At 32.0% G+C, this 141,941-nt stretch overlaps 5 protein-coding genes, 1 long non-coding RNA gene and 1 pseudogene across 12 annotated transcripts; 3 read left to right on the forward strand and 4 right to left on the reverse strand.

Annotated features, from left to right (window-relative positions):
• The first annotated feature begins 8,824 nt into the window (after window positions 1–8,824).
• On the forward strand, window positions 8,825–10,186 carry LOC139497557 (uncharacterized). Its single transcript, XM_071285786.1, has 2 exons — window positions 8,825–9,655; window positions 9,938–10,186. The coding sequence occupies exons 1-2, from the start codon at window positions 8,825–8,827 to the stop codon at window positions 10,184–10,186; spliced, it is 1,080 nt and encodes a 359-aa protein (XP_071141887.1).
• An 18,556-nt stretch (window positions 10,187–28,742) lies between these two features.
• LOC139498175 (calmodulin-regulated spectrin-associated protein 1-B-like) lies at window positions 28,743–56,938 on the forward strand. 6 transcript variants are annotated; one of them, XM_071286510.1, is made up of 19 exons: window positions 28,743–29,122; window positions 30,689–30,784; window positions 31,226–31,331; window positions 32,664–32,773; window positions 33,083–33,168; window positions 36,073–36,217; window positions 36,760–36,895; window positions 38,235–38,468; window positions 39,431–39,637; window positions 40,469–40,565; window positions 41,330–44,285; window positions 45,337–45,464; window positions 46,585–46,811; window positions 47,922–47,981; window positions 49,627–49,713; window positions 50,520–50,594; window positions 52,312–52,430; window positions 53,083–53,246; window positions 54,279–56,938. In XM_071286510.1, exons 1-19 carry the CDS (start codon window positions 29,063–29,065, stop codon window positions 54,403–54,405), a joined length of 5,220 nt encoding a protein of 1,739 aa, XP_071142611.1. In that variant the 5' UTR covers window positions 28,743–29,062; the 3' UTR covers window positions 54,406–56,938. The 6 variants fall into 6 exon arrangements, with proteins under 6 accessions (XP_071142611.1, XP_071142610.1, XP_071142612.1 ...); XM_071286509.1 differs by having other exon boundaries at window positions 46,585–46,820; window positions 54,279–56,210; XM_071286511.1 differs by having other exon boundaries at window positions 46,585–46,820; window positions 49,627–49,680; window positions 54,279–56,210.
• Window positions 56,939–69,564: 12,626 nt separating this feature from the next.
• Window positions 69,565–79,653, forward strand: LOC139498177 (zinc finger protein 385B-like). Of its 2 annotated transcripts, none has more exons than XM_071286515.1 (5): window positions 69,565–69,703; window positions 71,689–71,843; window positions 74,275–74,868; window positions 75,375–75,473; window positions 79,121–79,653. In XM_071286515.1, exons 2-5 carry the CDS (start codon window positions 71,720–71,722, stop codon window positions 79,225–79,227), a joined length of 924 nt encoding a protein of 307 aa, XP_071142616.1. In that variant the 5' UTR covers window positions 69,565–69,703; window positions 71,689–71,719; the 3' UTR covers window positions 79,228–79,653. The 2 variants fall into 2 exon arrangements, with proteins under 2 accessions (XP_071142616.1, XP_071142618.1); XM_071286517.1 differs by having other exon boundaries at window positions 69,569–69,821.
• Window positions 79,654–83,911: 4,258 nt separating this feature from the next.
• Window positions 83,912–85,921, reverse strand: LOC139498178 (cartilage acidic protein 1 pseudogene; annotated as a pseudogene).
• Window positions 85,922–94,977: 9,056 nt separating this feature from the next.
• LOC139499454 (uncharacterized) lies at window positions 94,978–111,551 on the reverse strand. Its single transcript, XM_071288134.1, has 11 exons — window positions 111,419–111,551; window positions 110,273–110,446; window positions 109,524–109,624; window positions 108,763–108,871; window positions 104,456–104,587; window positions 103,148–103,333; window positions 101,544–101,687; window positions 100,190–100,258; window positions 98,856–98,915; window positions 97,421–97,499; window positions 94,978–95,597 (listed from the first exon to the last, which is right to left on the reverse strand). The coding sequence occupies exons 1-11, from the start codon at window positions 111,477–111,479 to the stop codon at window positions 95,189–95,191; spliced, it is 1,524 nt and encodes a 507-aa protein (XP_071144235.1). The 5' UTR covers window positions 111,480–111,551; the 3' UTR covers window positions 94,978–95,188.
• Window positions 111,552–117,381: 5,830 nt separating this feature from the next.
• LOC139499455 (uncharacterized) lies at window positions 117,382–131,194 on the reverse strand. Its single transcript, XM_071288135.1, has 10 exons — window positions 130,809–131,194; window positions 130,290–130,436; window positions 129,657–129,725; window positions 127,167–127,220; window positions 126,105–126,158; window positions 124,946–125,002; window positions 123,795–123,851; window positions 122,969–123,022; window positions 119,549–119,627; window positions 117,382–117,879 (listed from the first exon to the last, which is right to left on the reverse strand). Exons 2-10 carry the CDS (start codon window positions 130,330–130,332, stop codon window positions 117,588–117,590), a joined length of 759 nt encoding a protein of 252 aa, XP_071144236.1. The 5' UTR covers window positions 130,333–130,436; window positions 130,809–131,194; the 3' UTR covers window positions 117,382–117,587.
• Window positions 131,195–133,803: 2,609 nt separating this feature from the next.
• On the reverse strand, window positions 133,804–138,493 carry LOC139499456 (uncharacterized). The gene is made up of 3 exons (XR_011658193.1): window positions 138,369–138,493; window positions 134,975–135,148; window positions 133,804–133,936 (listed from the first exon to the last, which is right to left on the reverse strand). It is a non-coding gene; the product is annotated as an uncharacterized lncRNA (long non-coding RNA).
• Between the last annotated feature and the right edge of the window lie 3,448 nt (window positions 138,494–141,941).

Here is a 141,941-nt window from a genome sequence, read left to right on the forward strand (position 1 = left end):
CAGCACCCGTATGCGGACTTCAGCTGGTCCCTTATGTGTGCACGCGGCTTTTTGTAACAGGCGAATTTGTCAATTATAATATAAAATATGACCTTTTGTTATAAATAATTTTTCATTCTGATCAGAAGTACATCTACGAAGGTCAAATCTTTGTACGAACACATCCGTATTTTTAATGTTTATATATGAAAACACGTATAGCCTTGATTTGTCATGATTGTGAAGAATGCTTTATAAACACATTCAAACAAGCTTACAAAAATAATATCATACAGTTCCAATTAATTCTATACACAAAAAAAGCCATTTCGAAACAAAGCCTCTATTTGAATTTTAAATGTAAAAATAGTTCACACTATGGCATAGTGTGTGACCTTGGTTGAAAATATCTTATTTATTTCAAAAGGCAAAAAAACATGTTTTTCAGGATCCACTCTTTTCTTTTGAATTCTCACAAAAGACTCAACACTGTCAGAAAAGGCGTACTAGTTTAAGATTGTATTGCGCTATGTTTACCAGATCAATTATGAATATATGGTAAAAACACTTATTACTTTGTTTAAGAAGAATAAAAAGTTGTCAAAAACATTTCTAAAAACACAGACCAGTTTGATGAATAACGCTGGTTGTTTGTAATGGCAGTTTCTATAGCAATCTACGCTGGTAGTTTAAATATATCTACTTTGACCTATCTAAGTATGTTTATGTTTTTACTCTTATGAATGAATATTTAAAGCTCCCAATTTCATCATGCTAGCCCACGAATTTATAAACCTGATGTTCAGAGGTTGTCGTTTGTTGATGTGGTTCATAAATGTTTCTCGTTTCTCGCATCTTATATAGATTAGACCGTTGGTTTTCCCGTTTGAATAGTTTTACACTAGTAATTTTTTGGTCCCTTTATAGCTTGCTGTTCGGTATGAGCCGATGCTCCGTGTTGAAGACAGTACTTTGATCTATAATGGTTTACTTTTTACAATTTATAACTTGGATGGAGGGTTATCTCATTAGCACTCATACCCCATCTTCTTAAATCTATATAACAATGTATACCTGGTTTGTCAATACATTCTGTTTTGTTTTCCTCCGATCTTTGCCTTTCCATCCTTTCTAACTTATCGACACGATTCTTCAATTCTTCTATAGTTTCTTTAAATGAAGACGAAAGATAAATAATCTCCGTTTTAGTATCATTTAATAGTTGTTGATGCTCGTTAGTGTTTTCATGTAACACGTTGATTTCGCATGAAAATTGACGCCTTTTGTTTTCAAGTTCATTTGTCAGATACTGATTTTCTCTTTTTAGCGATGCAATTTCGTTTTCGTTTTTAGATACTCTTTTAAGTAGCTGGTGCATATTGTCCTTCAAAACATTTATGTCCGATTGTATTCCCGTCTCCTTTGTGTCCGCCTCCGCAGCACTTTGTGTACTAGAACCAAATACATTACCGTTACAGATACATACCAGAAAAGATAATGTCACGACTACTATAATTTCCATTTCCAAAACATCTGCTTGCATATTTCCAAATTTCACATACACGTAGAAAATAAAATTGTCTGTGTCAAAATGAACCGCAGATAGACTTATGACTAAAAAGGAGGAAAAATTTAAATTGCACTTAAAACATTAATAAGAAATTTCTGATCTAATCTTGCGAAAAAAAACATAAGAATAGAAAACAAGTTTGTTGTAACACGCCCTCTTACACTTTATTGTTTTACTTCGTAGTTTTTATTTCGGAAACAAGTGTAAATTGAATAGATCCATTGTTACGAATAACAATGTATTTTGAAGTTTTGATTCTGGAAACTCCTGCTTCTACATCCCGAAACCAAGCTCCATTGTCATTCATAACAACAGGAATTGATTAGATTTTTTTTAAACCTGAAGATAAGAAAGTGTTCACTACAAATTGTTTAAAAAGCACATTTTAGGAAACTGCAATAGCGAAAAAAAAATATTTTTTTAAAAATTTACAAAATATTGTCAATAAATATGCTATCCGGTTTTTTTTTTATTTAATGATCAATTTTAACAAATACAGGGTTGACCATTAGGAGTAAGTTAGTTATACACCGCGGGATTCGGCGTGTCTGGATAAGAATTTCTTTTATACAAATTCCAATTCAAGGGTGAAAACACATTCAAAGGAAGGTCACATCAATTAAATGTTGAGAGCAATGGAAAACAAAAACTCCCAAATGATGTTTCAAATCTATCTAACAATTAAACACTTACTGCAATGTACATAAACAGAAAATGACCTATACACACAAAATGAGGTCTTCTAATTCAATAGTATGGATTGCGGAAATATTCATACAATCGCAATTAACTTCCTGAATCACGAACTAAACCAAGTAATCATTGTTATTAAAGAACAGAGAAGGGAAGATCAATAAATGTACAATCAGTACACTATTGCAAAGGAATATGTGTAGATGTATAAAGTATTGTTTTCTTTTTACATCATAGTTTTCGTTAAATTACGCTTAAAATAGATGTATAAGCTGTCTATAAACACAAATGAATATCCATTGAAAAATATATGTTTAAATAATGAATTATCGTTCGAATTTTGAACAGATCTTTAAAATAATCTTATGACGTGTCTGTAAACATATATTAAATGCGGAAGTATGTACCTGTATGATTGACATCAGGAATCGTATTTTCCAAAGGTTAGCAACGCCGTAAATATTGTTTAAGTTTGAACTGATCAAGTTAGGAATTCTTTCGAACATTAGCGTGGAATAACAATTCAGGAACAATGCATAATCAAAATCTATGTCAGGTAAATATTGCATTGTCAAAAGCTGCATAATGTGACTATTATTTATATGTTTCCTGGTTTGGGAAAACACTGAATATTGGGCGTTTAAATTAATTCTTGATATGAGGAATTCGAATTTGAAACATAATTTCAAAAACGCATTGCATTTGTATGTGTGTGTGTGTTAGAAATATTGTTCATTCGTTCATTGTTTGGTTAAGTGAATTGGATTCACATTTCCGTCGTTTAATCATTTACATTTAAAAGCTTTTTGTTTCGGATTTATATCGCACCAATAAATGACGTTATAGGAGCAATACAAACACACCAAAGAACAAAGATGTAAATAACTATGACTATATTTCACCGTGTTTTCTTGAACAATATGCAAAATTCATTTCGCAAAAGTCAGCTATAAGAGACACAGGCGTTGAAATAAAGAGACAAACGAATTTATTCAGAACTTTGAGGAGAAAATTCCATATCTATGGCACAAAACCAACGGAATAATAAACAATTCAACAAAAAACTGCATAAAACGAAAAATTGAGCAACACAAACCCACCTTAAATAAAGGTGATCTCAAGTGCTCCGGATGGATAATATAATTCTGTTCCATTTCTTTACTCGCAACGATTGAGGGATAAATACATTTAGTTATAACGTTTGATCATTACAATGCTGTTTACAATTTTTCATGTTAAAACCTTTTGAAAAATCAAAAAGGTATCTTACCTGTGCAAACCTATGAATTTTTTAAAAGCAAATAGACAGACAATTTACCTATATTGAAACAATGTATAAGATTGTTATGATATTGTATGTTCATAAAAAAGGGGGGTAAAGGTAATATATATCTTTAAACAAATGAAATATCTGATACAGGTGAATTGTAGGTAAATATGTATATGTCAGTCCTAATGTGGACCCTAATGTTTTTGTAGGTCTTATGATCAAATGCTGGGGTTAAGTGACAAAACCCACATACAGTTTGTACTAGTTCATTTGAACCTATAGAAAACATAGTGAGATGATTAAATGTAGTAGTAATTAAAAGCTTCGATGTGAGTTAAACGTATTTTACAAGTTTTAAGGAATAAGGCAATCATTAATTTGATATGTTTGGGCTTTTAATTTTACCAATTGATTACGGACTTTCTGTTTTGAATTTCTCTCGGAGTTTTGGTATTTTTTGTTGATTTACTTTTTAATATATTTACTCTTGACATGCACATTTTTGTGTTTGCTAAAACGTTGATGTAGTCAACAAAATCAATATCATCGAAAGAGGTGGCATATAGGGAGAATCAAAACCCAAAATTATATACCAACATCTTCATGTGAGTACATAAGCATGGTTGGATGATCACAGTTTGTATAAATTGAATAACAATGACGTTTCTATTACGACTCTCGAAATGCCCATATGAATAAAAAGGGATGATATAAATACAAATTGATAATACAACCTGTAAAGAGCATAACACAACAAACATTGGATTGTTAAATCAAATGTATCACTTTAAACATAAACTAGAATTAGTTGTGTTGTTAATCAATATCTACACATTTTGAAGAATAAAACACGAATTTCCATTACGAAGTGTATTAATATAGTGCACTATAGATCTCATGATATTGTTGTTCGATTTTTCAATGAAGGATGATGTCAGTTTAGTGTTATACAAAGCTTGTCATATGTCTGTTTCTATACGATTTAAGTTTATATGCAATGAAACCTAAAACGACTATCATGCCAACAGGTAGGTTTGGATAGCTATAAAACCAGGTTAGGAACTTACCAAACAAGAAATATAACAGCCGTATTCCATCTTTCCGTTTGTTGATAACATACACATTTATCTGACCTCCTATACATTTCAAGGAATATGTTTGGTTAAAAGCGTCCGCATGAAGACCGTGTATATTTCATATTAGGTTAGTAGGGAGGCGGGTCTTATTTCATACACGGTTAGTAGTGGTGTTACGTCCCTGTATATTCCATATTAGGTAAGAAGATAGGCTGGGCTTATTTCATACACGGTTAGTATTGGTGTTACGTCCTTTTATAAAAACAATACGGTACTGAGATAAAATCTTAAAAGTTTCAACAGACGAAGAAATTGATGATTAAGATGGAAATAAAACACATTAAAACCTAACAAGTTGTTATTGTTCGCATCTGTTTTTGTAGGATCAATGGAAGTAGTTTCTTAATGCTTACAGTATTAGTAATTGAAGACTTGCTCATTTTGATAGGTCACTAGTCTAAATTTCTCACTTTAAGATAGTCAGTAAAATAATTTCGTTACATAGTGTGATAGTGACGTAATACAGTTTATATGGGGTCAGTTATAATACGGCTAATAATACACAGATGTATAGAGATCTGGTAAGGAAGGCTATGTGAAATGTGTAAGTAAATAAAATCCATTACGATATTGTTTTAGGTTAGTACAACTGGAATTCATATTTCGACTACAATAACTTTTTTGATCTGCCTACCAATCTACATAGTAATACTGTCCAAAAATCATGAAAATAGTAGTAAAACATGTATGTTAAAATGTTAAATTCATTCGTTGTCAAATTCATATTTATCGATTTGACTCATATTCTCATATTTGATATTTAACATAAAAAAACGTTTATTCAAATAACAAAAAAGTCAAAAATACATAAATATTTCAAACAACGCATGGACGCGATAATATAGTTATACATTTATCATATATTAAGTACAAAATACAGAAATTTGATTTATTTAAGGTTCTTTACTCAAGTATTTATCATCTACCCTGTATCGCATACCTCGTATTGCATAGTTAAACCCGTATAGCACCCCATTATGATCGTCTCCAGATTGTTATCCGCTTGAAATTTATGCAAGAACTTATTCCTTATCCATCTCTTTTAAATAAGAAACCAAAGACTATATGATTTGTTCATCTTTATCCGAGGCTTCGCTATGTCTCCAATGTTTCGTCATCATAGCATGCAATCAAATATCAATAGACGTAAAATATGGACAGTTTCCAGTACCGTATTTCCTTGCATGGTACGAAATGTAACCACAAAATATAAGCGTCAGCAGCAGAAGGGCTAAGCAGCATTGAAATTTCATAAATTATATTATATTCATTTAAGTGAAAAGGAGGAGGAACTTTAACTGTATATCCTTTGAAATTGGCACTCATTTATCAATTTCATGTAATGTCAGATCTGTGAATAGAAGTAAACAGGTGTTGTCCTATACAACTATTGTAATATAAAACTATTATTTTATGACTTTGGATGTGAAAAACTGATAATACTTCTTTCCAGATTTTCTGTTAATACTTGAAATGATAACAAAAATGTGTTTGAGCCCAGAATATTTATTTTACAAGTGTGATAACACAAGATTATTTATTTTCATCTAAATATATATTTCTTAAATCGGCCATGCCCCCACCTCAGAATCAGAATTATCCCCTTACATAACATGAATCTGAAATATGTGTTAAACAGGACACTACATGACAAAATCCGTATCGCATGCTGTCTCGCCATTCGACCAATATCAGCCCTCAGGACTGATATTCATTTCTCGTAATACAGCAAGCGATACGGATTTTGCCATATATTATTCTATATGTAACAACATTAAATGTGTATTTTAGTCTACACGCTATCTAAACAGTAACCACCGATATGACACCCGAAGACTGCAGGTCTCTTTTTTTTTTTAATTTTTGTGGATTAAATCAGTCAACAAAACGGTTCACTTTCAAAGATTATGTTGACATCATTTTCCATTTAATAGCTGAGCGCGCCTATTACATGCGTATCTCAATCTCAAGCTAAGGGGTTAAACTAAAGTTTACATGAATACGGATTCACAGGAGCTCGAATTATTCATTTGTAAGTCAATAATACATGAGAGATGTTTTGAGCTTATTTTGAAAAATTTGAACCGCTATATTATATATAGTCTTTTAATTACTAGTTTTTGATATCATACCAGAGTGAATTTTTTGGTCATAATTGCGTATGATAATGTAGTCTTCTTTCGAGGCAATACACAAGAAAGAATTTTAGGATTAAGGCTTTCTATATTTCGAAGTATATTATATCGTATTCAAAATATTACCAAGTAATAACATTACATTATATAAATGGATGTAATATAATTAAATGACTATATAGTTTTAAAACATTACGTTAAAAACTATGAACAAGGAAACTGTTGACTTTGCAAATCATTTCAATGATAAAAGATTTATATATAATTGCATAAGGTAGGAAATAGTTATCTCCATTTCTATCGTTTCGAAATTGTATCATGTGTATTTAAATGCCAAATCTTATTATAATGCATATGTCAGTGTATTAGTAATACATTATAACAGTCGTGAAATACGGAACTGTTAAATAACTAATTGAAATAAGCATATATTTATCAATAACAGATACATGCAAAGCAAAAATATACGTGCAAACAAAACATTATTCACTTTCTAAAGCAGGTTTTACAAAAGGAAAACGCACATAGATTCAACATAACAAACTACCACCCAGATATGTGTAAACGATTGAAATACGACAATATTCAAATCAGATCAAGATGATGCCAACACTAAAAAGTAAAATCACAACAATACTGAACTTAGAGGAAGATCAATTGGGAAAGTCCATAATCACATGGCAAAATCAAATAACAAAACGCATAAAAAACGAATGGACAAAAACTTGTCATATTCCTGACTTGGTACAGGCATTTTCAAATGTAGAAAATGGTGGATTAAACCTGGTTCTATAGCGCTAACCCTCTCACTTTAATGACAGTCTCATCAATTTCCGATATTTTTACATTGATGCGTTAAATAAACAGACACAATAAATATAATAGTCAAAATATGGGTACATCAGTCATCATCGTTTAACAATTTTAAAATGAACAATTTAACAGATCACAAAAACATCTACTATCTACGAACACATTTATTGAGTGTCTGACGTCAGAAAATTTTATACGTCACATAAATTTGTCGTTCAATGTGCGTACACACAATTTTAAAATTTTCATTGGAATGTTAGCATACAGGGTTAAAAAATCAAAAGTATGTAAGAATAAATTTAAGAAATAGACCGAGACTAAAATCATTGCTTACTTATTCTGCATATAAAAATGGGATACTTAATATATTTATCCATTTATGACTTTACTAAGTATTTAATATCTAAAATTACTATAAAACATTCACTCTATAAGATACAATAGTAAAATCTTATTTACTGAAATTTAGCTGTTTCATATGATTTACCGTATTTAACCGTAAAAGAACAATTATTAAACAGCTGTAAAGTTCTTTTAAGTTTTCTATTATTACACTAACATATCATATGTACACATTATTTAAACACGCATTTATCATTGTTTATTGCCTACATTCAGGACTAATGAATAAATCTAGATATAAGTATAGAGAATTGATATATTAGTAGAAGAAGAATAACTGACCTTAGAAACATGAAAACCAAACTCCAAAACAGAATATAATGAAAAAATTCGCTATTCATATAGAAATGTAAACTTCCTGTCACCAATTTAAGAACTAATCATTACCAATAAAACAAATTGAAACACCTGATCAAGTCACACTTGAGGAAACCTAAATGACTCGTAACTAATGTCATTTAAAAAATAATCGTTCATATAATTTGGATTATCAATTGCAGGGTTAAAGATGTCAGAAAGATGCAGTATGTGTAGTTGTCGCCGTACTGTAAAACTGTCAGAGTATTGGTGCCGTGACTGTAAGAGAGGACTGTGTGAAAAATGTAGAGAACGTCATGATTTATCTAGAGTGAATCATACAACTATTTTGATTGAGGAATTTAATGAAATTGCACAATATGTCGATGATTCGACCGATTTCTGTAATAAACATTGTAGAAATATCTTCACTTCATGAACAGCTTTGCTGTATAAACAATGTCTCGTTGAAAACCATAAGGACTGTACGCAAGTGATCCACATCGATGAAGTCCTAAAGAACATAAAGATGTCGGCAGCCTTTCAAGAAATTAATGGATCCATTGAAGACGTTTCCAAAAATATTAAACGAATCCGCAAAGATAGGGAAGCTACAATGGAAACACAAATACAGAATACCAAGAGTATAATGAACCAAGTTAAAGAAACTAGAACAAAAATAAATGCTCATCTTGACGAAATTCAAAACATATTGTTGCGAGAATTAAAGGAAATCACAGATAAAGTTGGCAGAAGTACTCAAGAGTTGAACAATAAGCTTGACAAATTGAAGAACAAATTAACTAAGTGTCAAACGTGTCTTAACAAAGTTAATAAAGATGGTACTGAACTGCAGACATTTCTTACAATGAAAAGGATAGAAAAGGAAATTAATCACGCAGATAGTACTATACATTGTCTAATTGAAGATGGTCAATTAGATAAAGTAGACTTTAAAACTGAAATTCAGTCTGAATTAAACAAAATTATACTAAATGTAGATAGTTTCGGATGCATAATCAATGATAATATACATTCGGACATTCCTCTTGTCAATCGTAAAATGATGCAAGCCCAGATCGTGATACCGCTAGCTCCTAAACGAAGCATAGACAACATAACTCTCAACTTACAAAAAACGATTAAGACAAGTGTAGAAACTGTTGAAGGTTGTATTTTATTACCAAATTGCAAAGTTGTACTTTCTTGTTTCCAGCAAGGTATGTTGACGTTTCTGAGTGAAAACGGTGAAACAGATTTTAACCTTAGTATGAAACCTCGACCATATGGAATGACATCTATTGATAACAACACAATTGCCGTCTCTGCTGATGGTTGTTCGCCAAACGTTATAAGTGTAGTAAATACGGACACAAAATTGGTCGAAAACAAAATCCGTATCGATTCTGAAGCACACGGTATCTGAGTGAAAACGATCGTGTTTAAGGAAGGTAACATAATCTTTTGTGACGGAGAAAAGGGCATTCGAATGGTTAATCTTAAAACCAATGATATTTCAACCATTTTAGAATGTGAACTGGATGATTTTTCAAGCGTTACAACATTCGACGACAACATTTATTTTACTAATAGACATGCCCAGGCAATAACATGTTGTGATTTTAGTGGAAATATATGTTAGAACTTCAATGAAAGAGATGTTTTAAATGTACCAAAAAGTCTGGCTGTTGACAAAAATGGCAACATATTTGATGCAGACATGGCCCAGAGTAAGGTTCTAATTATATCCCCAGACGGGAAAGAACATAAACAGCTTCTATCGTCTGACGATGGTTTAAGAAGGCCCACAAGTCTATTCCTTAACAAAGACACAAACCAGCTGCTTATTGCAGACATGAAAGATCAGATTATGTTGTACAGACTTGATTGATATGCTGTTAAAGAATTACTATTACAATCATCATTTTTTATCTGTGTATGTGTGTGTGTGTGTGTGAGTGTATATGTAGAGTACAAGATACTTTAAAAATGAAAACATTAATGTTAAAATGGTTGAAGTACTTCAATTGAATAATTGTCTTCCCATTTTCTAATTCGAAGACACCTTTCCTAATGTAATAACTACAACTATGACACCACGTCAGAAATTCGGCACTGCCCTTGTGCAAGTGCGAAGGAAACACCGTGATGATAAAAAAGTAAACTAACGTAGGAGGAAAATAGTATTATCCTATTCTGAAGGAAAATGATTAATAAGCCATGCATTTAACATCTGATGTGGTTAAGTTTAATTATCATATACTTATAGAAAATAATGGTATAATTGTACCCCATGATAAAACTAATTTGTACATATATTTATTCATTAAATTTGAAGAATTGCCTCAGCCGTGTGATATGACTAATGTTATCAACTGCTTTCGGTTTATATCAACTGCTTCCGGTTATTATCGCATAATTTGCTGTAACGTTGTCGGCTCTCGGGCTGATATCATAACCTAGGGCTGATAAAGGGTCTGATATGAAAAATGTCATGTTGTAATCAATATTTATCAAACGGAGACGCATCGAAAATATTCCATTCCACAGCAAAAATTATTAATATCATCTAAAACGCACAACAGAGCTTCTTGTGCGTTTTAAAAAGATTTTGTACAACATGATCATTTATGAGGATTATAAATAAAGGCAACATTGGTATACTGATGTGCGAAAGTCATAAATTGATTGAGAGAAAACAAATCTGTGTTACAAACTAATACTGAGGGAAAAACATCAACTATATATTATAATAAAACTGCTATTGTAATAGAAAAATGCAGTTTATTTTTATAGTTAATTAGTTAATGTATGTGGGCTCTACTTTGTAAACTATTTTACATAGAATTATTTTCTAAATGTTCTATACATTTTTCAAGCGTAGGACATTGCAAATATGTCAAATAAGCACTTTTATAAACTATTGAACTTGTCTGTACAGTGAGACTTCAGCAGTTGCCAAATTATGTATATGTCTAGTAGAGTTATACAGAACATCTTAAGAGTTCGGACAAAGGTCAGCCTTCGTCAGCAAATCTTTTGTTTTTTACAGTCGGTTAAGGGTTACCAGGACATTCAGAACTTAGTATATAAACTGATCAAGCCACTATGATATTAATGAGTTTCTTGATATTCTAGGTGAGTCTCTTGGTTTTGAAAATAATTTAGATTCAAAAAAAAATTATTTTAATTTTATTTTGAAAAAAATAAATAAAGTTTTTAAGTAACTAATATTTTAATTCAGAGGTTTATTTTAAAAGTAATTATTATTGTTATTATTTAATATGAAACCTGAATTGTTGTACTATTTTATCATTGTTTTTAACTTACTTTGACTTCAAAATGGGTACTTCGAAATTATATTGTATTTATCTTAATGTTTTCTTTATTAAACTAATAGCGAGTTTCTTGATATTCTAGTTTGGTTTTCTTTCTCGTTGCTGGTTCCGGCCTCCTATCGTGAGCCTCCCCCTAGATTGTGCCATAGCGCTTTACAATTGTTGGGACACAAAAACACCACAAAACATCAACACAATACTCCTGTTAACAGGGTAAAATCTGGCGAACTGCACAAATTTTAAAACAAGATGATACTTAGAGTCGGTCAATCACCTGTCCAAATTAGACATGGAATAGCTGCACCGTCATGGTAGATGTTTTGTGTTTGTATCTTAGGCTAGTTAACCTATGTATTATTGGCGGCCTTGGACTGTTTTCTACATGCTCTTTGCTCTAGTTGTTGTCTCTTTGACACATTCCTCCTTTCCATTCTTAATTTTATTATATTTCATTAGATAATAAGCAAAAAACTAAAATAATAACCAAACATTTGTATTTAATGGCAATCTGGAGTCATCCAATGGTTTCAGTCCTACGGGTATTTTTGTAAATCATGTAGGTAGTGTTGATCAATTTTGCTGGTAACAGTTTTATTGGTTTCGAGATAAAAGGCAAGTCAAAAACATCATTTAAGGCTTATCTCCTATAAAGAGTCGTTCAATGATTTTAGTCATAAAATATCACCTTGAAAAAAGACATTGTCAAATGTTTGGGATTGACAATGCTGTTTTTTTTTGTGAATTTCAATCTGCTCTATTACCCTTTTAGCAAGGTGTTATTTATATGAGACAATATCTGAAAAAGTCTAATTTTTGAAAATAAGAAAAAACAACAATTTTTTTTAGACCTAGTATTTTAATAGCACAAATCGAAGAACACACGAACTGTTGTCTGTAATTCAAACAATTGTTTAATAAGGAAACATTGGCTATTTTAAAAATGGTACAAAAAAAATCCAGTTCTTTCCTGTTACCAAAGTGAATCAATTTTAAAAAGTTTCTAATGGAAATAAGGAATAAGTTTAAGACACTATTTGTGGTTTACTAGTATATCCTGCAATAGTTTATCAAATGCCAATTATTGATTTTAGCATTTGCAATACAAAAGGTTTAGAAATATACGTAAATATAGTCAGTTGTCGGTAACATGAAAGAATCTTGAGTAACAGCACAACGGTAACAGGACAGAGTTGGTAACAGAAAGGATGTTTCTGCTTTACTTTAATGTTTAAGAAAAATACATCATTTTAAATTGGTCACAATTGGAAGATAGCAGCAAACAATGTCATTTTTCCTTTGAAACTGTATTTGCAAGATGAAAAATCTGCCTAGGTAATGAAAAATTCTAAAATAAATTCCTTTCTGTTACTATCTACTATACTAGAATTGCACAATGTTCTCTGCTGTTATCAAAAGCAAAAAACCTATTTTTTTATTCAATATACTGTATATTATTTTGAAATTTATTTAATATGGTGGTGATAACTTATATTAAATGAAATGGTTGGCATATAGTAGATTAACTTTTCGATTCTTCAGTAAAATTGTCTTGAACATCCTTCCTGTTACTGATGATGGTTATGCTGTTACTTTTTATCAGGTAACATGACAGAACGTAACAGAAAGGAATTACGCGATAGTTTTTGTCCTTTTTATCACATTAAATGTAAGTGTATTTCCTGTGACATATAACTTTTAAAAAGATGATATAAAAACACACTTAATGCTGTGGTGCACACTTAAAAATATTCTCAGAAAGTGTAAGAAAAGGCTGTAACAGGATAGAACACCAATAAGTATTTTTCTATAAATTCTTACCTTGGATGGGCTTGAATTTTCAAACCTGGCCGCCTTTCCAACTATTTCTTTGTACTAATGCATTCAGGAAATGATGCTCTTCACAATACATAATGGGAAAATAACTTTTGGTCTTGTAAACGTTTCCACAGGTAAAAAAAAACCAGTGGTAACAGGAGGGAAATCACCCCTGGGGACAAATTTTTTTTCTGTTAAAATTTGCAAAATTTTATTACATGCTATAGTTATAATATAAAAAGACAAATTAGGGGCAAGTTTATTATATAATATATCATATATGTGAGAATCGGACGCCTGTTTAATTAATTTGGATATTATTTGAATGATTTAGTTTTCAAAAAAACACAGGGGACAACATGATTTTAGGGGGGGGGGGGGGTTGAACATTTAAATTACAATATTTTATTGGAAGAAATATAAGAATGAGTGTTTAATTGGCAGTCCATGGTGCATTATATAATTTAGTTTATACTGAAACTTAAAATTTTCAAAAAAGATGGTCGAATAAAAAAATAATTGCTGGTGAAGTGCGGGACATGGAAATTAGACTTTTTCAGATATTGTCTCATATATGTATACGTTAGAAAAGTAGTAAAAGTCAATGGTACAATTTTTTATATCACTGGGTCGATACCTCTGCTTGTGGACTATCAGTCCCCGAGGGTATCATCACCTCAGTAGTGCTTCGGTACTGACATGACATCATTTATCAAACTTTACTAAAATTGTCCGTTTATAAATTTAAAAATATTATGAAACTAAGGTTTCAACTCTCTCAGGCAAAGTTGGCTTTAGATAAATTTGGCTATTTATTTTAGGTATTTTTGACATATGGGCCTTTTTCAAAAAATGTGGATTTTCTTGTACAATCAATATTTCTAAAAAAGTGTAAATATTTTTCTCCAATTTTTAGATACACTATTTAGTTTTTGGTGTGTGTAACAAGTTCCAGCAAATTCAATATGAAATTTGGCTACAGAAATTGCTTCCAGTGGGTTTCAAAGAGTCCAAAAACCCCAAAATTGCTTGTACGAAATTGAAAAACTAGTCTTTTTTAAATGCTGGTTTTAATACCCAGCGGAAATTATTATTTTTCTTTTGTTATTATAAATATATAGGTATCACTGCAGGTAAGTATACACAAATACAGGGAATTATAAGTTTTTATTAGCATTTTTTTTTACTTTTCCTTTCGTACTTAAAAAAATGTCAACTACATAACACAAATGAAATAATGTTGCCAATAAACAACTGATTATATCCCTTGTAACTAAGGAAGTGCATTCTACTAACTCTTCATCCTCTGATGACGTGCTTAAAGTTACAGGATGACATCATGGATTCATTTCATTAAAGATTAGTTTTGGTGAGTACAAATTACTCCGTAATTTTATTCTATGTCAACTTTGTAACGGCAAAAACATTGATAAATTTTGGCATAAATATTTTTTTTTTACATAAATCATTCAAAGTCTATAATACTGACTCTAATTCAATAAAAACTATTTGTCTGGTAGTATTAGGGTCAAGAAAAACATCCAAAAACCACAAATAGGTCAACTACATAACGGTCAACTACATAACGCAGTGAATCGTTATGTAGTTGACAAAAAGCGTTATGTAGTTGACAATGCTGAATTAAATTCACTTTAAAATATGTTTTTAAAAAGTGTTATTTTAACTGTTGACACTGTTTCGAAAAAAGTGTGATGTTTTTTATGGAAATATATCAAGCAAAATGTAAATATTATTAAAAAAAAATTAGGGACCGAAACTAAATCCGTTATGTAGTTGACATATGTCCCATACTTGTTTCTATGTTATTTTTTAAAATATTTTTGTAGTAGCATTTAAGATTGCATATTTTTATTTCAGGTTGTATTGTTGTTAAACTATTCAATTTCATATTTTAAAGTTGAAAATTGAATATTTTTTTGTATTGTTATTTCACAACTGAAATATCCACATTTTTTGAAAATGACCCATATAGCTCTTCAACGATTTTTGGTACTTATACATCTTCGGATTTCAAATGTTTGGCTTTGAGCGTTCCTGATGAAGGAAAATCAAGAATGCGCTTCGGACGCAATAAATTATTAATCGTGTTGTTTTCCATTTTGTTTCCGATCATCAGATATGCTGAGCTCAGACATTTTTTGCTCCGGACAGGAAGTTGCATAAGCATTGAATATCATACTTGGTACAGGTAGTTATGAGAATTGCACGAACTGAGTCATGTGAGTGGAAAGTAAAATCACAAAAATACTGAACTCCGAGGAAAATTCAAAACGGAAAATCCCTAATCAAATGACAATTCAAACGACAAAACACATCAAACGAATGGACAACAACTGTCATATTCCTGACTTGGTACAGCCATTTTCAAATGTAGAAAATGTTTGATTGAACCTGGTTTTACATCTTTCAGTAACCATACAAGCTGATTTATGAACTAAAATAAATATTTCACAAAAAAGTGTCAATTTGTAACTTAAAAAATATTATACAATTATAGCCTATGAATGAGGTTCATACCAGGACATATTGACATGAAATAAGTCCATTTATCCTATACTTGGACTAAATAAGATATGATTTTTACTGTATGATAATATCAGATTATTACATGGCATTTTTCATATCGCATGTATTATCAGCCCTAGGTTCAATATCAGCCCAAGAGCCGCATGGCTCGAGGGCTGATATTGACCGAGGGCTGATAATACATGCGATATGAAAAATGACATGTTATGATCTTTTTATCATATGCTTCAACAATGGAGAAAATAACAGATTCATATATTGATCCTTTTACGTTGTTCCCAAATAGAAGTTCGAGTGAAAAGTTCACGGACGTCGGACCCCAAATTTAGTACATTCGATATGAAATCTTTTTAACATATGCCTCCATAGAGAAAAAAAAAACATTTTAATAAGGACGAATCGAAAATAAAAAAATAATCCAACAATACATATAATGAACACTGTTTGGAAAAGTCAACTTTTTTTTAAAGTAACTTTCTAAATTATGTTTGAAACTTTTAAAAAAGGCATTTATTTAATAATTTGTTTTGTTGTTTTTTTATGTTTTTTTGTTTTTATTTTTTTTCACAATATACTTTCCAGTATCCATGTATCCAATTAATTGGTTTGTATACATTAATACTTTGTAATGTTTTTCACTGAAAACGTAGCATTGAAGTGTATTTTCCGGAATTTGCCGAGTATCACCGGAAAGCCATGCGATAACGTTACGGAAAGGCATGTGATAACAATCGAAGCATGTGATAAACTTTTCATATCAGCCCGCTAAGCACCAATTCGAAAAATACGAAGTTTACGTAAATTTTAATGCTTTTATCATACAGTAAAATTCATATATTATTTAGTCTAAGTATATGATAATAACATTAAATTAAGGTAAACTCCATAGTTTTGGAATTGGTGCTTAACGGGCTGATATGAATAGTTTATCAGATGCTTCGATTGTTATCACATGCCTTTCCGTAACGTTATCGCATGGCATTCCGGTGATACTCGGCAAATTCCGGAAAATACACATCAATGCTACGTTTTCAGTGAAAAACATTACGAAGTAGTGTACAAAACAATTATTTGGATACTGGAAAGTATATGTGTAAAATAATAAAAAAAAAAAATTTTTTTTTAATAAATGCATTTTGTCATGCCAGTACCACAGTTCAGGCTACTGGGCTAGTGATACCCTCAGGGACTAACAGTCCACCAGCAGAGGCATCGACCCAGTGGTAGTAATAACATTAAAGGTACCAATTGTCCTGCACCAGATGCGCATTTCGACAATACATGTCTCTTTAGTGATGCTCGTGGCTAAAATATTTGAAATCCAAAGCTTATATAAAATAGTTTCTGTTAAAGTAAGTTAAGATATATTGTCATTCGACGCTCGTATACCTTTCAGTAAAATAAAGTTAAGTTTAGGTAAAGATTTGTCCGTGGCAGTCCTCGAGTTGAATGAAGACGATTTGTTAAGAGACCCCTAGCATAGTCAGCCCGAGCGTCATAACGCTTCAAATTCACAAGCAAGTCAACAATACCGTGACTTAGTAGACACTTTTGGGCTTTTCAAAGATTATTTAGATAAGAAACTAGTTGATTTAAAGTCCGACATTCTTTCAGAACAAGAACAATGTGTCAAAGAAATACAGAGATGAGGCTAATATTAAGTTTAAATCAGAAGGGAATCGGATTTAGTTTCGTTTTAGCAAGAGTATTTTGGATGGTCTAAAGAAAATCCACAAGGATCTTGTATCTGTTGCTTTCCCCTTTTCGTCTATTACCGGTGATTTGGTGGGTAAACTTAAGAAAGAAATAAACTCATCAGGATTGCTGATATCTCCACTGGGGGATGGGTTACTGTTAGAGAATACGAGAGTAATGATATCGCCGACAATGATGAAGACGAGAAAAAGATTCGTCAGGCCGAGACTAGGGCCCTTAAAGCTATCAAGGAGAAAAAGATCCGCCCTCAGACGTATACATCTAGTTCAACTCCAGCATGCTGAACATATCGCTATACTGTCCCTGTTCCTCATCCAGCTTACGATTTTAGTTGCTATCAACATAATTTGTATCAGCACCGCACGGCGTGAGCCGTGCTCCATGGACATATATATGTCACTTCTGTAAGCAGTATGGTCACTGAAGAAGAAACTGTCCACTCAATTTCAAATCAGCCACAGCTTCTGCACCCATTAAACAGCTATCTAAACAGCAATGACCCAATTACTGTCAATGATAAGTATCTATAGATTTATGTTTTATTTTTATATTCTAGCTATGAAAGCAATTGTGACGAACATATCGAATTTATGTCACAAGTTCATTTTCTTGAAAAATTACATTTTCAGCTAGTCGGCATATCTTTAAAGGCGTTAAAGGCAGGTTTGCAAAGCATTGCATATGTTAGTTATGTAGCCTCACGGCCGACACTCGGCTAACCGAGAGATTGGTCGGTTAATCTATATTGAGTATGCAGCTATATCGGCGGTTGGTCTGTTAATCGGGTTGGCTAAAGTCTGTTAATCAGGTGTTATCGACAAAATCATTGAAATTTCAGCATGTTTCATTGTATAACTTTCTAAATATATTTTCATCATTAAAAGTATTCAGGTCTAACAAAACATTCAATGTACTGAATCCAGTGGTGTAATTATTATTTTTCTAGCTTCGATGTACGATCTATAAAATGAAAAGGCTGGTTACGCATCAATAAATTGATACACATTTTACACACATAAAATGTACACATTTTACACACATAAAATGTACACAAAATGACACATTGGTTAAATTTACTTGCATTCAATATTTTGAACATCGAAAAAAGAAAGGCATTATGTTTGTTAACCATATTGATATCATTGTGTGTAAAATCTACTCGAAAGTCTGTATTTTGGTGACATAAATCAATCTTTATTTAAAACCTGGTCTGCTAATGGGTCGGATGTATAAAACCCGGTCTGTTAATTGGTCTGTTAAGAGTTATGAATGGCAATACAATTATGATTTTATTGCTATATGGGGTGTTATCGGATCAAATGAGTAGGCTCAAGACGAGCGGCTAAAATATACGAAAACAACAAATGAGCAATGAAACATAACATATACGGAAACAACACATGAAATTGAAAATTGATAAAAATAGTTTCAAAAAGTGTAATATGAAAATAATAATAAGTTCATCCAAGAATGATCGCACATATCATGTTGATTCTGTTTAATTGTCATGAATGACACAAATTTGTCATCTACATTGGTAACCAGTATATAAATCAGAGATAAACGTCGTAATGTAACTAAACATCAATAAGTAAAATATATTGGGATGACAAAATATGAAAAGAAAGAATTATGAGTAAGATAAATAAAATGTAGAAAAAATGACATTCCAATTTAAAGAAATACAGAAATAAACAATACCCCCAATCCGGACCCTCATGGTATACACGAGAATCTGGATTGAAACGCAGAATATAGAATAATATATAAGGACAGTAGAGAGTGATACATTGCTAAAAACGAGAGAAAAATAATACTTGTTTAAGAATACACACATGAAACACCGATGGCTGTTGAAACAGTAACGGATTGCGATGTATTTATATTGGTGACAAATTCTAGAAGTTTACATGCGGAAAACTATGGTGGCAGGTTAATGCCATTTTGCGTTTTTGTGCTTTAGCGTTTTCGCCTTACATATTCTATATGGCGAAATTGCGAAGTCGAAAACTCGAAAACGCGAAACCGAATTCTCGTTTTCGACTCCGCGTTTTCGACTTCGCTATTTCGCCTTTTCGCGATTTCGTGTTTTCGCTCTATAGAATATGAAAGGCAAAATCGCGAAAACGCGAAATGGACTTTACCGGCCACCATAGACAACTGTAGTTCTCCTCTGCACTTATATAGAAAGGAACTTTTAATCATACGTTTTTTGATTGAGTTAAGTCTGCCAATTGATATTTTATCGTATGTTTTTCTTTGTTGTGATGTTATGCTATTGTTTCAGAAAAAGGGAGAAGGTTTGGATCCATTAAAACGTTTAATCCCGCTGCAAATGTTTGCACCTGTCCTAAGTCAGTAATCTGATGTACAGTAGTTGTCGTTTGTTTATGTAATATATACGTGTTTCTCGTTTCTCGTTTTGTTTATATAGATTAGACCGTTGGTTTTCCCGTTTGAATGGTTTTACAATAGTAATTTTGGGGCCCTTTATAGCTTGTTGTTCGGTGTGAGCCAAGGCTCCGTGTTGAAGGCCGTACTTTAACCTATAATGGTTTACTTTTTAAATTGTTATTTGTATGGAGAGTTGTCTCATTGGCACTCACACCACATCTTCCTATATCTATAAACGGAATAAAATTAATTGAAACTAAAATAACCAAATGTAGCTGCATTCGCTCCTTTCCGTATACTTCTTTAGAGTGATTTGTAAACAGCATATGCTTAAGTAATAGAAGAAAAGAACCAATTGGATGATGCTGACGAATTAGGGTTTAACGTCCAGTGACAAATATCATGTTCATATGTAAACGAGAACACGTTATATGTACCCTGTGTTGTTTTAGAAAGACATTTTCAGTCGGAATTGAGAACGTGCTACTTCGAACAGACAAAAAAAAATTAAGGCTGATTAAAAACGTCAATAAAAAATTCATGTATATTTCTAGAGGCCAATCCATATCACGCTATTTTGAGGTGACACACCCTTCAATAAAATGCAAAGAAAGTCAAAATAAAAATGCTCTTTCTAGGATACTGTGGCACCGTATTGTCATTTTTGTTTACTCAGGAACATCTCATTCTGAATTTTTTCAAGGGGAAAATATAAAGGTAGCAAAATTATTGTCGTGGCTAAATAACTCTTAACTGACACAATTTCAATTGTCCAACCCATTAACAGACTTTATTCCCATAATTTTCACTAAAACGTGGTATTATTCACGTTATTTTACAATTATGAAATATTTACTAATGTCAATTTATTTTTTTAGAACCACAGTGCTATTTTTTGTCCTTTAAATGATATCTAAATTTGTTTGTTTCGCCTTTTATTAAAAAAAAATGCTATGCGTATAAGCATAAATATTACATACTTGCGCGACGTCTTTTAGTTTTACTGAAAACTGCGCAGACTAAGAAACGTTTTTACAAGTGCAAAATGTTCTATGATAGATATCATTTTGTCAGACACTTTAATTTTTTTGATTTGGTGCTTATAACATGCCAAAAATCTGTATATATATAGAATGAAATTCAAAACAGTGTAGCTGTGGCCATTGATTGACACATTAAATTCATCCATTGACTGGGACAATTTAGGTGAACGTTTGTATGTAACGACCACTGCTCACTATGTACTTTTTAAAGACACTTAAACTATGGGGTCACCAAAGGTTCTCAACACCTTAATAAAGTAATTCGAAAGAATCAATTTCTAAAGGAAGAAATCCATAGTGTATCTTTGGAACTGAAAAATGTTTATTGACTTGTTCTCGCAGTTATACTAGACGCTAGTCTGTGATGTTTCACATGGTCCTGATATCAATTTGGGTATGCAGAGGCATGGTGAATGAGATTTTATGCTGTACATATTACTCAGATGAGATTGTAAATGATGACGGATATTAAGCGACATGGTCCTAGTATCATATTTCGTAGTATGATATTGTAGTAGGCACGGTCGATTGTGTTTATGTCCTATGCATTTTAATATATGAATACTTGTTTAATTTTCTTTTTTGGGTATAACACATTTTTCAGATATCTTCATAACCGGGAGATGGATTTGTATAGGTTCTTTTCGTCAGTCACAATATATATTCATGCAGCTCCTTGTAGACCAGTTACCTTCCTTTGTTTGTCATCTAGAGCGGACAACACTCAACGACAGTATAGATATGTTTTTACCGTTTTCTGTAAGTGGTGTTTATATATAAATATTTCAAATACGTTACCTGCTTCAGATATTTCTGTTGCATCATATTTAGTTTATTTAGTTTATTTGACAAATATGGTAAATCTAGTAACAGCATATATGAAGCTTTGTATGCTATAAGTTGGGCTCATAGATTAGCCTCAGTTGAAAATCCGTGTAAATCGGATTTGGTTATTTCTGTGAAAGAAAGATTGTTGAGAACTTTTGGACACATTGTAGTTAAGAAAGAACAAATTTTGCATCAAATTGTTATTCTGTATGGTAACGATAAATCTAATCTTAAAGATGTTAGAATAGCTTGTATGTGCTTTATAAGTTTTGTTGGATTTTTAGGTATTCAGAATTAGCAAATCTTAAAAGAAATAATATTGTTTTTCATGTTTCGTACATCATTTTACTGATAGAGACTAGCAAAACTAATATTTACCGTGAGGGTAGAGATGTGCTCATTTCAAAAACTGACAAAAATACATGTCCCTTTAAAATGTTAATGAAACATTTAGATTTGGCAAACATCACATCGGACAGTAAATATTTGAGTTTTCGTCCTTTATCTTGTAAATCTGTAATTAAGAAATGGTAAGCTTTCTTATACTACTGCAAGAGAAATTTTGTTATCTTCTTTAATATATATTGGATTAGACAAAGTATTTTGGTATGCATAGTTTGAGGTCCGGAGGCGTTACTGCCGCTGCAAATGCGTATGTGGAAGATCGTTATATTCACTGACAAGTTTGCAGCATAAGCATGCATGATTGCTACAAAACGGTAATAATTAAAGCATGTACTAAATCAAAATTAAATGATGTAAAATTGTTAGATGTTAATGGTTTATTTAAATCGCCTGTCGTAGCGGTGGGTGCATTAAGTGTTACCCTTGTTCTTCTGTACGTAACGGAAATTGAAACTTCAGTTTATGAAACTTATACACAATGATTATTACTACAAAACACAGATCAATATGAATTCTGGTGGCATCCCTTCAACCATTGTAGAGTTACCCCCCTACACAAATGGAAAAAACTGCTGAAAGTTTCGTTTCCGTTCACTAACCCCAATTTGCCTCTATCAAACACACAATGATTATTACAACAAGAGAACAGATGAAATTTGAATTTTGATTGCGTCCCTTTTGTCGTTCTAGAGTTATGCCCCTTTACAAATGGAAAAATTTGAATATTAAGGGTTGCATAATTTCTAATCAACTAGACATAGAAATTACTTTGAGCTTGCTTTTGTTAATTGTGAGTATTTTAGCCACCTGGCGACAAAGTCTATGAAGGCTTTAGGTTTGCACTCTGTCTAACTGTCTGTCCGGCATCTGTCAGTCCAGCAAATCAGGTTTCCACATTTTTTTGTTCATGCTTGAAGATATTGATTTGATATTTGGTATGTTGTTTAATCGTGATAAGTTACAGATCAAGTTCGAATTTTGTACTGGTCTGATAATATTTGCATCTCTAGTAATGGCCCATGGGCTTCGAAAAAAAAAATCACTTAGAATTATCAGTTTTCCACACTTTGTTTCGTCATACTTGAAGATATTAACTTGATATTCATTATACAGTCTACATCTTGAAAAGTTATAGATCAAGTTAGAATTTTAATTGTTCCAGTACAATTATTTTTAACCGGTAGAGGACTATGTATTGCCGTGCAATACTCTCATAATGCTTGCTAAACGTGTTGTTCAAAGTGTCTTGTTAATGCTTGGGTTATATTGTTAAATATTATATAGATCGAGCGTTAACATAATTCCTATCCTATACTACAAGGTAGTTTAAGTATGTCTTTGACGTATTTTTTTAAACCACTGATCAATGTAAAATGGGCATTTAATACAGCTGTCAATTAATGTTCATCGATTTTAATAAAATTTTCATATTTGTTTTATAACATTATAAATAGTCTAACTATTGAATAATCAATTTACAACGCATGTACTCGATAATATATATCAGCATTTCGTGTCTAGTTTAGTCTACATGCCATCTAATTGACAATCGAGGTGACCTCAGAAGACTGCCGACGGTCATATAACCAAAAATAAACATCATATAAATATATAGCGAACTCGTGTAATTGAATGTGTCTATGTCTGTTTGATTTCATAGTATAGGTTACAAAACTATGTTAATCATCGTTTTGCCTGTATAAGAAGAAGTTTTTGTGAATGGATTCGGTCAACCAAATGGTTTATCCTTGTATTGTTTCACTTTCAATATTGACATTCGTTTCCTTTAATAGCTGAATACGCCTAGTGCATGTGTAACTCATGGGTTACAAAAAAAATGTAAATCATCGTTTGAGCTGTATAAGAATAAGTTTTGTGGATGAATTCTGTCAACTAGATGGTTTTTCCTTGTTTCACTATCAATGTTGACATTCTTTTCTTTTGATTTCATATTATACTATAGGTTACAAAAATATGTAAATCATCGTTTAAGCTGTATTAGAATAAGTTTTGTGGATTGATTCAGTTAACATGGTTAACCAAATGGGTTATCCTTGTTTCACTTTCAATGTTGACATTGCCTTTTCTAGCTAAGTGGTTAAATAGAATGAACAGTTTCATTGATGTCGAATTATTTACTTGCAAGTAAATAATTTATTAGGGATGTTTCTTATCTTATTTTAACCAAATTGAACCAAACTGGCTGCTAAAATTAAGTTATTATTTCATGTTTTCACTTTCATTAAGGATGTACACCTCTGAGGAGCCAACATTTCTATAATCAAACTTTTTTTCTTAACCTGATATTCGTGGGGTTTATGTGACAATAAAAATCATATATATTGGTGCACTTCTTTTTTTCGCTACGGCCATGTTTATAATTTAACCATTTTTCATCCAACTTTTACCGATGTTTATACGACCGCAAAATATATTTTGCGTTCGTATATTGGTGGGCATTGGTATATCACGTCGTCGTCGTTGTCGTCGTCGTCTGTAGTCATCGTCGTCGTTTCCGAACAATATCTTTAGTTTAAGTGAATGGATCTCTTTGAAATTTAAACACGTGGTTTAAAACCACAAAAGGAAGGTTGGGATTGATTTTAGGGGTTAAGGTTCCGCTTGTTTAAGAACAAGGGGTCTAAAAGGGGTCAAAATAAGTATGTTTGAAGTTTCTAGTTTCCAGACAATAACTTGTGTGTAAGTCTATGGATCTTTCTGAAATTGTACCATAAGGTTCCATTCCAAAAAAGAAAGGTTGGGATTGATTGTAGGGGTTATGGTCCAAACTGTTAAACAATTAGGGGCCAAAAGGGGCCAAACACAATACTTGTCTAATACTTTTTATAAACTGCTTATTTCTTGACCAATTTCAATGGGGTTTTATTCTTGAATTCTTTAGGTTCTTAAATATGCTGAATCTAACCGTGTATTAAGTTTTTATACGACATCAAAAAAAATATTGGGATCGTATAATGGTATGATGTCGTCTGAAGACACATTGGTTTCCGGACAATAACTTTAGTTCAAGTGAATGGATCTCTATGAAACTTTAAGAGACTTGAATACCACAAAAGGAAGGTTGGAATTGGTTTTTGGGATGATAGTCCCAACAGTTTAGAAATTAGGGGCCCAAAAAGGACCCAAAACAAGCTTTTAACTAGTTTCAGGATAATAACTTTTGTATAAGTATTTCTATTGCTCTGAAATTGTACCACAATGTTTAATACCACAAGTAGAAGGTTGTGATTCATTTTAAGGGTTATGGGGTGAACAGTTTAGAAATTAAGTGCCCAAAAGGGGCCAAAAACGAGCATGTTTTCTAGTTTCCAGACAATGACTTGTGTGTTAGTGTATGGATCTCTCTGAAAATGTACCACAAGGTTCCATATAACAAAGGGAAGGCTGAGATTGAGTTTGGGGTTAATTGCCCAAAACATGTAGTAATTAGCGTTGGGAGCCAAAAAAGGGCCAAAAACAAGCATTTTTCTTGTTTCCAGACAATAACTTATGTCTGAGTGTGTGGATGTCTCTGAAATTGTACTACAAGGTTCCATAATACAAAGGAAAGGCTGGGATTGAGATTTAGTTATTGCTCCAAAGGGGGGGGGGGGGGGGGTCAAAAAGTTGATGGAAGGGTATTCCAAATTTTTTTTCAAAATTTTTAAAATTTCGAATTTTTTAAAAGTTGAAAGAAATCTTCAATTGCACAGTTTTGCACAATAGATTTGCAAGATCTTTGACCACATTTGTTTTGTGTCAGAAACCTATATTATGTCAAAAATTTGATCACAATCCATTTTTTTTCAGTATTAAACTTGAATATAGTGTCCAAATTTGTCCAAACTGTTCAGGGTTCGACCTCTGTGGTCGTATCTTGCTGTGCTCAGCGAAGTATTTTATTGGAATTTGGTCCCCGATTTTAAATTGGTCCACATGAGGTCTAAAGGGTACAAAATTAAACATTGTTTGATTTCATCAAAAATTGAATAATTGAGGTTCTTTTATATGCCGAATCTAACCGAGTATTTAGATTTTTAATTGTGGGTCCCGTTTTCAAATTTGTCTACATCAAGGTCCAAAGGGTCCAAAATTTAATTTTTAGGATTCATTTGTATGCTGAATCTAAACATGTATTTAAATTTTTGATCATGGGCCCAGTTTTCAAGTTGGTCCAAGTTGGGGTCCAAAATTTAACATTTGTTAAAAATTGTTATATTTCAACAAAAATTGAATATATGGATTTTCTTTGATATGCTAAATCTAACCATGTATTTTGATTTTTGGGCCCTGTTATCAAATTTGTCCACATTGATGTCAAAAAAATTCAAAATTAAACTAAAAATGTTTGATTTCATCAAAAAATGAATTCTTGGGATTCTTTGATATGCTGAATCAATCCATGGCCGTGTATTTAGATTTTGGATATTGGACCATAATAGGAAAATTAAAATTTTAATTTCATTAGACCACATTCATTCTGTGTCAGAAACCTATGCTGTGTCAACTATATAATCACAATCCAAATTCAGAGCTGTATCAAGCTTGAATATTGTGTACATACTTACCCCAACTGTTCAGGGTTCGACCTATGCGGTTGTATAAAGCTGCACCCTGTGGAGCATCTGGTTTGGGTTATAATCATGAAAAAAAAATTTACAATTTCGCATTTAAACTTTTTTCATACTTTCACTTAAGATGAAGCGGAAGCAAGTTAACTCGTACCACAGAAAACTCATACCACGCTAACTCGTACCAAAAAAGTTGACTCGTACCAACGTTAACTCGTATCACTGGGAAGTCGTACCACTGCATACTCGTACCATCAAAAATATATTAAAAAATATGAATGTTTTATGTTGTTTTTTTTTTGTAAACTTGATAAAAATAAAGTTGAATTATTTGAATTTTATACTGAATTTTAATGAAAACTTAGACAAAAATACGAGTGTTTTTTTAAAAGCTTTATTTTTCAAGCTGATCTTTCAAACAGTTTTAATGCAGAAGAAAGTAAAAACATTGCTTTAACTGTACCTTAAGTTGAATATCTATATCCAAATTAAAATTAACAAATTGAATGCTATGTTTACCATTGTTGAAAGCCATGTGCTTTTTGGCTGGGTAATTCGGGAAACCCCTTTTAAAACAGGAAACGGTTACATTTCATTGTTATTTATAAAAAGTAAGAATTTCATTTCGGAAATCATTTTGATTATAAACTGCTAGGATTTATTCATGAAAAATTAATATTTTCTTAGGATGAAACTGATAATACTTTGATAATCTACATCTAGGGGTATGGAAAAGGGGGACTGGTCTTGTTTTATTTTTTATTTTTTCCCCATTGTATTACAAATATAAATTAACCAGTCTGAAAAAATCTATTCAATGTTACTGATTTGGAATGATTAAAAATTAAATCCAATAATTATCAGTAAAAGTTTTAAAAAAAGAGTCTTTTCAAAGGAGACAACAAAGCAAATCTGCCATGGTATTTTCTATCCAATAGACAAGGAACATTAGCTACAAATTGGTCATTGTACTTTCAAATTATATACAATTAAACACCATTTAAATGCATTTAGATAAGTTGGTACGAGTTAGCAGTGGTACGAGTTTGCATTGGTACGAGTTTTTAACTTAAGAAAAAAACTATAGGTCGGTGATAATATTTGAAAGTTTTATAAACATTTTGTTGCTTTTTCGTGTCAAATTGACCATGCTGTCAATTTTAAAAAAAAAAATTATGTATTCCTTGATATTTTCCACTTGTATCACATGTTTTGGAAATAATTCCCAAACAAGCTTTCAACAAGACTGAAACCCGCTCAGAAGAATACACGCTTAATGATTGAACATAAAAAATATGATATTTTTTATTCTTCTACATCTCGAATATAATGTTCTGTGAGGAGAGCTGACATTAGGTAACAGGAATATTCGTGGTCTAAAATAAAGACACAACAAAAAGGCAAAAAACAAATCACGAAACACTACACTATAAGTTATATACCGGGTTTGCTACTGACCCCATACGAATCAATGGGTTAGTAAAATCCAAAGGGATGAGGCAGAAGGCCTGAATCTTCTATGGATCCGTAAAGAGGGGGTGTCAGTAGAGAACCGTATAACAAATGCATTGCACACGCGGAACTTTTCATTTCTTTGTTATGTATAAAAATTAGCTTGCAACGGAATATACAAACATCAATTGATGACGTACCGCTAATCTAATTGGGAGATACTTTCATGGATTACTTTCATACACAAGTGACTCCACAACTTAGAGTTAGGACAGAACGAAAAATAACCGGTCGTGTATTTTCTGGCCGGACCCTTGGTCCTAAGCCGGAGGTAAGGTCTTTATTTTAGGTAAACCCCAATCTGCAGGAAACGGAACCTTAAATAGCACATGCGCATAAAAGCAAATACATTTAGAAAATATTTTCAGAGAAAATATATTTTAACACTGAAAAAGATGTAAATTCTCCAATAACAGCGAAAATTTCTTCTACCCATTAACACCCTGAACGAGTCTGGTCCCTATGACAAATATACTTTCACTGTAAATTGGTCTGTTCTTCAGAGTATGGTGACTGGACTTCAGTTCGTCTAGCTCGTAATTTGTTTGGAAAGATGATGTTTTTGAAATCATAAACAGCTTTAACAGAAACAAACACAATGGACAATTCAGACGAAGTCATAGAGATAGTTCCTATGGACGAGTATGATTCTCAGAAGGTACATACTGTAACTTAAAAGCTTATAATTGTTAATTATAACATAATATCATGAATATTTAAATTTAGCTACCAAAATTTAAAGACAAGAGCAGACCAACTTCACAAGTCTTGAATACAACTTATCTCTATTTGTCTGCCAATAATGGACACCACATAGGTTCTTGTACAATATTGACGTCGAAATACAAAATGTCTGACGCCACAAATGAAAAGTGATTGTTGTATGACCTCAATATGTTCATGTAGTTTAAGCTGGGTAGATTCTCAGGTCAACCGGGCCAACTTTCCAAATACTTATAAGGTTTATATACACCTTATCACAATTTGTCCGCCATTCCTGGTCATCCTAAAAGTTCCCATAAAATTTTGACATCATATTAGACATCATAGAAAATATCAAATCCAGGTCCGTTCGCACCCATTCACGCTTGCACCCACTCGTGTTCGCCCTCTTTCACTTTCGCACCCTACATGTTCGCACCCAAAGTTGTGTTCGCACTCTACATGTTCACGCCCAATTTCATGAATTTAATTTTAACGGACCTGATACCGAAAATATCTGACACCTCAATGGGAAACTAATTATTGTATGACGTCAAAAGTTCAAGCGAAAAAATTCTCGGGTAAAGCTGGACAGTTTTCCAAATAGCGTAAAGTGTATTTCTGCTCAGGTCCTCTTTTCCGAAATCTACAAGTGTGTCTTTTATGTTCAAGAGATATGGCTCTCTCTTAACTATGTTGGCTAACTATGTTAACACAGGTCAGCCATTTATGGCACCCTTTCGACAAACAGTCATTCTTTTTCAAGACCATCCTCGCAAATGGTGTCAAGGGAGAGCTGAAAATTCAGTTCCTAAATTTTTCACCTATATGAAAAGAGGGATAGAATTAGGAACCTTTGTGTTCGTCATGTAAGTAGTCCGATGAGCTAACCACTACACCACAGCTCTCCTTATTTTTTTAAAAATCAGGGAATTGTTTTTTGAAATGTTTTTTTTATTAATTTGATAGTAAAGTTATTTATTGTTAATTATTAATGAATACTGCCAATTTGTATTCATGGTATTCATATACAGATAAATTTGGCATTAATTATTGTTGTGTGTTTGAGAATCATGATTTTTGTTTTATTTTACTTTGAAATATAAATGGTTCAATATTCAATCCATAGCAGTTTTGTATAATTTATGATATTAAATTGTATTTTTATGAATTTATGTTATTAATAATCTTTTAACACAATACATTATACTGCATGTATTAAGCTTGGTATGAGTAAAACCTTGAAGATTTCTAATAAATAACATGACAGATAATTGTTTTGAAAAAAAATATAATAGCAATACACTTACATCATTTGTGCATGACTTACCCAAACATGATTAAGATTTATTCAACATAAAAAAAATGTCCGAATTTTGCTTTATTTTGAAAGGAAGAAAAAAATTTAATTGAAATTGGCAATACATGTATATATACTAACCCAAACATGCAATAATGATTATTTCAACACAATAAAAACGTTGTGAGAATCTCACTATATTATTATTGTATAATTTTATAGGCAAAGTTACAAGCATCACTTGCCTGGATCCTGGAAAAATCATACAAAGGCGAAGTTCCTGCAGAATTCAAGCCTCCATTTTATGAAACATCAGAGGTAAAGCAACAGCTACAACTTATGTCAAATTTTACTTAAAATATGGTTTAAAAGGAAAAGGCATTGTTATTATGATGATTAATGCATACATCATTACATGTAGATATATGAGGCAGGTGCTGCTTGATGAGCTCCTGAAAGGTTATTGGTGCATGTATGTTCAACTTTTAAGTTACAAAATGTACCATACTTCATGTATCTCAAAGATTTTTGCAGACAAGTCCAGGAAATTTTCATTTTTGGCCACAGCAAATCATACTATGTGAAGAAGAAATGATACAAATTGTTTACAATATAATTTATTACTTCAGTCATATGACAAGATACAAATGTAGTTTTAGGAAATGACATCAAATTTATCTATTTGAAGCAGCTCATTAAATAGCAAAAGTTACATACATAAAAAATTAGTGTTACATGTAAGTGTTAAATTTTTTTCAGGGACAGTTACACGTAAAGCCAAGACTAGCTAATCTGATGGTAACAAGTGAGCTGTACTGTCAAGCCTGTAGGAATATGTTTGGGAATGTACACTCGCAATGGCAAGGTATCAACTCATTAAATATAAAAAAAGAAGATGTGTTATGATTGCCAATGAGACAATTCTCCACAAGAGACCAAAATGACACAGAAATTAACAACTATAGGTCACCGTACGGCCTTCAACAATGAGCAAAGCCCATATCGCATAGTCAGCCTTTAAAGTCCCAGAAATGACAATGTAAAACAATTCAAACAAGTACTAACACCTTATTTATTCAAGTATGGCTTAAAATACATGTAAAATACATGTATGAAGAAAATTGTGCCTTTATCAACATGTACATATATGCCAGTGATATCATTTTAATGTCATGAATGTGATATAATTTGTGTATTCATGGTATTAGTGAAGTGGGTCATAAAATGTAATTCACCAGTGAATAATGTGGATAAATTCATCACATCTTGTTCATTTTTTTTAGTCCAAATAAAAATATATGTGTGGTTCCAGTTCAGAACCGACCCTAGTTTAACCCCCTGACCCTAGAATTTTTTTTCATTTTTGAAAAATAAATTTTTAAACGATAAAATTTTTAGGATTGTGAATTTAAATAATTCAATTCATAGATATCTGTCATCTGTATTTCAATCAGAAGTATCTGTAAGGCTAAAATGCAACAATTCATAACAGAATGCAAAGAAACTAACTGAAAACATAACATGACTGTTTATTTTACAACCAAACCACATGTAATATGGCGAACTTATTGTTGGGGCGTGTATATTACCGGAATCAATTTCGGTAAACACACAATTTTTTTTCCAGATTTTGACAAACCCAAATTAAAAATTAGAAAAAAAATAAAATAAAACTGCCGACCTACATGTACCAACCCTATTTTTTAAAAGGATGTTACTGGAACCACATATATATTTTTATTTGGCCTTAGAGTAATGTGTCATTTTGCATTTAAATGTTAATTGATTAAATTATATTCTGTCACATGATAATCTTTTACCAAATAGAGTTTTAAAGTATAGACTAGTTATTGACAAGATTTCAGTAATATCATAATTGACCTTTTCAGAATTTGAAGGATTATTTTCATTGTTGACACCCCATTCAAGTAAAAATTTGTAAAAGTAAACCGTTATAGGTCAAAGTACAATCTTCAAAACAGAGCCTTGTCTCACAAAAAACAGTAATCTATAAAGGGCCCCAAAAATGACTAGTGTAAAACCATTCAAACCAAAAAACCAACAGTTGAAACTATATGAAAATGAGAAACAAGAAACACTTATGAACCACATCAACAACATGTACATGTATATTACACTATAGCTTCTTAGTTAAATAATGTATGTTTGTAAATGTGTGTATGTTTGACCATTACAGGACATTGGAGTATCATTCAGGTGCTGTCACGGAAGGGTATTTATGTTGTGGAACCAGATGAAACAGAAGTTACAGAGACCATCCTGATGAAAAATGCACCATTTCAGCAGGTCATTAATGGCATCTTTATACTCACTGTATGGACAAATCTCATCACTGTACATACTAAGAAAAATAAGAAGATGTGGTTTGATTGGCTATGAGACAAGTCTCCACCAGAGACCAAATGATATAGAATAAAATTGAGAATAAAAAATGGTGAATGTGTCAAAGAGACATCAATCCTACCAAAGAAAAGAAAACAGAAGAAGGCAATGATACGACTAAATTTGAAACAATCACTACATTATAAGAGCTAATCAGGATTTCTAAATTACTTTTTTCTGTGCATGTTAAATTTGATGTATTATTTCTTTCAGAATGCTCATTTAACCCTGATTGATTGTCTCATGATGGCTTACATAAGTGAAACAGTTAGTGTAGAAAGAGTTGTACAGGCAGTAAGGTAAGTGGAACTTGAGAAATAGTTTAAATGTCAAGAGAGGTAGGGATTGAAGCCATTTGAAGGTGCTAAATTTTACACCACCAAGCATAAACTTTTTAAAGAAATTAGTTTTCACCTTGTCTGGACAAAGTTTTAAAGGAAAGACACATACATGCTGTTTTGGTAGACTTGGTGTCAACCAATTTATTTTTAAAGCAATTGCTTTTATGCCGTCGCGTATGGCCATCTTTGTGACCCAGATCAGAGACTCCGCCCAGATCAAGCCATAGTATTTTGTTAAACAGGCTCCTGGTCAGTCATTCTTTAACACCTATGTATGTTTTCTAATGCAATACATAGCTTGAAACTTAAAAAAAAAGTTAGTGGATTTAAGAAGTTTCAAAATATGTTCTTGTAGATGTATTTTTGTATTTAAAGGGTCAACCGTTTGACTATCAAATAACATAGAAGTCCGAGTGAAAAAAAGTACATTTTTATAAATGCGATTCCGTTTTCCGCCGTTCGTACGATGTTTCAACAAAATATGGATTCATTTCAGTTGTTGATTTAGTATTTAGCAATAAATACGGTTTTTTATGTTAAATTTGTGTTTCTTTAAGAGGTCAGGTGCTCTTGTTCATTCATAAAATTATCGTTCATTCATACATTTATCGTAAAATCAAAATCACTACACAGGTTAATGCGTAGTGTCAAATTATTACCTGTAATCTAAAAATAGACGAACTTTATTTGCGCAAATAATTTAGCGGAACGAAACCCTTGTTGAAAACACATAACAATAAGTTCGTTTTCCTTTTCTGTCAAAACTCCGTAATATTTATCGATCACCTTACTAATGAAATGGACCCGTCCAAACGTAGTAGATGCCAAGTCGGTCCAGATGAAGAGATATTTACAATTTGGAATTTTCTAGTTTATTAATACATAGATTGAAAAAAAGTACGTCTTTTTAAATATCATGATCAAAACTGGGTTTGCATAACAAAGGTCAGATGAAACCATTATCCTCGTCTTTTCAGTGAACAAGTCTACTACGTTTGTTGACACTCGACGGTCCACCGTGTTAGCAATTTTATTTCACATGTTTTCGAAAATTGATAAATATCAAAGCAACGTAGAGCTGTTTGTTCTTGTTCGTATAATAAAATTGAGAATGGAAATGGGGAATTTGTCAAAGAGACAACAACCCGACCATAGAAAAACATACAACAGCAGAATTAAGGTCACCAACAGGTCTTCAATGCAGCGAAAAATTCCCGCATCCAGAGGCGTCCTTCAGCTGGCCCCTATACAATATATATACTAGTTCAGTGATAACGATTTAATGTCATGTTTGTCTGTGATGACCCCCCCCCCCCCCCCCCCCCTTTTCGGGATTGCATGAGAATTGTAGTTATCTCGTACCCACATGCACTTGTTTCTATCCATAGGAAGGTCGACTATCCATATAAAACTACAGCATCAGAAGGACACATATCAACTGAGCAATAATGTTTGGAACTTAGTTTTAAAAATGATGACAAAGTAACATTATGAAAATATTTTTATTAATGAAATATACATTTATTCTTTACATGTTTATGTCTTGTAAGATATTTTATTTCTTTCCCGTTTTTTAACATAAATTTTGCGCCTGGAAAGTGTTTTGTGTTAATGGTTAAATATAAATTAATAATGAAAATTGTTAAAATTAAATCAATAAAGGAAATTATTGCCAAGGAAGTTACAAACACTACCAGGGGATAATCCATGATGATTTCTTTTTGAGTTATATGTTTCAGCACATGTATATTTGACCCCAACTTTAGCCTGGTAAACGTGTTGTCTCCTTGTGAAATATAAAACATATTAAAAATGACTTTCTGCCAAAGTCTTTTATTTATATAAAGTTAAAACCTTCTTACTTTTAACTAGACAACACTCATGTCAGGTTTAATTCTTGTATATATGTGGATGAAAAATAAAAGTCCCCAAACATTAACATGGCAGCAATTGCTTTTACAGCCTTTAAGGCTTTGATTTGGATTGATGCCAGTTAAAGGGAAATCACAAATGGTAAGCCAATGAATTTTGGTATGCAGTTGTTAAAAAGTAAACACATCTCATGCAAATTGATTATTTGGCTCTACCTTTTCTGTCATGGTCTGTTCATTTTGAAACTTTTGTAAAATTTATAAAGTTTGTGATTTCATCAGTTTATTAGTACTGACTTTATTGGCAAATGGTTGGCCAATGATATTCAGTATGCAGGTATATAAGCACATCCCTTTCCTTGAAGTTTTCCCACCTGCTCAGTCATGGTCTGCTGTCTTTTAAACTTTGCATAACTTATATGTTGAAGTTTGAATTAGGTAACCGCTAATGGTAAATCAATGATATTTGGTATGCAGTTGTAATTAGCACTAACAAGTCTCATTTCCGTGGAGATTAGTTGTTCTGACTCCTAACACTTACTTGTTTTCAGTTTATTCACATATATCATGAAGTATCAAAAATTAAATGTAGAATTTCTTAAAAGGTATAATACAGCAATCAATATTTCATATGTGTGCATCTATTGTAACAAAAGTTGAATAAACATGATGAAAACAAAATTTATAAAAAAATGTTTAACACTTGTGTGTTAAACAAATCACAAATTAAATTGTGAAATAAGTAACACTGTAGATTCATTTATTTTTGTTGGTATCAATTTTTCTGGATTGAGGAAAACTTGCATTTTCATCGATATTTGATTTCGTGGTTTAGACAATCTCTGCATACTAAGCCCATGGAAAATACATAATTCGTTGAACATGTTAATTCTAGTTCTCCTGTACCTACGAAATTCACAAAGATTGGTATCCCAGGAATAATAATGAATCCACAGCAGTAGAAATTGTAATATATGCTTTTCATTGACAGACGATTTGCTGTTTTCAATGCATCTAGTGAATTACCATCTGACACAGAAAATGCTGTTGACTTCTGGTTCAATAAAGTATGTAGTACAGTCCAAAGTAAAGAGCAGAAGGGGTCACAGGTTTTAGAAGGACAGTCCAAAATGAAGGTATGTTAGTACTTAACTGATGAAAATGTAACTACACTGTAACCATGGTTCCTAAGGGAGTTTAAAGATTCACGATATTGGAAGGTTTAAAGGTCAGTCCACCAATTCATAATCCCTATCTATTCAACCACTTTTTTTTTTCAACTTTCAAAGCTTCCTAAATATTTTACCTTTTAAAAGTTTAAGTTAATAGTTATCATTCATAATGGTTATTTGTATTTCAAGTTGATTATGGATAGATCAAGAGATTTTGTACTAGTATCTAAAGTTTTATATTGTGGATTTATTTATTGTTAAGGGTACCAATTTTTCGTTGATTGAAGAACAATTGTACTTTTGTTGAATAATGATTTTGCACATTTGGCAAAGTTTCTTATAGCCTATAGGAAATGTAATACTTCAGTTGTAGTTTTTCTCTACTAGATCAGGAAATTCTTCATTAGACATGCTTTTTATAGTTTAATTGTATTTTAGGTGAGAATTGTGAATAGATCAGGGGATTCCTCATTAGACATGCTATTTATAGTTTATTTGTATTTTAGGTGAGAATTGTGAGTAGATCAGGGGATTCCTCATTAGACATGCCATTTATAGAGGAGTTTCTACAGGATATAGGTGATGGTTGTTGTCTGGCGGTGTTGGTACATTTCTATTGTCCTGAACATTTAAAGCTGACAGGTGAGAAAAACAAAAACTACTTATATTTACTGTGTCTTAGTAGAAGTTTGAGTCTAGTCAGCTACTGTTACTCAAGAGATAATAGGTTTGTATGGTTGCGAATGTTGCGTCTGGGTGAAAATCATAATAAAAAAATCACATTCTGATATCCGATACATATATTATGTATATTGATTTTACTGAAATCACATTTATAATCTCACATTTAGTTCTTTATTTAAATCACAATAATAAATGCACGAAATAGTTTCTGAATTTACCAAACCTAAAAAACATTAAGTCACTGTTTCTAAAAAAAAAATATATGCATATTTTACTGTATTTGACTGTTCCTTAGATATGATTTGAATCAGTCCCTACATTGTAATGCAATCTCTTATCTTGTAAATATACATAATCTTTTATACCAACATGGGAAAAGGATATGTATGATACAACTATCTAAAACAGTATCTTAAATTACAGAGCTGAAAAAAAAGTTGTGAATAAATTTATCAGAGACAATTAAAAATCAGCCTCATTTCCAAATTCAAATGGCAAAAATTCATTTAACACATATATACTGGGTAACAAAAGACAACAACTATTAAGATTCCTGAATAAGGGTAGGTACATGAAAATATGGCCTTGTTAACTTATACTAATAGGTCTCCTAGCTAACCAGATTGAATGAAATACAAACTGAACAAATTACCAATTGAATAAAATATAGCCTGAATAAATAACAGATTGAATAAAATACAAACTGAATAAATTACAAATTGAATAAAATATAGACTGAATAAATAACAGATTGAATAAAATAGACTGAATTAATACATGTAATAACACATTGAATAAAATACAAACTAAATAAAATATAGACTGAATAGATAACAGATTGAATAAAATATAGACGGAATAAATAGCATATAGAATAAATAACAGATTGAGTAAAATACAGACTGAATAAATTACAAATTGAACAAAATATAGACTGAATAAATCACAAATTAAATAAAATATAGACTGAATAAATAACAGATTGAATAAAATTCATACTGAATAAATTACAGGTTCAATGAATTACAGATTTAATAAAACTAAGATTGAATAGATAACAGATTGAATAAAATATAGATTAAATAAATAACACAAGATTGAATAAAATACAGATTGAGTAAATAACAGATTCAATTAATACAGACTGAATAAAATTCAGATAAAAAAGTACAAATTGAACAAAATACAGATTAAATAAGGTACAGATTTGATAAAATACAGATGGAATGAATTACAGATTGAATAAAATACAGACTAAATAACATAAAATTTAATGGCGGATTTAATTTATTGACAGATATATGTTTGAAGTCCAATCTTGGTATAGCAGATTCACTTTATAACCTAAGCCTAGTGAAGAAGTTCTGTGGTGAACATTTACCCAGCAATTGTTTCCATCTGTCTTATGAAGATTTCCTATATACACACAATAACCTGAAGCAGAATCTGTATGCATTAGTTGCTGATCTATTCCACTGGTTTGAGATTAATCCAGCTCCCTGTGTGAGGTCCCCATCAAGAGAGGATTCAGGTTAGTGTTTTGAATTGATGAAAAAAATGAGTATTTGAAAATTTAATGACCCCAGAGTATGTCTAAAAGATGAACGGATCTACTGCACTGTTGATCACACACATCTAAAAAACGATGTCTAACAGCATGAGAAAATGGTAGGATATTTAAGAGATACAAATCTATGATTTTTTTTCGTAGTAGTATAAAGGTTTTCCGTTGTTCGTCGTTATGTCCTCAGATACATCCTGAAATTGATTTCCTTTCTCTAACTTTTTTTTGACCAAATGATATGAAACTTATGCATAAAGCTGAATACCACTTACACAGATCAAGTTAAAATTTCGTTTGAATCACTTTTACTGTTCTGGAGTTATGTCCCTTAATGAATATTGAAAAAATGCTAAACTTGTTATTTCCACTCTCTAACTTGACTTTTCCTCCAACAAATGTTCTGAAACTTATACACAATGCTTATCTTATTTAATCCTCGGTAACCAAAGGCTGTTACAATTGTGACCATGACTGTTTTTGAAGCTGTTAATAATGCAAAAATTGCTTCCTAGCATTAAATAATAATAATGAGTTATATGAAATAAAAGAGTGGCTATAATTAGCAAATTCAAAAAACCATGCAGCCTTCAATAAAGAGCAAAACCTTTAAAGCCCTGACATGAAATGTAAAACAATTCAAAAGAAAAAAAACAACAGTATGATTGGTTCAAACATGTTAAATACTGGGGCAGACAATGACAAATACATAGAAATTGTATTCAATCTTACCAAAAAAATAATCTGCATCAGTATTCTACTTTTGGGGGGATGAGTAAAAGGATATTTTGCATTAAATTCAGAGATGGAATAAAGTATCATTAATAAATAAAAACATTGATTCTAGGGTTCTTGATATACAGATCATGGTATTTTGTATAAATCATTTGACATTATCATTGAGGAATGTATTTTTTTCACTATTATTTTAGCATCAAGACCATCAACAGCAAAACATATAACAAGCAACATGGTTCTAAACGTACCAATAAGTAATGTAACCAAACAGAGCTTCAAAAAATGTTCTATGGATGACTCAGGTCTCCATTCGCCACAAAGTGGAGCTGTTCAATTACACCCACATAAACCACTTCTACCGAAGCGTCAGATGCGATCGGAAGAAAGAGAACATCCTCCAGGTAAAAATTGTAGGCCTCAATTTTTTTTGCTTTTATCTTCTTGAAAGTCTATACTGATTGATTGATTGATAGATATAGATTCTACCACTGGGTTGAGTGAGATATGATATTTATCCACATCAGACATTTAAATTTTCAAATTTAAAAAACGCATGGCTCACAAAGCATTTTAAATGTTTAATATAAATTTAACTGTGGAGTGTGCAGGAGATTTGGTGGTGGGAACTGTTTCTCTTATGATTTTTAGATGATATACAGACAATCATAATCCTTCCTTTAGAATTATCTGCCAAAAAATGTGTTCTTTATATGTGACATCATCAGACATGGTTGTCATTTTTTCATGTCAGACGTCACAATAGGAAATTCAGAGGAAAGCAAAAAAATTTGACGTCATAATCGAATTTTGACTGAAGAGTAACGGAGATCAAACAAACCACATGTTGTTTAAATAAAAATAATCGACAGGTCAGGAAAAGGATAAATTGTGTGAGAATTATAGAAATGGGCTTATCTTATTATTTTTTCATATGGATTTTTATTGTGCTCTTTGCTCTTTACATTGAAACCGTCTCAAAGTTAAAAGAAATTACGCATCAATAACTTTAACAAACTTTGTGCATGGAATTTTACAAATGAGGTCAACCCTAATTGAATATTTGTTCTTTTAAAATTTTACTTGCAAAAGTTATAGCATCATTTATTTATTTATTTATTTAAATAAATTTTATAATTCATATTTGAATGTTTTAATGTCAATGAAAGTCTTAAAACATATACATGCACATGCTTAAGGTAAATTTCTATCTGATGCAGCTTATATTATTTCAGTAACCCAGTCAGTAAGAGGTGGAAGAAGATCATTGTCATTAAGTTCAGCTAAAGAAAGAGATGTTATACAAGAAACAATGTTAGCTTGGCAAGATAGGTACTATAAATACCAGTTAAGGCAGGGATTAAGTTTGGATTAGAATAGAAGACTTTAGTCTCATGCAGATCTTTTTTAAATTGGTCAATAGCCATGCGGCTCTTGGGCTGATATTGAACCTAGGGCTGATAATACATGCGATATGAAAAATGCCATGTAATAATCTGATATTATCATCCTTCCATACTCCTATATCGCCCTGGTCAGTAACTCCATAATACTTGTATCACAGCTTTGATATGAGAGAAGGCATTATTAAACTTTTCTCATTAAATCTTAAACAATCAAGCATGGGGATTGAAATCTATGGGTGGAAGAGTACCACCCTTTTAAAATAGCAAGGTTATTCCTTAGGAATATAATCACATTTTGTTCCTTAATTAAATTAATAATGTTCAATAGCATATATAGAGTTTAAAAGTATGAAAGCAAGTGAGGGTATGCATCAATAGGGAGCAGTTCAAAGGTAAAAAAAAAAACGAAGCCAAAAAAAGCAAACGTAGTCAAAACACAATTTTCATTAAAATTAAACAACAAGTATGTATTATGAAGTTTGGTGTATTGCTGTCAAATTTAAGAATTAAATTAATCTAGGTAAAAAAAGCTAGGTGTAAGATTCCTGTGAAACACAGACCTGTTCTTCAACAACTAGTTGAAAGACTTACTTCATAAAATATTCACTATGCAAAAAAGGGTAATGATAATGATATGAACAAATATTCAATAATTAGAATGTATTTAATCAATTTATATATATACTGCAGGTCCAGTAATAATGATGATGATGATGAAGCAACAAAATCAACCTCCTCCAATCTGTTAGCCAATGTAAGCATTGATACTGAAATGATGGACAGCTTCTCTGATGATGTGATTGGAAGTATTGACATAGGGGATGACACTAACCCAACACCGCCTCCCACATTAACTCATCCATCTGATCAACAAAGGGAGACAACTGCTTCTAATTTACATAATCAGGATCATCCAGATTACATGGAAGTTCAAAGTGTAACATCAGGTGTTTCTCGCATGACTGATCGCAGTGGATTCGACGATGTTCGCACACAGAATGGTTTATATTCTGATACTAGCATGAATAATTCAAATATAAAGTCTGGTTCTCATAGCGTAGAACCTCTTTTGACAGCACGACTGAAACCTGCAAAGGAGAAAACAAATAATCACAGTAAAGATCAAGAACGTAGTCATATAATCAACAAAAAATCCCCTACAAGGAAGGAACCCGAACTGATTAGTAGAGACTTAAGGTCACCTACAAGGTCAAAAGGAAAATCTACCGATAGCGCTTGTTCGTTTAGTTTAAGTGAAGACAGCAGTGTGACTGACTCAGTGACACCTCTTCCTGATGATATGTTATCTGATTCAGAAACATCACAACAGAAATCATTGGATAGGCCAATATTTTCCGCGTTTAGCATTCCTGGAAATGTTTCTGAACGAGCAGTTGATAAAAGTTCTGATTCTGTCAAGTTAAGTTACACCATTCAGAGTCAGGTATATACTCCTGAAACGGCACGGGCTGCAGGCATCCCTATTGTGACAGATAGTTCCGATAGATCCTCTTTTGTTCATTCAGATGGAAAAACGTCAGTGTCGAGAGAAGGAAGCGTTTGTAGTAGAAGCTCAGGTGACTTTTCCGACCATGAATCTCATAAAATACACAAAGATCATAAAATTAAAGAATCTGAGGATGTTAAAACTCCGACTAATATCTCTTTTAAAAAGCCAGAAATGCTGATTATTAAGACTGGTGATGATATTAAACCTAATACAGAGAAAAAAATCATGACAACAAATTTTGCTGAAATCCGTCGTCTTAAGCAAGGTCTTGGCAAAGTTGATAATTCTGGACTTGTTTTCATGCAGCATGGACAGGAACCAAAGAGTGGAGAAAACAAAAAGTCATCTTTTAACAATAGCAGTAATGGGGCAAGATCTGAAAAAAAGACATCATTTGCCCCGTCAAATAATCACACTACATGGCAACAAACTTTACAAAATGCCAGTCCGTCTGGGGAATCAGCACAAGGTTCAGCAGAACCCCCAGTTCCCTCAGAACTCTTGCAAATTAAAATGAAATTAGAAGAAAAAAGGAAACTTATCGAGAAGAAAAAACAAAGAAATGAAGTTCAGCAACAAAGGCTTAGACAAAAGCTTGGAAAAACTGCTTTCCTTCATGTCCTTAAGAAACCTGGTGATACGGAAAATGGTATTCTGGAAGAGGAGGCAAGAAGCTCTTCTAGTGGATCATTTGAAGATTTGGCAGGCGCACAAAGACAAGACATTTCTACGGAACGAAAACCTCAATATACTCAAAAGGAACATTCCCCTTCACCTGCAAGAGCAGGACCAGATGAATATGACAGTGCTAATGGTATGTCACAACGACCATTCTCACGCGAAGGTATACAGCAAACTATTGAAAATGTACGCAAGAAGTGGTTTAAAGATGATGGTGAAGTTGTGACACAGGCTTATGCTGAGAAACCAGAGACGCCTGACAGTCCACCGCCATTTGATGGTCGGCTTGCAGAAAAACATTTACCAAAACCTACAGCTGATTATAATACTTCTTTAGATAAATTTAATAGGAACCTGTCAGATCTGCAAATTGAAATAAATCGATTGTCTTTGCAACAGGAACAAATTAAACAGTCAAGAGGACTACCTCCACAACAACAGAGGAATGTCCAGCAAAGGTTGCCCAATACTAGTGTTCCAATGACAACACAGCATCACATGACAAGAGGTCCTGAAATTTCTTATAATCCTCAAAGCATGCAACCTCAACAGGTCCCAGTGGGTCCAGTTGTACCGAGTCAAAACCAGTATATGCCAGCCACAGGTGCTGGTCTAAACCAGTATCATCCAGCTACAAGTACTGGTCACAACCAGTATGTTCCACCCTATAATGGATACCAGCAAGTATTTTCTCCTTCTTGTCCATACCCTCCAGCTCAGCCACAGGCATTTGGTCAGTCACCACCATACCCAGTGCCCCCACAACATGGGGCTGGGCCTATGACGTCTTCCCCTCATACTCATGGTATGGTTCCAGCATTCAGTCCAATGGGACCAGGTATTCCTACTCCTGGACTGCAGCACAGTGCTGTTCCTTCTAGTCATGTTGGTGCTCAGATGTATCATCCACCACCAGCACAACCAATGACAAATTACCAACCAGTGACTTCAACCGTGACAAATATACATTCCAATAATTATTCAGTACCAAATTCATACCATTCTCAAACGCCTGTGTCTGCACAGTATCAGAATTTTTCACAGACTCCTAGTCGGGTAACGACTGATACGTCGCTGACTCAAGTGTCATCATTGTCAGACATGTCTCGGACTAATGCTCAAGGTCATTTAGAATCTGTGATAAGTAATGACTTAAGTGGTGTCTCTTCAAGTCATACTGGAGAAAATGATTTAACAAGTAAAAATGAATTCTTTGTGTCATTCAATGAAAGTACTCCAAAAGCCAAACCAGTATTGGGTAAAAATAGACTAAAAGCTGATTCAGTTTCTGCAGTACAAGAACAAGTGAATTCCAACCAAAACCGGTCTGAACTGGATAGTACTAGTCATACACAGGATGTCTCCCAAGGAAGTGATGCATCCCAGAATGCTTCAGGACAAAATGTTTCTGGTATAGGCTTTGTGATTGGTGAAGATGAAACATCCATAAACCAGGTAAGTTGATTGGAGGACATATGTCAATTTCATTGTCAATCAGTTTAGAAAAAAGTAAAATAACAAAAACACTGAACTCCGAGGGAATTTGAAACAGAATTTCCCTTATCAAGTGGCAAAATCAAAAGCTCTAACACATCAAAGGAATGGAAAACAACAGCTGTATTTTGACTTGGTATACATGGTATAGGCATTCCTTATGTTGAAAATTGTGGATTCAACCTTGTTTTAAAGTAACTAAACCTCTCACTTGTATGACAGTTCTGTAGTGTCCCATTGTATTGACAACAATGTGTGATGGAATTAAGACTATGTTGCATTACATTTGTCTGTTATTGAATGAGGTCTTTAGTCAACTCACTGAAAATATTTTTTAATTCTACATTATAAAATTAATTTTTGGAAATAATATATATGTAGATATAGGAAGATGTGGTGTGAGTGCAAATAAGACAACTCTCCATACAAATAACAATTTATAAAAGTAAACTGTTATAGGTCAATGTATGGCCTTCAATGTGCCTGTTTGTTCCATATATGAAACACATGTCTTTAAAAAGATGTTGCATGCATTTTATTCTAGTTCATGTGATATATATACTGTTCTTGACATGAGGTGATATGCATTTATTATAATATAAGTAAATAAAATTCACTTGTATAAGTATCCTACAAATTCATTTATATAAGTATATGAAAAAGTCAACATTTTTACTGCACGCTTTTTCTTTATTTCCAGATTTTTTTTCATTTCCTCATTTTTACCGCAATGAAGCAATTTATCATCTATGCATCACACCAAACAGTAAGCTATAACGGGCCGCAAAAAATGACTGGTGTAAAATCATACAAACAGGAAAATCACAAGTCTAATCTATATAAAAAATGAGAAACAAGAAACACTTATGAACCACATCAACAACTATTGAACATCAGGTCCAGCATGAAAAGAGCATTCATGACATTTAAGAAACTTAATATCTTGAAATCACAAATTCAGTTCTCATATTTTTTCTTGGGATGCAATTTTTCATATACTTTTTTAATTAAGGATGAAGCTGAAGAGATTCAGAAAAAGAAAGAAAAACTTATTCAGCTTCAACAGAAAAGGAAGGAAGAACAGGAGAAAAAGCGTCAGTACAAGGAAATTGAGATGTCTAGAAGGAAAGATCAGGAGAGGTAGGGCATAAGTGTGTTAGACCCAGATCGACGTCCGGTCTCTAATCGACGTCCGTACCTCAAATCGACATCCAAATCATTTACAAATTGACGTCCAATATTTTGATACTCTATTCCATAAAGATTTTTTCAACCCGAAATAGGTAACATATATGTTAATATTTATCTTGATAAAAGTTAGTCAAATTAATCTACATTGTAGTATGTCATTCCTATTCATATCAATAATTGACATGCGTGTATGTGTAAATAAGTGAATGAAAAGAAACCAAACGACATAAAGAGGGCATTGGCCAGTCTTCAACAATACCCAAAATAAAGAAGTAGAGCCAATTGTTTTGTGAGTATCATATTTTGAACTCTGTTTACACCTGGAGTGAAACATATATAGAGAAGCTAAAAATTGGACGTCGATTACAGAAGCCTAAAATTGGCCGTCGATTAGAGAAGCATAAAATTGGCCGTCGATTTGGAATGTTATTTTATTGTGACGTCGATTTGAGGAACGGACGTTGATTAGAGACCGGACGTTGATCTGAGTCTTACAAGTATCCTCATGAATTTTTGCATAATTATATATATAATGAGCTCTCAGGCATTTTCCAGCTCTTTTCATAACGCTAGTAAGACAAATGTTTGGTCGACTTGCTTGCTTTGTTTGTATAAATTTTTACTCAAGCATTGTAAATAAGATAGACATCTGCTAACAATATAAGTAGGCAAGGTTAATCTGTGTACAGGTAATTTTTTTATAATGTCCAATCAAATTAAACTGTCAATCTTAACAATACTTGAGCAAACATTGATACAAACAAATTATCCTTGTTTTCAAAATTCCAATAGGGAACATATCTTTTATAATTGTATAAATAAACCAATTGTTCAAGACGTTTTGGCCATTGGCCTTCTTCAGTTGTTATACAAACAAATTAAGCAAGCCAAACAAACTGTTAACTTGCTAGCATTATGAAAAGAGCTGTAAAATGATATGAAAACTCAATATGTGAGATTAAACTTTTTTTTTTTAACAAATCATAGTGTTTTGTTTGTATGTTAAAATGTCATGTTGGTCATACCAACAAAATTGGAACAATAAATATTCTTATTCTTATCTCTCTAGGGTAAAACAGGAGCAATCAGACCAAAGAAAATTGGAAGAAAAGTTACGAAGGGAAGAGATTTTCAGACAGTACCAGGAGAAAAAACATAAAGAAGATGAAGAGACTCGTCCTGTCGTCAAACGAGAGCGATCATTTAGGCAAAAATCACGACCTCAATCCATGTTCGTCAAACCAAATAAACCTGCCCATAAAGAACCCCTACACACGTCTCAAGAAGACTTAACGGGTAATACAGGTTTGATACTAATGTAAAATTGACATATTGTGGATGGTTTTATTTCTTCATGGGAACCAATTTACATAGGCTCATGAAACATAGATTTTTTTTCAGATGTTTTCCTGATTTTCACTAGTTTTATATACGATCCAATTGGAAATTATATTTCGTGTGATAATTAAATTCTTTTGTTTTTTTTCTTCTTAAAATCTATGAAAATTAGATTCCCATAGTTATCATGGTTATGAAATCACAGTATTTAAACATGACCAGTTGCTGACTGTTACTAAGGGCTGTTTGATTAAATTGAATGTGGGTGGGTAACAAGGGAAGTAATATTTTTGATCACGGGTCATTTACGATTTTCTGTCCCATTTAATGTAAAGAAAATTACTCAAATTATGGTTGGTTGTCCGTTCTTTTCTTCTTTATCTTTAACACCCATTTTAATAGACCTGATAGAAGAGCTAAGTATCATAGACATTGCTTTGTATTGATTTTGACAGGTAATACTATAGCTTAAATCACAAATACAGCTTTGACGTCCTTTTTCATGTTAGTCAATTTGGTCCTGTTGGTATGATGAAAGCTTATGTTAATTGAGGCCCTGCCAATTATATATGATGAAAGCTAATATTATTTGAGACTCTGACAATTTGGTATGATTAAAGATAATGTTAATTGAGGCTCTGTCAATTTGGTACATTGAAAGCTAATGTTAATTGAGGCCCAGCCAATTTGGTATGATAAAAGCTAATGTTAATTGAGGCCCAGTCAATTTGGTGTGATGAAAGCTAATGTTTATTGAGGCCCTGTCCATTTGATATGACGGAAGCTAATGTTAATTGAAACCCTGTCAGTTTGGTATGATGAAAGCTGATGTTAATTGAGCCCCTATCAGCCAATTATTTGTACTTAATTGTATTAAAAATGTTTGATAGCTCCAATCTCTCCTTTAACTGCATCTGCCTATGTAACTGCATAAGATTACCAGAGTCATTTACATCACCTAAGCTTTCCAGTTCTGCTTTTATTTTTTAGTTTATTGCTTTTATTTTTATTATTTGTTTGCTTTTAGCTTTGTTTGCATTTTGTTTAGTTGGCATGATTTATTTTTAGCTGGAAGGCGGTACCCTCCTCGCAGTAACACATTTCATCATGGAAAAATGAGAAAAGCAGGTTTGTTCAAACTTTTTTTTTAAGTGCTATATAGATAGGATGTTTAGCTATTGCGATTATAACCCTGTCCCATTTTTCGCAATAATAAAACATCACAATAATTTCTGAGTTTACAGTATGCTTAAATCTATTATTGCGAACCCTATGATAGTTTTCCATAGATTCACCTGCAAGTTACCTGTCGATTTAAACTTTTGGCAGTTCTATTGTCCCATCTAACAAATACAACAGGTATTGTTCTCTGTGTAGTTTATTCACTCAGACCTTTAAATTTCTTCCAAGAGAATTATATCACTCATTGATTAATTTACCTGAACAAAAAATTGAACTGTCAATGATGAAAAAATACTTATACCAATACTAAGTAAGGACTCACAAAACTGCATGTGGTGTTGTATTTATTCAATACCAATAACTCGTTTTTAATGTGTTCAATATTAAGACTGATTCAAAAATTAAAAGTTGATTTCTGATCAAATATTCAATATTTTTGTGTGTTTGATAATTAAAAATATGAATATTATTATTTTTAAATTAAGGTCTTTATAAACATAAATGAACAACAAAAAAAACATGTAAATTCATTGGAAAATACTAAAAAATGTGTCTGAAATAAACTTTTTATTATTAAACCAGATTTTATATTGAACAGATTGAAAATATATTAATGATATATTGAATAAATACAATATTGCATACAGTTTATGTGAGTTTATAGAAGTATTTCAATAAAAAAAGAAGGTAATTTTTTGGTCAGGTAAATTAATCAATGAGTGATATATTTCTCCTAGAAGAAATTTAAAGGTCCCAGTGAATAAACTTCACAGAGAACAATACCTGTTGTATTTGTTAGATGGGACAATAGAACTGCCAAAAGTTTAAATCCACAGGTAACTTGCAGGTGAATCTATGGAAAACTAAGATAGGGTTCGCAATAATTATGAAATTAAGTTGATATACAACCTTTCAAAACAGACCAAAAAAATATCCTTTTTTGTAATGAATTGTTTCAAAATCAATCAAAATCATGTGCATGTATATGTATTATATGTGCACTTGCATAAGATGAATTTCTATCCAACATGTTGAGTGTAAGATATTGAGAGTGCAACACAATGATAAACATAACCCAAAAAACAGACCTTGTTTCAAAATATTTCAAAGCACTGATAATAGCTATAATGTATTTTTATTGATGAATGTCAAAGTTCAAATTAAATGTCTTGTTTGATGATAGATGAAATTTTGCATGAGGAAAAATTCTGTAACTAATTATGGGCTATTAATCAAAGCATGTAGACTTATTATTTTCCGTATTTTCTGTTATGAGCTTTTTGACTTGAAAAATATTGTATGATTGTCATCAGGTTCATTACTGTTCCTGCTGGATAACAGGTCGTCAGTTCAGTTATGGTAAGAAATTCAAGGTCAAATATAAAAAAAAATTAGGTCACTGACTGAAAACTATATTTACTGTTTATTTGCCTGAATGCTTGGCAGTTACTTGCAATACTTTACATTTTGTATTTGTTGTTTGAAAACATTTGATTTAATTTATTAACACATATTTATAGCTCTTTTTTTAAACAGAAATTTGAAGTACTGATGCTATCAACTCTGTAATATTGTATTTTTTACCTTTTAGTTTCCTGTAATCAGCTAACAACTTCAGCAGAAGGGAAGTCATTAGCCTTTGGAGGTATGACACATAGAAAGAGACCACCCTCTCCAGGTATTCTTTGGCCTTTGTATGAACATATAGGGCCGAGGGGTCTAAGTAGTTACTAATTTAATCATCAGCCAGTCAACACTGAGGTTGTGAGTTCGAGACCCGCTCCTGCAGGTGCACTTGACTCCAATCTTAACTGACTAGGATTGTCAGTTTTCCTATTGAAGGTTCATGGTTTTCTCAAGGCACTTCCTCCACTAATTAAAACTGGCCACGACGAAATAGCTCAAATGCAGTGCTAAAACACAAAAAATAAAAAATCAATTTAGGAACAATAATTTACTGGATTTCTTCATGTTTAATAGAGGGGCCCAAAAGTGCGGGAATCTGCATGGAAGAACGCGAGATAAAATTGCCATTTAAAGATGAACGAACAATTAAAAAATTCTTGTACATTGATCTTTTTGCCGATTTTACAAAACACAATGAATAACGAACCTTTTACACAGCTGCAAGTGAAATAAATAGGGCAAAACATGTTGCACGAAAATTTCCCTTTACCACCCTCTTAATATTGCATTGCTATTGTGTCACTTTAACCGTTCTAGAGTTATACTCCTTCACGTTCTCTACTTTAGATTGCTTCAACCTAATGCAATAAAACTTAAACACAATGCTTATTACCACAAAATACAGATTAAGTTTGAATTTTGCTAAATTTTCTATAGTTTTCTAAAATACAAATTTGAATCAGTTATGTTCCTGCAAGAGGGGGCATCATCTGTGTCCCATGGACACATTCACCATTTATTCTTATTATTTCTCATAAATAGAACCATTTTTAGCTAAGAATATGACTGTCATTTCAGATTTGCACGGTAGAGGTAAAATGTCTGCTTCAGGAAGTAGTGAGGCTGGTTCTATGTCTGGATCAGATTATTCAGGTAATCATGTTCATTTCATTCATGTGGATTAATTAATATTCGTTTGATACCAATTTTCATGGATTTCCTGTTAACATGTGACCAAAGAATTCAAATGTTCAACGAAGAACTAAATTTGTATTGGCTTCTATTCAGACTTTGGAAAAACCATGAAATCAAATATCAACAAAAATACGATTTATCCTCATACCACGAAAATTGGTTCCCAAGGAAATAAATGAATCCACAGTATACAAATTCAAATTTCCCACTATTTATACCATTGAAAATTTATTTGCAGTTGTATTATGTTATGATGTTGTTACTTTTGACTTTATAATTTTCAACAGGTAAATTACTTTGGTACTCTGTAAGAAATACACAATTCTTTTAAAGTCAATTTGAAGGCAAGGTCTAGTAGCTAAGTCACAGTATCCAAATTGCACCTATTCAACAAAAATAGCTGCTGAAATCTTACAAAGTTTTCTTTGAGACGAAGCTATTTTTAATTTTATGATTAGACACTATACATGTCTTTCAGCATAGTATAGGTAAACATGGTTAAGTAGATAAGCACAAACAAGCTCAGTATATATATGTTACAGTAAATAGGTGAAATTAGGAATTACACGTAATTACTAAACATTTCAGTAAATACCTGTAATTACTATAGCCAATTTAGTAATTACATGTATTTACTAGTTGTTTCAGTGATTACTGGTAATCACTGATTTTTTTTGTCATTTTTACAGCTATTTACTAACTTGTTTAATATTTTCAATTGCACAGTATTGCGCAATAGCAAGAAATATCTAATTGCACAATATTGTGCAGTAGCAAGAAATTTTCAATTGGAGTTATCTTTCTTTGTTCAGAATAGTAGTTGAATCAACTTAAATCATTGTTTTATACAATATACAATGTATATTCACTTTTACTACCAACCAATCTTTACCATTCAGTGATAACAAGCACTTTATTTTACATTTTAATATTTTATGATGTATTTAAAAGAGTAGTTATTGTTGCAAACTCCATTAGAAATTTGAATTGATATCAGTTTTGGAAAAAGGGAAATATATAAATCGTTCACTGAAAAAGTAAAATCTGCAGAAATGTCGTAACGCCATGTGAAAAAAAGGTGATCTTTCAAAAATGAGCAAATAAAGTATGTTACAAGTATCCATTTCCTAAAAAAATGATAATTAGCATGGATATATTTCAAGTTGTTCTAAATGTTTATAGATATGAACAAAACATCTGTTATTCAATTTTGAGGATGTGAATTGAATCATGGATGCAATTTGCTACTCCTCATTATAGAATTATGGATTGTTGGAAGTTATACGTAGCTTCAAGTCCACTTTTCTAGGATTCAATATAGATTTCAAATTATATTTGTTCCAAAGAGAGGCGAAAGATACCAGAGGGACAGTCAAACTCATAGATTGAAAATAAACTGTCAACGCCATGGCTAAAAAATAAAACAGACAAATAATAGTACACAAGACAAAACATAGAAACTAAAGACTAAACAACATGAACCTGTAGAGTAAACAAGGATAGGTCTACAAAATAAACACAGAATGGAAACTTTTGTCTTGATCATAAAAAAAAATGTAGGTGAAAAAACTGTGAAAAAGGTGCTGTTTGGGTACCCTCACTTTATAGTTATTACAAGTGTATGATGCCATTGTGACCGTCTGCAAATGTTTGATACATAGTTTTTCTTTTGTAGGTCCAAAGTTGTATGTTAAACCTAGTACTAAATCCAATAAAAGTATTATAAATAATGCTATAAGTCACTGCTGCCTGGCTGGAAGTGTAAACACGACCATGAAAAATACAGTTTTAGAGGTAAGTCACAAATTTTGGCAATTTTCAATGACTCATAGCTTGGAAAATATGATGACCCATACTTTTTATTACATTTTTGAAAAAAAACTTACTGTAAAATCTCCATTTTGTCATAGTATTAAAAAATTCTATCTCAAGAAATCTATACCTATGATCTACCTTAAGGATCAATTGTCAGTATGAACATTCTGGCGCTATGAAACATGTGATAAATGATCTGACATACTAAGACTTTGTATAAAAGTGACACCAAACATCCACGTATTCCAACATCAATTGGGTCCGTAGGTGGCCTGTTGCAAGGCAAAATTTCTGTCCCTATCCAATATACCCTCATTTTCCTGTGGCAATCCAAATTTCCCTGACCATCATCCCAGATGGCCTCTATTGTATCAACCTACCTATAGTATTTATTGTTAACTTGTTCTCGTCCTGAATATGCATGAAATATTTGCCACTGGACGTTAAGCAACCAACAATCAATCAATCAATCCAACATCAATTGGAATTCTGATAGCAAAAAATCTTATTTGGAAGACTCTATATAGATACTATTAGTATTTAGTTGTTGTAATATTACAAAATATTGATCACATGATGCTAGTATTATTAGACTTGCAATTGCTTTAAAAGTTGTGATTATATGTTTCAGGTTTTAGAAGGCTCTGAAGCTCACCATTTTATGATTCTATTCAGAGATCATAGTTGTCAGTATAGAAGTCTATACATGTACTATACAGATACAGATTTCATGATCAAGTTACATGGAGTAGGGCCAAATAGGATAACAAATTCCATGATTGAAAAGTTTTATAAGTAAGTATTAATACATAAATATATATATACAATATTGCATCAGAAAACACAGAACAGATAGAACACAAAAAAGAAGACCATTAACCAAACAAGCAGGATTGATATATATTTTGACACTTGCATCTTAAGGTGGTACCCAACACCTTAACCAAAATTAATTTGGCTCGTTGAATTTTTAAAATTTTGACAAAGTATTTCCTTTGACACGTTAAAAATTAAAAATTTTGGACCAACCGTTTTAGTCAAAAAAATTACACTGGTTATATAGCAATTTGACAAACACCAATTTTGATCATTGAGAACCTTAATATTCCTTTAACAACACAACGTAATTAAAACGTTTAGCTGAATTTACAGAGTTATCTCCCTGTAGTGTTAGGTACCACCTTAAAAAATAAACAAAATCTCAAAATCCCATGTATACCTTGCGTCATGGCAAAATTTAAGGAAGTGTGGTATCATTACCTATAAGATTACTATCCACAAAAGGACCAACAATTAAAGTTGTCAACAACTAAAGATCACTGCATGGCCTTTTAACCATGAGCAAAACCCATACTGTATAGGAAGATATAAATTCTCAGGATATCAAAAAATGAAATGATACAGCAGAAAAAAACATAGAACTAATACAAGTTTTTGTCATTAAAGACAAACAATGAGGACAGTTGAAACCATCTGTGATCACTGGACTGAAATGCTCTTCTTAATTGTAGAAGTGTTTCCATATATATATATATATTAAAGTTTTATACCCCTGCTTTAATAGTTTTACACATGACATCCACGATGATAATTTAGTCAAAGTTTTCTCAGGAACTACATTACAAGGATTTCTGAAATTTGGTTACAGGGTATATATAGGTCAGCTATACTGTGTAATGTGTTTTCAGAATCATCTCTCAACAACTTCCTGTTTCATTTATCATTGGAGGTGTGTAAAGTTCAAATAGATTGATTTGTGTGCTAAATATCCATTGTCAAATAGATATTCATTTATTTATTTTTATTCTTTGATTTTTTTTTCTTCAGATATAATAGTGGTGGAAAGAAATTTACACAAGTTGTAAGCACAAAACATTTATCTGTCTCAATTGATGCTGTTGTAATTCATAATTCGTTGTGGAAAACTCATAAAATGGCTGCTAAAAACAAATAGCTTCCTTAAAAAGCTTGCAGTAAACTATGTAAGAAGACTCGCTAGTGCTTAAGTAAAGAAGTTCGTAGCAACTGTAAATACAGAATAGATCTGAAGTGCTAATCCATGTTCAAGTGCTTTATAAAATAGCTGAAATTTGTCTGGCTTAGAGGAAAGTCACTGGTATGGGTACATCAAGAACAAACGTGTCTTACAAGGACAATTGCTTTTAATAATTCTATGCAGTATATATTATAAAATTGTCAAGGAGGATATTATAGAAGACCGCTTTTATATTGTAGATGTTAAATGTGCTTGTTTTTTATGAAGAGATATATATACTGTAAATTCAGAAATTAATGCATGCATTTATTATTGCGATTTAGTCATTTTAGACCAAAATGCAATTCTAATTTTTGCAGTATTGAGAAAAATTCTACTAAATTCATATAAAAAATTTCAAAATGCAAGTTTAAATTATTGCCAACATAACCATCATAACCCTTTCTCATTTTTCGTAATAATAAAAACATCACAATAATTTCTGAATTTACATTTTACTCTCTATAATTGGCTGTTGGTACTCAATATATAATAAAAAACGATCAAAATCTGTTTTAACAATTGCAAATTCCAGTGTATTGAAATAGGGATTTGAAACATAGAAAAAAAAATTCTGTACACTTTAGCAAACAATTGTTTTGATAGCAATCAGATCTTGGATTCTATTTTATCTACCGTAATAAAGGTATCGATAAAGGTAATGGAGTGTTGTACAGTATTAAAAAGTCGTAGTATTAAGTTTTTCAACGTTAACTACTTCAAGGAACTAGGTCTTTCAATGAAAATTATTATTTATTGAAAAGATATGAAGGGTTTTACTTTTTTCTTGTCTTCCATTCAGCAATTGAATTTGAATCAGTCTAAAAAAAAATAAAGCTGCTTACAGTAGATTTAATATAAGTATGTCAACTACCAAATAGTAAAAAACAGATTTTTTAGCATTAGTGTAATTTATATAAAAAGATGTAACAGTTAGTTTAGTTGAAGAATGTTGGACAAACATGTACTCAAATAGGCTAGAATTGAGGTACATTGTCCAATGTGATAACCATTTAATAATGCTATATTATAAATGCTGTTTACCTGAAACAGTCATATTTAAGTATACAGTATCTGAAGTTCTGAACATCAGTTTATTATTCATTGATTATCATAGCAGAACCAGTTAATTGGCAACATATGTATTTTAAAGTAGAAGATCTCTGTACCAAAAACTGTAGATTTTTGCATACTTGAAGTTGATTGTATTTGAATTACTCAATATATTTGAAAGCTTTGAAGAGATAGCTTTATCTCATGTGCCATTTAACTTTTCCTTAGTTAGCTTTCTAAATAATAGCTTAGTTTTAAGTGATTGTGGTCATGCTGGTTCATATTGGAGCTTAGGAACAAAGATTGAACTTGACTATTTGTGAACGAAAATGAAAAGTGTTTAAAATTGGCGTTAAAGCTGTATGTAAAGGTCATCATCTGAAACAGAGAAAAATAAAGTGTTTAGAATTACAGTTAAACCTGTAGGTAAAGGTCATCATCTGAAACAGAGAAAACTGACCATATAAGAAAAGTGATATTTGAAATGAGGTTCAAAATGCTAGGTACTATTGCAGTGGGACAAAGATATGGTGAATTGACATGACATAAATTTGATCCAATTGTAATAGAGGTGACCTTCAAAGCAGGTTTGACGCTACTTGAAATTTGAAATGGTGCATTGAATAATTAGGAAGTACTTCCATAATTTTGTTTGTCCATGTAAAAAGAAAGAACGACTTGTTCCCCTGTTAAGTAAAGTGAAAGTTTCCATGTTTTGAACCATTTTAAGAGTTCAGGAAAAGGCATTGTAACTAATATATTTATAACAGGCTTACATATTATAACAGCTTTTGTAAATTTAGAAACAGCCATGTTCAAATTTATGTTGTAAAAGGGCTAAATTAAGTGTTAGAGACACAATTAATTGTGCTTTAATAGTGGGTTGTATCAAACCATCTACATGTCTTTCAATATTGTATTATGATTCTTGTAATAAAATCTGTCAATTGGTTGTCTTTTTTAACAATTAGGTGTAATTATGTGTATTCCATGCTGTTGATATTTGTAATATATACATATATTTATTACTAGTAATGTCTTGTGGTATAATTTATAGTGCTAAAGTTGTATATTCCCTCCAAGAGTGGACACATTTTTTTTTTGTCGACTCTTTATGTGATTTAGATATTACCAATTTTCTAAACTGAAAAATATGTTTGTCTGGTCAAGTTTTTGTATCATATTAGCTGCATCAAATAAAAATCAACCTTATGCAAGTGCAGGTATACAAGTACATATATTTATAGATTATATTATGCCCTTTCCATATATGCCCTGGTATTATCCCAAGACTCCTATATCAACCAAGGGCCGAGGGATGATACCAGGGCCAATTTGGAAAAGACATATTATAATCTATTTATAAATCACAAATTTAAGATTTACAGAAAAGAGAAAACATGTTGAATTATAATTATTTAATTATATACAACAAGTAAAACCATAAAAATCTTCAAAAAATGTCAAGTTCTTCAATTGAATTATCATCTGGATACAAAAATTATGTATCATATGCAAAACCCATTTTTTTCTTAACAAATATGTGATAAAAGACTTTGATTGATTTTGAAACATTTAAATACAACATAACCATGATAACAGATGAATTTTGGTCTATTAAGTATGATACTTATACATGTATCACCTCAATTTTCAAACTTTTACAGACATTTCACAGAGATTTTTTCAACCCAAAATAGGTTAACAGATGTACTGATATTTATTTGCACATGGTCGATTTCTATCGGATGCAGCTCATACATAATTTGAGGTTACTAAATGTTAACATGGTTTCAAAAGGTTCTAAATTTCAAACATAAATATCTTTCTCTGAAATTAAACTACATTGTTTTACATGGCTGAAATACATGTATAATAACCAAATTGCATAAAAGTCATTGTTGTTTTTATGTCTACAAGAATGCATCCCAACAACAGTACAGAAATAGGTTAAAATGAGCCATTGTCCTAATATATTAAATAAAGCACAGCAGAAATATTTAAAGCTTTAGACTAGTATAAGCAGTTGGTTGTCATTTTTCATATTTTTCTATTATGAGGGAAAGCAAAGTGAGTTTGTTCATTTACCTTTTTTTTACGAGATATTACGTTTTTAATACTTAAATAGTTCATTAACTTGTATCCTAGAGAAAATATTCTTACAAAATTCATTGAAAAAACATCATATTTTTAAATGATTTATTTATATTTTAACTTTTGCATGGGTAATGTGTTTTGGGCAGCTGTTTAAATTCAGTGTTGTGTATATACTCAAAAAGATCCATTGCAGGATGTTTCATGCCTTCTTTTCCCATGTTGTTAGTCTTTGTTGGCATAGCAGAGGTCAAAATTGTCAATGACATGATAATAGCCTCAATTGTGGACGTTTCTTTGTTTACATTGCATATGACGTCATAATTTAAATAATGTCACAACTAAAATCCCTAACAACAGAACCAAAATCGGAAACGTTACGGTATTTCCGTTTCTTTTTTTTTAACAAATATTTAAGTTACAAAAAAATAATTCATACAGACTTCGTCCCCATTTACAGGTAATGCCTGCCTCATATTAGCCTCAATTGTGGACAGGTAAATGCTTCAAAAAATAAAGATGTCATATAATGGTTAAGGTTGTTTATAAAACATTTCATTAGCTTTTTCAGCGCTTCACTGCCATTTATTTTCAAACATACATTAAAACTCCCAATTCTTACAAGTAAAACAGTTATCAGTTGATGGCATTATTATTTACAAATTGTAATAGCATACCTCTTTTTTTATAGTAAATTTGCTTACGGTATGCATTAAATTGTTACGCATGAAGATTTCCAATGGTTACCACATTTTGTCCGGTTTTGAAATTACATTTTTGATTATTTTATTTCAAATATTTGTGGAAGCTTCCATTATCCTTTTTTTTATCTGTCTCGTATCCGTGCTCCAATGTCCAACATTCAAATCATTGCTCATTGTTGTCAATTCTCTTAATCATTTAAAACTTAGTTGAATGTACAGATGGTCCCTTTTGAAAGTTCCTATTTCGTTTTCGAACTGATAGAAAACATGGCTGTCAGAGACAATGCTTGATTTTGATTGGTTACTTTTCAACATTCTTCTTAGAAGCTACAAGGCCATATCTTTCCATCCATTGAGGAATAACAATTAGGAGATCCTTAACACAGATTTGTGAAGTGTTGATTGATTGATATTATGATGTGCTGATTGAATGATATTATGGGATGGCAGCACATAAGTTATTTTAGTCATATTTTCATAATCTCCTCTAGAGTTACTATTAAGGATGTACTTAGGTGAGGTTATGTGAAAATTAATAAATTAAGAAGTTAAAATTAAAACTATAAACTGGTAGAGCATCAATTAAGGATAAAAATAAGCTAAAAATATTGACAGGTCATGGACCTCCTTTTCGAGATATTTGACATTTAACATATGGCGGGAAAAGGCTGACTCGGACTTTTACCTTAATATTTGCGTTGGTATTATAAGTTCTCAAAACAAAAGAAAGAAAATTAAGAATCTTCTAAAATTTTGGTAAATGACCTTTCATGAGCTATTAACACTTATATGAAAAAATAAATGGGTGTTAGGGGGCAAAATATTTTACATTGTATTGTATGGAAAAACATTTGACACAAATTTCAAAACCTCACCTAAGTACATCCTTAAGCTAACGGAATTGAAATTTCAAAGGGAAAAGCCATTTGTTAATGTGTTGCTTTATCTCTGAAAAGGTTTGAGGTCACCTAAATTAGTTGACCTCTACATTATATTAACTTTAACTTAGTTGACTTCTACTGGTTGGGAAATGAAATATAAAAAGAAACAAATCATAATACATTTGTTGTTGTGTTTTTTTTGCTTGATCTCCAGTAGCAAATATGTCATCCTTATCCATGATGAGTTGTTGCAGGGATTATTTAATTTTTAAAATTATTCTACAATTTATGCCAGTACCAATGCTCCATAATGCATATATCTAATACATTCAGATTTTGATATACCTCATTTGTAGAATTAGGTTGTTATGATTTAAACTAGGTTTAGTAATACAATAAACTGGTTGTAAATTTATTTAGAAAGTAATTTATGCTTCCTATTGAGTTATTGCCTTTGACTGTTACATACATAATTTATGCAGTAATGCTGATTTGTAATTTCAATGATATACATATAGTTGTACAATCCAAATTTCTGTAGAGTTTTGTTTTCTATAAAACCACTATTTTTAATTCAACCTATTTATCCACACAGGTCATATGGTGGTGATGAGTGCCATAACAATTTCTGTTAATTGTTCAATGAATGAAAGTTAAAAGAGTGTTTAGATGTTAAAAAAATAATTCTCATTACTTTTGTTGTATCTGGAGTTGAGTTTTCTCCTGATGATTTTTAATATCAGAAATATGTGCATAACAAAATTTCCTATTGTTTTTTGTTATTTCAAACCTTACTTAACAACAAGTATCGTTAGATTGGTTAAGGGGGCTCGCGGGTCTAAATCGATTTTTATATTTAATATAGGATTTCGCTATATTTCTCTATAAATTTAATTTTATCTTATACTTAATAGAAAAATGAAATAAAAAAATGGGGTTACCGTTCATTTACGCTCACAATCTGTCTTCAAAAGAAGCATACATTTTTGTTAATGTCCTTTTTTTCTGTTGAACTAATAGGAGAAATAGCGGTAATATCAAAATAAAAAAGGAACTAAATTACAGAAATCGCTTAAATTTTACAATTATTTAGTTTATGTACAGCTTATTCAAAAACAACATTAAAAAATATAGGTCACCATTGAGTTAAAAAAATGGCATTTTTGCACCTAAGGGAAATAATTTTGAGCGTTTTAAATGATATTTTCATTTTAAAAGTCACCTGGGGCCAACACAAATTAATTTCTTGGAATGAATTTTTTACCGTAAGATAAAGTAACAACTACTAAAGGTAATAAATAAAATTTGTAATGAAAAATAAATGTTTAATTTTTTTCTAAAAATCTTTATACCCGCAAGCCTCCTTAAGGCTTTCAAAACATGATATCATAATCTTAACGAAAGAAAATTGCATATGTTAGAAAACCTGTCAAAAGAATAATAGAAATGTAAGTTGTTAATCTCCACTTAAACAAATTTCCAAAGGGAGATAATATTGTAACAAATTTCCAAAAAGGGAGATAATATTGTAACAAATTTCCAAAAAGGGAGATAATATTGTAACAAATTTCCAAAGGGAGATATTATTTAAAAAGTTTTCAAAGGGAGATAGCAATTTTATCCCTTTAGCACCAAACTACCAAAAGAAATTTGAAATGTCTCTATTTTCCTATCATCAACATGGTTCAAAGAGGAAAATATTTATCTGATTTTTATGAATATAGTATGTACTGCATCACCTGTATTTATTGATTGGATGTTAAACTGTATATCTTTTTTTATGCTACACAATTTCAATTTCACATGCTTATGGTATTTATAAGTGCATGTAATTTTAATATAATATCTTATTTTGCATACATAAAGACAGACACGTTTACTATGTATATGTTTAGAGCCATGTATTGTGATATTTATTTTTAGAAACATATCTCACCATTGTTTTTGTGATTGGAGCTAATGTTATTTGTGCTAATTTTATTTTAGTTCTATTTATGTTTTCAAAGATGTAACAAATAAAATATCTTTACTTGGTGTCTTTGTCTTTGACTTACTTTTTAGCTCACCTGACCTCAAAGGTCAAGTGAGCTTTTCTCACCACTTAGCGTCTGTTGTCCGTAAACTTTTACAAAAATCTTCTCCTCTGAAACTACTGGGCCAACTTTGCCACAATCATCATTAGGGTATCTAGTTTTAAAAATGTGTCCGATGACCTGACCAACCAACCAAGATGGCCTCCATGGCTAAAAATAGAACATGGGGGTAAAATGTAGATTTTGGCTTATATCTCTGATACCAAAGCATTTAGAGCAAATCTGATGCGGGGTAAAATTGTTTATCAGGTCCCGATCTATCAGCCCTGATATTTTCAGACAAATCGGACAACCCATTGTTGGATTGCTGCCCCAGAATTAGTAATTTTGAGGAAATTTTGCAGATTTTGGTTATTATCTTGAATATTATTATAGATAGAGAAAAACTGTAAGCAACAATAATGTTCAGCAAAGTAAGATTTACAAATAAATCAACATGAACAAAATTGTCAATTGACCCCTTTATAGTCCATTTTTTAACAATTTTCATAAATTTTGGTAAATTTTTACAAAATATTTTCCATTGTAATTACTGGGCCAAGTTCATTATAGATCGAGATAATTATAGCAACAAGAATGTTCAGTAAAATAAGATCTACAAACACATCACCATTACCGAAACACAATTTTGTCATGAATTTATCTGTGTCTATTGTTTAATATGCACATAGACTAAGGTGAGCGACACAGACTCTTGAGGGCCTCTAGTTTGCAAAAACTCCCATGTATCATGTTCATAATTTCATTCATAAATTTTTTGCAATCACATTGATTGGTTTTCACACTTTTTGCAAGTGATAAAGGATAATCACTGATTTTAAAGTAAACATTGTCAACGGTGACCTATAGTTGTTAATGTCTGTGTCATTTTGGTCTTTTGAGGACAGTTGTCTCATTGGCAATCATACCACATCTTCTTTTTTGTCGAGCCTTTGACTTTAGTCGAAAAAGCGAGACTAAGCGATCCTACATCCCGTCGTCGGCGGCGGCGTCCACAAATATTCACTCTGTGGTTAAAGTTTTTGAAATTTTAATAACTTTCTTAAACCATACTGGATTTCTACCAAACTTGGACAGAAGCTTGTTTGTGATCATAAGATAGTATCCAGAAGTAAATTTTGTGAAAATAAAATTCTATTTTTTCCGTATTTTACTTATAAATGGACTTAGTTTTTCTGCGGGAAAACATTACATACACTCTGTGGTTAAAGTTTTTAAAATTTAAATAACTTTCTTAAACTATCCTGGATTTCTACCAAACTTGTACAGAAGCTTATTTATGATCATATGATAGTATCCAGAAGTAAATTTTGTGAAAATAAAATTCCATTATTTCCGTATTTTACTTATAAATGCACTTAGTTTTTCTGCGGGAAAACATTACATCACTCTGCGGTTGTAGTTTTTTAAATTTTAATAACTTTCTTAAACTATCCTAGGTTTGTACCAAACTTGGACAGAAGCTTGTTTATGATCATAAGATAGTATCCAGAAGTAAATTTTGTAAAATGACAAATCCATTTTTTCCATATTTTACTTTAAATGGACTTTTTTTCTGCCAGGAAACAACACATTCACTCTGTGGTTAAATTTTAAAAAAAATTGATAACTTTCTTATTCTATTTTTTATTTGTACCAAACTAAGAAGCTTGTTTATGATCAAAAGCTAGTATCTAGAAGGAAATTTTGTTAATATTTTGTACCTGTGTATCTGTAATTTACTTATAAATGGACTTAGTTTTTCTTCCAGTTAACATTACATCCAGTCTGCAGTTAAAGTTTTTAAAACATTTATTAGATTCATAAACTATCCAGGATTTTTTACCAAACTTGGACAGAAGCTTCCTACAATCCAAACATGGTATCAAGCGGAATATTTTTATTGATTTTTCCCTCATTTTTGTTGATCCTGCAATTTACAGCAAAAGTAGGCGAGACACTGGGTTTCGCGGAACCCTTACAAAATTTTTATATTGTCAAGCTGTGAATAGTAGTAAGTCAAAAAAGCAGTTACAATGAGTTATAAAGGTCTGACATCAACACTTTACTTCTCTCAAAAACAAAAGGTATTTAGATTTTTTACATGGTTTCTGACTTTAGACAGGCGATGGTTATGTAATAGGGTTACCGGTGCTGATTATATAAAGTTAACCTGTAAAAGTTGCTAAGTCTGGGATAACCACTCTTGGCTTTTCTTATCAGACTTGTTTTACCAAATCTCAAAACAAGACATATATTGGAGAAAATGGTGGGTTAAACCTGAAGAAATAGCTAGCTAAATTTCCCACTTGCACAACAATATATGTAGTCTGGGATTTTTGTCCCAGAAAGCTCTACATGGGGATACTGATCCAGCTTTAGCTCACTTCAAGATGGAAAACCTGGATGCCTCATACTTTGTATATAGATGCATTATGTTACACATTTTCTGTCTGTCATATATCTGTTGTCCTTGACCCCATTTTCATGGTTAAGTGACTACTTTTTAAAAAAAAAAGGTGTTTTTTTTTGTAGTCCTTAATTTCTTTCTTATTTTAAATTATAGGATAACTATATTTAGTATGTGCGACCTTGCAAGGCCCTCATGTCCGTTTACATCTGACCTTGACCACATTTCATGGATCAGTGAACAAGGTTAAGTTTTAGTGGTCAAGTCAATATATATCAGAGACTGCTTGTACCTTGGTGTACATGTCCAACTGAAAGGTTTCATCTGACCTTGACCTAATGTTCATGGTTCATTGGTCAAAGTTAAGTTTTTGTGTTTTGGTATATTTTTCTTAAACTATAAGCAATAGGTCAACTATAATTTTGTTGTATGGAATGATTGTAAGGTGTATATGCCTGTCTTGCAGGTATCACTTGACCTTGACCCCATTTTCATGGTTCATATATGAATTGGTCAATGCTAACTTAAGTATTTTTCTTGGATACCATAAGCAATAGAGCAAATATATTTAATGTACAGATTGATGGTAAGGTGTACATGTCTTTCTGGCATGGTTCATCTGACCTTGACCTCATTTTCATGTTCATTGGTCAATGTTAAGTTTTACTGGTTAAGTCATTTTATGCGAAGCTATAACCAATAGGTCATCTTTATTTGGTGTATTGAATGATTGTAAGGTGAACATGTATTTTCCGTTGGAGTTTTCTGACCTTGACCTCATTTTCTTGGATCATGTTAAGTTTATATGATACTGATAGTAAAGTTTTATATTTAGGACAATCAACATAAAATCAATGGTCAGTAAAGAAGGCGAGACATTTCATTATTTTTTTTTATAGTACCATTATTGAGACAGAAATGGGTAAACAACCAAAACAGACACACAAAAAAAATTATAAAGGGACAATAAATTAAATTCGGATTCAGCTGCCAAAAATGTGGCACTAAAATCTGCTTGATGTTTCGTTCCAGATGGTATCACTATACAGCCCAGTAGCCGGCTTTTAAGTGTTGACATTAAATATCATTGAGTAAAATTGAGAGTGGAAATGGGGAATGTATTAAAGAGACAACAACCCATAGAACAGACAACAGCAGAAGGTCACCAATGGGTCATCAATGCAGCGATAATTCTCGCCCCCGGATGCGGCGTCCTTCAGCTGCATGGCCCCTAAACAAATATCTACATCAGCTCAGTGATAATGGACCTCATACTAAACTCCGAATTATATACAAGAAACTAAAATTAAAAATCAGGCAAGAGGCTCCTGACTTGGGACAGGCGCAAAAATGCGGCGGGGTTAAATATGTTTTTGAGATCTCAACCCTCCCCCTATACCTCTAGCGGCAATGTAAAAAAATAAACGCATATAACAATACGTAATAAAACTCAGTCCAAGAGAAGTTCGAGTCATGAGCTGTTACTGAATACAAAATGTTGAATTATTCAAAACGCTTAGGATTCCCTGTAAAAAAAATTGTCTATACCCAGCAGGGACAATATATACTATAGAAAATATTAATAGTCCCTATCCCCAGGGAAAGGTTGCATTAGTCGTATTTGGCACAATTGTTCGGTATTTAAAGCTCTACAACTTTGTATTTTATTTAGTATATCAATTTTTTTTTTCAATTCGAGCACTACAGTGAGTCAATCTAATTAAAAACCGATCTCTCATCGCTTCTGTTTTTGATATGTCGCGAGCTCCCACGCGACATATCAGAAACAGGAGCGATGAGAGATCGGTTTTTAATTAGATTGCTACTGAGTATGAGTGTTAATTATGTTACCTAAATCTGAAACTGATATGCAAAATTATAAGCCTTCCATTAGATTGTTTCTATTTAATATCTTGTTTCAATCAGAAATATTTGTTCCAGATTATTTCGTCTGTTTGGAACTTATTTAAATCATAAAAAGGCTTCTACTATACATCACAGTGAAAGTACTTACAAACTCTCGTTGTAAATCGATATCATGAGAGATGAAAATGAAACCAATTTGTCAAAGAAGGATAGATTAAAAAGGCGTATCTCAGCAGCCATTCATGATTCAATGTATGTATGTACTTCGAGATTCTGCCAGTTGAGACGCACCCCTTGATTGACTGCAAGGGTACAGCGGATCCATGTACACTCCCTAAGGATTAATGGAGATGTATCCTTTAAAATATTATCCCACCACCAGACCAATCCCCACCCAACAGGCCCAAGGGAGCGTGTAGGACACCGGGAAGTCTGTTATTATGGTAGAGGAAGCCGAAATACTCGGAAAGAATCACCAATGAATCGATAAGGATATATTTGATGCACTTATAAATCCATTCAGATTTTTCTTTCAAGTGTGTGGTCCAATACAAATATTTATATATTGCTACACAAATCCCTGTTCTATCGAAATTTACAGTTTACTTCGTATCAACGACAATTCTTGAAATTTATAAAGATGAGCGGATTCGGAAAGAGAAGGAACTTCTATATTCCGATACTGAAACTGATGAACGTTTTACAATGGTAAGAGACATATCCCTGTAAGAAATATTCTTTCAAATTAGCAATTTTTTTTGCAAGGTATTGATTAGAAGAAAAAAACAATTTTGTACACCGTTCGAGTAATTTGAAACTTAGAAATATACTTTGCGTATTTCCTATGATACTTCGAGAAAACATTAAACTAAGCTGTCTATGCGGATTAAATCCTGATTAACTACAGTATTACTTTACTAGGATTAAAGGTATTTAGTCTATAGGCTACAGGTTTTTTTTTTTGTATATAAAGGAATATTCTCATACGTTGAAGTGCGTCTATTTGCAATTGATATGACTGAAAGGTTTGAGCACAATTAATTGTCTTATGAAAACAAAAAAGAAGTATACAAATTTCCAATTCAATCATAACGAATCTAGTGGAAATTATTGTAGACAATTTATTGATAGCACATACAAAGAGAACGAACACTTTGGTAGAACACACCATTCACTATAACGAAGAACGCATAGGTCATAACGTCGAGAACGCAACGACCAGACGGCATCCCTGAAAACGTGACTCGAACGCCATTGAGAACGCGGAGGGTATTATTAACTTTTAAAAAATCATGTGGAACACAACCCTAATGTTCATTATTGGAGCTTATAATTCTAGTAGAAACTTTGATGTTTATAATCATTCTGACAAACATCTGATTTCAGCAGTTGAACTTTATAATACTAGTGCGAGTTATGTAAATGTCCAAGGTGAATTATCAAATGACAATACATACGCACACACTAGTATGTATGTGATACTGCAGCTCGTTGGTATTTTCTTTATAATCGGTTGCAGTGTGTGTGTGTTGTGAAAATTTTAACCAACATGATAATTCGAAAAACCTTTGAAATTCACGTGCCATATTAACATTATTTGGATAGACACGAAACATTGATAATGGGACAATCGTACGTTGAATACAATGTCACAATGCTTTTATAATTATGTTAATAAACAAAATGTTAATTATTGTTGATTTTTTTTTTTTTTTTGGCATTCAGGAATATTAAACTCTGACCATACAATTAGTTTAAACAATATTTATTCAGATAAATCAACATTAAACATATTATACAATGAAATAATATTAGGGACCATACAATTGGTGAGGTCTCTCTATTTTGTTAAATCAGCTCTGAAATGTTTGTAAATACGTTTTTCGAAGCATCCTTTAAGGCTCCTTATAGAGACACTGATTGTCAAATTGTGCATCTGATGAAGTAGAATGTGTTCCATTAATGCTGTTATTGAAATGCAGCAAAATGCCTCAGTGTGTAGGCGAAGGTAATATCTTTTGTTAGATTGCTTGCTAGTTAGCTAAACCATGAAGTCATTATTAGGTTATATATGCTACCCTCCCTTAATAGTAGATTTTAGTCTTAACGGGTAACAAAATCTGTCTGTAGGATTACGTACACTACTCCGAAAGGATGGTCGTATATCTTACATCATCATGATTTCACGGTTCAGCTAGCAAGCAAGCTAACCAAAGATATTACCTTTACCTTACACGCAAGGCAATTTGCTTTCAAGATTGAAAAATAGTTTTTTTTACTAACTTTATCAAAAATGATTGTTTTCCCTTTACTGTAAAATGTGAGAAGTACCGGACACCATTGTCGAAAAAGGAATTAAAAAAGCTTTTGTGAAAATAAGTTTTTTTAACTTATGAGTATATGCACAACACAGAACTTCAATACTGAACCGGCACAAGGGCAATGAGAGGAGCAGACATTGGCAGCGATCACGAACTCCTCAAATGCAAATTAGGGAGCTACCATTTGATTTTTATGGGGGGGGCTAGGATGAAATTTGAAAAAAATAGGCAGGACAGGAGTTATGAGTCAAAAAAAAAGGCAGGATGAGACACTCGCAAAAAAAAAAAAGTCAGGACGACAATTTAGGTAAAAAAAAGTCAGGATAAACTAAAAAAAAAAGGCAGGACCGAACAGAGTGAAAAATAAAAAGGCAGGACAGAGATTACAGCTAAAAAAAAAATGCAGGACAAAATTGTTCATCCTAGCCCCCCCATAAAAATCAAATGGTAGCTCCCTTAAAGAATAACACTTAAGAAATACAATGTAGTAACAGACACTGCAAAGAAAGAGATTCTATACCACCAAACTACAACGTCCAGAAGTAAGAAAAACATTCTCAATTGAGCTGAAGAACGAAATTCCAACTCTTAGACGAACTAGAGAACATAGACACATTCTGGGATGGTATAAGAAAATGCTATAAAGAAAAAGCAACTAACACCCTATATATGTTTCAAAGATCGAGCGCGTTGGTAAAAATCCTATCCAATGAGTCATGGAAACTTGTAGATGAGGGAAGACAACTAAAGGAAAGAACTAACAACAGTAGATCAGAACGAGTTAAGAACAGCTTAAATGCCAAGTATAGTGACAAAGACAAGGAGGTGAAGAAAAGTATGAGAAATGACAAAAGGCAATGGACAGAAAACTTTTATAGAAGAACAAATGAAGAAACAGAAAAAGCAGCAAACAATGGTATAATGAAAACAGTATATGAAATACCTAGAACATTCAACGCTTTGCAATGAAAAACTGAAATCACCCCAAGTCAATAAAGATAAGTCTGGAAGTCCATTATCTAACCATGACGAAAAACTTAAAAGATGGAAAGATCACTTTCTTTCAAAAAGGAGTCTTGAACAGACCAGAACCCGTGAAATACCATTTAATATCAATATAATATATGAATTCGAGGAAAGAGAGATAGATACAGGTCCATGATCAGGTAAGAGGAAATTACAAAAATCTTGAAAAGATTGAAAAATGGGAAGTCAGGAGGCATATAGATGGCATAACAATATAATAACCTACCGTCGTTAATTTAAGCTTCAGACAAAGTTTCCATTATGTGTTTATTTTGTAGATGTATCATTATTTACTATATGGTTTCACCAATTTAATTTTGAATCCATATCATATTGTAAAGCTTATGTAAATACTTGGTGGTTGTTATTGTATCTGCTTTTAGAATCTCAGATGTCAGTTATATATGCGCTGTTAATATTAAAAAAAAACTCTGAGATGTGTTCAATTTGGGTACCCTCACGTTAAATATTCATCGATCCCAAAAATTTGAAATCAGGATTTTGTATTACAAAATATATGATATATTGGTTATTATATGCACGAATTGAAGAATAAGTTTTTTTTCAGTTTAAAAAAATTACAAAAAAAAAATGAAATTAGCACTTTATTGACTCTTTACAGTTTTTGTAAATGAACACTTTATCGTAAAACATAAAAACTAAAACCGGACACAAATTCGGATTGAGCTCCTAGACCATGCAAAAATCAAAAAGGACCACACCAAAAGTCTCTTGATACTCAATAAATGGACATACATGAACAATCATATTTCATAAAACGGATGTTTACGTAAGCAATTAAAGGATTGATCTTTTAATAGCGATTGTCATATTTAAAAGAAACCACAGGAGTTGGAAAATCTATGCCAATAACTGAATAACGGAAATTTATTTCAAGGATTTGCATAGTAAGAACAATACAAATCCTTGGGTGTATGTTAAAATCGACTATCGCAGTACAGCTTCTCGGGATGATACATGCTAAGGGGTAGATTTGGACAAGATACTTGTAAATGTAATAACTTTTATCAGACCAGTCACTGTACATGTATCAAGAGAGGGGGTAGGAGGGGTCCTGATCCTGAAATCCCGGGCAAAAAAACACCTGATCCCGAAATCCCTGGCTTAAAAACAAGAAATCCTGAGGTCCCGAAATTCGAAAAAAAGAATTCCCGGATCCTGAAACGGTCAATCCCGAAATACCGAGCTTAAAAACACCGATCCCAGAATCCCGATAAAGGTCCTATCCCCCCTCTATCAACTCACATGACATGTCAAGTTCTAGTCTTAAATATTTATGACCTCTTGAAAGTCTATTATATTTTTTTGCATGGATCCCTTACATCAACATCAAATGAAATGAATATAATAGCCTCTCAAGACGTCATAATTATTTGGACTAGTCAAAGATTTAGCAGCAGAACTGTAGAGCTATGTTTCTGCAGCTATCAAAGATCAAGTTATACAGTTCTGCAGCTACGTTATGTCTTTACCACAGGTATTTGGGGCATGCCCTTTTTTTGGGCCCACTGAAGTCTTTTTTCCCATACTAAACATTTTCTACAACATATAGACATTTTAAAACAAGTCTCATTACTAGTCGATTACAGTAACTTTAAATAACTATCCACACGAACCCAAAGTAAAGAACAGGGACTAAACTTGGGAATTTCAAGCTGGGAGCCCCGACCAGATATTACATAATTAGTTTCTATATGTTCAACTGAAATTTACCAGAAAGATTAAGGGCCCAGCTCAAAATCTAGGAGACATGGGTGATTGGGCTCCCTTTAAGTTTTGTCCCTAAAGAAATATTAGCTTACAGTACAGCAAAACAAGGGGTTACATGCCCCAAATACCTGTGACTAATAAGTTTAAATTAAAAAGGAATTTAAATAGGTGATAAGGCTGCAATGTGAAATACATAGCAGTAGGCTGGCATATATTTCCTTCCCAAAAATACCTATGATACAAGCCCTTGTGAAACAATGAAAGATCTACATGTACAGTTATTAGTTAAAAAATCAATTCAAATCATTTATTTTCCAAATTAAAGGGTGCGTATTAAAGGGCATATCAATTACATTTACAAACAAGAAAATAAAATACAAACATGCATACATCATTTAAGACAAAGACAATCATTAAACATTATTTTATGATTAATAAAAAAAAAGCTGGTACAGGAGAGATAACTCCAATGTATATTAAGACACCAAGAACAAAAAACAAAAAATAAACAAAAAACAACCTATATTATTTGGTAAATTAGACTAGTTAACATGTTAAACCAAGTCTCCAACATGTACATAAAATAGATCATTAAGAAACTAATTTTTGCAGGTTTTACCACATACAATGTACATGAAAAGGATAGCCCATGAAACATTATATGCCAACTTACTGTTTTCTGATACATGTACTTAGAATATTTGTATATAGTGATCATATAAATTTCTGTGTCAGCTTCCAACTACATGTACCTTTTAACAGCGATGTAAATGTCAGTTTTTTTGTCAGTACTCAGAAAAGAAAATTTTCTCAGCCTTTAGATCAAGATAAAAGATAACTAAAAATTTAAAGTAATGTAAAAAATTGTGCTTGCTGCTACAGGAGCTACATGTACATATTGTAGGCTAGCTATATGTGAGCAGAGCTCAGTCTCTGTTGAAATTTTTCAAGCTATTTTGCTTTTATATGTCTTTAATTATTATACATGTGTCTTTTTCAATATTGTATTGTCAATACTCATGATTGTATTTCTTGTATTTGTAGTGGATTTCTATGACCTTTTGATTTTATAAAGATGCCAGGATTTCAGTGCCTGCCTTGTAATGTTAATTTAAATTCCCAGGAGCAGTTAGCTCAACACAGGGCTGGTGCAAAGCACCTCAAGAAACTGAAAGAAAAAGGCATTGGATTGGCTCCAGGTATGAATTTAAGCCTAAACAATTATTAACAGTCTATTTTTTGAACTTGAAATTATTTTTAATTATGGAATTTACATAATTTCTTGTGCTTGAAATTTTTAATAAATTCCATGTTTATTTTGTACTCTAATGTTCTGTGCTGTGCACAACACTTTCTATTCAGTGTATTACAAAGAAGAAAGTTCATTTTTAATAGAATGTACTGTGCCACGCACAACACTATCTATACAAAAAACATTATATGGAAAGTGTTGTGAACTGCTCAAAACATTATTATACCAAATCAACATGGAATTTATTAAAACTTTCAAGCTCAAGAAATTATTTAAATTCCATAATTAAAAATAATTCCAAGTTTAAATAATAGCCTGTTTATTGTAAATTCAGAAATCATCACATGCATTTATTATTGCAATTTTGTCAAAATGCGATTTTAATTTTTGCGTTATTGAGAAAAATCCTGTTTAATCCATACAGTATATAAAAAATTTGAAATGTGGTTTTAAATTATTACGGTTATAACCCTGTCACATTTTTCGCAATAATAAAAACATTGAATAAAATTCTGATTTTACAGAATATTACTTACAGAACACAAAGATAGTTTGCAGGAAAAACTTTTCAACTTTTTTTTTCTCTGATTAGGAACTTATTCGTCATATTCTTTAATGTTTTATCATGTGTTTATATTTACAGTGATTAAAAACAATAGAAAGTCTAAAATACTGATGTAGCGATTTTGATCTTAAAAATCAGGGCTGTTAAAGTCAGTCATACTATTTATTTGAAATTGCCTTTACTTAATGAATGAAAGACAAGAATTTATATACCCATTCTTATCAATAGAGCTGGCACTTTGATATAATATAACTTAAAAGTGGAATTTCCTGACAATTTTTGTTTTGTTTAAAATTACCAGTCTAAATGTCCTTTAGCATTATTACAAATTATTTACAAAATTACAAATTGTGCAACCAAAGAAAATAGTAAAATAATTAGGGGATATTTATATTGTCTTCTGACATAGAGACATGGTAAAGTAAGTTTTTGGTACATGTACCACAATTCCCTGAGAATACACTAGAACTGAATATTGACCTGAGAATCTATGTATGTTACCAAAAGCTTTAAATTGTATATGGTGTAATACTAGTACTACTTTTACAAATTTAAGTATATTTAATTATGAAATTTAAGCCATTTTAACTCATCAAGAGTAAAATTTTACTTCAGGACTTCAATTTGTGTACATGTGTATTATCCATAAGCACAGTATTTCACCATATAACCTGAAGTATTGGGATATATTTATCTGTTCTCTTGTCAATATGCAGGTCTTGCGAGTTCTCGGAAGATCGTTAAGTTAACTTTCAATAGAGAGTAGATACATGTTTAAGAAGATCTGGTATGCGTGCCAATGACAACTCTTCATCCTAGTCACATTTTATTGAAGTTAACCATTATAGGTCAAATTTCAGTCTTCAACACAGAGCCTTGACCCACACTGAACAGCAAAGGCCCTTATCTGAAAAAAATGAGAATTTTTAAATGCATTTTTTAGTTTAATAGATAATAAAATATGTTCCTGTACATTTTATTTCAGGGCAATAGAATACAGAATCAACTAAGCGTTTAGCTGTCTGATGGTATGCAATGGAATATTTCTTTTAAAACCTTTGGTATTCTGTAGTATTAAGCTGGAATCCTTTCTTTAATTAAATTAACAGTTACCGTATTTAATAAAGATATTGATTTTAACCAAATGACTTTAATACATGACTTACAGAAAAGAATATTACAGCACTGTAATTATGTTCTTGACTTTTAAAGAATTCCAGTTTCAATGCAATTTTTTCAAAGGTTTTGAAATAGTCCATTGCTTGAGATAAAAAAAGAAAAGCTTTCAAATTTATAGATTGATCATGTTGATTGATTGTTGATTTCCTAACTCCAATGGCAAATATTTCATGCATGTTCAGGACGATTAAAAGATAAGAGTGATCATGAAGATATCTTTAATTATATGTTATCCATATATTTTTTGTCTCGCACAGACAAGTAGAAAATGCAAGAGTTTAGCTTGCTTTAAAATTTCTACATTGTTTACAAGTAAAAATTTGTGTCTAGGTTAGATTAAAGTGCACCAATGCCCGAGTAAGTCAATACATTGTAGTATTTGATATGCAGTTTTATGAGTATTGATGATTTACATTTCTATGGAGGAAATTAGGCCCTGGCCCCTGCACCTACAAATAAATCCACATTACACATTCTGTCATATATATTTTTTGCAGAATCCCATATGCATAGACTTAAGATTTTGCCAAAACTGTCTACATGAATTTTCCATTGTTCTTCTTTTGCCGAGATTGATGACTTGAAAAAAAACCACCTAAAAACCCCAAGTTATATTATAAATATATATTTTCAGAGAAAGATGCCTTGCCTGCTGCTGAACCTAAACTCTATGGAACTTTCGTTGCATCTAAACTGACTCCTGTGATAGGAAATGTTGGGAAGATAGACTTGAGTAACAAGCCTTTATTTCCCCCTCCTCCTCCTCCACCTCCAGTTCATCTGATGGCACAGAGTGCACCCAAACAACCTGCAGCACAGGGAGGATCCCCTGCATCTAACATAAAGCCACAAGCTAGACCTCTCCCTCCTCACCTGATGCCAATGGGAGCACCACCAAGACCTCAATCTAATCTGTGTGCACCACCACGGCCTCCATTTCATCTGTGTGCACCAATTAAAGGAAAAAGATTCAGTGATACACTAGACAATGGACAAACAGGAGCAATAGACCAGCAGACGGTGAATTCTCTTCTGGGAATCACTCCGGTGATGAAAGCCGTGGTGAATAATGCTCTAGGGAACCTTCCCCTGAAGAGAAAACTACACATCAGTAGATGTGATGCATGTGATATTGAATTCAATGCTGAATCACAAGAAAGACAACATTATGATGGAAAGAAACATGCTAAAAGAATGAGGACATTGGCATTAGAAATCAAACCTGGAGGTAATATAACTGAACTATCTCCACTTTTGAAAACCAAGGATTTGTAAAGATACTCTTGTTTGAGATAGTGATGTTTACTTTGTTTTTACGTACATTTGAAATTTAAAAACATATTTAGATTATATTCTCTGTGTAAAAGATATGTTAATGCCTATTATTGGATATTGGATAAAGAAAACTTTGTAGTCTGTTGATAAACTGATATTTAAAACTGTAAAATCAGAACTTGTTGCGTGCATTTATTATTGTGATTTTTGTCATTTTGGACTTAAACATGTAAACCTGATTTTAATTTTTGCAATATTGTGAAAAATCCTGTTCAATTTATATGAAAAGTTTCAAAATGCAAGTTTAAATTATTGCTATTATAACCCTATCACATTTGTGGCAATAATAAAAATGTCACAATAATTTTTGAATTTACAGTACACGCAGTAGTACAAAATTTTTTTTGTTAATTCATAAAGTCATGTTAGTTGATAATAATGTAAATCAATTAATTTCAGGTGAAGTATCGCCATCAGTACTACAAGCTAGTGGATTTACCTGTCAATTTTGTGATGTGCTGCTGAATTCATTGGAGCAGTTGGAACAACATAGATTTGGTAAGGAACTGTACTATATCATATATATATGTAGACTGAAAATGATGAAATTCAACATGACAGGTGAGACATTGTGGAGTAGGATCTGCTTACCCTTCCTGATCACCTGAGATCTTCCCTATGGTGGTTTTTGTGTTGCTAAGCTTTTAGGTTTCTTGTTTGTAATTTTTGTACTGTTCTTTGTCATTTCATTGATTTTGACTTTTGTTGTATTAAGATATAGAATGATTTTGTTATGGCCTGGATAAAGATGCTGGAACAGGTATTTTGTAAGGAAACAGTTTAAAAAGAAATGATCTAGATTCTGTGAGATATGTATGGCAAATGCTTTTCCCAGTGCTGTCAAAATTTATCATGTTTAACCCCACCACATTTTTTGCCTGTTCCAAGTTAGGAGCCTTTAATTGTTTTTCTTGTATGTTTTATTAATTTTAGTTCATTTATATGTTTTGGATTTTAGTGTGAGGTCCATTTGCACTGAACTAGTATATTTTGTAGTACACAATTTTATTTAGGGTCCAGCTGAGGACCACCTCCAGGTGCATGATTTTCTTGCTGCGTTGAAAACCAATATATAACATAATGATATTACCCTATTGATGGTTATTATTAAAAAAAACTATAACAAATCACAATTCAAAATACCATACATAAATTTTAAGATTAAACAGTATGAACCTAAAACCAGGGTTGCTCTGGTCCCTGCTCTGCATGTTGGCACCAATTGTGTTTTTTTTAGTTCAAGTGAACATCAGGTGATATGTTGCGCTCAAAGATTTCACAGAAGAGAACTTATAGGAGTTATCTATAAAATGGAAACATCACTATAAATTGTATATGTCCAGGCCTCGACAATAACGTTTGTCCGATTGTCCGGTACCAGAGCAAAAAAAAGTCGGACAAGTAAAAGCTATATCAAGCTTGTCCGATGGGACAAGTATAATTATTCTGCAGAAAATAAATTTGATGAACAAAGTAATTATAATCAATAAAACAAGAAGAGAAGAGAAAAATAAAGTTTTAATTTTACATGTTTACTTGCAATCGAATATTTAAAACTGGTTCTTTGTCAGGTACTTTTTAACAGGTAAAAGTCATGCTATTCTCGTAAACCAGTCGTTAAATACTGATTCGAATCAGCGGCGCTTTGCAGATAAGGTAACTTTACAAGACAGTTCATCACTAGCTCGAAACGATTCGGCTCCAACTTTAATAGACAGTTTGGCACCGTACGAGACATATTTAATAGACGTGATTGGTAGACAGTTTGGTAACGCAGACATATCGGGACCAAGACAAATCTGTACATCATTTTTCTACCTTATTCTGTTGCTTTAAAATACATTATACTGGTATTTTTTTTCAACAAAAATACTTTTTAAATGAGAATGAAGAAATTGTTTACCATAAAATTCACTAAATCATATGTAGTAAAAAACAATACTTGCAATAGGGTGACCTATAGTTGTTAATTTCTTGCAGAGAGTTGTCTCATTGGCAATCATGAGGGTCTGGATTTGGGGGGGGGGGGTCTGTTATTCTGTAAACATTTAATTTTCTCCCCTTTTTTCTCTAATCTTCAAAAAATTTACCCCTTTTTTCTCCAATCTTCATTTTTTTGCCTGTTATTCTCTGATCTTCAGTTTTTAAGAGCATTATTCTTTAATCATTTAACCCCATCCAAACCCTCAATCATAAGTCATCTTCATTTTTGTATGCCCCACCTACGATAGTAGAGGGGCATTATGTTTTCCTGTCTGTTCGTCCGTTCGTCTATGCGTCCGTTCGTCCAACTTCAGGTTAAAGTTTTTGGTCAAGGTAGTTATTGATGAAATTGAAGTCCAATCAACTCGAAACTTAGTAAACATGTTCCCTATGATATGGTCTTTCAATTTTAATGCCAAATTAGAGTTTTGGACATAGAAAATGATATCGCGAGTGGCGTATCCGTGTACTATGGACACATTCTTGTTTATTGATTGCATTTGAATACACTTTTTAAGTTAAAAAAACATTGACAGGCCTATCAGATGGTTCCTGATCATCTGCCTAGTCTTGTAAGACTTTGGCATTTATGAAAACTAGAACCTGTGACAAAACTAGATTCAGTTGTTCCGACTCATATTATTAAAAGTATTTCAAAAGACACATTATGTATGAATCAAACACTGTGGAATCAACTTCTTTTCTATTGTTTTAGTTTATTTTGTTCCTTGAATCTACTTATTATGCAAAAAAAGGTTATTCTTAATATTTTTTTGGACAAGTTACAATTTCATTCGTACAAGTAAGTTTTGGTATGTACTTGTCCTACTGGACAAGTTGAAAAAAAAGTTATTGTAGAGGCCTGATGTCAAAAGCCCTTTCCTGAATGATTTAAAAGCCAAGCTTAAGACTGTAGTAGTATAAAAACAATTGGAAGAGCTATATTACTTTAATTCTCATATCTGATACCTATAACACTGTATCCAGATTTCCCCTGAAAACAAACGCAATGATATATCTATCATTTCAGTTCATTATACAAAATTTGTAATAATATGCATGTTAAATACATTTGTGCATTTATGTGTTCACTTTCTGAATGAATAGATTTTAAATTTCAACATTTGTAAATAACAAAAAAAAATGTAGGTGAGAAGAACATGTTCAAGGAGATTTACTCTTCTCTAATTTACAAATGATTTATGTGCTATTTTCACATATCCCAAGAGGTGCGAGAAAATTGTTTTTTCATCACTAGTGCAAAATCTTCTCAGCAAATGATCATGATGATCGGTCAAAATTTAATTATGATGCTAGATTTTCTTGATTTCTTCTGAATTTCCTATTGTGACCTTGCCTGATGAAGTCACATTTATAAAAGAACACAATGTTCTGCAAATGTTTGAAAAGAAAGGATAAAAATCATAAGAGAAACAGATTCTACCACTAAAACTTGTATATTATGATATGTCTCCACTCTCAATGTTAGTGAAATTTTAATTATTTAAAAGGGTTGGCAAGCATCACCCTTTACAGCAGATTTCATTGAGTGTGTATCCAAAGGTAATATCGTTGGTTAGCTTGCTTGTTAGCTGAACCGTGAGGTCATTGTTAGGTCAGGTAAACTACCCTCCTTTAAGAGTAGACTAGTCCGGCAGATAACCAATCTATCTGTCTGTTGGACTAGGCTTCTTCGAAAGAAGGGTAGTATACCTGACCTGATAATGAATTCACGGTTCAGCTAACAAGCAAGCTAACCAAAGATACTACCTTTGGATACATACTCAATGAAATCTGCTGTAAATATTAAATTTTTTAACTGTTTCTATGGAGAAATATCATAACACACTTGCAGTGATTAAATCTTTATATCCTGTTTCTAATCTTACTTTAGCATGTTTAATACAGTTTTGTATTTGATTTATTTGAAATTAAATGAAGGATTAAGCTAGCTATATATATAAAACCAGGTTTGATCCACCATTTTCTACATCAGAAAACGCCTGTACCAAGTCAGGAATATGACAGTTGATCATTTCTTTGCTGAGTTTGAGCTTTTGATTTTGCCATTTGATTAGGGACTTTCTGTTTGGAATTTTCCTCCGAGTTCAGTAATTTTATAATTTTACTTTTTACTTATACAGTTATTCGTATTTTGATAGGTTCTAAACACCAGAAAAAAGTGGCTGCAGCAAAGACCATAACAACTGGTGGAACACCAACTGAAACAGAGGACAACAGTCCACAGGAGAATGATCTCACTGTCTGATATTTTAGTCTACTGATCCAGACCCATGTTATCTTCTTGCAATATAGACAAAGATTTAGATCTATAAGATTACAGTATTTCATGTGATACTGTAAATTCAGGAATTATTAATGTGAAAAATGTGACAGTATTAGGATTTGCAGTAATAAAACTTGCATTAATGTATGCAGTTAAATAGTGATTTTTCCTTCATGATATGATCGCAATAACAAATGAACACTGAAATGAAAGATAAATTGTTTGCAACAGTCATATGAGGTAATGTTCAGAGGGGACAACATGTTTTGTTCAGTGTCACTAGAAATACACCTTATCACTATATGGAAATCTGTCACGCTTCTGCTGTTTGACCAGAGAATCTGTCCGCTTAAACTTTTGACATCCTACAACAATCCCTTTTCCAATGTAGCAACAGATATTTTCTATTATAAATGACATCAAAATTTTTCAGGTACTTTTGTGATGTCCAGTACTGGCGGACAAAAAGCGATAAGGTGTATACTAAAGAATACAATGTATATTGTTTAATATAAAAAAAAAAGATGGTGTATGATTACAAATGAGACAACTCTCAATGACACACAAATTAACAACTATAGGTCACCGTACGGCCTTCATCAATGAGCAAAGCCAATACCACATAGTCAGCTATCAAAGTCCCCGAAAAGACAATGTAAAACAATTCAAACGAGAAAACTAACAGCTTTATTTATGTACAAAAAAAGAACGAAAAACAAAAAGGTCACTCATAAACAATCGACAACCACTAAATTACAGGCTCCTGACTTGGGACAGGCACATACATACATAATGTGACAGGGTTAAACATGTTAGCGAGATCCCAAAAAGAATAGATAAAAACTGGGATAGTATTCTTTGATTTATTTTAGCTGACGTAATAGAGAGGATAAGTGTGCTTAATCATCACTTGCAGTCTGGTGTAGTCATTAACTTTTACAAAATTGTTTCCTGTGAAACTACTAACCCAAATTGAATCGAACTTGGACACAATTATCATTAAGGTATCTAGTTTAAAACACAACTATCATGTCCAACATGGCTGCAAAGTAGAACATAAGGGTAACATGCATGTTTTGCCTATTACTGTAAATTAAAAAATTATTGTGATAATACTTCAGAGTTTTAATATCAATAATTCAAATTCTCATTTTGAAAATTTTTATATGAATTAAACAGGATTTTTTTTCAATATGGCAAAAATCAAAATGAATTTCAGTGGTAAATGAAAAAATTGCAATAATAAATGTACACAATAATTTATGAATTTACAGTATTTTTAGCACCTATTTAACTGAAATTGATAAGTAAGACTTTTTAGAGTTATCATCCTTTTGGGATGATTTGCATCAAAAAATTGCCTTTGTGGAAGATGCAGGTTATTAACGCAGGATCTTAAGACCCTCTAGTTGGTTGCCAGGAAGACTGTTTTATATATAACTTTTTATATGACTGCAAAATTTTTGCAGTTATATGCTGCTATCACGTCGTCGTCTTTGTCGTCATCCTAAGATCCTTGGTTTCCAGACAATAACTTTAGTATTAGTGAAAAGAAATATATGAATTTTAAACACAAGGTTTATAATCTCAAAAGTAAAGTTGGGATTGATTTTGGGGGTTGTGGTCCTAACAGTTTAGGAATTAGGGGCCAAAATGAGGCCCTATTAAGCATTTTTCTAGTTTCGAGACAATATTTTATGGAACGGTGTATTGATCTCTCTGAAATTTTACCACAAGGTTCCATAGCACAAAGGAATGGTTAGAATTGGCTTTGAGGGCAGGGTTATGGCTCAAACCGTTCAGGAATTAGGGGCAAAAAGGGGAAAAACAAAGGTGTCCTGGTTAATGGACAATTATAAATTATGAGTTAGGATAAGCTCCCTTACACTGCTTTTAAATTATGTATAAAGAAATGTTGTATTGTCTTGTGGTGATAAGCTGCCAATTTAATTTTAGAAGTTACTATTTAAAAAAATGCCGGTTAAGGAATATCTTTATGTGTCATTTTTAACCGGATTTATTTGACAAAAATGTTGGTATTGATTTGGGGATGTACGGCGGGCAGGTGGGCGGTCGGTTGGGTTGGCCGCAACCAAATGTTGTCCATGCATTTACTCATGAACCGTTCTTCCAAAGCTTTTAAAATTTTAATATGTTGTTACTGATGACAAAATGGAGGTCAAGTTCAAGAATGGCGATTTTGACTTTTACCGTTCAGGAGTTATGGTTCTTGAAAGATTGAATAATGGCGTTTCCAGTCGTGTCCGTGCATTTACACATGAACTGTTCAACCAAAGCTTTTCAAATTTTAATATGTTGTTACTGATGACAAAATGGAGGTCAAGTTCAATAATGTCGATTGACTTTTACAGTTCAGGAGTTATGGTTCTTGATAAAAGATAAAAAAAAAATGGCGTTTCCATTCATGTTGTTGCATTGATTTTTTTTTCTCATTTCAGATTTGAGAAATTCAAAAGAAAATTTCTTAAAACATTTTTAAATTTTTTGCAAAAAAAGGGTGGAGGTAAATATTTTTTTTTTTTTTTTTTTTTTTTGGGGGGGGGGGGGGGCAATTGGCAACAGCACAGTGTATTGCACAAAAGCAAAACAAAATGAGTATTAATTCTAATCCTATAACTAATTAACTAATTCTTAGTTCTTTGACTACAGTTATTCTGTCAGAAACTTTTTATGTGTCAAATATTTAAATAAAATCCAAAATTCAGACCTGTATCAAGCACGAATGTTGTGTCAATTTTTGACCCAACTATTCAGGGTTGGACCTCTGCAGACGTATCCATCTGCACTCAGCGAAGCAGTTTATTTATTAAAATGTTTATATTGAAATTCACTGAAGTGCTAAGTACAGTTATGAATTGTGTTGTTATGTTTATGTTCAGACACTTCTTAATATTCAGCTAGACTGTATTTGATGTTCAGACACGTGTTGATGTTCAGACACTTGTTGATGATCATGTTCAGACACATGTTGATGTTCAGACACTTGTTGATGTTCAGACTTGTTGATGTTCAGACACACGTTGATGTTCAGACACTTCTTGATATTCAGACTGTATTTGATGTTCAGACACGTGTTGATGTTCAGACACATGTTGATGTTTAGACACATGTTGATGTTTAGACATGTGTTGATGTTCAGACATTTGTTGATGTTCAGACATATGTTGATGTTCAGACACTTGTTATTGTTTAGACACTTGTTGATGTTCACACATGTTAATGTTCAAACACTTGTAGATGTTTAGACCTGTGTTGATGTTCAGACACAGGTTGATGTTCAGACTCTTGTTGATGTTCAGACACACGTTGATGTGTTGTTTATTTGATGTTCAGACACTTGTTGATATTCAGACTGTATTTGATGTTCAGACAAGTGATTATGTTCAGACACTTGTTGATATTCAGACAATTGATGATGCTAGACACGTGTAGATAATTACACATGTGTTGATGTTCAGACAATTGTTGATGTAAGACACGTGTAAATAATTACACATGTGTTGATGTTCAGAGACATGCTGATGTTCAGACACTTGTTGATGTTCAGACTCTTGTTGATGTTCAGACATGTGTTTAAATTTAGACACTTGTTGATGTTCAGACAATTGTTGATGTTAGACACGTGTAGATGTTTAGACTTGGATGGAGAGTCCTACCACATCTTATATTATATCTATCATCTATGTATAAAGTCTCCGCAAAATGAAGTACTAAACAACTGTTCTAACACATCATTCGTCTCAACTCGGCCGATTCCGTACTCTCAAGGAGAGTAGCGGATTCTACCGAGGATTGTCGAATGCTAACACGTATGTCACTGCTGAATCTGATTTGAAATTTATTTTGAATGGTTATAACAATACGGCAACACCAAAAGAGAAAGGCAGCACTACGTTTACATGTATTGAGAACCATATATACATGACGTGTGTATGCTTGATTAAATTGAGATAAAAACAAATACCCAAACGCTAACAACATCGCGTCAAATTTGTATTTTCTTTCAAAAAGTTTCCCTTTGTCCGTCTATTAGTAATCATGTTTATTGCAATTCAGCATTACCAGATAAAAGCAAATTTGAGAAAATTAGCATTCACAAAAATCAGCAGTCCATTATTGTTTTCTGTACTTCTCATGTCGCAGGTTTGAGTTTTTCGGTTGTTTTTAATTTCTTCCATCCACTTCAATTCAACTATGTCAAATGTATGCGAACAGCTGTCTCATTGTCAATCATAACGTAACTCTTAAGTTTGATAATACTAGTATGGTAAAACATAGTTAGCACAATGAGTAAACGCAACATCGTTAAACAGTACAGTTTGGATAAGATAATTTTACACAATTGCTTTCTTGTGTTCAAAGATTCGATCTTCTTCTTCTTCTTCTTCTTCTTCTTGAGTTACAGAAAACCATCAACATTTTGAAGATTACATTCTTATACACATAAGGAGATATGATTGCCAAAGAAATTAGAATACAACTATCCATAAATAATGTTTTATTTTAGTTTTTGTTGTTTTTGTTGTTTTATTTTTGTGGTAGTTTTTTTTTTGTTATTTTTGTTTGGGTCGGTTTCGCTTTAATTTCTGACCAGCCATATTTAGGGGACGATAATCGAAATATAACCAACACTGACCAATTCAATAAATTTTTTAATAACAAAACAACAAATTAAGCACATGCCATTTGTAATGAATAAATAGTAAATAACTTGTTTCATTAATACATGTAAGTAATTATGTTAAATCTACACGTGGAATCCGATGGATGAATAAATAGTGAAGAACTTGGTTCATTAATACATTGTAATAAGTCTTTTAAATGAGAAAATGACTCCCAAGACTTTCACAGTTCTTCCTTCACTGTCGTTGAGACTGTTACATTAAATTTCGAATTGTCTTTTGCGATATCGGTTTCTGCGTAAATGTTTTCTAGAACTGGGTGTTGAATGATGATAAATTTATTAATTTCATTATTACTTATTTTTTTCAATACTTTTTCGCCATCTGTCCATAATACTTCAACGGTAACCGCTTTATGCTTTCCAAGACCAAAATGTGCAACTGGTTCCATTTGACACAGATAACCAGAGCCGCCATCGATAACCTGTGTTAAGCGGACACCTGAGTCTATATTGAGTGACACGAGCGCTCCTCGTGCTGGAGCACCGTACCTTGTCAAAGGTTTAACCCGCAGCCAGTTATTATGAAGGGTTTTCTCCTTTTTTGCTGTGTAAACTGCCAGAGGTTGTTTGGTACTTTCGCCATGTGATATTAGGAGATCTAAAACTCCATCTCCATCCATATCTGTGTAGGCTGCGCCTGTCCCATAGCCCTCCTTTTCAGAGGCTTCTCCAATGTCTCGTTCAACAATAGTAATATTCGAGTCCAACAAGACTTTTACACCATACAGATAATTTAGTTGTGGTTGGCTTCCGGTCAAAATATTATTCATAAAAATATCAGTCTGCATATCATTATCGAAATCGGCAGCTAAAACAGTTCTTATTGGTGATGGTTGTTCAAAAAATGCTGAAGCTACGTTTCTGAAATATCTTTCTCCATTTTTATTTTTAGATTGTAAGAATATTCGATGGTTGCCCTCCCAGTTTCCGTTTACAATATCAAGAAGACCATCGTTGTTCAAATCGGCCAATGCAATACCGCGTCCATTTTCCTTTCCGTCAAGGATCCCAGATTCTGCTGCAATATCGACAAAAGTCCCATGTCCTAGGTTTCTGAACAGAAAATTATCACCAGGATTGCCGATCCATTCATTTCCTTCGTTCGCAAAGAAAATATCGGACAGTCCAAGATCATTTAATATAGGACCAACGACAAGACCACGCCCACCTGTTGATTTTGATATACCAGTCTCCTCTGCCACATTTCGAATAACTAGTACTCCCCTCTCCCGATCAGTCAAGGGATTAAATTCATCCACTTCAAGCAAAGCAAAATTTCCTTTCCCGCCATGTGAATATGTAGCCACTGCTATTGAATATTTCCCGCTTCCAAATCTATCCACACACGCAACGGATCTTCCTGCATAATTTTTAGCCTGTAAATTTGTGTTTACACTATCCAATAATATATCCTCGTATTGCCCATTTCTCCATTTAAATAATTTGTCACTATAACTTGACATTCCCGAATATGCTTTATTGGTGTTCAGAAAATAAATTTCTTCTCGCCCGTCACCGTCGATGTCACACGCGCAAACTCCAATCGCCTGTCCCTTTGGATCCATTAAGTTTTTATAGGGTGTATTTTTTTGCGCAATATTCTCCAAATATCCAAATTTTTTATTATATTTTAGAACAAAATTCGAACCAGAAAATCCAGCAACTATCCATTCAAGGTCGCCGTCATTGTCAACATCGGAAACTGCCACTCCATAATTTAGCTGTTCAGTTTTAATTTTATATAACCAAGGAAGCTTTATAAATATCCCGGTAACACAGTGGTTATATTCAGTTAATACAGCAATTAACAATGCAAAACATAATATTTCCTTACTTAAATAAACCATTTTAGAACGAATTGTCCCGCAGAATTTTCTATTCACACTTAAGGTCAATTTAAATCCTTTGACAAGAAGTGAAAGTACAAGGCCAGTCGATTTTTAACACGTTGTTGTTTACACCGGAAATGGTAATTTTACGAGAAACACATACTAAAAGAACATCTACAACCCTTACTATTCAAACGAACTTTAAGTGATACATGAAAACGACTGACAGGTTATTTGAGGTATTTTCAGTGTAAGAATATGAATAATTATATATCATAAGTTTCAACAGAAACCCAACTACAATGCAATCCAATTTTAAAGACACGTACAGGACAGGGATTTGTAGTAAGCCATAAATTGAATATTCATATTCTGTAACATGTGTAAGTTGTATTGGTTACGAAAAAAAGAGATTAATATACTTTATAAATCCTTGTTACAGATAAACATAATTTAGTCTTTGTTTTATCGAGCGAGTCTATCAAAACTTGTAAATACAAAAGTAAAAAAAAAAAAAAAAAATACAAAAAAAAAAGGAAATAATTACCCCCCCCCCCCCCAAAAAAAACATACGATGATTGAGATGCATTAACCATATATAATGAAACTGGTTACAGTGATAAAAATCGAAATAAAAGGCCGGAGAACATTTATAATCGCAATTTACATATGATAACATAACTTGATTTTTAAATACACTGTATCATCACGAAGGTTCGTGCACTCAAAATTTCAAAATCTTAATTTTAAATGCGAAGCCTTTTACGTGCTATGATTAGAATGTCGCAGATACTAAATACTCATGCAATTCGAAATCTGGTGCCAAAGATTTAATCACATTTCGCTAAATGAATTTTACCTATTGTTCACCAACACGGAATGACTTTCAGATCGACATTGGAAGAATTTAAGAATGATTTTATTCTCATAAACAAATGACATGTATATTTATAGAGACAATAATAAAGTGTACATAACAATGTAAGTGTACATAACAATGCAAGTGTACATGTGCATTGCGTGTAAAAAAGTGTGATACATTAACTACAGGAAGATATACTTTCACATTAACAACTTTATTAATAATATATCGACATATTTTTTAAAACTATAATATTACTTGACTAACAAAGGCCATAGGCTCCTGACATGGGACAGGCGCAAACATGTGGCGGGGCTTGACATGTGAGATCTCAACCCTCCACCTATACGGTACCTCTAGCCCATGTAGAATAAACTAGCACACAGCAATACGCGCATTTAGAAGTCCGAGTCCGATGTCAGAATAAGTAACCGTGAAAAGAAAGTTTAGCAAAAGGATAATGTCGATGATAAATACATTAACAAAGGATTACTAGCAGTTACTAACATGCCAGCTCCAGACCTTGAAGTTCAATTAAACTGATTAAAAGATCAAAATGTCTGCATCATATAAAAATTAAATCTTCCCAGTATATGCCATAGGGCCCGGGCAACATTTTCATTTGTATGTGTTCGAGTGAGCCTACCCTATAAAAAAAAATGACCTTGCCCGGCTTTGCCTATATCATGGTGGTCTTGGGGTTTGTGTATCTTCATCTTTAATATAAAGCTTTTGGTTTTCAGGTGTATTGGCATCGAGTATTACTGAATAAAAATTGATTGTCGAAATGTGCATCTGGTGTAGAAAAACTAGTACCATTTCTATTAGAATGACGGATTTAAGTCGCCACACAAAGACGTGCACATTATATATACGACTTATTTATTATTTACGGTGCATCACCACGAAATATTCCCGATTTAAGTGTTCTGTCGATACTTCATCGTTCATATCTTCTCCCGATTTGTTTCTGACAAACGAAACTCTATGTTGGTACATATGAATTGCTATTGACACTCAAAACAGGACGCAAATTGTGGTTCCCGGGTTCCTTTAATATACATTGTCGCGACAGTTAATGCATTTATGATCGATAATTATAATAGATTGTAGACGATAATTTCGTTAATACATTTACTACCGATAATTATATTTAGTGTTAATTTACAGCCTTCATCTATAATGATCGACCCCCGATAAACTGTGATTATCCCATTTATGCGGTTCCCCTCGAGCCATATCGGTGCCTTGACGCAACTTTACAAATTGAAATTATATTAAACAGACTTGTTATTTACTCTGTGAAGCATTCGCAATTAAGTAACATGTATATCTAAGCTCATACGGGATTTCTCATTGTATATTGTAATAGAATTCAATATGAAAAATATATCAATCAAACTTACAAATAGAATATGTTATTTGAACTAAAATCATATTTATTATAACATATCTATTTTTTTTACCTGTGTTAGGGACCGGTCAATATTTATTGGGGGGTTGGGACCGGTGCACTTCATATTTCCCCCTTAAAAATTTTATGTCCTATCCTGTGAATATACCCAAAAAAGTTTCTGTCCTATATGGAATATCTACTAAATAAGTACATGTCCTATCTAATCTATGAATAAATTAAACAGATTTTAATAACTTCCATTTTTATCAGATTAATTAACATAGATCAAATATAAAAGTCTTTGAATGTGTCTGGAACTTATATAACTGATCTCCTCCTTAAGAAGGCAAATGAGATTCCTCTTCAATTTCTCTTTCACTTTCTTTCACGAAGAGTAATACACTACAATAGTTTATGAACAATTTGTATTATTTATCTTTTTTTTCTAATAATATCTTTTTTTTCTGTCTTTTGACTTGTTTTTTCTTTTCAAAATTTTCTAGTTAGAATGTTTTATTGTGAAATAGTTTTCCTTATTTCTAAAGGTGTATATTTTTATTTATTCCTACCTTTATTCAATGATTTGTATTTGGTTTATTTATACCACCCTGATGGCAGTATAGAATGATAAATTTTATAATTTTGGTATGTTATTTTTTTATTACTTATACATGTATATTTTTTTCAATCTTTTCAAAATCATTTCATTTTACTTCACGTGGTTCCGTCTTCACAACCCCTTCCCCCTTTTTACCATCCGCATAGGTTATGGAACTCCATTTTGAGATACTTGATATTTTTTTTAAATGATGGAAAAAGTCTAACTCGGACTTTTAACTAAAAATTTAGCATCATTATTATTTGAGTCTCGTATAGTAAGAAAAGAAATCTAGAACATGCTTCGTAATGACCTTTTTTAATGAATTATTTAAGTCTTCTATTAAAAGAAAAGCGGGTAGCATAAAGCACAAAATAATACTCTGTATGGTATAAAAAACCCAAGGGATCCATCCGAACATCTGACAAAATTTCATAAATTCAGTAAACTCTGGACGTGTTGATCACGAATGAGTCTGTCATTTAAACTGTTTCACCGAATCTAACTGACAAGTACAGCATCTGATCTTGTTAATCGCGTTTTGCTTACTAGTATTTGTTTAATTTCTTAAAAGTTTGAAGTTGCATGTACGCCAATGTATTGTATTGATTGTCACATGTATTAATCTGTATTATCTCCCTTACTCCATGACTGTGTCATGATTATACATGTAGGATTGATGGGTTATTTCCCTTTACTGTTTACCGCCTCGCGATCATTATTAAATGTGCCTTTCTAACGATCACATGCATGATGTGTTATGTTTTCTCTGCTTACTGGCGGTATACGATTTTTATTCTGGGCGTATTGATAACGAATAAAAAAAGGGGCGTGTCATTTAAACTGTTTGCTGGGACATATAAATCTAATAGGCTATTTGCAAATTCTCGTAATTGACCCTGTAATTAGAGATCCCTAATTTGGTTGTCTCCCTTATGACAGACAATATTTTTTATTTACAATGGAGAGCTAGCAGACAGAGCAAATTTACCTGTGCTTAATGTGAGTAATCTATAGGTTTTAAAATCTTTTAATTATATTAATTTGTTGTTTAGCTAAATACTTTTGACATCAGAAATTATTTTTCATGAAAAATTAGTTAAACCGCCGATACATCAATTTCAATTCATCATACATTGGCAAAAGGGATTCTTGTCCGGTATAGAACCAGTCTACGATTGACAAAGGGAAGTAATTTGATTAAAAAGTGTGTAATAATCGGTAATTGGCAAATGGACTTTTGACCAGACAAATCGGATTTTGTTTAAAATTTCCTAAAAGTATGAAATTGTATAAAAATTGACGATAACATTTCCCTAGATATTTTACAAACCAGTAATAGGTTAACAGGTGTATTGCTATTCACTTGCATAATCAAGGGTAGTAGATCGTAGTAAGGTTGTCATATCGAGGAGCGTTCAGTACATACTTTGGTTAAGTTAGGCCGCATTTCTTTCTTACCAGATACCAAAATTTAACGTTTTCCGCGTTTTTTGTTGTTTTCTAAACAAATTTAACGTTTCTACAAACAAACGACAAACGAAAAACTGCAAACGCATTTTTAGCGTGTGCATAGTTTGTCAAAGTTTATGTAAACTTTCGCGGCAAACGTATCTTTGAAAGAAATGAGCGCGCGTAGCCGTTTGCATCTTTGTGTTAGAAAGAAAGCGCCCTTAGTCATGGATAAGATATCTTCCCAAAACGATTGCCTCAGTTCTTTTCAAATGATCAAATACAAAGCAAATTAAATGTTTAAATCCATATTGTAAGTTACACTATCTAAATTGAAATTGTTGTTTTAAGAAATTGACGCCGGATAACCAAAATATCCAGATTGGTATGGTTTGGTTAAGCAATTAACATGGTTCAGTTAAGAGTCTAGATAATCATGTCGCAGGAAAAATGGGACACCAATATAACGTCGACTTGGGGTGAGGAATAAGTCACCATAAACCCCAAAGACTAGTCGTGGTAAAACGTGTCGGCCATTTCTGCATTAATTGAGTCGTCCAATTTTAATATACTTTATTATATAATCTGCAAGTATACAAATTGTAAACTGAGTTTACAATTGTGTTCCAATAAATATGAACAATTCATTTGACTGAAATATTTGCATGCAACGGAGTTTTATTCTGACATTAACTTACATACAAAAATGCGGCTTTCAAGCCATACTGAATTCTATATATGAAATACTAAAGTAACTTTACTTTAATTGAAACATTTTAAACATGGCTTAACGAATAAATGGAGTTACAGGTACCTGTAGCGGCGACTTTAGTCTTCCGCCCTCCTGAGTGTAATAACGACCAGTGACTAGATCGAATAGTGAAATTATATTAGTATATATATGGTTAATATTGTCGCGCTTTGAGCTCATGCATAACTCATGCTATTTGAATATATATCATTTGAATAATAATAAAGAATCGCTTTAACTTTCTATTGTACTAATCTAAATATTCAGTACGTAAAGCAAAACATAGCGTACAAAGCTATATTTTATTTCAAAATAGAGACGCAAAACTATTGTCGTCAAACGTCAAGAAACATGAATATGAAAAATGAATATGATATGAATGGGAAACATATAACACTGAAAACACAAATAATATGAAATGCTTAATAATGAAACAAAATGGATAAATATATCCGGTGACATTCATCATGTTTTTGGTTACATTTGTCGTAATTTAGATCCAAATTAATATATTTGTTGCACCTTAATAATGATACTTTGTTTGAAGGCGATTGTGAAAAATGAAAGTAACACAATGAACCAATTGTCTAAAGAAGGAAATAAAGCCTTTTGATAAAATTTGGTTGGCATACATATATATTTTTGTCTTGCATAACCCCGCCCGTTTGTGCGTTCGTCCGTCCGTTTTTGCGTTCATCCGTCCGTCCGATTGTGCGTTCATCCGTCCGTTTTCACGTTTATGCCTAGGTTAACATATTCACGAAACACCTCGCCGGATCCACTACAGATTTAAACACACGAATGATCCCGGAAATGTAGTTATTCCATATTTTGTCGTGTTGTAACGTAGTCAATCGTAATAGACTTTCAGGACCCTGGCTGATCCATAGCTATCAATATTGCAACGTAATGAAATCGTTCCTTTCCGTGACACATTCGTTACAAATCGTATTGTATCCTTAGCAAAATGTGGTGTAACCGTACAAGTACGAAGTTCTCCAATACTAGCCGTAGAAATCATTCTCGATTCTTGCCTACGAGTAAGTACGGATTATTACGGTTTTGATAGGGACGAAAACGGATCAGTACGGTCTTATACAGTCGGTACGGAGTTACTGCCGGATCGTATCCGTGAATGTGTGACCTAGGCAGTACAATTCTTGCAGGATGTTTTATGAAACTTATATATAGTTTAACAAAAAAATTTATGCTTGTTCGAAAATCAGTGCCGATGATTTATTTTAAAAGAGTTATGTCTCTTGGAAACATTAGCACTCTCAAATGTACAATTTTTTCCAGACTTTTCTGAAACTTATATCATATATATATATATATTTGCAATGTCTTGGATGAATTAAAACATTAGTGCCGATCAATTAATTTGAAAAGCGTTGTGTTCCTTAGATATATAAGTTGTGGATAACTGCATTTTAAGCGCATTTATATGTACAATTCATACCGAATTTTATGAAAGTTACATCATAGGTTGATATCAGCGATGTTTCGGACTGATTTGAAATTAGTAACGAAAGTTTTGTTGAGTCCACCTGCTTGGAAATAATACCGTCCATGATACAGTAACTCAACTATAAAACTGAACAAACGATATCGAGAGGACACCAGACAGTCTTCAAACATTCACGGAACAAATGTTTACCAGGACACCAATTTAAACTTATTTATTTAGTAAACTGTAAGTTAAATTAATATGAATATTAATTCCAAAGAGTTGAATTTAGATGATTGTATGACAGATCACAAGTTCGAATTAGAAATGGGTCCATAATGTCCACTTTTACGAACGAAAAAAAATGATAAAATAAAAAAATAAATGTTTTTTCATATTGTATAAGTGTATTATGCAGTACCACTTAACTCGTTTAACCATTTTTCTTGTATGCCATAAAGTTATAATAATATCAGAAAAAGTTCTGTGAGTTTAGTATTTAGTATGAAAAAATGTACAGTATTAAATTTTATTGAAAAACACAGTATTCTGAAATTAATAAAAGAAACTTTTTGTCTTTGATTTATGTTTTTTACAAGTTGTTTTTGGCTTGGAATATACTCACAGATCAGTTCTTTCTTTTGTGTGTCTATTAATTGATTACTTTGCTCTGTATCGATCTGATCAGTCAAGTCCTTTTCAACTATTTTTTATAGTTTGTTGTGTACTATAACCTGTATGCCCAGATTAAGACAAGGTGCTGGTCGGATCCCGCAAACATTTAGTCCATATTCTGTATGACATTGTACAAAGTCTACAGACTGTGATGCACTGGCTGTCGTTTTGTTTTCTTCTGTATATCATATCTATTTTTTGCTTATTGTTTTGAAGATTAATCAGGCTGTAAGTTTTCTTATTTGAATGCTTTGTATTTAATTTTGTCGGAGGCTTTAATTACTTGCTAAGAGGTATGAATTTGTTATCTGTTGAAGGCCGCCATTACGTCATTTGGTCGAGAGTGGATAGGCATCTCCTTGCCAATCATACTGTATTTAATAATAATATATCACTATTGTGCTTTCTTTGGTCAAAGTGTACTCCGCATACACCAACTTTTAAAGACATTTGCTATAATTGAAATTCATTAATGTATTACTCTTACTAGTGATCTCTTTATACGTGCTTGTTTTATAATTAGGATAATTATGATGATAATATCTTAGCTTTACTGTAAATGACTTATTTTCTCAAGCGGTGTATTTGTGCGAAAAGAAGATCATCGTTGATATGTAAAGCTCAGATCTACTTGTCTGGGAACAAAACAACAACATAAGAAAATAGCTACACTATATTGAATCAAAATAGGACAGAATGGGTTTAACACGAAAAAAAGTATCAGCGAAAATGTTGTTTAACAGTTTTTTAATAGTTGTACATAATGTCTACAGGTTTATTTTTATCGTAACAGTTCCATCAGTCACGACAGGAATTACATATTAAGTGAACCATGTCGAACATGAACTAAACCATGACACGCATGAACCAAACCATGACAGTGAATTTTATGTATTATCTTAAATTGTGTGCAAATGTAGTTTTGTTTAGGAATAATTGATGGCAGGTTTATACCATAACAAAATATGGGATGTAACAGACAGTAAAGAAATAACTTTACTTTATGTTTTAGAAACGAACAACAACTCATAAATTTTGACATACGCAAGCATTATTCTATGTCAAATTACAACTATATGATGAAAACTTCATTGTACTAACATACTATCAATAAACAAAGATACTTACCAGCTTGAAATTAGAGGTACATTTAGTGAAAAATCCGATTGTTTATATTGTGTCATTGTTTGTCAATAAAAAACTCTTTACAACACCATGTCTAACTTAACCAAACTATTACAAAACCACTGAACTAATCGCCACTCGAGATGACGACCTTACTACCCGTGACAATGTAGAATACTATTATTAGATGCCGTTCATATTTCTTTTTTCAATAACACTTTTGTTTTGTTTTGTAACTAATTTCTATTTTGTATTGGAATTAAATGTCATCAATGATGCGTTTTTAAGGACGTCTGAAATTTATTACAGTAAACTGTTTTTAGTTTTATGAATGAATTGCGGTAAGATCATTTCAATTAGTAATAATGAAGACTAAGAGAGAAGGAACATCTAATCATTCGTAGCACCTGATTTGATTAAAGTTATATGAAACCTAAAAAAAAAATAAAAAAAAAAATGATGCATATGTTTTTTTTTATAACAAAATGATACTTTCATAATTAAACTTATGTACGTATACTTTTTTCTGAAGAAAATTCTTTAATTTGTCCACATTTAGAAGAAGTTTACTTTTTTTAATTGCTTGCTTCGCCGACATATTTCCGTATGCAAAGTGACCTTAGCGTAACCCCCTCGTAAAAATCCGGTGATCGCAATACGCATGGATCTGTCACTAAAATCGAGTATTATCTGATTGTAAATGTTGACCACGTTCTCAATATCCATGCTTTTTGTTGATTGTTGTCTAGAATATGACAATCGGTAACCTCCGGAATCAAAACATGGCATTCAATTTGCGGCCATATTTGTTAAATCACAACAGACAGAGAGAGAAAAATATTACGGTTATACGATATATTTGTGTAAAAAATGATAAAATCGTGAACAGAAGACAAAGTTTATGATATATACCCTCAACCCTCAACCAATATAATCCCTCGAACAGAGCTTTTGGGATTATATTGGTGTCTCGGGTTGATACGGATGCGATAGTGAAAATGCCATATGATATTCTCTATATATATAAACATTCATTATTTCCCATCCAAAATGAAAAAAATATCCTCACAATAATCCAATCCACCCAGTTAATATATCTTTGTTCATGTATTCGAATCTTCAACATAATCCGAACTCAAGTTAATGCTTCCAATACTCATTTTTCTATCTTCAGCATAATGCAAATTGTCAATATAATCGGAACCACTCTCTAATGTCCTCGATAAAGCAATGTTGACTTGAACACTAGTTTGATTATGATTCTGTTTGCCAGATTGTATGTCAGCTTCGTCAACAATTTCATCATCAGAACCATTTTCACATGTGGTATTTTCATTTTTTCCGCCACTTTGTAACTTTTCAGTATGTATGTTTTTACTGAAGTGTATTCTCGTTGTCCGATTTTTAATATCGTCATTATTATCTAAACCATCTTTGTCGGACGCGGATGCTTTATTCGAAAGTTCTTCCGTCACAATAACATCACGTTTTATCCTACACATAGAAACTGATCTAAAAGATAATTTACATAATTGAAATGCTATTACACAAGTATCATGTTTTAATCATACAAGTATTATGTTTCAATCATACAGGTATGATCAAGTTTTAATTATACAGGTATGATCATGTTTTAATTATACAGGTATGACCATGTTTTAATTATACAAGTATGATCATGTTATAATTATACAGGTATGATCATGTTTCGATTTTACAGGTATGATCATGTTTCGATTTTACAGGTATGATCATGCTTTGATTATCAAGTATGATCATGTTTTGATTAAACAAGTTTGATCATGTTTTGTTTATACAGGTATGATCATGTTTTAATTATACAGGTATGAACATATTTTGATTATACAGGTATGATCATGTTTTGATTATACAGGTATGATCACGTTTTAATTATACAGGTATGATCCTGTTTTAATTATACAGGTATGATCCTGTTTTAATTATACAGGTTTGGTCCTTTTTTAATTAAACAGGTATGCTCTTGTTTTAATTATACAAGTTTGATCATGTTTTATTTATACAAGTATGTCATTTATTAAGACTCAAATTTTATTTTGCATACGTTCGATAAAGAAACTTGACAAATTTTTATAGACATTAACCTAGTTGTGAATAAATGTTATATTGCTTTAGGTAAATTGTTTTAGCTTATAGAGAAAAAAATATAAAAATATACACAGCAGAATCTATGGTGACTTGTAGATGTTTTAAAATTTCTGTGTCATTTGGTCTCTTGTGATGAGTTGTTTCATTGGCAATCATACCTCATGTTCTTTTTTTTATCAACTGGATAATTGCAATGTCTTTTTCATTTTATTGTTGCGTTGTTTATCGGGTACAGGACGTTTGCGCTTTTTTACCTGTAAAACAATAGGATTTTGTGCGCTTTAAATTTTGAATCACCTGTATTTAATTGACCGGAAATTTGCGTTTTTTACCTATAGTCGTCTACCTGTTATTTTAATGAGAAGCAATATTACGTAGATCAGTTTAAGTTATATTTGTCATTATTACGATACATGGAGCAGAATCCTTCCATACCCACTTTAATGAACTCATTCTGCTATTTTTATCTTTTTGACGAGTATCATTTAACAACAGTCGATGAATTACATTACGATTTGTTATATTGATGAACAGGCATCTCAGAATTGAGAATCTTTATTTGAAATATAGGTGAAATACCAGTCAGAACAGATAACAAAGGCTATCTGTTTCAGTCCTTTGGCTTCAGATATCAAGCGAAAACTGACCTGTGATGACTGTACGTGTTTTCATGCCTTTAGAATATTTTCTTTTACTAGTTTTAGCTGTATATAAACCTTTTTACAAATACCAATGTGCTAAGAACCCTTCTATGCAATGATTTTTTTTTAACTTTTAACTCTGTCAGGTCAAACCTGTCGGTCCCATGCCGGGATAACAGAAGAGGGTAGTCATGAAAGCAAATGTCCATTTTTAAAAAGCGCAAATGACCTATGATTTGAAGCCCAAGTGTCCAAAAATAAAAGCGCAAATGGCCTATGAAAAAGCGCAAACGTCCTGCGCCGTGTTTATCACTATTGGTTTTATAATTATCCTTAATGATATACATTCTTGGTCTCCGTTGATTGTATGATATTGTTTAAATGTTAAAATAACGATAATATATATATTTTTTTTATTTTCATACTTTAATTTTCTTATATTTTTGAAAGCTTAAACTGAAAATTTAACGCAATATCAATATCAACCAGAAGTTTTTTGAAACTTCCACGTTTTTCATTGCATAGCTTGTTTGTATGCGTTTTAGATATTTACTGTCATGATTATACCTTTTCTTACAAATGACCAGTACAATAGAAATAACAACAAGGACTATCAATCCACACACAATTCCGCCAATGATACTACCTGAAAAAAAAAGAAAATTTATCCTCATCAGTTTAGTGCTGCTAAATTCGAATAACTTAAGTTCTTTTTCATAAACATCAGTCTATATTATCTAGTTTAAATTGCTTTATTGACAACTTTGTGAGACAACTATCAATGTTGTCGTTATAATACACATTTTACCGAGCCTGTAACTTTTGTTACAAAAGCGAGACATAGCGATCCTATATTCCGTCGGCGTCGTCGTCGGCGTGACGTCCATGAATATATTTACTCTGTGGTAAATTTTTTTTTTTTAACTTTAAACAACTATCATTGATTTGTACCAAACTTGGACGGGAGCGTGTTAATCTTAGTATCCAGATGGAGAAGTAACTTTTGGTAAAAAAACCTGTTTATTCAAATTTTACTCCGTTTTTCGACCATTGATAATATGGTGACGTAGTTTTTGTTGAATACTTTCAAAAAACCAAATAGACCATTAAAAAAACTTAGGGTCGCCAGCAGAAGGTATATATGGCTATGAAATATGATTAAGGACTTTCTGTTTTGAAATTTTCTCGGAAACAATCAGAAATCAGCGAATGTCTTACAATACAACACAATTTAAGCACACTAACACCATTCTTTGTAAAAGAAATGTTGTAAACAAATATTTTGGTGGGCTTAGGCCTTTGCATCTTCGCTAGAAAATGGTTGCTATCCATCATTCCTCTCCACCCTTGGCAGATTAAGCCAATACGCGTGATAACAATGTTGCGCCAACTATCGGTAGACTAAAGTCACACCCATTCTGAATACATTATTCTTGACCAATGGTAGCACTTGAACTCTTCTATATTGAGGTAAAAACACGGTAACGTCTAGATCATACACACTTGGTAAAGCAGGTTCGAAACGAAAAAATGCGTTGACATTCATGCATTTGTGCAAGAAACATACACAGGAACTTCTATTAGTTGTTAAAAACATTCAAATTGTCACTAAATATAGTCGTAATGTGTTTAGGGATGTAAAGACTTTTGCACAATAAGCACGTGGCAATTGTTTACATAAACTTTCTACATTTACACGTGATCATGTTAAAGGGGCTTTTTGATTGGATGCAGCGAGTTTCGACTGCAAACAATGAAATTTTTTACCTTGTGTCTTCGAAATTCTATCTCGATCCGCCAAGGGTTGATAGGAATGGAGTGGATCGTAAACCTTGGCTGGCGAAGATTAGGCCTTTGCGTTTATCTAAAAATCTATAGGGAGATCTCAAAGTCGTTTCATTTTTTTACAAATTTGTCATTTATCATTATACAAGAAGTTGAAGGCATATGGTAAACATGTAAATCACAGTTCGAAAACATGATACATTTTATCTGACAATACCTGTATTGCTTTTGTTTTCCACATCTTTCTCGATTGTCGTAGGTATACTTTTATTTACATCTAAAAGGAAATAAATGTATACCAATATTTTATGAAAGAAAATGTTTTATATTGATCATTCTCTTGGGTATTTCGCAAAATATTGTCCAGTTTAATAAATTAACCTGAATTGCTGTATGTTTCGTTTTTCAAAATCACAAGATTATATTTATACCTCGAAATCATACTATCAAGACAAGTAAAGGAAAAGTAATTACGTAATGAAATAAATCACGATATATTTTCAAAAGATAGAAGAAAATTAGCTTGTGTCGCCGGTAAATATTATGAACACATTGATTTACTTTGGGAAGTCTTGTCAAAATTGATTTTGAAAGGAAAGCGGATTCCACCACAATTATTAGTTAATCTGAATCTTCTTAAAAATAAACTGATAATGTGTATCGATTTCAGTGCACTTTTTTTCTTCGATACGCCTTGCTTAGGATTAAATATTTCGGAGGGCAAATTATAGGAAATGATTCTGAAAGGAAAATTGCTATTATTTTGTCTTGATTTATATTTATATCTTTCTATCAAGCGAGATATCCACAGATCATAAACATAAAATCAAAAATCTGAATAAAATTGAAAACTAAAATGGGAACTAATAAGAGACACCAACCCGACCATAAACATAGAAAAAAGCCTTAGATTACCAACAGGTCTTCAATACAACAGGAAAATCACAATCCAGGGGGCAGGCTTCAGTTGTCTCTTAAACACAACTGTGCACTAGTTCAGTGAAATAGACAATATAGATATTTAATATTTTGTATCAACGAATTAGATACTTGGTCTATAGTGTCCTTGTCTAGAATGAAAATGTAAAACTTTAGTATTGCCGTTAAGTTCTTCAATGTCCTTTTAGATTATTATGGGGGCTGGTTAAGGCCATTTCGCGTGTCGCCTTTTATATTCGATGGGGCGAAAAGGCGAAGTCGGAAACGCGAGGTCGAAAACGCGAAAAAGCGTAATATTTTTTCTTTCCGATTTAGCGTTTTCGACTTCGTGTTTTCGCCCTATAGAATATGAAAGGCGAAAACGCGAAATGGCCTTTACCGGCCACCATAGATTATCGATGTTTTATTGGTCGATACGAGACTTTGAAAACAATATCTCTCGCTGAGCCATTAGATAGAGTGAATTGTCTCCTTCTTATTTACTAATCACAATCTGACATTTTAACGTGAAATATAATAATAGTATAGCAGCAGAGAAATGAGTCGTCGGCATGTTTTTCCTGGAACCTTACTGCTGTCGACCGAAACTACTTTCTAAATCATTATACTCACTATCAGAATTCTGGTTTGCGACTGTAGACATGATAGACGATGAATAAGTAACAATCAGTTGTGGGGAATCTGTAAATGTCGATACCAATTTAGATACAATATGTAATAGAAAAAGAAATATATTTAAAACAATCAAAGAAAGTATATTTAAATTTACTCGAAATAAGTACAGATGATTTGTTATAAACTATCTCACTGTGCATGCAATTTATAAAGTTAGAATATAAAATGCACTTTCATTAACAGTAAAAAAAGAACAACCAACACAATAGTATATAACTTCAACTATTCTAAAGGTGGCGTAAATAAGATTTGAATCCTAAAAAATCTAGTACTCTTCATATCGCAATAGTTTTAAACATTTGACTTTCCTACATTTTACGCATGTCCTTATTTCGAACTGAAAGATAGATGCCTTTTTTCACAAGAAAAGTAAAATAAAATAATAAAAAAATGTTAAAAAAAAAAACCAATGACAAACGTAGATACAAGTGTTTAGTCATAGGAAGGGATAAGTCCTACTTTATAAAAAATCACTCGGTTTCAAACAGATAAATGTCTCAAACAAGCGTTGTCAAGATAATTGCATTTATGATTACCAACATATTTGCTACGTTTGAGGGCTTGTTTTAATAATCAATCGGTATTCCTATGGGAACCAACTGTTCCGCTCTTCTTGCCGACTAGTGTTTTGGTTGATATGAGACTGACTTCTTACATACAGGAAGTCGTAGAGAGCAAAAAGATGATATAATGGAATGTTTTGTGACTGTCATACAGGGGAGAGATGAACAATATCTACTACCATGAAACCTAGTTATCGACTATTGACCAGAAATTGCAAGAAAACCGACTAGAATTCCCGTACTCGTGTAGGGCCTGTAGTTTTCTCTCCATTAATGTAGCCCTTCAATTCTGTAATTGTTTGTGGTTAATAAGACATTTCTCAATAATTATAGAAATGAGAATAGAAATTGGGAATGTTCCGAAGAGATACCAAACCGTCACAAGTGCAGTAAACAACACAAAACTACCAATTGGTCTTAAATGCATTGGAAAAATCACGTACCCGGAGGTCATCTCAAGCTGGCATCTAAACAATAATGTATACTAGGTCCGAGTTGATATTAAGTCATCACTATGGAATGTTTGTGGGTAATAATTTAATGATATTTTTTATGAACCATAAACAAATGAAAGATATTTCTTAAACAATTATACGGTACATCGCGCTACAACAACACCAGTCTAACGACCTTCTGTATAAACATGATATACATAACATTCATTCCAACCTAATTAAACACTGAAAAAATAACGATTTTGATTTCTAACATCATCGAAAATGTCTTACCTGTTACGCATAAGAAATATGGTAATCTAGTGTTGCAGGATAGAAACTGAGTAAGTAACACTTTATCGTTTACCACTCTCGATCCATATGGACTAACTATGTTAATTGAAGCACATGTTAATGGAATTCTGTGGCTGAGTTCATCTGAAACAATTGGTTTTACGTTTAAAAGATGGCAATGATATAATGTTTATTTACTTATTTTAAATGTTTTGCGAAATTTTCCTTTGATCTTACTGACTGATAGGTTCTCAGCACAGTATACCGATATGAAAAATTATCGGTATAACATAAGGACGCAAGTGGCGTTGTCACTGAAATTAACAACGTCGTCATAGATAAAACAGAGCTAAACAGACTATCACTGCTCATCTCAACTCGCCGTACCAGCTCAAGCGAGAAAATCAATACCTGTGGGATGAACTGCAATAAATAATGACAAATGTTTACTGAAATAATATCTAGATACAACATTTCTTCGGGATTAAAACTGAAGGAAAGAAAATATACGTTATCCTTTGTTGAATAGAAAAGCCTTTACTTTTTAATATTGTCTTTAAAAAATGGAGCCTTAGTTGGTCACCTCATAAAATATATGCAACAGTGACAGCTGTCCTGTAGATGCAAGAAAATAAAAAAAATAAATAAGATGAAGTGCAATTGACTATGAGACTATCATCTACCTAAGATCAACACTACAAGAGTAAGAACAACAACAGGTCACGTATAGGATTGTGACTAAGTTTGATCCACTCTAGTCTTTTTAAAATAGAAAAAGTTCAGTAATTTTAGGATATTTTAAATTTATTTCTGTTACATCTTTGATTGACGTTAAACTTAACAGTTTCTCTTCCTATTCATGCTATTGTCTCCAGATAATTTTAAAAAATCACAAAATGCTTAGCAAAATATCATTTAAAGGCAATAAACTAATTCAGAATATTCTGTATACTTCGCCGATGTTGACTGCATGGTTTGTAGCTCTAGTCTTGCTGATAATTTTTCTTGAAGCTCCAAATTATAAATACTGAGTAAAATAATATCTGAAGAAAGGTATTTGAAAAAAATATATTATGTTATTTTCTTCAAAAGAAGAAGCCTTGAGATATGTGATTTGTTAACTACAGTAATAGTAAAAAGATGTATTATAAAAAATAATTTCACACGCAGTTTTGAATAAAAAATGGCCCTTTGAATTAATTTTTTTGCGTTACTATATATAATGAATAACGCTTACACATTTAAAATGTGTCCTTAAACATTATTAATTGGTGTAATATACTTTGAGATATAAAAGAGATAAAATGATATCTTTGGTTATCAATAAATGCGGCTAATAATTTTGGGGGATACATAACAATGTCATGCACTTTTAGCATGCTTTTTATAACTGCGAAATTATGTATACGGTTTGATATATTTGCTCGTTATTTACTCGGTGTCTGGTGCTTTTGTAATCTATTAAGAGGTAATTTATAATGTAATGGTTTTTGCTTTACTGGTTTTCATTTTATGTTTGTTCTTTTAAATCCTGTTTGGCTGTCTTCTGATCGAGATTAAATCTTTTTGCACTATTTTGGAAAGACACGAAAAAATAAACTTACCATTATAAGAAGATATAGTGTAGAAAAACGAACGGTTTTGTCTAAATATGTTTGTCCAACTTGGGGATGAAACATAGGAACAGACTTTTCGGAAATCTTCTGGAAAGTATGTTCCGTAATGTTCAATACACTCGTTCAAACTATTAATCCAGCCTATGTTTTTATCTTCTACAAGTTCACCAAGCCCTGTTGAAATAAAAAAAAAATTGGCCTATTTGTAAATGGTCAAAATGAAGAATAGCTAAAATATACGATATTCCCATGCTTGGATTTCCTATTTTGATTTCCTTGTTAGAGGGTTGCTGCTCACAATTGAAAGGGAGCTATGGTGAAGATGAAATCATCCCATCATACATTTTACGGACGCCATCACGAGTTGGTTGACTGTTATGGAATAACCGTTTCACAGATGAAAACTACAAACCCCTTCCCTTTTAACTACCGAATTAGACTATTAACCGGGTTTGTAATAACATGAGCAACACGACGGGTGCCATATGTGGAGCAGAATATGCTTACCCTTCCGGAGCACACGAGATCACCCCAAGGTTTTGGTGGGGTTGGTGTTGCCTGGTCTTTTGTTTTCTATGCTGTGTCAAGTGTACTATTATTTGTCAGTTTTTTTTAAATTTTTGGCCATTGCGTTGTCAGTTTATTTTCTATCAATGAGTAAGACTGTTCCCCTGGTATCTTTTGACCCTCTTTGGCATAAATTATATGTATTTCTTGAAAAGAAATCTGTGTGATTGTTGCAATGTTTGTATTGCAACTCACCCTGCTCAAACAGGGACCTTTTCAACTTGGAATGCAGGGTTTACTTTTGTTCTGTATCTAAAAACTCAGATGTACTAATTTATTCTATTATTGTAGCATATATTTCTCCTTTATTGTGTGTAATCCGTTTTTGTGCTTGATTAATTATGCATGGTGTCCCGCCTCAATGTATCTTCTCCAATTTTTCATGAATAATTGATTAAGTTTGATATGAATTTGACAGATGTTTGCATTCTTTTCATTTCTTGATATAATTGTGCGTTTGGTTGTCATATTTTATAGAAGCACCTTTATTAATTTGTAAAATAACATGTTGAAAAGGTTGTATTGGTTTTTCAGAAAGAATCTAGACAAGAAAAATAACAGAAATTTGTTTAGTTATTTTCAAACTGAGATAAGAGACATTATACGAATATGAAATCTGATGAAGATGTATTTTGTTTTCGTCCTATAGGACAATTTATTCAATATGAGGTAAAGAAATTTAATGATTTTGCGAGTCTTTGCTATTTAGTTTATTATGAATAAACTTACCACATACACCTTGTACACTACTAGACGTACAGTTTGCCACGTAAGGACCATCTATTTGCATTGGCGAGGTAGTACACGAACTATACATACAATTACCTATTGTATTTTCATAAGACTTGGACCTCAAATATCCTACAATAGAGTAATATCGATCATTCATTTTACTCAACCACTGATGTAATGGTTGAAGTGTGGAAAAAAACGTTTCACTCTTGAACATATATTTAAACCAGCTTCAATTATACACGCAAAACATATTTCACGACGACATTAAGTTTTAGAAGCAAAACACACATTAAGATGACCCAAATGATTCCCACAATAGACATTTTCCCAGTTTGATGCATTTCCTTCAATAGCTTTGATTTAAGTTAACATCATTTTTGCGTTTATATGGGCCTGACTTTCGTTCCTAGTTTGAGCTATTGGTTGGAAAAATATGATTCTTTAGTTCACGAATCATTTGGCAAATTAAATCTTATAATTGGCAATCTCCACTGCTGTTATTAAGGAATTGTGATTGAGAACATACTGAAAAAACATTATTTCTAGTTTATCCTGCACACTGACGATCACTACACTAGGACTAATGTATTAATCGATAGAGAAAAAAAAAATTCGGGTTACAAACTAAACCTGAGGGAGACGTATCAAATATAAGAGAACTACGACACAACAGAGACACAACACCGAAACGTAAGACACACAGAAACGAACCATAATGTAACAATGGCCATTTTACTGACTTGGTACAGGGCATTTTATGAAAAACATGGTGGGTTGAACCTGGTTTTGTGGCATGCCAAACATCCCGCTTTAATGTTAGTGTTAATTACAACATTAAAATTACAACATAACACGACAGGGCTACAATATTAAATGGGAGAAAATATAGGACAGAGAAATAAACGAATAATAGCCATCAAAGTTGATAGTGAAAAGATACAGGCGATGCTCTCTATATGGGAACTGGCGTCAAAAAGACTCACATAAATAACGACATATTTCACGACGACATTAAGTTTTAGAAGCAAAACTCACATTTAGATGACCCAAATGATTCCCAAAATAGACATTTTTCCAGTTTGATGCATTTCCTTCAATAGCTTTAATTTTAGTTAACATCATTTTTGCGTTTATATGGGCCTGACTTTCGTTCCTATTTTGAGCGATTGATTGGAAAATTATGATGATTAAGTGCACGAATCATTTGGCAAATTAAATCTTATAATTTGCAATCTCCACTGCTGTCATTAAGGAATTGTGATTGAGGAAATACGGAACCAACATTATATCTAGTTTAGCCTGCACAATGAAGAAATGTGGTCTATAAGAATATATGTCCCGATCACTTTAAGTTTTCCTAGCATAACTTTCTTATAGAAGAAATCATACTATTGTAGTTTAAATACGACATTTACGAGGGATACAACTAAGAGTATATGTAATTATAACTTAAAATGAGTATGATCAAGATGTTATTCAGATATTTTTATAACTAAATTTGATAAACAAATCAAATTCAAACATAAAATGAGACATGGCAGACTTCCAAGAATTTCAGTCGACAAAATTAATGTGTATTAGGAAGCTCAATGCCTGGTTAGAGATATTATTTAAATATATACACTTGGATACAGGTATCCCATCACCCTTAATTTTTCTCACAAACCAAAATATTAGAGCATATCATATTATCAATTATAGATTATTTCATGGCATTTCCCTTAAAGATCATGGTATCAGCCCAAAACTTCTATATAAGGTGTATATAAGGATTGAGGGATGTTACGTTGGCCGAAACGAAAATGCCATGTTATGATCTATTTATCACATATATATCGAATGAAATTTGAACAAGGAAAAAAAAATGGCAATTCACCATCGACTATGGATTAGTTTCATTTTTCGCTTTTTTTTGTGTTCATGTTTTATATTTTTTTGCATCTTTTTACGATTCTATTATTCCCATACGCACATCTTTTCTTCTCCGACAATCAACAAAAATTTAATGTTTCTACAAATAACGTTTTAATGTAAAACATCACTTCGATGATTAAAATGTCTTTATTTCTTTTACCACTGCTCTGCTAAAATAGTTATAAACGACAAGATCACTTTATAATCTTGTAAGTCTTAACGATTGTACATCACTCTCCAAACCAGATATTGGACGATATGGAATTAGCACGCGATGGCCAATATAGACTTCCCATTGATATTACATTGGACGCCCGTATTGGCCCGGGATATTTCTCCGGGCAGAAAAAAGATCTTTTAAGTCTATAATAACATAAACGGTACCTCTTTTCTGGACCATAAACCATATGCAAAATCCAATGTATTTGTAGCACATATGTAGCAATGCCCAGTAAAGTATTTACATAAGAAAATTTAAAAATAATTGAATCATTTAAGTACAAATTATGAAAACCAACAATGGTCTTTGATTAACTATTATTATATTAGCTGCTATGAATTTCATAGACAAACAAGTAAAATAAAAACTGCTAATTTCATATGTGATATAAACGTGGTTATTTCATTCATCTGACGTCATACAACATAAAAGCAACAGTAGTATACCGCTGTTCAAACTCATAAATCCATTGACAAAAGAACAAAATCGGGGTCACGAACTAAAACCGAGGGAAACGCATCAAATACAAGAGGAGAACAACGACACAACACTACAATATAACACACACAGAAACGGACCAAGCATCAGACAACACAACATCAAAGCAAAATACATGAATTTAGGATAGACAAGTACCGTGACACGTCTTATCGCAATGTGAATTTACACTCAAAAATAAGAGAAAACAAACAACGCAACGTTAAAATGTAACACACACAGAAACGAACTATAATATAACAATGGCCATATACTTGACTTGGTACAGGACATTTTTAAAGGAAAAAATGGTGGGTTGAACCTGGTTTTGTGGCATGCCAAACCTCCCCTTTTATAGCCATATGAAATATAACATTAAAATGACAACTTAACACCACAGGACTACAATAAGATAATTGGAGAACACAATTGACAAAGAAACACACGAACAACAGCCAACAAAAGGCAACAAGTTCAAAATTTTAATACGCCAGAAGTGCATTTTGTCCACACAAGATCTACTAGCGACGTCTAGATACAAAAGTTTGAAAGCCGAAACGCACAAAGTCGAAGAGCATCGAGGACCAAAAGATAAAAAAAAGTTGTGCCAAAAACGGCCAGGTTTTTTTATTAGTTAACAGAACATCCCTATTATTTAGAATAATTTATACTTTTGCAAACAGTAAATTTATAAAATTATTATACAAAATATTTACATGATAAAACTGATATATTAACTAATTATAGGAAACAACTGAAATACATTACATAACCAGACATTTGCAACACAAAATGTAGACACATCCGAATAATTTTAAACCTCAACGTCAAGTGACGTCATATTAGAAATTGTAAAAAATGACGTCATTTGAATTTGTAAAACAGATCATCAAAAAATGAAAAATGACGTCACATTAGAATGAATAAGATAGAATTAGGATTTATTTAAGATTATATTTGAACTAAACACTGATATTGCATTTAATAACAATGCACATTTTAATACTTATTAATAGCAAACTAACTAGTATATATTTGTTTAGGGGCCAGTTGAAGGACGCCTCCGGGTGCGGGAATTTCTCGCTACATTGAAGACCTGTTGGTGACCTTCTGCTGTTGTTTTTTATTTGGTCGGGTTGTTGTCTCTTTGACACATTCCCCATTCCCATTCTCAATTTTAAGGTAGCAATTAACTATATTATAAAGCTATGTCCGGTTTGTTTTGAATCTAACTTCAAACGTAAAATATCGTACCGATACAATAGGCGTTGTCAATAAGCCAACACCGTCGGAGGAATACAAATTTTGAATGCGTCGAAAAAGATATAGCTTTTTACATTTTCTACTTTATTTCATATGAAAGCCTTTTTGCCAATGAAATAAAAATAACTAATCACGTTTTCTATTTGAATACTAAAAATAGTTATTTTATAATTAATTATACTGGTCAAGAGGGAAACCTTTATTCATCAGTATGTTTTTAGTAATATCATTGATACATTCAATAACAGATTTTGTAAATTAATTATCGAGGAAACATTTTCAAACAAGTTTAGACTAAATAGCTAAATAATTCGCAAAACTAAACTTATATTCATGAATGGATACACAAAAGTATGACAGAGTTGAACTAATATATCAACGAACATGATCAATACGATATTGAACAGATTTTTATAATAATACTTACTGCTATAAACGATTAAAAATCTGTATGTGTGAACACTTTCACAGGAATACGCGTTTGAATACTTTGTTGGAAGTTGTGACATACATAAACATATTGGTTCAATTTGTGCCTGTCAAAAATTAAATCTACACAATTTTATATTGCTAGGTATTTAAGCTTTATTTTATATTTCATATATTTGATTGTATTGATAATTTAATTAATTTATGCAAAACATATGTTTGATTCATAGATGAGAGGGAGTCGGAGGGGTCCTGATCCCGAAATTCCTGGCTTAAAATCATGATATCTTAAGGTCTCGAATTTTAAGAATTTGAAATCCCGACTTCCCGAAATTCGAAAAAGAAGTCCCGGATCCCGAAAGGATCAACCCAGAATCATGAGCTTAAACACACCCGATCCCGACGTCCCGAAAAAGGTCCTTCCCCTCATAGATGATACAGAATGAAACCTGTGTTAATGCCCAATCAATATCAACATTATCATACTAGTTTTAAGTTATGGTCTGTCGAATCTACCTTGTTTCAAACATCATCATACTGTTAACCTTTTTCTAAATAGTACATTTTTCGGCAGTGTTTCGTTCTGTTATTATACTGACATATGTCTTATCCAACCTTAGTCTTATAATGACGTTTCACACCTCTGCTTCGAATAACACAAATTGGTGATGTAACAATTTGTTGAGATAAATCTACGTTTTAAAAATGGCTCTCATAACTTTAAAAAACGATAGTACAATACACACAAAAAATACTCACTCTAAATGCAAAGAACCTAAAACTGCTACACTGCATCTCACAAAAGGCTATTGTTGGTACTTGAAATATATTGCCTCTCGTAGAATTAAAGATAAAACAACCTATAAGACAATGACATATTGTTTCTAAACCGAATTACAGTATAAGTATCTCGTATTAAAACATTTTTGACTTGTCAAATCCGCCATCCTTTTATTATTGTTCTTCATTTCGCACATAAGAATGGGAAGCAATGCAACTTTTCTTTGATTTACTTAACTGACATCTTCAGAGAACAACATATTTGCTTAAATGACTTTATGATTCTTTTTTTCTTTTGAAATTGTAAATTTATATATATATATATAAAATTGAAGTACATGTAGAGAGCGAAACTGGTTAAATATTAAATAACTGATAAATATGAAACGGTCTTATTGAGATCTCTAGCCCAATTCATTTAAGAACGGAGTTGTTTTGCTCATGCTAAATATGAAAAAAAAAAACGAGAAATAAAATAGTACAATGACTAGAAAGCTGAAATATTAAACTTACATTTCTTGTTACTGAGAAAACGTTCTTTATCCGTATAGATATTTGAAAGAAAAAAAAAAAAAACAAGTGGTATAATTGAAAGCAACAGTAGCATACCGAAGTTCAAAAGTTTTAAAATCGATTTGAGTGCCAATGAGACAACTCTCAATCCAAGGCACACTGTGTAAAAACTTATTATTAACTCACACTGAAAAGCAAGTCTTAAACTATCTTACCCATTATTTGCAGCCATTTCGATGTCAACTGAACTTTTCCGACCCATGCCGAGGAAGCTTTTTGTGAATCAACTGTAGAATTATAGCCTATATCTGAGGCTAGATATCCGTTATTGGCTTTACAGTTGTCGTACGCATCACTCCATGTATAAGATCCTCGTGGAGACAACAAAACTAATTTGACAAACATAAAAAATAAAAAAGAAACATGATCTTTTAATACAGAAATCTTAAAATGAACAAATGTAAACCAAACGTTTGGACATCGTAAATGAATCATATATTGATTGACAGTGGTATTTGGTCAAACTGGCCGTAAATGAAACATATTTCTAGATATTTAAAATTTAAATTTGGCAGACTGAAACTTTATACTTTCTACTTTCTATTGATGTAATTTAAATAACACCAACTAAAGTCAGTATAAGGGTTGATTGAATCAGCTATTTAATCACTTTGCAAATAATGAAAATGCGTCTCAAGGAGAAAAAGGGTGTTTGTTATAAAAGAATTGATTTTTATAATTGAAAAGAAATGTCAACCTATCAAAGCTTAACTGAATCTGGAAACTAATTTATTTTGTTCGTCTTTTTGTTATCTTTCGTTGTTAAATGACACTATCAGTTTGTTTCTTTCACTCATGACTTTGCATGTACCCTCGGTATCCTTTGTTCCTTTTTTTTTTAGATAAAACATTCATTAAAAGAGGGTTGAAAAAAGTGTCACCAAACAGTACTTTGTAAATTCATTGCATGTTATTTATAGTGTCTTAATCAGGTCTCATACTAGTGAGATGTTTGGATAGATACATAGCATGCTCAATCCACATTTTTGTCATAAGAAAATACCTGTACCAAGTTAGAATAGTGACAGTTGTTTTCCATTCGATTGAGATGAGTTAGCTTTTAATTATTCTATTTGATTCATAGCAGAGAGTACAGTCTTTTAAATATATAGATATGTCTTTGAAATGAATCAAATGAAAGTTTTATATCTGTAAGGAACGGCATTACAAATTGTTTTTTGTCATATTCTAAATACATGAAATATGACGAGAATTAACTAGTAATGTAATGGGCTTCAATTGTGAATAGTACTGCATACGTCTTACAGGTGTTTATTATCTATATTGCTGTTTTCACTTACCATGACTTTTGGAAAAGCTGCCAAAGAATGACACAAGCAAAATTCCAGCGTGAAAAAACATTGTCTGTTATTATCCTAATTAAAAGACATTATTCATCTTTGTGTATCATTGACAATGTATTTAACTGATAACTACACCTTGAGTGCGAGGCGATGTGCAAAATAGAGATAAAATAGATAATTCGACATAAGTCAAGTGTGCTGATTCATAAGATCAATTGTTTATATAAATATTTTCGTTTAAAATGTATCCTCAGTCAGATAATGTTAGCTATTTTGTTTTCTCAATTATAAAGGAGTCGTTGTAAATCCTGCATGTATTGAGATCGGAGAGTTCCACTAGATATTTTTTTTTATATATCAAAATGATAAACAAATAAGTTACCGTTAGCATATAAATATTACACATTGTACGTGCTTTATAGTACCATTTGAATGGACCTTTTGTTTTGATATTTATTGAACCTTGAAAGCTAAACATATATCTGTTTGGTTTTACTCGTCATTGAAATTTGTATGACAATTTCAAGTATCTCTATATCGCTTTTATTGTATGAATGTAAGTTGTATCATTACATGCATTAGTTGCATATTGTTTTTTTTTAATAATATGTCAAATGTCAAATATCACATACGTAATCAGGACGAGAACATATAAAAAAGAAGATGTGGTATGATTGCGAATGAGATAACTCTCCATAAAATGACACATAAATCAACAACTTAAGGTCACTGTACAGCCTTCAGCAATGAGCAAAGCCCATACCGCATAATCAGTAATAAAACGCCCCGAAATGACAATGAATACTAACGGCCGAATGAATACATATTTTTTGCAACGACTTCAGGTCTGTTAATAAGTAATTAAATGGAAAGTTTATGTGCAAAAAGAGTGAGAGAAAAAGTTGCAGAACACAGAAAATTTAAAACGAAGCAATATTTACTCCACCAAAACCTGGGGGTGATATCAGGTGCTCCGGAAGGGTTAGCAAATCTCTTCTGTGGTAACATCTTCTGACATCAGACTCGGACTTCTCTTGAGCCTGATTTTAAGGTGCGTATTGTTATGCGTTTACTTTTCTGCATTGGCTAGAGGTATAGGGGGAGGGTTGAGATCTCATTAACATGTTCAACCCCGCCGCAATTTTGCGCCTGCCCCAAGTCCGGAGCCTCTGACCTTTGTACGTCTTGTATTATTTTTAACTTTAGTTTTGAAAGATCGGAGTAAGACTTGATGGTTCAGATAGTAATTTAATAATGACTACAAAATATACAATTGGTATCGCCGTATCGACGTTACGTAACAAGTAAATGTCCCGAAGGTTTGTGCGTGACGTTCCCGGAATAATTGCAGATATTACATTTCTCCTTAACTTTGAATTAGAAAATGACTTTATAAATGTAAATTAAAATGTGTAAAATAAAGTTTGATTACATTAAGTAAAGTATCACAGTCTCTGTATTGTTCACTAATGTTTTTGTAATAAAAGTAAAATAAAATATAGATGTTCACTTTCTCAATTTGTATAAATTAAAATAATCTCTATTGTTCACTAACTTGCATCGGTCTCCTGGTTCTTCTGCTTTATGTTTCAGTCCTGGTTTTCTGACTTTTCCAAAGTTCTCTTTATCCGCCCATTCCCGCGCCTGTCATGCGGGGGCCCCATAATTTTGTATGTCCGATGCCCCCTCCCGCGCATGTCTTGCGGGGGGCCCATTTTCTTCATCTTGTTTCTATTTTCAACATACCCTTTGATTTTCTCCTTGGGTTGTCTGTCAGTTTTATTTATCTCCTGAAATAAGTTTGAGTGATATCTTCTACGAATCTTCTGCTCCTTAGATGTTTTTGTATTTTTCTTTTTTAACTCTGTTATTTGCTGTGTTTTGTTGATGGGTTTTCTTAATAGGTTAACTTCTTTATTGGCTATTTGGCATCCTGGTGTGATTTGGAAATGTTTCTCAGAGTTGAAAATTGGTCCACTGTCTGGTATTCTCAATTGGTGTTTCTTTACAAAAGAACCATCAGTTCTTATCTGTATCATCCCTAGCTCAATCTGAGTGGATTTACTAATTAATGGTAGAGAATTGATTTTTCCTTTTACAACAACGAATTTTGTCTCTGTGCCACATGTTTTGTTTCTTATGATAGGTAATGAATTCTAATACTAATACTGGATTACCGTATGTTTTACTCTGAAATTTTAGAAATTGATTTTCATCCATTATGTTTACATCAGCTCCACTATCAGGTTCCACCTTCACATCTACGTCGTCTATTCTTACCGTCACTGTTTTGTCCATGTCTCTTATGCCTTGTACGGTCTTTACCTTTCGTATTTTCATTATATGTTTGATCGCTTCTCCAAAATAATCTTCATCTTCATCATAATCTGATATATCTGTATTTGAATCCGTCTCAATTTTTTCTTCTGTTGTTTTCTTCACACTTCTTCCTTCTCGTCTAAAATTGCCAGCTCTGTACTGTTGTTTTTTCTTTTCAGCTCTGCATACTGATGCAAAATGATTATATTTTTCACAATTTCTACATTGTTTACCATATGCCAGACATTTGTTACCCTCACCATGATCAAATCCACAATAACCACAATTTTCTTCAACATCATGTGCCCTATAGTTTGACCTGTTGCTTTGAATTTTATTTGCTGAAAACGTACCGATGTCTCTGGGATCTCCTTTCATATCCTTCATCTGTAAACATGTGTCTTCCATCTGTCCTGCTTCTTCCACAAATTTATCTAAATTCTTTCCTTTGCTTATAGCCCTCTTTATCAAATCCTGATTGGTTATGGTTTGAATACAATGTTCCAATATTCTTTCATCGCATGTAGCTTCAAACTCACATGCCTTTTCTCTCAGTCTCGTTACATATGTTACTGTGTATTCATTTCTAAATGGCTTCATTTTTAAAAACAAATACCTGGCATGATGTTTGTTCTTCTTTGGCAAGTAATATTTATTCAATTTGTTTTTTAAGACTTTATACTCATCTTCTCCTTCTTCATCTCTAAGGCTTCTTTCCAATCTTGATATATCTTTTCCTTCATAAATGATTAATGCATCCTTTTTATCTGCAGGTTCTGTTATCCTGAAATATCTAAATTCCCTCTCTATACTTTCCATCCATTCTTCCCAATGTTTTCCTGTAGATATCTGATCATCCGACTGTATAAACGGTTGTGATCGTAAATTTCTAGTTTCCGTAATTACCGTTATCTGCTGGGGCTCTCCTCGGTCCATAATCTCTATTTTATCAGTATCTTCTTTTAATTCCTTGTTTTAGCACTATCTTCTTTCAATTCTGTGTTCCGGTAAATTTTCTCTTTATTTACGCTGCTAAACACTGCTTTTTTCTTTGTTTTTAATCCTCGTCGCCATTGAAAGATCGGAGTAAGACTTGATGGTTCAGATAGTAATTTAATAATGGCTACAAAATATACAATTGGTATCGCCGTAGCGACGTTACGTAACAAGTAAATGTCCCGAAGGTTTGCGCGTGACGTTCCCGGAATAATCGCAGATATTACAAGTTTCTTTTTTACACTTTGGAGTTTTGTATGGCGTTCTTTGTCACTGAACTAGTATATATATTTGTTTAGGGGCCAGCTGAAGGACGCCTCCGGGTGCGGGAATTTCTCGTTGCATTAAAGACCTGTTGGTAACCTTCTGTGGGTGTCTGCTCTATGGTCGAGTTGTGGTCTCTCTTACACATTCCCCATTTCCATTCTCAATTTTATTCACATGTGGCACCCGTCGTGTCTTTAAAGTATTCTATGTATACGAGCTCTTGTCATATTGTATCTTGTAGAGGAGTTCTGTGACCTCCTTGTGGTATTTCATTTTTCGCTCAGATTTCCTTATTTTATATTTAAAAAAAATCACCATTTACTTCCATACCAATTGAACATACTAAAATAGAAATAAACTTGAATGGGGAAGAAAATTAAAACATGACACCAATGACATTTCTGGATCAAATACATTATCTTAAAAGGTGAACCCGGAAGAGCTATCTATATACATGAATACATTTTTTCTTTTGTAAACATATGTATGATTATCTAATAAGGTCGTCTTAAGTGACATGAATAGTTATCATTGTACAAGCAACTTATCATTTACTAAATAATCATGTCTCGACTAACAATACTGAGATATTTTTTAACGATAGCATTTTGCTACCCCACGTTGTAAAGAATTCAATTTCGCAGAAAAAATATATGCAAAGAGCGTATAAAAATACTCATAAGGTGTCTTCTGTTTATACTACCTTGCATTTCACAATTTAAGAGTACACAAGTTAAATATATTTTCTTAAGGGAAATCCTCTTTCTTCTTCACTGTACCAAACAATTTTTGCTAGATTACATTAGAAAAAGCAATACCTGTAAAAGCCTTATACTTCAAATATCAGTGCTAAATAAGTAGTTATATATTGTTCATCATCTGGATTTGAACTTTAAATCGTAACAAAACTTTCCCTATCATGTTGATTCAAATGGTGAAGTTGAAAATAAATTTTACAAACGAGTTGGTTAACCGTTATGGAATATAGGTTTTACAGATGATAGCGGATATGTTCTTTTGTCATAACTACAATCCCGTCCCCTCTGGACGAATGTGACTTACAAAATCAGACCCTTTTACTGGGTTTGTACTATCATGAACAACACAATGGGTATCACATTTGAAGCATGATCTGCTTCCAGAGCACCCAAGATTATCACCCGTTTTGATTGGGTTCGTGTTTCATAGTTGTTTGTTTTCAAATAGTTATATAATGCCTCATTTACAATCTAATATCCTTGCTAGTATCTTTTTATCTTTATTTTGCAAATTTGCATAAACAATTAAAAAGCTAATATTTTTAAAGCATTAGATACTGTAAACTCATCACTAATAGTCAAATTTTCATCGAATAACATATTTTCAATAGTCTTTATGAACAGTGATTGGCAATATCACGTATACAATATCCACGAGAATGCAAGTTTTCAGCAAGCCACGAACATTAATACCCTCGAGTACTATAAGTTAAATAGTGTTCTAGTGACCTAATACGGTATATATGTGGGGTCAGTAAATTCCCATATGGAATTTACTGACCCCATATATACCGTATTACGTCACTAGCACACTATGTAACGAAAGAATCTTACCGACTATCTAAATGTGTGAAATTTAGACTAGTGACCTATCAAAATTATCAAGTTTTCAATACTGTTTGCATTAAGAAACTACTTCCATTTATCCTGCAAAAACAGATGTCAACAATAACAACTTGTTAGGTTTAAATGTGATTTATGAATTTATTTCAATCTTAATCATCAATTTCTTTGTCTGTTAAAACCTTTAATTTTTTTTCTCAGTACCGTTTTGTTTTTATAAAGGGACGTTACACCACTACTAACCATGTATGAAATAAGCCCCGCCTCCCTTCTAACCTTATATGGAATATAAAGAGACGTAACACCACTACTAACCGTGTATGAAATAAGCCCCGCCTACCTACTAACCTAATATGGAATATAAAGAGACGTAACACCACTACTAACCGTGTATGAAATAAGCCCCCCTCCCTACTAAACTAATATGAAATATACACAGTCTCCACGCGTGACAACTGTATCCATGTTCTTTTTGTTTTGATTCAACGAAACATTAATATTATTAACTCCCGATACGTTCGATCTTGACTGTTTCTCTTTCAATGTAAGATAACAAAAACTAAAACAATTGTGTAATTGAATGAAGACAACTAAGCGTTGCTGCTAATGCTATTTTTTGTACTTAAAATAGTGAATTATCATTTGAAAATAATAAAACGGACGCATACATCTTAAGTTATGTAAGGTGATTTAAATTAGATAATTAGATAACTAAAACTTTGGTTATGACAAGTTTATTTGGTAAGTTTATACGTTACAATAATATGATACATTGGCTTTTTTTTCATTAAATAAAAACATAAAATTGAGAATAGAAATAGGGAATGTGTAAAAGAGGCAACAATCCGACCATAGCGCAGACAAAAGCCGCCACCAATGGATCGTCAATGCAACTCCAGTCCTTTATAAAGATTGGCAAAGTGTGTTTTAATTTGCATCACAGGTAGGAGAACATGTTCTACATCGAAAACCATATTCCTAAATCATGGTATATGTTGCTTTGGCACTCGAACTTGTGCTTGCGCAGGATTGAATGAATTTTGTAGCCGTGATTTGTTATCTTTCAAAAACCCATTACTTTCATTTTCATATCTTCCAAGTCTTTCATGTAAAGGTATAACATCTATTTCATTTGTACTGTTAGAATATTTATCAATAGTAGTCTGATTGTTGTAATTGTTTATATCACATTGTCGTGAATTATCGGACAAGTTTTCCGATGGTTGTAATATTTCACGGTCTGCATCAAATGTCTTTCTAAATATAAGTAATTTCCTGAAAAAGTATATATCATTTATGTAAAAGTATGTTGTATTCAATTAACTTTTTAGTAATTTATATAAACGTTCTGATGTTTGTTTCTTTCCGTTTTAGTTTTAGCAACACCAAAATTGGCGAGGACATTTTTATGTAACAAAAAGACGTGTGGTATTATTCCCAATTAGAATCAAAGGTCATCGGTTTTTCTTCAACAATACCTTAACATTTCAATATTATTGACATGTTTATTCGAAATCGACGCTCGTCTTCTTTAATGTAACCTGCTACAGGTTTGCATGTACCAATGTATCATTAACATATGGAAGAAAGGGGCGGAAGGGGGGGGGGGGGTACAGGGGTATTTTCGTGCAACTTTTTTGATTTCATGTGCATCCGTGAAAATGGTTAGTGATTCACAGTGTGTCATGAATTGGTAAAAAGATCAACGTGTAAGAAATTTTAAATTGTTGGTTCATCGTGAAATAGCAATTTTGTTTCGCGTTCTTCCGTCAGATACTCCCCCTTTTTACGCCCCTCAATATTTGTACACGTCATATGATAGGGCAGATAAATGTTAATGAATGGAAGTTGACAAAAGGTTATAACTAAAGCAGCTGATTCCAATTATGCTCTAAAGGACAAAACAAAGAAATTAAAAAAAAAATAAATATGAATGTATGAACAAAATGGATTGAAACTCTGAAAGTTGCAAGACAGCACTGATGACCTGTAGATCCAAGGCAGTCTTTTATCTTCTTATATACATTTGATTATTTCATTGGTTGATTGATATAAACCTAATGGATTTACGTTTGTACGTTTTTGTTACTGACTAGGAATTTTTTACCCGCACATCTCAATGTTGGGTCCTCAATGCTATTAATTAAGATTAACCGCCTCAGTTGTCTCGTGGTCGCGTGTTCGCCACGATTGAGGGAGATTATGGGTTCGTAACCCGGCCAAGTCCAAACAAAGATTAAAGGATGTACTTATGTGAGGTTTTGGGATAAATGTACGGACTCCTTGGTGTTTTTCCATACGATACAAGCTAAAAAAGGTAAAATATATTTTGCCCCACAACACGTATATATACTTTTAACATAGGACTTAATAACTCATAAAAGGTCATTTGACAAAATTTAAGCAGATTCTTGAGTTTCGTTCTTTTGATTTGAGACCCAATTAATACCAATGCAAATATAAGGTAAAATTCCGATTCAGCCTTTTCCAGACATATTTTATACATCAAATATCTCGAAAAGTAGCTCCACGACCTATCAATATTTTAGCTTATTTTGATCATTAACTAATAGTCTTCCAGCTTAAAGTATCAATTTTGAATTCTTGATTTATTTAATTTTACCTTAGATCACCTAAGTACATCCTTTATAAATTGGTAGTTTTTAATACTCCACTACACTCGCAGCATTAAGAAGTGAGAGGAAAACTTGTAGACAAGAGTAAAAATGACGTGCCTTCGTAAGGATATCTTTAACTGCGGATAGATAACCTTCGAAACTAGCACTTGAAATATCTTGCGTAGCCTGTCAGTCTTATACAATGAAGGGCTTATATTCGTATTACATTAAAATTTTCTCGTCTTGAATATACATATGTTATTCCTGCCGGATGTTAGTAGTCATTTATCATCATCATCTAGTTTGGATCAAAAGACATAACGTACCTTGTCTTACAAATAAATAGTGAAAGTAAAACAATAAGAATGAGTCCAATTCCACCAATAATGCCTCCAATGATAGCATCTAGAAGAAGAAAAAAGTCATCAGCATTAGTACAGAGTGTTGAATTTAAAGACCAAACAACCTATTCATTTCTACCGGTGATTTTTTTCTTAAAATTTTGTGTGAAGGTATTTCATGATTTGAGGAACAAAATATGATGAAAAAAATTGGGGGTCACTGACTTAGTTTTGTCACTATAGCAACCTCAGTTTCGTGTTTTCCCGAATATTAACAAAATATTTGCTTTAAAAAATCCTTTATATCTAACCTGCAAGCAAAATTCGTGTTTCAAGTTAAACAGTAGATTTGTATCTATCAAATACAGGTTCAAAAATTTAAGACTCATATTGTTTTGAACTTAAAAAATATGATTTATTTCATTCCCGCCAAAAATAAAACGTAAAAATGAAAAATGTTTCCAGTATTAAAAAATATCTACCAATGATTTCTTCTTAAAAATTTCAAGAAGGAAAGTGCCATGTGTACTATTCAAAATAAAAAAAAAAAAAAAATGTATGTTACCGACCTTTCAAAAAAGTTATGAGTAATTTTCATGTATTTTTTCTCGTTCGTTTTGAAGAAAAGAGTTGTCTTTCTTCAGAACATGCATCTGACGTCATAGTACAAACTTTCCTTGCTGGCGCACTATTTGAAAAAAATTGCAAATTGGACGTTTGAAACCCACATCTAAATTTCCAAGAATAACAACTGTATTCACATACTTTATTATCCGGTAATACAAGAGATTAAATGCATTTATCAGTATCAGATCTTATTATGTTATTGTCGCAAAATATTAACATTCAGAAACACCATCCGTCGGAATGATAGATTGTTTGAAATTACCTATCACGCCGCTTTTGTTAGGAAAGTCTGTTTTTGTCCTCTGCCCCTCATTAGCAAAATTATTGAAAATAAAAAAAATCAATTCAATTGGACGTTATCAAAATATCCAAACGAAGCAAGCAAGCTAACCAAAGTGTTGATCTACATACATCAGGAAATTAGCTGTAAGTTTCAGTGAGATCAGGCGAAATGTTAATCATTTCTCCTTAAGACAATTTGAAATGAAACAAATGACAAACGACAATGACCCTTTGTCATAATTTTATTTTTTCATTTTAAGATTTTGTCAAATAAGCAGTATAATTTTTTTTAACTTCATTGCTAGGTCGGACAGTATTTTACGAGAATCATTCAGACATCAGTTACATACATACGTTGCCAGTATGTCAAAACTTATAGGAATAATTGTTTATCGGCCAGACCTTCTGAATACTCAATTTTAAGAAAAAAATAAATGACATTACAATTAGAAGGATCATATTATAAGGAACATGCGTACTAAGTTTTAAGTTGATAGGACTTCAACTTCATCAAAAACTACCTTGACCAAAAACTTTAACCAAAAACTTTAACCAAAATCTTTAACCTGAAGCGGGGCAGACGGACGGACGAACGGACGGACGCACAGACCAGAAAACATAATGACCATAAATTGGGCATAAAAACAATGTTCACCTATCTAATTAACCTGTACACAATCGGTTCAAATATAAGACAAAATCACGCCTGTGTAAGAATAAAAAAATGAAATACAGATCGGCGCAAATGCAAAAAGTCGAGATCAAAATTTTGATTTTTATTATTTTTATTAGAAAGAAGGTTAAGTTTAGTGTCTTTTGTATCCATTTGTGTTAAATTTCCATAAGATATTAATTCCTCTTCACTTGGGAGACGTATTTTTTTAAAAGCGTACACCATGTTGGAATTCGTGAAAACGCGAAATACGACGTTATAACTTGACGGTTTTTTTCATTGCTAGAATCAACGTCATAGAGCTTTTATGTCACTACCAAGTTGCGTTAGTTGATGCGCATACACAATAGGCTGTTTGGTCTTTAATGCTTTCATTGATTTTTTTTTATCTATACGAACATATAGTGCTCTATTATAAGATAATCGCATTCATTGAAAATACAAGGATATTATTAGATCAAGTACATTATCGAAATAATGGCCAGAGTACCCGATGAGGATGGACGGCCTTGGTTTAAATATGACCTAAATTGAGATAAAAAAAAAACACCATGCGGAATAAAAATAATCAAAAAATTCTTCAATATAATATAGATAGAATACTTAAATAATTGCATGGCATAAATTCACTTGGGAACCAACTACGAGTGTCAAAATTAAGCATTCCTTACAACTTAATCAGAAAACTGTAAAATTCCTTTAAAAAAACAAAGACATTATATAAATGCTTGATGACTGCTTGGTGAGTTTAGACACGTGTAATAATTTAATAATGGTATTCAAGGTTTTAATTCTTATATTTTCAGTGCTGTATCTGTCATAAATGGTAATGATATAAAGGATACGAAGCACATAGCAGCAGATTATAGTTCATGATGTTTAATACCATTTATGAACAAAGTCAAGCGCAAGGTGCGTTAGTCTCCTATATCAGTTTGTTAAAATTTCTAACCCTAAACGCGTCTGCGAGATCTTTAGATTGATAATGAAACTGACCATTCTTATAAGAGAATGTAGAAAAATTATAATTACAAACATATCGAAATAATTTTCTAGTTCAGTGCTTGTAGGAAATTTTAATATTTCATTATAATTTATTTTTTATAATTAAAACTCACGATATGCGAGTGTTAGAATTAAGTAATAATCATACTTAAAATTGCTCTGTTGTTCATTGCATGTAATGTCGTAGTTTATGTGATAATTTCTTACCAAAACATAATTTCAGGCATTTTATAAATTGCCAAAGTTTAGAAAATGCCCGTAACTTGGTAAAAACGGCTATTAGATTAAATTTGATTAAAATGTTTTATTATTGCAGTAGAATGAGACTTTTTTCGGATTCAATGCAGTACTTAACATTACTTAGAGTTGCGTTTCCGTTTTCCTAATAGTAATTCACTATTGCATTGCATATGTCCTCCAAATCTCCTCTCATTTATTACATATGTAGGAACATCAAATAAAACGCATAGAATTATGCACTTAAAAACAAATAAAAACGAACTTTACTACATAAACATTATACATAAAGGCAACAGTACTATACCGCTGTTCGAAAAGCATAAATCGATTAAGAGAACACAAATCCGGGTTACAAACTGAAACCGCGGGAAACACATCACCTATAAGAGGAAAACAACAAAACAATTACAATATATATATACCTTGATGTGCCGTAAGAAAATAAATGTTTAAACAAACACTCAAAACTGAATCTCATATCTTACAAAGGATAATGGCAATCTATAATGAGTTTTTAAGCAGTTAAATACATCTAACGGCATTTGATGTGACCTGTAAGTGTTAAATTATGCACTCACCTAGATAGTTTTGTTTATTCTTTGTAAATGGTATAGGGATGGGATATGTGGCATCTGTAAATGAACATTCTATTCAGACGTTACCAATACACACAGTAAAAGACAAAAAGTTATTGAAAAGTACTAATGCTCTCTTTTATACCTCGTGATCGGCAAATATGTACTTGTAAAAAAAAAACCAACGAAACATGGCAATGCATTTTCCCTGGATAATGATAAAATCGACGCTGGATAAATCAGTATAAAGATAACAAAAAATAAAAACAAATCACGGGCAGTTCATTACGCCTATTGCAATCAAATAATATTTGCACAAGACACGTAGTAATAATATTATCACATTTAATAGGATACGGCAGTTATAGATTGTTGGTACATGCGTGCATTTGTCTATAATAATACATGTGTATGTAAGTTTTTGATATGGTTGATGTTTAGCAATTTACAACTCTAAACTTTGAGGGACTAATATTATACTATATTTATTGTTGACCTTCTGCTGTTGTCTCTTCTATGGTCGGGTTGTTGTCTCATTGACACATTCTCCATTTCTATTCTCAATTCTATATCCCTAAATATGTTTTTTATTACATGTACTTATGTATTCAGGTCGTCTTTGGTCACTGTTTATTATTTGACTGTAAACGTCCCTTACATTGCTACTAATTTTTGTAACAATTTAATAGAAAAAGTTGTATAAACATGCATATGATAATGTAAAATCAAATAAGATGTTTAACCAGTTATATAAAACTTTTTCCTTTGAACTAAAAAATAACATGCAACCCATACGTGCATATAGTACAGTCTAATGGTTTAGACTTACTTTGATAGTTGTGTTTTCTAGTTGTAGATGGTACAGTAGTTGGATGAGAGGGTTGATCTGTTAAAATGAATATGGTATATGTATGTAAACTTGTAATCATGCAATATTACATAATTATAAGCAGTTTCATATTTGAGAACAAACGTCTCAATACTCAATTTTCTTCGTTTAATCGAATAATGCTGTTACTTCTATGTAATTAATATAAACATTATTTTATAGATTTAAGGAATGACTGTAATAATTCTTCTGGCTATGAAGAAATAACATAAAAAACATGATGCACACTGCGTAGCGGGTTATTTTAAAGTGTGCACCATATCTTTATGTTATTTCGAAAAGCAATAAATTTTATTTACAGTCATTTCTTATAATTTAATACTTTATTTCATTTTATAACTGAGTAAATCAAGAAAAAACGTTGAATATGTCACGTACACATGACACAATTATGTCTATGGACTGAAAAACAAAACGACGTCAGCAAATCAGAAGATGCGTTACATCCAAAATTGAATTATTGATATTTATTTTTTCATTTGATGATTTACTTGTTTCTTTCCAATTCAAGAGTTTCGAATATCAATTAAGAAAAAAATATCAAATAATTTCACTTAATCATATACTGAATACGTAATCGTGCGATACCACACAAAAGTGAGCAGATGCATATAAGGTATCGCAAAAGCAGACAATAATTTATAATAATTCACTCCTATATATTCTTTCCATCGTCTTTTTTTTTTTACACAAAAGCAGATCCGTTGGATTGTAAAAAAGAGAATGCACTTAATATGACGACACGTTCATCGTGGACTCAATATTTGATTCTTTTGCAAAGCAAAATGGCCACGTGTTTGTCGTCCTTTGACTCATCGTTATAATGCTCCCAAGCTCTTTTTATCTTGATTTTTTTCCTTTTAAAGTTTTGCAGCATTTCTCGTTGTGATTTATGTTCATCATAAGTTGTTTTATTACTTTAGATGAATTCACACCGGCGTATGGTTTTAATCTCTATAATTGTTAGGTGTCATCAAAAATATTTTTTAGATGTAATAGTTTGCCTTCTCATCTGAGATTTCAATAAACAGGAAATGTTTGTGCACAATCATTCATACACATGGTTTATATCCTGAGACTAATACACTTACAATTAGGAGAATGGTGTATTCTAGTTGTAGATGGTAGAGTAGTCAAATGGGATGGATCTGTGAATACAATTAAATATATAAAGACTTGTAACACACATGTACATGATGTACAAGCGGTAGATTTTCATGTGTTGATAACACCATTTGCAATTCCATATCAACATGTACCACATAGGAATACCACAACGGTTGTCATGTCATATCTGGAACAGGATCTAATTAACGTTTTCAGAGCACATTAATTTACATTGGTTTGTTTATGTGTTCGTCTTGATCGTCTATAGTTTTCTAAATAGAGCGTTGTGAACGTGTGTGCACTAAAGATTATTTTTTTATTTTGCTATAAGTTTAACATTTTCTGTTTGATCTTTTTTTTTTTTAAATTTGCAATGTTCGTATGATCTTTGCCTTCTGTGGATTCATTTATTTTCGTGTATATTTAATTTCGTAGTTTTGACAATAACTGCATACAAAGCCTATAGAAAATGTGTTATTCGTTGAACATTTTAATTCGTGGTTCACAAAACCAACGAAAATTGGTATCCAAAGAATAATAATCATCAGTTGGGTAAATGAGCTGCTCTCTTTTTAGTGACATCTGAGATCACACCCAGTGTTTGATAAGATTCATATTATTTATATATAGTATTATAAACTGTTATTTGTTCTATTTCTTTATGCCTTAATATTGTTTGTCTTTCTTTGAATACTAGTTGCTTGCTTTGCATGTTTTTTTTTCTCTTTTTTGTTTCTAGATTGCATTACCTTATGAGAATCCTGAAAGTAAGAATCAAATTCCAGACCATGTTCGACGTATCTCAAATTGCGATACGCATTTATTGATTATATATTAATATTGTTCTCATCAGGATGAGCATTCGTCTTAATTTAGTTATTATATTAAATCACCACACATTCTTGGTTATGCTATTTAAACTTAGGTTTTACAAGATTAACCAACGGTTGGATGAGCAATCAATCAACGTGTGTACAGTCCGACATACTTTAATACAAGCCGCAACACATATGCTTCTTACTATTCTAGAGATGACAAATAAAATTTACTGATTCGCATTAATGTTTATTACTTCAATTAGTATATCAAATTGATGATAATACGCCTACATGTATTCAGAACACTCTAGTTATGAAAACTTACAGTGAGATTTGGGTTTTCTTGTTGTAGATGGTAAAGTAGTCTTATGTGAGGGATCTGTAAGAATAATATATTTGTTAGTACAATTATATATATTTAGACTTCTTAATTGTTGAAAAGTAATGACCAGTGTAGATTTTCGGTATGTGAAAAAGTAGATCTTAGTCAAACAAACATCAGAGATGTTGTTAAATTACAGACATATATATGTATATATGAGGGTATTTTCTATCAAACCAGTTTGGGCATATGGAAAATGGGACAGTGATCAGTGAGTTTACTAAGCAATGCTTTATTTTCTTAAAATGTCAATTGGTATGGTTATACCAGTCTTGTAGGAAATACCGACACCTTATATATCAAGCTGAATAAAAGTGTACGCAAGACGCGCGTTTTATCTACAACGTATTTACAAAACAGGTCTCTAAATTCTTTATTGTCGGAATAGTTTCATATTATACATTTGCAGACAACTGAATGTAATTCCTTGGAACAAGACAATACAAAATTAAGAATATGCGGTCTGATTGACCATGATAACTGTGTTTCTGCCTTTAAACTATTTCACCGTTTTTTCCCCATAAGCATTATAAATAAATTCATCATAGATACCAGGATTGAAATATTATATTGACGCCAGACGCACGTTTCGTCTATTAAACACTCATCAGTTAAGCTCAAATAAAAAAATATTAAAGAGGCAAATTAAATACGAAGTTGAAGAGTATTGAAGAAAAAACAACCTATAAGACATTGCAACATCATGCAATCTGCATTCTAGTTGTTACCTTCATTTCATGCAAATTATTGTATTTATTGGTCAAAAGTTTTTTTTCTTTCTATAAATTCAGTCTGGCTGTTTTGTAAAATATATAGTTTAAACTTACGCATTATCTAATTAAGTATCATGACTTTTTTGACTTGACCCGATTACAAATATCATGCTTTTAAAATATGTATAACCTGAAATCGTCTGGCACTTAAAAAACAACCCTTATTATGCAAAGTTTGTTCGATTATAACCGATCTTTGCAATTGTAATTTTGTTAAAATAGAATCACTTACTGTGCGAACTGTGTTTTCTTGTTGTAGGCGACGAAGTTGTAAGAATAGAAATATCTGTAATAAGGAAACAATCTGCATAGGTCAGAAGTAAATCAATGGGTATTTGCATATAGTGAAACCATAGTTGATAAATGATTTATGTAGTACATTGCATTGATTTTGAAAGGTCGTTTTAAAATAACAAAAATTAATAAAAAATAAAGTTTTTAGAAGATGATTATTAAAAAAAAAATACTCAAGTTTATTAAAGTAAATACAGACATGTTGAAGACTGGGTCGTCGATTTTATACACATCCAATACAAACTTGGGGTAATTGTAATTGTAATCGTTAATCAGCTGTAATTGATTACATTTTTTCAAGTAATCATTGTAATGATTAATCAGCCAAAAATCTGATTATATGTAATTTAATTTAATCAATTACTTTTCAAAATACCCTGTAATCCTGATTACTTTATGATTACATTCTGATTACAATGAAAAAAATCTTAAACTGTGTTTATGGTCAATAAATGAACCTTTTTGTTATTCTTATTTAATTACTAATAATATTTAACATGTTAAGATAGTTTGGTTTACTTTTTTTTTTATAAAGCATGATAATTGGTCATGTTGGTTTGTATACTTCAGTAAAAGAAAACTGTTACAGTATTGAAAAATCATCAATGGCCTTAGTAAAAGATATTGTACATATATTCACAATTTAAAAATTTACATATTATATATATTTGATAATAACTGTTATATTCAAGTAATAGTTTTCTTTAAAACCCTTAATTATAATCTTTTGTTAATGTTGTGATTTTTGTCAACTTTGAATTGACAGGTAGGAAACCAATTAAGGTTTGTTTTATTGCAATTACCAATTGAGTATAGCTGTAGGACAATATATATGGTAAAAGATAAAACAGACATGTGATCATTTATCTAATTAGCACAAAATTAATTAAAAGTTGGACAAATATCTTGTTTAAAATTAGCAATTTTTTTTCTATGTATTTGGACTGGACATGTAAAATGCAATGATTTTTAGTACTTGTATTTTGTTTACAATTTGATTAAACTGGTAATTCATTTCATCCATATTTTAACTTCCATAAACTGCACCTTGTAACCTTGTAAGTAGTACAAATGAAACATTCCCTCGGAAGGAAAGGACGTTGCTTGTACTACTATAAAACATAGTAGCATCAGCATTTATAAACCATTACGGGAATATGGAACTAAAATGGAATCATCGTTAGCCCATGTAAACGTTGTTCACAACCTGTTTAACACCAGTCCGATTGAGACTTGAATTGATATACTTGTTTGTTTTCCCTGAACGTCACGTTGCTTGTATTGGTTGTCGTTGTCTTATTCATGTACAGCTCTACCTTTTATTCATAAGCATTGGTCTAAAATGCTAATACAATGGTTGATTTTATAAAGTTATAGTTGAGAAATGAAATGGGGAATATGTCAAAGCGACAACAACCCGACCATAGAGCAGACATCAGCCGAAGGCCACCAATGGGTCTTGAATGTAACGAAAAACTCCCGCATCCGGAAGGGTCCTTCAGCTGGCCGCTTAAAAAATATGTGTACTAGCTATAGTTCAGTGATAATGGACGTCATACTAAACTCCGAATTATACACAAGAAACTTAAAATTCACACAAAGGCCAGCGGCTCCTGACTTGTGGCGGGGTTAAACATATTTATGAGATTTCAACCCTATACCTCTAGCAAATGTAGAAAAGTAAACGATAACTTTGTTTGAATGAAACCATTGATTAAATTGATATACAATATACATGTCAAATTCTAACCAAGAAACAAACACTCCTTAAACATGTTAAAGTATTAGCGGAAGATACCTAGGAATATGACAAACTGACAACGCCATGGCAATGAAAACTAAAAAGACAAAAAGACAAGTACACTATAACTTAAGAATTTTTTTTTAATAAAAACTAAGGAACACTCACCCCATTAAAACAAATACACTAGAGTGAGATCATGTACTTCTGAAGGGTAAACAGATGAACTAACAATTTTTTTCTCCAAATTTGCAAAACACAGGTCATGTACATTTCATTACACTTACACCGTACGGAATACATTTAGACTGTTATGGAAATAAAAACTTAAATAAACACAAAATGAGAGGGAAAAAGAACAATCCTAACAACTAACCAACGAGCAACACATTTCCGTTTAAAAGCTAGGAATAATATCAGGTATTCCTGTACGGAAAGCATAACCTTTTCCATATGTATCACCAGTCGTGTTGCTTATGTAAGTACAAACCTAATGATCTCACATGGAAAAAAATGAGAACAGGCCTGTGGTTTCTGCTTTTTTCACATATCTGCCATCTGGGAACACATTGTATATTCCATAATGGTCAACCATTATAGCTGGTCAATGATTAAAAGCAAACACTTTGAAACCCTCATAGGGACTCGGTTGATCACACTGGTCATTTCTTAATGATATACACTTACTATGAACATTCTGACTTTTAGTTGTAGACGGTGGATAGTTGGGATAGATGGTAACAAGTTGTGAAGAAGCTGTAAATAAACTACCTGATTAATTCAAACACAATATATTAAAAATAACAAAAGGTTGTATAGGAAGCATTTTAACTTATTGAGTAAGTAGATGTTTAGATGTTTCATAATTGATGCTTTGACTGAAACCATTGATATATATTTGAATAAATTATTATATGTCGTTAAGGCTATGTAAAAGGTTTCACAGAATATCTCGGATGTATTGTTTGTTTTTTGATTGTATTTCTATGATCTTATGTTTACACAATGTTGGTTGCCGTATCCTAATTATTGATATGCTAACCAAAAATACCTGTTTCAGTTGCTCACAAAAATGTAACAATACAACTAGACTACATACAAATATCATACAAGTAGGAGGTCAAGATAGCTATAAAACCAACCAACCCACTTTTTTCTTCGTAAATGTCAATTCAAACTCAACAGTATGACAGTTGTTTTCTAGTTGTGTCGTTTTTTTATATCAAACTTTTTAAATCTAGCGTTTTGTTTTGTCAGGATTTATGGAAATCATTTCTAAAATATGTGTTTTTGTTATTGCATTTAATATATAGTTCCTACCAGTTTCGCAGATAAAGTAAGGCAATCTTGTATTGCAGTCCATATATATGTACTGTGTTTTTGTCTTTATCCCGTTAACCGTCAACGGCCAAGATGAATCATTCAGCTCAGTTGAGCCACATTTAAGTGGCAAAGTGGTGATTTCATCTAAAGAAATTAAAGGTGGATCATAATCAACACAGAGAAGTACTACAGACTATTTGGGCGTGCATTATAATATATATAGGCAACAACTATTAACAAATGTTTAAATTTCATAATATAATTTAATATCGTGTAGATGAGAAATCCTCGATGGTTATTCAAATTGGAAAGAATACTTATGAAACAGTTTTTCTTTAATTGCGCTTTTTGTAAATATTTCTTTTAACAAGGATCAATCTTATTTGTCAGAAATACTTTATAAAAATGTATAAACTTCTGTTGTCATATTGTGAAAGCACAATGATGCTACATGCAAACAATGTGTAACATTATTTTAAGAAAGTCATTGAAAACAAATACAGTATACACAATTACCATCATGGGTATGTATTTCGTATTGAAAAGAATAATGTTGTCTAAATATATTTGTCCAGCTAGGTTTTTCAACGGAGGAACACTTTTGTTGAAAATCTTTTAAAAAATAGCTTCCATGGTTTTCAATACAATCACTCAAACCTTTATGCCATCCAGTATTTTCATCCTCAACCGGATCACCATCGTCTAGTTAAAGATAATGAATATGTATATGTCCATTTGCTATAATTCTATATATAGATTCTACAACTGCATCAATTGTAAATCGCGAGGCTTGCCGAGCGTGTTAAATATGTAAGATCAAACTGTCGAGAGTGGAAAAACATCGTATTACACGAGAGTTGGTGGTGGAATTTGTTTCTCTAAAGATTTTCAAACAATACGCAGACAAACTTATCCTTTCTTTGCGACTGATCTGCAAAAAAAATCTTTCTATGTGACGTCATCAGACATGGTCGCCTTTTTTCATGACGTCTGAATAGGAAATTCAGGGGAAAACAAGAAAACTCGACGTCATAATCGGATTTTAACCAATGAAGAACTGAGATCAAACGAACCACACGTTGATTAAATTTTTTATACAATGGATGCAGAAAGGGATAAATTGACGAAGAATTAGAGAAAGGGTTATAATATGCCTCACCAAAAGTTAAGCAACACTTAAATGTTTTTTCTTCTATTTTTTGTTTTAAAATTGAATTTGATACGGCTTTGATTTCATATGTTTCGTTACAGTTAAACAATCTGTTATTTGCTTTAGGTCTCTTTCTGTCTCGTTCGGTCATATAGATTCTTACGTCCGTAGGTATTTATGCATCCTTTATTCATCAAAATGAAGATATTTTTGAAATGATCTTCATGACAATGTTTACAAATAGCACTGTTTTAGTGTCCGATTTTGACCAAGAAAAACTTGCGAAAAAAGTATTTTAATTTTGGAAAATTGAATTACAACAGTTACCAAATAATCTGTATCTCCCTTAATCCGCTCATCATAAGTGTACTTGTGTAGTTTTAATTTTAAATCGATTGTTATTCTTTAATGAAACCTACCACAAACCCCTCTTATTGCAGTTGAAGTACAATTGGTCACATAAGGACCATCTATGTGCACAGAAGGTGAAACACATGAGCTAAACATACAATTTCCTATTTTATTTTCATACATTGTTGATCGTGGATATCCTAAAATTCAAATGCATAGCATAAAGGAACAAAACATATGAATAAAGTTTACAAATAGCTATACAAAATATATATTTGACTTCCAAGTCATTTGGTCTTTGGTAAATAAATTTCTCGTTAGCCACCATGCCACATTTTCTTACTTTAAAATAGCAAAAAATGCTTACTAAATCTTTTACAGTTTTCTCGTTGAACTCGAGACGAAACGTTTTAAAAGAAGACATGTATAAAAAATGAGGTATATTACAAAAAAAAAAAAACCAGTGGATTTTTTGACAGATAATTCATATCTTCGTCCATACACGAGGTACTTATTTTGAAGTAAATAGTCAAATGCAAAAAAAAAAATAGCCTAACTCTTTGGCGCTTTTTTGTAGTATACTTTATTAATAAGAAAGATATGACGTTTTATAAAATATTGAATTAAGTACTTACTGCCATACACAATTGAATATCTGTAAGTTTCGAGGCTGTCACAATAATGTGGAAGTACAATTGATTCTGGTTTTTGCGACAAACATACACACAGCGGGTTTTCATGTGCCTGGTTTTGAATTTGATTATATTTTATTTTTATTAATTTGCATATAATTCAAAACGTCATTATTGCATAATATATATCTTAACTTCTTGCACTAATAACTAGAGGCTCTCAAGAGCCTGTGTCGCTCAACTTGGTTTATGTGCATATTAAACAATGGACACAGACAAAATTGTGTTTTGGTGATGGTGATGTGTTTTTAGATCTTTAATTACAGAATATACTATAAAGGGCAATAACTCCTTAAGGGGTCAACTGACCATTTTGGTCTTGTTGAGTTATTTGTAGATCTTACTTTGCTGAACATTATCGCTGTTTACAGTTTATCTCTTTCTATAATAAATTCAAGATAATAACCAAAATCTGCAAAATTTCCTTTAAATTACTAATTTCGGGGCTGCAACCTCATAACGGGTTGTGCGATTTGTCTGAAAATATCAGGGCAGGTAGATCTTGACCTAATGAACAATTAAATCCATGTCAGATTTGCTCTAAATGCCTTGGTTTCAGAGTCATAAGCCAAAATCTACATTTTACCCCTATGTTCTATTTTTACCCATGGCGGCTATCTTGGTTTGTTAGCCGGATGACGCTACATGTTTTTTTAAACTAGATACCCCAATGATGACTGTGGCCAAGTTTGGTTAAATTTGGCCCAGTAGTTTCAGAGGAGAATATTTTTGTAAAAGTTTACGGACGACGGACGCCGGACGACGACAGACGACGGACACCAAGTGATAAGAAAAGCTCACTTGACCTTTCAGGTCAGGCTAGCTAAAAATGACTTTCTATTAAAAACAAAACACCATTTCTGCTTCTACAGAATATAATTCTCGCTTACTCTTACACATAAAATAAATAGACAAAAAATAATCAAAATCAAAATCATAAAAAACTAATATCTGTTTCCTTGATTTGTTTAGATAACTACAGAAAAATTGAACTAGATTTATAAATAACCCAACAAACATTTTAGTGCATTCAGACGGTGCTACAAAATTGAGAAAAATGCAGCAGTAGTTGCTTAATCTAATTTATTTGATTATCAATGATTGACAAGACCAGTTCTATAATGTGGAAAAGACCAATGCAATGATCCTAAACCAACGATATTTATCTACATTATTTACTATAAAATAAAATAAAAAATCAAGGTATAACAAAGAAATGAAATCAACCAAAGGACTATATCAGAAGAAAACAATGCAAATCAATTAACGTTAACATCACAATAGAACATACCTTTCAAATATCAAATCATCCCCACATTTTTACAAAAAAATAAATTATTTACTTCTTACCCTGTATGTAAAATATATGTACCTTCTACACACCATTTCATAGTTAGCTATTGTCGGTACTTGAAAGATATTTCCACTTGCATCATTAAAGTAATAACAACCTAAATATAAACATTGAATTAAATATATGTCTAGAAAGTTCAACAGTTGCAGTGTGTAAGTCTATACATACATTTGTATTTTCGTTTTTCATATATAACATATGTCAGTTGAATACGATAATCTGTTTACATACCAAGAACATATATTTTTGAATAAACTCCCTGTTTGAATAGGAAATTCAATTTTCAAAGCTTAGCAAATAAATAAAGTGTTTCGCAGCGGACGTTGGTATACGTCCGGTTGTTCATGCACCTTGTTTTGAAATCGGAGGTTTTTAACGTGACTTGATTTTATTTATATTGTCTTATGTTTGTTTCTGATTCAATTTATCTTGGAAATTTTCAACATCTCGATCACAAGTTATTTTTCAATTGTTCCAATGTTTACAACAAAACAGTTTACTTGATACAAATGTCATATTTTTGTTTTACCTAACGTTATTCATTTGGTGAATATTTAAAATCGACAACCTTTAAAACATGCGTTAGATTTTGAAATCCATATGGGTTTGCTGATGTTATTTCTCATCATATTTGATATGAGCGTCACTGATGAGTCTGATGTAGACGAAACGCGCGTCAGGCGTACTAAATTATAATCCTGGTACCTTTGATAACTTTTATCGGTTGTAAGATATAACAATTAGCTGTTATATGTTTGCTGTTTAAATGCAAATTTGTGGGTAATTGTAAACTTGCAGGCAGTCAAATGTGCCAGCTGTTTTACGAAAAGTCAAGAAAAACACATAGTCCGTGTCAATGTCCTCTCATTGTTAAAGTGCTTCAGATACGTTTATAGAATACACAAAAATCAAACCGTATTCCATGTATGATCAATTTGACAGCATGATTTATTCAATTTGTACTTTCGTGTTCTCATATTTTCAAACGAAATCCTGAACTGATATCATGTTTCCAAAGTCTATTATAATATTTGAGTTTTTACAAGTGCCCTCACGATTATATTTTTTTCTTTAACGTTTAAAACATTATGAAATGAATACATTTCAGGCTTATGCATTAGATTACAATTCTTACCAATAATTTGCAACCATTTTGACTGTAGTTCAACTTTTCCAGTCCATACTAACGACGAGTTTGTGGAATTGGTTGTTAATTTGTCACTTATCTTAGAAGCCAGATATCCACTGTTGGCTTTACATGTGTTATATGCTTCCATCCAGGTGAACAGTCCACGTGGAGACAGCAAAACTAAAATAGTAACACAAAATGAGAATTCACAATGGAATCAAACATAACTCATAACAGTTTACTTCCCCCCCCACAAAAAAAGGAATATGTAGTTATATTAAAAAATAAAAATAAACTAGTCAACGAAGCATTAAGTTCGCAGGAAATATTCAAGAAAAATTATCACATTTTCTGATTGTAAGTCAGGTGATGGTTATACATGTAATAGCTAAGTTATACTCGTAAAGTACAAAAAGAAGAAAAAAACAATGTTGTCGTAGGTTAGTGTCACCAGTGTTTGCATTCTCATAGAAATTCATAAAGGAACAATCCTTAATAGAAACAAGAAAACCGTAACGGTTATTGTTGGCTTGAAATAAGAAAATTTTGATAATGTCGTCGGTCTAATGGTATATAGATTTGAAGTATTTATATAGGGCTCTGTAAAATATTTGCGGTAGGTTAAATAATTTGAACAACATTTATTTTTATCAATAACTATGGATAATGCTAGATCAGTTGAAATTAGTACATTCCTATACAGAATGATTGTAAAACAAAACTTTAAAGTATGAACATAATTTTTGTTTGAATCAATCAAATCGTACGAATACTTTGACGAAATAGATATTGTCTAATTGGTTAAAAAAAATAACAGGTTAAATTTACATTGTACCAAGGGGGAACATCCAAAACCCTCAGAAGTCGACAAAAACTAACAACGTCATTATGTTATAGATAATGCATATTTTAAGGGTTTTCTTATCGTAGAACACACCGACGGGTGTCAGGATTAATCAAATGAAAGACAGACCGTAGGGAGGTCTTTCTTTGGGCAATCCTGACACCCCGAGGTGTGTTCTACGACAAGAAAAACCTTAAAATATGCCTTATCTGACTTATATACCGTCAAAAGTATTATTTTTTATAAAGATTTGCAAAATTTAGTATCCAATTAACCGACCACACTAAAGTGGGATATTCCTTTCTAATGTGTTTAAGTTTTAATACGCCCGACGGCTCATTTGGAATGTGAAATAAAACTCGCTAACTAATCTAGATATAAACCTTTTAAAAATTATTCTCCATACGCAATAAACATACTACTGTAACTGCATGAAGAAAGAAACAAATGAATTGTTACCATCCGATAACGGTGTATGGCAAATACAAGACACGACACATTGTAAGTTATTTATTGTACCAACTTAGTTTATGGGAAAAGGGGGTGTATTTTTTTCTACTTGTAATGACATTTCTATCTTGGAAAAGTGGTTATTTTCTTTTAACAATTTTGATTGAATAGAATAAAATATTCAGAAAGATTGTCTTTTGAATAGCAAAACATTTTTTCAACAGATAATCAAGATATAATTATATACCCTCCCCATTGACCCTATTTTGAGTTACGTGAATGTTATTAGTTGATCATTTAATAGAATAAAAGGTATACATAAACATGATAAATGTAAAAATGTTACGAACTGACACGAAGACGAAAAAAAAAATACATTTCGGTCATAGTATGATTGCCTATTGTTCCCTATAGTTAATTTTCCATTTTTAAAGGGTGACGTTCATTTGGCACCATCTTACGGTGTTTATATTTCACAGCTCGTTCGCTATGGCCGTGTCTGTTGTGACGTTTTTGATTTGAACGAACGCAATCTATGTATTACTGGTAAATTATTAAACCAGGGATATCGTTACCATAAATTACTTAAAACCTTTACTAAATTTTTCCATAGATATAAAGATTTGGTTTTGAAGTTTGATTGTACCTGTACTTGTTTCAAACGGGTTAGCACATCCTCATTTTAAGGAAATGTTGTTAACCGTGCCCGGAAATTTAGAAATAATCCATGTGAACTTGTCGCTCCTTTAAATAAACTTATTCTAAAAGGTTACCTATTCAACACTGTAATAAGATCATTGAATATTGTTTTATTGGATGAAATATTGATTTTGTTATTAGTAAACTTAAAGCTAACTAAATAGTACTAGTATGTTATATACATTTACATATTCATGGATCTACAATCTGTCGATACCTGTAACTTGGCATTGCACAAGGTCATGTTTTTCTCTGACTGATTATGACGTCTTTACACTAAATCCATTGGATGTTAGATGTGTACGGATTGATAGTTTAGTCTTAGATGCATGATTTTTTTATTAGTTGTTAGTGGCTTTGAACTAGCTGTCAGATAACTGCGAGTACTCTCAGATCTGTTCGTTGTGTTTTTTTTGTGTCGGGATGTATAAGTACCCAGCCACGTCCACTTGTATTTTTGTGCATCTGATGAGTTTTACCTTTTTCATCTGATTTTTAGTTCGTTCTTATGTTGTACTGTTATACCACTGTCCCAGGTTAGGGGGAGGGTTGGGATCCCGTAAACATGTTTAACCCCGCCACATTATTTATGTATGTGCCTGTCCCAAGTCAGGAGCCTGTAATTCAGTGGTTGTCGTTTGTTTATGTGTTACATATTTGTTTTTCGTGCATTTTATTTTATATAAATAAGGCCGTTAGTTTTCTCGTTTGAATTGTTTTACATTGTCTTATCAAGGTCTTTTATAGCTGACTATGCGGTATGGGTTTTGCTCATTGTTGAAAACCGTACGGTGACCTACAGTTGTTAATGTCTGTGTCCGTTTGGTCTCTTTTGGACAGTTGTCTCATTGGCAATCATACCACATCTTCTTTTTTTATATATTCAGTGTGTATCGACCTGAACATGCATGATATATTTGCCACTGGACGTTAAGTAAGCAACCAACAACCAATCGACATATTCAGTATGAATCAATAAGATATTTAAAAATGTTTCTGTATTGTAGCGATAAAATAACAGAACTTCAAGTTATATTTGTTTCTAAATTACGATTTCTTTTACACTTATCATTGACCGAACTTTAAAAAATAACATTCCAAATCGGCAACAAAAAAACAATCAGACGAATGTTTATTTTGAAGTAAATTATAGATTGCATTTTTATCAAGGAAAATAATCACCTCACACATGTCATTATTTTATACCTTGGAGCATATTTTATTGAAACATGGTATCGTCTGGGTTGATTTTGCAAGAAAATAACTCCATATAGGTATATACGAAAAAGGAGAATAAAGAAAACACAAAAAAGTTAACTAACCAAAAACAGAACGGATTACAATCGTACGTTCATTTTCTGACAACACTATAAACGTTTCTTTCACCTTCCACATTATTTCACTTACCGTGACTGTCTAGAAAGTTGGTAAGGAATGACATCAATAGAAGTGCCGACACAAAATGCATTGTCCTCTTGTTAACAGGATTACAAACATTGGTAATCGAACTTGGATATATGCATTTTGTGATATTATTTACACATGTTCGTGATTTACAGTTATATCTTCATATTTGATTAAGACGACATACGTGAGACATGATAAATACACTATACATGATAAAATATATAGTTTGATTCAATTATGTATGCTGTTTTATCATCTTTTATTTACCTATTTATCTACAAATGATAAATAAGAAAATGCTTATATCATCACTGTATTGAGTAGAATTCATTGCCAATTTGATAATTTTTTTTAATGAAACTGAACAATATAATACGCTAGAAAAATCTGATGACAATAGCAATTAAAAACCCAAATTCAGAAAAAAAGTCTAATTTACTACGCGTTTATCATTGTATAATTAAGAACACTTGAATACATTGAAATTAAATGATATTTTCTCTATGTATTTTGTTCCTTTTATTTTTGTCCTGTTTCTTTTGTTTTAAACTTAGAATTATAAGCTATGTGTTAGAACTTTATTTTGCATTGTCGCAAGCATTTTGACATAAACATTATTCACCTTTATTGATGTATGTTTTATAGTGATGCATAGTTGCTCCTTCACTTCTCAAAGCTACATTGTGTATTGAATGGGTCTCATTTTCTTAATACTTTCGGCAATATAGAAATCGGTTGATATGTAGTTCTGTAGACATTTTACAACAGAATAACCTGTGTTATCCGACAAATGTCGGATTAAGCACTATGTTGGTGTACTCAGGTGTCTGATTAGGCAGGTTACACTGTATCTAAGAATTAAATGCTTCTTTTTGTAAAGATTTTGGGATGATAAGGGTTGACCGAAGTACATTTTGTATGAAGCGCGGTAGTCAACGCTTTTAAAACCAAATAAAATTACTAAAGGAAGTACCTGTCTAATCCGACACCTTAGTATTTCAAAAACCTGATTTATAATACTGGTACCTTTGATAACTATTATTACATTTTATTTATCTCCGATCATGAAAACACGATTTCTATTAAGCTTTTTTTTCTATGAACTTTAGTGTAGAACTTCGTGTCACCATGATTGTGTTAGTTTCAGAAAGACGCGAGATGCTGTCAGCCAATCAAGATAATGTTTTGTAATGTAATTACTACCTTAGAATCCAGAGAATCGGCCCTGTGCGACACATGGCTCTAATTACGACAAGAAAAACCTTAAAAATTTGCATTGTTTTACATAGACCATAAAGAAAAATATATGAAGGATGTGTATCATAAAATATATAATCAAACACATTAAAGTGGAATATTCTTTTACATTTAGAAAAAAACTCAAACTGTAAATACATAAACAAGACACAAACATTGTCCCTGTATGTTTACTTTATAATTGAATAATGCTGTGTGTTTTTTTCTTAAGACACTGTAAAGGTAAAAAGCCGTTTTTCTGTCAATCAATTGAACTTAAAAAGAACTGGTAGTATTCAGTTTAATCGTTGCCTCTTTTTGGTGATAAAATTCGTTCTTTAAATGTTATTGATTTTGAGTGAGTATTATATTTGAGAAATAATATACGGCTACCATGAATTATTTCGATTCTTATAGGACAGATTCGGTAATTTTGTTAACTGTGTAAGCCCTATACATATGATACTGCTTTGGTTTTTCTGTTTAACCCAATTTTGAAAATATTAGTACTTTTATAAATTTCAATGCTTATTTATTTAATCGCATTTTCACTTAAGTATTTTCTTCCAATGTATTTCTTTTCGTTCTGAGATGAGGAAGAAGCTTTAAAACGCCCGGTATTTACATTTGATATTTCGTTTACGGAAACATACTTGTGACGTCACTTTTTGGTTCATTGGTATTTATGTCATATGAACGAGGTAACATAATATTTCTCTCGGAAACCTGTCTAGACTTTTAAAGATGAACATTTATTCAAATAAGACCCAACATTGCAACAACAAGGTATAACTGTCACACGCATAAAATGTATATAAACTGTAGCTTGGACTTTAAACAGGGTTGTTCCCAGGAAAATTTTAAAATTGTTTGTACGCACATTGAACGACAAATTTATGTGACGTATAAAATTTTCTGACGTCAGACACTCAAATCAATAAATGTGTTCGTAGATAGTAGATGTTATTGTGTTCTGTTAAATTGTTCCTTTTAAAATTGTTAAACGATGATGACTGATGTACCCATATTTTGACTATTATATTTATTGTGTCTGTTTATTTAACGCATCAATGTAAAAATATCGGAAATTGATGAGACTGTCATTAAAGTGAGAGGGTTAGCGCTATAGAACCAGGTTTAATCCACCATTTTCTACATTTGAAAATGCCTGTACCAAGTCAGGAATATGACAGTTCTTGTCCATTCGTTTTTGATGCGTTTTGTTATTTGATTTTGCCATGTGATTATGGACTTTCCCAATTGATCTTCCTCTAAGTTCAGTATTTTTGTGATTTTACTTTTTTTTGTAATATCTTATATCTAAATATCTTATATCTAAATATGTAGATTATAAGAAATTAATGTATATACACTAATATGTAATATGTGATATATATGTAAGGAACAATTACTAGATAAGTAAGATGGGTACCAAAAGCATAACAACGACAACAAATTTTTTTTTTACATTTGTCTTACACAATATGATGCAGACAGAGATAAATAAAAAAATAGGAACATAATCTTTAATTGTAAATATCAACATACTCTACAAATTGTGTTTCAAAAATGCTATTTCATTAGTATTTGAACTTGTTTTTTTCACTGCTGAAAACGATAAACACTGTATTTCCAATACATCTATCGTTCAAAAAATTATTGTGAAATAACCTTAGATAATCTTGATAACGATTAAAAAGTTAATTAGGTAAATAATATTTTAACTAGTTTCCAAAATTAAAACAGGTCAGTTTATTGCAAACAACTTTAATTTTAGTGAATGTTGCGAAATTTTATCGTTAGAAAGTTAAACTCTTCATAATTATAATTTTCCGCGTTTCGAAGTATAGAGGAACATTATTGTACTAACGGTTCTTTCAATATATGTATGGACACATGACATTAATTGCAGTATCACGTGAATGGTAATTTTTCGCGGGTTAATTTCCCTATCAGACCATTCTCTCGCCAACTTCGAACTGGTCAAGTTCAGACTTAATATTGGTTCATTATTGTTTGATTTTTTCTTGTTTTTGTACAACATATTGGTATTTTTTTTTTGCTATTACACATTTTGATGATATTTTGTGTATGTAAACATAAGCTAACTTTCAGTATTGTCCAAGTGCACCTCTCGAGACGATCTTCAAAACATTAGGGTTAAGTCACAGGTTTCCATATCGACTAAGGTAACTTGGTTGTTGGTTTTTCCTGGCCGGCGGGTTCGTTTATGACGGAGTCAATGTTTTCACATCGTATTGAAAGCATTGTTTATATGTATTTAGATATTATATGCATAAAATATTATGTTTGTTATGATAGATTATAATAAAATCC

Source organism: Mytilus edulis, chromosome 12 (genome assembly GCF_963676685.1).
Source record: "Mytilus edulis chromosome 12, xbMytEdul2.2, whole genome shotgun sequence".
Taxonomy (NCBI): domain Eukaryota; kingdom Metazoa; phylum Mollusca; class Bivalvia; order Mytilida; family Mytilidae; genus Mytilus; species Mytilus edulis.

What these genes read in the sequence shown, in the direction of transcription:
- LOC139499455 (XM_071288135.1), bottom strand. Translation starts at nt 130,332, where the DNA reads ATGGACTGCAATACAAGATTGCCTTACTTTATCTGCGAAACTG. An exon ending in AATACACCATTCTCCTAATT is followed by an intron (nt 123,852 to 124,945) that starts GTAAGTGTATTA and finishes TCATTTTAACAG; the next exon opens with ATCAACCCTCTCATCCAACT. An exon ending in CTATTTATTTGTAAGACAAG is followed by an intron (nt 117,880 to 119,548) that starts GTACGTTATGTC and finishes ATACTTTTTCAG; the next exon opens with GAAATTACTTATATTTAGAA.
- LOC139498177 (XM_071286515.1), top strand. Translation starts at nt 71,720, where the DNA reads ATGCCAGGATTTCAGTGCCTGCCTTGTAATGTTAATTTAAATTCCCAG. An exon ending in AGGCATTGGATTGGCTCCAG is followed by an intron (nt 71,844 to 74,274) that starts GTATGAATTTAA and finishes ATATATTTTCAG; the next exon opens with AGAAAGATGCCTTGCCTGCT. An exon ending in ATTAGAAATCAAACCTGGAG is followed by an intron (nt 74,869 to 75,374) that starts GTAATATAACTG and finishes AATTAATTTCAG; the next exon opens with GTGAAGTATCGCCATCAGTA.
- LOC139498175 (XM_071286509.1), top strand. Translation starts at nt 29,063, where the DNA reads ATGGACAATTCAGACGAAGTCATAGAGATAGTTCCTATGGACGAGTAT. An exon ending in CATTTTATGAAACATCAGAG is followed by an intron (nt 30,785 to 31,225) that starts GTAAAGCAACAG and finishes AATTTTTTTCAG; the next exon opens with GGACAGTTACACGTAAAGCC. An exon ending in TGAAAAATACAGTTTTAGAG is followed by an intron (nt 52,431 to 53,082) that starts GTAAGTCACAAA and finishes TATATGTTTCAG; the next exon opens with GTTTTAGAAGGCTCTGAAGC.
- LOC139499454 (XM_071288134.1), bottom strand. Translation starts at nt 111,479, where the DNA reads ATGTTTTTTCACGCTGGAATTTTGCTTGTGTCATTCTTTGGCAGCTTT. An exon ending in TTAGGTTCTTTGCATTTAGA is followed by an intron (nt 108,872 to 109,523) that starts GTGAGTATTTTT and finishes AATTTTTGACAG; the next exon opens with GCACAAATTGAACCAATATG. An exon ending in TAGTGTACAAGGTGTATGTG is followed by an intron (nt 103,334 to 104,455) that starts GTAAGTTTATTC and finishes TTATTTCAACAG; the next exon opens with GGCTTGGTGAACTTGTAGAA.
- LOC139497557 (XM_071285786.1), top strand. Translation starts at nt 8,825, where the DNA reads ATGTCGGCAGCCTTTCAAGAAATTAATGGATCCATTGAAGACGTTTCC. An exon ending in CGCCAAACGTTATAAGTGTA is followed by an intron (nt 9,656 to 9,937) that starts GTAAATACGGAC and finishes AATATATGTTAG; the next exon opens with AACTTCAATGAAAGAGATGT.